Below are 144179 nucleotides of genomic sequence, written 5' to 3' on the forward strand. Positions count from 1 at the left end.
GTTTCTTATGACTCCACCTGCAGAGAACTTTAGTTGCTGCATCTATGATATATGCTTGTAAAAACACATGGGAAGGTAGAATTTGAGTTTTCTAGAGTCTAATATTCATAGTGAGAATCATATCAATTCTTGGAGAATTGTTAACACGTCAGGTCTAACCTCTAGTGAATTGAAAAATTTCATTTGAAATGAAATTCACTTGATAGGCCTAAAATATATAAATATCTGAATATTTATCTGGCAGGCAACTATAGTGAAATCCCACACTTCAATTTTTACAGGGCTTGGAAGTGCATTCATCAATGTCTACTGCAGTTTTTATCTGACAGAAAAGAAAATCAAACATTAAAACAGTAAATCACGTTGGATTTGAGGAAACAGAAAGTTACTTTATAGTCCAAGTGACAACTCCATAATTTAACTGTGAGAAGCTGGTAGCACCACATTTTATTTTTTCTGGATGGTTTTAAAAGTAGGGATAATCGATCATAACTGTTATTTATACAAATTAAATTCTCCAAAGAAAAATGTCTCTAAAAATTTGAAATAAATTCAGAAATAAATATTTTTATAGTGGCGTTTTAAGAGGCTCATTTTTTCTTGCTACTCAAAATTAGGAAATAAATGAACTCAAATATGTTTATATTATATTTCTGTCATCTTTTGAAAATACCAAAGTATAAGGTACTATTTTGCTTTTCTTATAAATATGGATTGAGTAATGATGAAAAACAGACCATCTGAGTCAACATTACATATGTCTCACTACAGTCAAATAATTTATTCCTGAAATAACTGAGTATGCACGGATCACATATTCTTAAATGATATTAGGTACAGAGAGTAAACCTCTAATATAATATGGCTAATTTATTAGTATTAAGTCAACATTAGGTCCTAAATTAAAAAAAATATATTATCTTTGTGAGTAAAAAATAAAAAACAACTATATAGAACAGCTAAAATAGAATGACACAGTTCTGATCTTACCTATAAACTTACTTGGAACGTTTTATATACAAACTTATTAAAACACTTCGGGGCTTCCCTGGTGGCACAGTGGTTGAGAGTCCACCTGCCAATGCAGGGGATGCAGGTTCATGCCCTGGTCCGGGAGGGTCCCGCATGCCACAGAGTGGCTGGGCCCGTTTGCCATGGCCACTGAGCCTGCACATCCGGAGCCTGTGCTCCACAACGGGAGGGGCCACAACAGTGAGAGGCCCACGTACCACAAAAAACAAACAAACAAACAAACAAAAACAATTCATGAGAGAGGACCAGTCCAATCACTTGTTTTCCCATAGAAAATGATTTTTTTTTTACAGATGGTAGTAATAACAATATTATCTACCATTAATTGAATCTTTACAATGTGTGACAAACTACTTTAATTGCTTCATAGATATTCTCTCTTTGTGAATAGATATTTTGGAATAGCTATTTTGGAGATGGGAAATTGAGACTCAGAGAAGTAGCTTACCTGCTCAAGTATACATACATGGAAAGCAATGAATTTGTGTTTCAATTTTATTTTGTCTGAATCCAAAGTTTATGAGATTTATCCTCTTCACTGTTAGAGTGAATTGCTAATCTACATGTATTCTCCCTCTGAGGGTGGTCTGGCTAAAATGTGTGCTGGGCACTTCTGGCAACATGGGCCTGGGAATCAGTAGGTGGATACAGAGGAGAGACAGCTGTTGGACACATCTGAATAAACAGGTGTGCATTGAAACTAACTACCAGAAACAGGTTTCCCCATCCAAGATACACTTCCCAGATATTCAGACTGCTATTTGGGGCTCAGCTCCAAACCAGGCAGTAAATTAAACTGGGAACAGGAGTCGGGAAACAAGAGACTTAGAAAAAAGAGTAATATAATCCGCACTAAACTGGGGTAGATGGAGAGGTGAAACCACAATGATCAGGGAGGATATGGGTCACCCATACTCATCAATTAATGTAAATGATGCCAAGCATGGAGTAGATTCTCACTGCTCCTTCAGAGCATCCCAGGTACCACTAAACACCAGGATCTGTTAGCCCTCGGTCTGGGTGTGAACAAACCTACTGGTGACTGAAAACTGTAACAGTCAACCTTAGGTGGTCATAGCTCTGCAAAATGCCATTTTCACTAAAGTCCATACTGTTAGTCACAGGGTGCATTTCCAAGTTAGCTGCTTCAATTAAAGTTTCAGTCTGTCACCGTTAAAGAGAGACCAAGTGGAAATAAAATATCCAAATCAATGTTATTGGTTGCATTAGTACTCTGATTTAACCAGCTAAGATAACCACACACAGAAGAAAATGTTCTAGGTTTATAATAAAACACATGGTATAAGGAGAAAAATGTAAAAGTAGCTAATATAAACCCAAAAAAATAATCAATTAAATTCATAATTAAGTGTACAACAGAAAAATATTTTATGAAAATTTCAAACAGAATTATAACATAACTTTCTTAATTACTTCTCAAACTAAAAAAATAAATTAAAATAAAAAATAGCACTGACATTCCATTAGAGAAGAGGCTTGTTGAACAAAATCTTTCTCTTAGATGAGGCTGTATTCTTTTCTAGATTAATGTCACAGAGATAACAATTTCTTATGAACACATTTTTCTGAAAGTCACAACAATCATGGCAATTATTTTTATTTACTTAATTTCATCTTAAACTTAAAGTGTTTACAGAACGTTTTGAAATGGGTAATTCTATATTTACAAGAGAACAACCTCAAAATAATTTTTAAAAAGCTTTGAGATCATTTTAATATTTCTTGAAAAAAATAAGTTGGTTTCTCCCTCAGATAATTCCAATTGTTGTGCTTTCCTTCATAATTAAAAAAGAAATGCTTAATATTCACAGATGAAAAACTGTCAGAATATTATGCCATCAGACTTCCTGTAAACAAGGCACTTTTGTTAATTTCTAACTGATTGGGAAAGTGGCATTATTGAACCATAATTGATTTTCTCTTTACTACTTTATGCAGCCTAGTGGATGTTTTGTGCAGTATGTTACTGTAAGAGGATGCCTTAATTTAATTTTTGGAATCTAAACAGCCTTGTATTCTAGCAGTCCCACATATTTATTTGTCATCATGCAATTTGATGTTTGCAGTTAAACATGGAATTTTACCCCATAATGTTATTTCACCATTTATGGTAAACAAATTCCAAAAATGAGAACAGCAGCAGGATAGAAATATTAGAATATATATTGAATAAAGGTTTATTTGTTAGACCATCTTTCTTAATTTAAGATATTTTCCCTACAACTCAGTTGTTGCAAAAGTTATAGAACACAACAGCAAGATAGGAGATGGAGAAACAAAGTAAGATTGCAAAGAGGAAAAACTCAAACAAAAGAAAAACAAAACAAAAAAGGTTTATAATGATACCTTGAAAGCAAATTGGAGGTCCAGGGAGTGTGACTAATATCTGATACTTAACTTGACTTCAGCCACTGAGAATATTTGTATGTATATGAATAAAGTTCCAAGTGTGGACTGGTTAAAAACCCAAAGTGATAATCATGTTGTTTGTGTAACACATGTAAAGCAGGGTAATTGGTAAAAATTAAAAATGACTGAAGAGGCAAGTGTTGGTAATTTTTGTTCTTGTAAGTAAAAACTAATTGCAAAGAAAATCAGTGAATTTGATATATTAGAGTGGTCAGAAGGTAGTGCGATAAATTGATCTGAAATCAAGGGATTTGTTTTCTTATGAGAAATGCACTTTATTTAATAGAAATATTCATGGAAGTGATATTCAACATGGTAGCCACTAGCCACATGTGGCTACTGAGCACTAGAAATGTGGCTAGTGGAAGAAGGGAATTTTTTATTTAATTTAATTTAAAATAATTTAAATTAAGAAACTGATCAATTTTACTCAAAAAATTTTAATATTTTTGTCAGCTTGATGTATATAAATCTATACTTTCAACCTTTAATTTTATAAAAAGTGAATACAGATCAAGCAATTCCAATGAAAAATCAGCATTTAAATTAAGATGCCCTGTAAATTCAAAATACATATTCAATTTCAAAGGCTAAGTAGAAAAAAGTGAATATAATTTTAATAATGTTTTAATACTGATTATGTATAAAAATAATGTTTTGGATATACTTGGTTAAATAAAACAATATTAACTTCAATTATTTACTTTTTTTAAAAGTAAATTTTAATGTAGCTCTGAAAATATCAGAATTGTATATGTGACTCAAATTATATTTCTGTTGGACAGCACTAAGAGGGAATAGAAATCTACAGATAATTTAATTTAAATATATTGCTAGGAGTATATTTTACAATAATTTACTTTAAATTTACTTTTATTTTTCTCTTGTCTTTTTATTCATCTAATTTCCTTCCTTGATGTTTGCAGTTAAACATGGAATTTTACCCCATAATGTTATTTCACCATTTATGGTAAACAAATTCCAAAAATGAGAACAGCAGAGAACATTGTTCCCCAACAAAAATTCTGAAATATTAGCGTTATTTTGATGGGGGTAGAAATGCATAATTGGGATGATAACAGAGAAAAGAGGAAGAGACAGATATCTTAGACTTGTTTTTGTCACCGTATATTGGTCTACTTTTATTCTTATGATTAAGGTGGAATGGCAAGAAGAAAAATAGTTTTTGAAACTGGAACAACTAAAGAATCAAAGGGGGGATGTGGGAACACAGCGGTGAAGGCCCACTTGTCTGTAACCCTCCTGTTCCCCAACCATCACTGCATTATCCACGTTTCTTCCAAGAAAGTTGTGAGATCACCTCACTGATGGTTCTGCTGGAGTTTATCCAAGGTCATTCTTTGTGTGTGTGTGTGTGTGTGTGTGTGTGTGTGTGTGTGTGTGTGTGTGTGTTATGCGGGCCTCTCACTGTTGTGACTTCTCCTGTTGTGGAGCACAGGCTCCGGACGTGCAGGCTCAGCAGCCATGGCTCACAGGCCCAGCCACTCCACGGCATGTGGAAACTTCCTGGAACGGGGCACGAACCTGTGTCCCCTGCATCAGCAGGTGGACTCTCAGCCACTGTGCCACCAGAGAAGCCCTATCCAAGGTCATTTTTAATGTGAATTTTTAATTGAATACTTATTTCATCAATAATGGTTTCCTATTCAATTACAGTCTTATGGATAGGACTAACTCCCTATAAATTTACTCAAAAGTACATAACTTTTACAACTTCCCTTTTATGGTTGAAAGAACAGCTTCTAGAACTTAGTTATTCTTTTAAATTTATTTTTTCAAAGTATAATTGATTTACAATGTTGTATTAATTTCTGCTGTACAGCACAGTGTTTCAGTTATATATATGTGCATATATATATATATACACACACACACACACACACACACACATATACATATATATATATATATATATATATATATATATATATATATATATACACATTCATTTTCATATTATTTTCCATTATGGTTTGCCATAGAATATTAAATATAGTTCCCTGTGCTATGTAGAAGGACTTGGTTGTTTATTAATTTTATATATGTAATAGTTTCCATCTGCTCATTCCTAGGACTTGGCTGTTAACTAGGCAGGGTAATTTGTCAATGCCTCAGGAGACTGGGGCTTATGATGGACAAAGAATCTGTGGGCTGCATGAGAGGTAATTTTGAGAGAGTGAAGAACTGATTTTTGTTTGGGTCTGTAAGTCACACACACACACACAAATCTCAAATTATTTTTACCAAAATGGGTAATGGTGGAGTTGTTGTGGTTTATTGATTTTAAAATATAAAGAAAGAAAAACCATCAAGTCACTAAACTTTTAACTAGTTGACTGAAATGAAATATGCCATCTCAGGATGAATGGTGATATGCTCTGATAGTTCATAAAATATCAACTTTTACATCATTTGAATTTTTTTTTAATATTCACTGATACCTTAGTGTCTAAGATTTTATTTGAATTTTATAAATAACATAGGTCTTTCATCTACATTTACAAATATCTAATCATGGATTAAAGGGCAAATAGAAACACTGACTGCATTAGAGTCTAAACAGGTAGAAATTATTTTAACTGAAACCATAGTCTGTTCTCAAGCTGGTCTCACAATTATGATCCTTAAATGCTTCCATTTTAATAGCAAAGTGTAATGTAGTAATTTCAATATTTGCTTCATCATAAAGCACTACTTTAAATGGTCAATGCATTTTTATTAAGTAACATTACTGGGTTGAAATGATAATAATAGGGATACTTTATGTGCTTATTGTGTATCAGGTACCAAAAAGACCATGGTCTATATCTCAGTGACTCCTTAGAACAATCCTTTTAGGAAAATCACTATCATTTCTACTTCAAAGGTAACAAAAGCAGTCTTAGTGAGGATAAATAAATAATCTAAGGCAACAACTGGGACATATCAGAGACTGGACTCTTCCAAGCCTTGTATCCAAGTCCAAGCCTTTAGCCATTAGGTTATAGTCATCATTTGATATTTTTATTGTAAATTTATAATAAATATTTTGTTTCATCATACAAAATATTATTTATTATTTAAAACTGAAAACTCAGTATTACTTGGTTATTTAAAAAACTCATTCAGCAAACGTCAGATTTATATTTGCTTTTACCCTACCCTATGTTCAGTTAAAAAATGAATAAAACAAATTAATTGATATAAATATCACATAAAGAGAATTTTCAAAGAACAAACTTTCACATTGTTTTCTTTGGCTTTGCCAGTATGGTTTTACTGACCAAAGTGATACTTGCTTTTAAAAATAAATTTAATTAATTTTAATCAACATTTTCCTATTAATCTGAAGATTTTTATATATGGGTCACAATTTCAAGAAAATTAAACTTCTGGGAATATAAAGCTCTTTGTGCCAAAAACTGCTGAAAAATCTTTACTCCAGTATTCAACATTTTATGCTCCTCTAAATGTATTCTAAAGGATGGTCACACTACAAAATGACTATCATTAGTGCTGTCACAGGCCATGGCCGAGAGAGGACCATGACTAATGTCAAGCTATCAGCACTGACAGTGCAAGGTGTATACTCATAATTTCTCAAACTGACCATGGAACCAATTTCCACTCATCCCTAAGTCATAAAACTTTACAATTTCACTGAGCTGATTAATAATGTATTACAGTTCTCATTCTCAATCAGAGTTTAATCAGACCCATGTCTCACAGAAAGGTTGACAAGTAAACCACAAAATTATCCATATACATGTCAAGATTTATTTTCCTAACATAAATGATCTAACCTAGTCAAGCATAGTTAATGATAAAATCACTCTTTTTGAGACTACCATTCACCCGATTGTCATACGCATTTTGGCCTTATATCTCAACCTCTCTAAAGGTAGATGTTATAAATAGGCTCTACATAAATTAACCAGTTTATATGAATCATGTTCATTTTTATATTAAAAACACAGAACCATAAATACATATAATATTTCTTATTACTGGTAATATGCCTAAAACCAAATGGTTTCATGTATTTCATGCCAATGAGATAAATACTAAGAAGGAAAAGTATGATAAAAGTAATTTTAGTTATAGATATCTCAGGCTGCCATCTTAGCCAAAATCACAATCACCAATTTCCACTTCAAGGACAGAATTTCAGAATAATTTCAAATAGGAAATTATGTGTTGAGACACTCTTTTAAAATGTACCTGAACTGGAAAATAAACATAATCTTGCCTCTACACTGCATTTTGCCCATGTTCTGTGAATAAAAGTATTTGTTATTTTACTAATGAAAGATATATGTAATAAATAGTTTCTGAGTTCCTGCAGCTGTCTCTTCATTGTTAAATTACTCTGTACCCATCCTTGATGTGTTATTATGTTATAACTGAAAAAATACAGGACTTCTCCCCATTATAAATATGTGAATTCTTAGTTTTCTGGAAAGGTAACACATTAGATCATTAATTACATAAATATTTATCAATTTAAGAAAATGTATGCAAGAGTGTAGTTTATTTGCTTTGGGAAGATTGATAGAGGTAAAGAGATAAATAGATAAAGGATAAACAAATGCAGATGAGATTTCAGAAACAACATATTGATAGGGAAATACTAAACTATCTTTCAAGCTTGCTAGTGAAGAATTTTAATATCTTCTGCCAATATTTATATACCGTCTGTCTTAATAGAAACACATTGTTTAGAGTAGCTTCCCTTCTGGGCATAAACAGACAAAATTGTTGACAAAATTCTGACAGCTCCACTGAAGCAGGGAACAGAATTGCATTCATTTATTCAACTTCCATAGTATTAGACTCACAAACCTTTAAAAGATGGGAAAACCCTTTTGAATAGATAATTAGAACAAGAAAAAATATCAGCATTTTATAATTTATTACTTTGTTAAAGAGAAAAACCACAGTCCCAAAACAGTGTCACTTTGTGCTAAAGCTCAATGACACCAAACCTAGATTTAATATCTAACTTAATAACAGCTTCAACCTTCACCAGAAATGTAATCTTAATCAACTAGTTTGGAATCTTCTGGTCAGCATAATTCAGGTAATGGGCCACGTGGCTCTCTCCATGTCCCCTCTCACCCCAGAGGGAGGAAGAAGAGGCCATCTGCATGACCCTAGCAGGGACTTCCCTGGAAAAGGAAGATGTCCCAACCCAAACAAAGTAAACCTTTCTTTTGCTAATGCTTCCTTGCCCCACTCCTCTTCCTATAACAACCTTGCCTTTTTGTACCACTCCTCAGAACACCTGCTCTCCTAGCTGCTACGTGAGATACTTCTGGTTCAGGAATCCTTGAATAAAGTCAATTACATCTTCAAATGTACTCTGTTTATTTTTCTTTTGTTTTGTTTTCTTTTTTTCTTTTAACGATTTCATCAGGTAAATCAGTATGAGTTAACCCAGAATTTAAGTTTTTACTCCTGCAAAACCTATGTCACTTCTCTGGAATGTCTTTGCTTATTGTTTTTGTCATAAACTTTCTCCATTTTTACTTCTCTAGGAGCACATTTGATTTGCCACTAGAATCTGTGCCTCTGGAATTGCAATTCTTAATACCCCCAGAAAAATGTTACCAAGAAGGACTATGTGAGGCCCTCCCAGGTACAAATCCTTCCAGTGCCTGTGATTTCTTGTTTGTAGGAAATAGGCCTCCTAGACATTCCTAAATACCACAGGGCAGATTCAAACAGTTGCTAATCATGGAATTGAGGGAATACAGAAAAAAAGGAGCAGTAGTCAAGAAACAATTGTGCAGCTTTGGGACAGGGTCCTGGTTCCTCCTCAAGGAATAGACATAACAATATACTTGAGTTCTTCTCTGGGAACTAACTCCCACGGGGGAGGTGGGGAGGATGATAGCTTCAGGCTGAGCACAAGATTCCTGGAGCACTGCCCTGTTACCTCACCACCAACCAATCAGAAGAAAGCCACACACCCTTTGGTCTTTCTCCTTGCTTGGTTCTGCAATAAACATTTCTTTGGTTCAAACTCCACTCCAACTTCAGTTTGTTTGGCCTCACTGTGCATTGGGCCTATGAACTCGCGTCCTATTTGCAGCCTTCTGCTTTTCTCGGTGGACAATTCTAGGGCATTCAGATGGTGTCAGAGAATGGCATGGTGGTGTGTGGGGAAAACCCACACGCACATTAGAGTTGGGTGCAGAATCCAAATAATAAATAACCAATAAACTATTTTTTGTTGTTGTCATTGAGCTTTGTCTCTAATTATGCTTTCTTTGGGGGACTTTATTGAAAACATGTTTCATAATATAATGATAGTTCTGTATATTTGTGTAATATATGCCAGTAAGTCTTCTATTCCTAGCATTTATTATAAGGCTATTTCATAAATAACTTATCAAATGTGTGTATTACTAAAAGACACATGCTGATATATATTATATTCCTCAAATATAAATGATGCATATATATTGGAATTCTTTAATAAAAGACTGCATACTATTAAACATATCATTGTTTTTAAATTAAAAGTATGTACAAGAAAAGCATATTTCTAAACCTTGGTTCATCATTTGTAAAGATCAGTTAATATTTTATGGTTAATCCAGGGCTCAGCCCAAATGACTAACACATTATCCCAGCAGCAGGGGAAATGGTGAAACTATTCTATGCTGTTCTTCTCCTGTAGAATTGCTCAGTAGACTGTAACATCTCAGACTGAGTCACGGTCAAGAGTTCTTTCTCAGTGCAAGGCAGGCCCATTTGTTATGACTATTGAAGTGAGCTTCCTATGAATTAAAGATATAAGAATATAAATTCCAATATTGAGTTGTGCTCGATGTTAGAGATGCAATGATTGCAATTATTAGATGAAGGCTGCCCTTAGAATTCACCTCCTTTCCCTCAGAATGGAAAACAACTTTCATCAGATTATCCACATAAGTGTGAGTTTCTTCCTGGTCTAGGAAATTAGACCTGGGAGTGAGATTTCATTAATGTCACATTTTAAAATATAACAAGATCTGCCCTATAAGCTATTTTGTCAACATATTCCCTTCATTCTAGTGTATTCTAGTGTCTAGCATGCAGTTTTAAGCCTAACACCTCTTAACTGGCTTATAATCAGTGTACTAGGTCCTTTTCTTATATAAACTAATGCCTCTATAATATAAATGTCATTTATATTAGACAGGGAATATACATAGGGAAAATCATAATTTGGATCAAATTCTTCAAACTTCTGTAAATATATAAAGTTTTACTTCTCTTCAAACATCTGTAACTTAAATACAAATTTTCTGCTTTAAATTTGTCAGCATTTCCATAACATTATTGTAGATAAATGTCTTTAATTATCTCATTGAGTGTTGTGAAAGCTTAAGAAAATTTCTCAAAATAAAATTAGTATTTTAGGATAAAAAACTACAGCACCCAGCACTCTAAAGATTGGAAGGAATATAAATAAATAAACACATTCTGGAAGAATAAAAGAGTGTAGGTTGATGGGACCAGGGAAATGACTCATAATGCTACACAAATCTCAGGCTACGTTCCCAGGATAATGCATACAGGGGTTCTACCCTTAGGATTCCGAGAATATTAGAATCTAATATTAGAGAAGTTACTGTAGGAAATGCTATTTGACTTTTCAATTGATGCACAGAGACAGTAGTAAATAACTAATTACCAGAGTTGTGAGTGAAGCTGGAAGTCATGACAAAGACTAAAGATAAACCCAAGAAGAACTGGAAATTCCCTGGGACACCAGGCATCCCCAGACACTGACATAACTCTGTTGCTGAGGTTACATTTAAGTTCAGCCAGGGTCTTCTTGCTATAATTACAACATTCAATAAGAGGGTATTTGCAACTCAGAGAGTCTGTGAGTGATCTCAAATGTGGATCTACATCTATTTCTCAACATTCTTATTAACCTAATTGTTTTTAAAAATGTACCCTTTATTTAATCTTTGAATTTTCTTTCAGTGGAAATAGCACCCATAGTCCCAGCAATTTTCCAACCTGAAAGGAATATACAAATGAACAATCACTGTGTTTTAAGCCAGCCAGGGCAAAGATTCATCACTTTCTGTGTGATTATGAACAGGTTGCTTAAAATGGAATAATGCAAAATCCCACTTTCTGAAAGCAAGAGGATCAGCTAAGATGATTAAAATGTGCCCAGGACAATTCAATGGGATAGCATAGCTCCATCTTACTGTAAGAAGCTTTTTTACCCTTTTGCTGCTTTCCTATTTCTGTTCCCCTTAGACCTTAATAATAAAAAAACTGTTATCACTAGGTAACATTTAATCTAACTCCTGATTTTTGCTTTACTGAATGCACACAATGTCTTGCCTAAATTGTTGATTCCTTTCCTGGATTAAAAGGAGTAAGAATGAAGAATTAAGTAAAGAATGACTGACTCTCTACCCCTACCTTCCTCCTTAGCAAATTTGCAGGCAGACAATGAAGGCAAGATAGCATCCAAAGGAAGATCAGGAGAAGTCAACAAGTCTGCCCACTTTGGAAAAATGTTGAATAGTCTGACCTCCTACCTTAATGATTAACTGAGATTGTTTTCCCTTTTTCCCTTTAAGAACCATCATGTTTGAACAGAATCTTCTGAGTTGGTCTCAGGACATGAGTCCACCTTCTCCTCAGATTGCCAGCTTTCTGATTAAAGCAATTTTCCTTTCTACCAACATTTGCCTCTTAGTTTTTTTTTTTTTTTTTCTTTTGAGCAGCAAGCAGCCAAACCTGAGTTCAGTAACATTACTGCTCCTTTGATCAAATTTGTTTGATGATTCTTTCATACTCCCAGGACACACTTCAGATTCCTCAAATAGGGATTCAAATCCTTCCATTAGTTTCTCCTACATCTTCCTTTCCAGTTCCTCTTCTCACTGCACCCCTTTGTGTAACTTTTGGTGTAGTCACGTTGAACTACTTTGTTCATTTTTCTTATGGTGTGTCTGCCTTTGCTCCTGCTTTTCTTCCTAGCTCTAAACACACATATCTACTCTCTTCAAGGACCAGTTTTCTATGTATTTTCAATAACGTTCTGTACCTCTCTCCTTTGTCCCACTTTCCAGATGAATGAAATTCCTCTCTCCTCTGACCTCTGGATCTAAGCTTTTCTATATCTTATGGAGCAACTGACTCCATACATCTTCCATTCTTTTTTATTTATTTATTTATTTTTTTAAATACTCAAGCCTCACAGGAGAAGGTCTACAGCTTCCTTTTTTTTCTAAGGCACAAGCACCTTCATCTGTTCTTCAAGTTATACTGTATATACATTTGATTTAAATTCAGTTGTTCTCTTTTTTCCTTTTTACTTCCTTTTTTGTTTATCATAGATCACATATGGAAACAAGTGAAAAACAGGAAAAACATGTGACAATGAAAAAGAACAAAGGCAGAGATTTTTTTTCAAAAGCTTAAAAGAAATCAGTTCTTTGGACAGACACTCCAAGGACTGAATTATTTTGGGACTGATGGACACAGCATTGATACTGAAAGGGCAATGAGAAAGTGTGAGCCTATTGAGAAATCAACTCACAACAATGGAATTTAGTTCAGAGTACTGAACTGTGAATGGAGGCTTTGCTTGAGTTATGAAATCTTTCTTAAAATCTATTGTTTTATAAACTTCTGTCACATGTATGTGAACATAAACACACACACACACAAATAAAGAAACAGATAAGTATGTTATTTTCTTGATCTAATAATAATTTCCAGTAAAGAGTGAAGGGTGCATATATTTTTAAATGTCCCAATCTAAAATACTCTCCTCAAACACTAGGTCCCATATACCCCTTCAACTGCCACCATACTTCTCCCATTTTATTATTGCAGATCTTGAAAGTAGACACATCAATTGTCTTTAATTACTCATCCCACTGACTTCTTAATTAACTTCAATTTGGCTTCTTTCACCATTGTTCACTGGAAATTATTTATTAGGTCATTGATGACTTTATTATTGACAAATCCAACATATACTTTTAATTTCTAATCTTTGTTTACTTATAAGAATAATTCAAATTATCATCTGTTCCCAATTATTTCCATGCATTTCACAGTGCATCTCACCTAAATGATTCCTCCTTCCCAGTGTCTCTTGTTGGCTTGCCTTCCCTTCCTAACCCATGGAAGTGTGCTGAGTGCTAACACATATCAGTACTTTTGGGAGCTGGGTGAATTAGAGGTTTCTCCATAGCTCACACTAAATCCCGAGACTCAGTAAATGAGCTTTGCATATTTGCTGAATTAATAAATGAACTCCCAAAAGTTTTCATCTTTGGTTTTCTGTGTATATTCTTCTATATGTTGTAACATTCCATACACATTTTAGCTCACCACAGGCACAGTAAGTTCTTTGTGGATCAGAAATGTATTAGATTTGATTTTATGTTCTCTGTTGTGAAAAGCAGAGGGCCTTTCAAATAAGAAATATTAAGTAAAAACATACTAAATGAATGGAAATAAATGACAAGTAAAAAGATAAATCATGGGAAAAACTGATAGAGTCTCTGAAAGTACATCCTAACTCCAAATTATTATAGTGTATGAATCCAGAACATGAAGCTGTTGTCCCCAAGATCCTTTTCTTCTACCTAATCTCAAACGTTGGTGATTAGCTTAACATCTCTGCTGTTGTTTATTGGTTTGTGAATTGGGGATAGTAGTATTAACCCTTCTAAATTACACAGAAAAATAAAATGCTCTAATAGATACCAAACATAGCATAGGGCCTAGCAAAGAGTAAGTATTCAATAGCATTTATTCATCTCACTATTGTTAACACACATTGTTGCTTCATATTCAATATTCTGTGCTCATGTCTTATCCTTAAAAATAAACTGTACATGATTAAACATGTATTTTCTAGGATATAAAAAATAAATGAACGTTATTTTTAAATAATAGTTCATTTGTCATATTCTGGATTAGTAAAAATTCAACTTTTTTTATTTCTCTAGTTTGCATTATGAATCAAGCAGAACTACTTAATAATAAAAATGGTTAGATAATTCAAAATATATTTTGTTATGATCAAAAAATAATCTGAGGGCAGTTGAATTGCATATAGTAAATATGGGCTCAATTTCATAGTTTCTTGAAACACTAAGGTTCATTTTCACAATTTGAGTTCATTTTATCTGATTTTTCCCTTTTGGTTAGATAATGCAAGTTCTTATGTAAGAAATGTCATTATTATGGTTACTAGCTCATTTTTATTTGGTGTAGATTGATTGATCAATTTTGTATAAGAACATACACATTAGAATACAAAAATACAATTACAATTACCAGCAGAAAAGAATATAATATTTTGCTCTTAAATATAGTATGCAAACTCTAGAAATAAAATTAATAAAACTATATACAATCTAGTCAGCCTTAAAGTAAAATTTGTAGTATTGAAGATAATTGCAAAGATTTGTACTGTTAAAACAAAGTTGTAGAAGAGACCTAATAATGAAATTTCCAGAAAGTAATAACACAGGGCACAGGGCACACACAGTGTAAATTTTGAAGACTAATCACATCATTTGCAAATATTTTCTCCCAATCTGTGGGCTGCCTTTCATCTTGTTTATGGTTTCCTTTTCTGTGCAAAGCTTTTGAGTCTAATTAGGTGCAATTTACTTATTTTTGTTTTCATTTCCATTGCTCTGGGAGACGGATTGAAAAAGACATTGCGGAGATTTATGTCAGAGAGTGTTCTGCCTATGTTTTCCTCTAGGAACTTTATAGTGTCTGGTCTCACATTTAGTTATTTAATCCATTTTGAGCTTATTTGTGTGTATGGTGTTAAAAAGTATTTAAATTTTATTTTTTTACATGTAGCTCTCCAGTTTTCCCAGCACCATTTGTTGAAGAGACTATCTTTCCACCATTGTGTAGTCTTGCCTCCTTTGTTGTAGATTAAGTGACCATAGGTGGGTGAGGTTATTTCTGGGTTTTCTATCCTGTTCCATTGAACTATATTTGTTTTTGTCCCAGTACCATACTGTTTTGATGACTATAGCTTTGTAGTATAGTCTGAAGTCAGGGAGCCTGATACCTCCAGCTCTGTTTTCCTTTCTCAAGATTGCTTTGGCTATTCAGGGTCTTTTGTATCTCTATACAAATTTTAAGATTTTGTTCTAGTTCTGTGAAAAATGCCATTGGTAATTTGATAAGGATTGCATTGAATCTGTAGATTGCCTTGGGTAGTATAGTCATTTTGGCAGTATTGATTCTTCCTATCCACAAACATGGTATAACTTTCCATCTGTTGGTGCCTTTTTCAGTTTCGTTCATCAGCATCTTATAGTATTATGAGTACAGTTCTTTTGTCTCCTTAGGTAGGTTTATTCCTAGGTATTTTATTCTTTTTGATGAGATAGTAAATGGGACTATTATTTGAAATTCTCTTTGTGATCTTTCATTGTTAATGTATAGAAATGCAACAGATTTCTGTGTATTAATTTTGTAACCTGCAACTTTGCCAAAATCATCGATGAGTTATAGTAGTTTTCTGGTGGCCTCTTTAGGATATTCTATGTATAGTACCATGTCATCTGAAAACTGTGACAGTTCTATTTCTTCTTTTCCAATTTGGATTCCTTTTATTTCTTTTTCTTCTCTGACTGCCATAGCTAGGACTTCCAAAACTATGTTGAATAAAAGTTGGCAATAGTGGACATGCTTGTCTTTTTCCTGATCTTAGAGGAAAAGCTTTCAGCTTTTCACCATTGAGTATGATGTTAGTTGTAGGTTTGTTGTATATGACCTTTACTGTGTTGAAGCATGTCCCCTCTATGCAAACTTTCTGGAGATTTTTTATCATAAATGGGTGCTGAATTTTGTCAAAAGTTTTCATGCATCTATTGAGATGATCATAAGCTTTTATTCTTCAATTTGTTGATGTGGAGTATCACACTGATTGATTTCTGCATATTGAAAAATCCTTTCATCCTTGTAATAAATACCACTTGATCATGGTGCATGCTCTTTTTAAGGTATTGTTGGATTCAGTTTGCTAGTATTTTGTTGAGGATTTTTGTGTCTATCTTTATCAGTGATATAGGCCTGTAATATTCTTTATTTGTGGTATCTTTGTTTGGTATGGGTATCACGGAGATGGTAGCCACAAAGAATGAGTTTGGGAGTTTTCCTCCCTCTTCAATTTTTTTGAACAGTTTCAGAGGAGAAATGTTAACTCTTCTCTAAACATTTGGTAGAATTTCCCTGTGAAGCCATCTGGTCCTGGACTTTTTTTTGTTGGAAGATTTTTAATCACAGTTTCAACTTCAGTGCTTCTAACTGGTTGGTTCATATTTTCTATTTCTTCTTGGTTCAGTCTTGCGAGATGGTAGCTTTATTAGAATTTGTTCATTTCTTCCAGGGTACCCATTTTATTGGCATACAGTTGCCTATAGTAGTCTCTTATGATCCTTTGTATTTCTGTGGTGTTAGTTGTAACTTCTCCTTTTTCATTTCTAATTTTATTGATTTGAGTCCTCTCCCTTTTTTTCTCTATGAGTCTGGCTAAAGGTTTATCAATTTAGTTTATCTTTTCAAAGAACCAGCTTTTAGTTTTATTGATCATTGTTATTGTTTTCTTTGTCTTTATTTCATTTTTTCTCCTCTGATCTTTATGATTTCTTTCCTTCTACTAACTTTAGGTTTTGTTTGTTTTTCTTTCTCTAGCTGCTTTAAGTGTAAGGTTAGGTTGTTTATTTGAGATTTTTCTTATTTCCTTGGGTAAGATTGTATTGCTATAAACTTCTCTCTTAGAACAGCTTTTGCTGCATCCCATAGGTTTTGGAACATTGTGTTTTCATTTTTGTTTGTCTCTAGGTATTTTCTGATTTCCTCTTTGATTTCTTCAGTGATCCATTAGTTGTTTAGTAGCATATTGTTTAGCCTGCACGTATTTGTGTTTTTTATAGTTTTTTTCTTGTAGTTTATATCCAATCTCATAACGTTGTGATCAGAAGTGATGCTCGATGTGATTTCAATTTTCTTAAATTTACTGAGGCTCACCTTGTGGCCCAGTATGTGGTCAATCCTGGAGAATGTTTCATGTCCACTTGAGAAGAATGTGTATTTTGCTGCTTTTGGTTGGAATGTTCAATAAATATCAATAAAGTCCATCTGTTCTAATGTGTCATTTAGGGTCTGTGTTTCCATATTGATTTTCTGCCTAGATGATCTGTCCATTGTAGAAAGTGGGGTTTTAAAGTCCTTCAATATTACTGTGTCAATTTTTTCCTTAATGACTGTTAGTATTTGCCTTATATATTGAGGTACCCCTAAGTTGGTTGCATTTATATTTACAATTGTTATAGCTTCTTCTTTCATTGATCCCTTGATCATTATGTAGTGTCCTTCTTTGTCTCATAACAGTCTTTATTTTACAGTCTATTTTTTCTGATATGAGTATTGCTACTCCAGCTTTCTTTTGATTTCCATTTGCATGGAATAACATTTTCCATCCCCTCACTTTCAGTCTGTATGTGTCCCTAGGTTTCAGGTGGGTCTCTTGTAGACAGCATATATATGGGTCTCAGTTTTGTACACACTCAGCCAGTCTATGTCTTTTGGTTGTTGCATTTAATCCGTTTATATTTAAGGTAATTGTTGATATGTCTATTCCTATTGCTATTTCCTTAATTTTTCTGGGTTTGTTCTTATAGGTCTTTTTTCTTCCCTTTCTCTTTTGTTCTCTTCTTTTTGGCTTGATGACCATTTTTAGTGTTGTGTTTGGATCACTTTTCCTTCTGTGTGTGTATATCTATTGTAGTTTTTTGATTGGCTGATCCCATGGGGTTTTGATATAACAGTCTATATATGTACAACTTTTTTTTTTTTTTCAAGTTGCTCATCTCTTTCCCACCTAGAGGAGTTCCTTTAGCATTTGTTGAAAAGTCAGTCTGTTGAGGCTGAATTCTCTTAGCTTTTGCTTGTTTTGTAAAGCTTTTGATTTCTCCTTCAAATCTGAATAAGAGCCTTACTGGGTAGAGTATTCTTGGTTGTAAGTTCTTCCCTTTCATCACTTTAAATATATTGTGCCACTCCCTTCTGGCTTGCAGAGTTTCTGCTGAGAAATCAGCTGATGACCTTATGGGAGTTCCCTTGTATGTTATTTGTCATTTTTTCCCTCATTGCATTTAATATTTTTTCTATGTCTTTAATTTTTGTGAATTTGATTACTATGTGTCTTGGCGTGCTCCTTCTTGGGTTTATCCTGTCTGGGACTCTTTGTGTTTCCTGGACCTGGTTGACTGTTTCCTTTCCCATGTTAAGGAATTTTACAGCTATTTTCTCTTCAAATATTTTCTCAGGCCATTTCTCTCACTTTTCTCCTTCTGGGACCCCTATAATGCAAATGTTGGCACATTAAATGTTGTCCCAGAGGTCTCTTAGGTTGTCTTCATTTCTTTTCATTCTTTTTTTCTTTATTCTGTTCTGCAGCAGTGCTTTCCACCATTCTATCTTCCATGTCCCTTCTCCATTCTTCTGCCTCAATTATACTGCTATTGATTCCTTCTACTGTACTTTTCATTTCAGTTATTGTATTTTCCATCTCTGTTTGTTCTTTAGTTCTTCTAGGTCTTTCTTAAACATTTCTTGCATCTTCTCAATCTTTAACTCAATTCGTTTTCTGAGATTCTGGATCATCTTCACTATCATTATTCTGAATTCTTTTTCTGGAAGTTTGCCTATCTCCACTTCATTTAGATGTTTCCCTGGGGTTTTATCTTCTTCCTTCATCTGCAACATAATCCTCTGCCTTCTCATTTTGTCTAACTTTCTGTGACTGTGGTTTCCATTCCACAGGCTGCAGGATTGTAGTTCTTATTGCTTCTGCTGTCTTCCCTCTGGTGAATGAGGCTATCTAAGAGGTTTGTGCAATCTTCCTGATTAGAGGCACTGATGGTGTGTAGAACAGGGTCTTGCTCTGGTGGGCAGGGCTGTGCTCAGTAAAACTTTAATCCACTTGTCTGCTGATGGGGGAGGCTGTGTTCCCTCCCTGTTAGTTGTTTGGCCTGAGGCACCCACCCACTAACAGGTTGTATGTTGGGACTAATGGCAGCCTCTGGGAGGGCTCATGCAAAGGGACATTTCCCATAACTGCCACTGCTAGTTCTCCTGTTTCCATGGTGAGCCATAGCCACACACCACCCCCCACCCTGACCTCTGAAGGACACCTTCTAACCCTAGCAGGTAAGTTTGGTTCAGACTCCTGTGGGGTCACTGCTTCTTTCCTCTGGATTCTGATGTGCACAAAACTCTGCATGTGCCCTCTAACTCTGGCAATCATATCCCACTGGCCTTCAACTCTAGATTCACTGGGGATTCCCAGTTCTGTCGCTGGACCTCCAGGCTGGGAAGCCCAACATGGGGCTCAGAACCTTCACTTCAGTGAGAGAACTTCTGTGGTAAAGTTGTTCTCCAGTTTGTGGGTCACCCATCCAGTGAGTATGAGGTTTGATTTTGTTGTGATTGAGCCCCTCATACCATCTCATTGCCACATCTCCTTTGTCTTTGAATGTGCAGTATCCTCCTTGGTGGGTTCCAGTGTCTTCCTGTCAGTGGCCGTTCAGCAGCTAGTTGTTATATCAGTGCTCTTGCAGGAGGAGGTTAGTGCACATCCTTCTACTCTGTCATCTTGAAAAAATCTCTGTCCTGCTTTATTTCTTAAGCTATTCTAACTTTATTATTTGTTGTACAATGAAGTATTATCTGCTTGTATATTTACAATTACCTGAAAAATAAGTATTTTATAACATATATTATCATCAGAGTATATATAACTATGCAAAGGCAAACACAAAAAATCATACAACACACTTTTTATAAAATCATAATAATTTTACTTCCATTTTTTCACTTCAGTTATTTCTTTGAATCCTATCTTTGCTAATCTCTTTAATTAGATATTGAATAATTAAACTTTTGAAATACAGCCAGGCATGTTTTCTTAATCATGAGGTATCATACAGTTATCTTCAGCCTGTACATTTTGCTTTGTATAGTCAAGCACATATGCAATGATCTTTCTGGCTGAAGAGACCAGTAATTACTGCTCTGTTATTATACTATACATTGAGATATATGAAAATACTTCGAAAATCATTTGCATAACTTTTATTTTCTTTTTCTTTTCTTTTCTTCTTCTTCTTCTTATTTTTTTTTTTTTTTTTTTTTTTTTTGCAGTATGCAGGCCTCTCACTCTTGTGGCCTCTCCCATTGTGGAGCACAGGCTCTGGACGTTCAGGCTCAGCAGCCATGGGTCACAGGCATAGCCGCTCCACGGCATGTGGTATCTTCCTGGACTGGGGCATGAACCCATGTCCCCTACATCAGCAGCGGACTCTCAACCACTGCACGACCAGGGAAGCCCCATTTGCATAACTTTTTATGAATACTTTACTTTTTATGAATAATTGACGGTGAAGTGTATAAGAACTCTGATTCTTAAATCTAAGTTCTAGGATTGTCTAAGTATGACGCATTCTAGCAAAGTAAGAATAGACCACTTATTTAAATTCTCTGTGCATCCATTTTCTCACTTGTAACTTGAATAGACAGTAATACTTAATCTGTTATGTTATTGTAAATAATAATTAGACAATCTACATAAATGCTAAGCTCAGTGTATGTCACCTGTGTTACTCAAAAAGCATTATAGTAACCTGTTATTATATTTTAATCAGCAAGATATTCATATAAAACAAAAGTTAATAGATTTTCTTATTATTTATATTCCTTATGGAATTTATTGCTAATTATATAAATGAAAGAGGTTAATTCAATTTATTCAAAGTACACAAAGTTCAATATTAATTTAGGTTTACCTTGAGATCTTTTAAGACCAAGTGTATTAATTTCCTAGCCCACCATAACAAAGTACCACAAACTGAGAGGCTTAAAAAATGGAAATTAGTTGTGTCACAGTTATGGAAGATAGAAGCAAAATCGAGGGGTAGGAAAGGTTGGTTTCTTTTTGGGTTGTGAGGGAAGGATCTCTTTCAGGGAAGGATCTTGACTTTCAGTTAGCTGTCTTCTCCCTGTGTCTCTACACATTCATTCCCTCTCCTCTTGTCTCTGTGCTCAGAGTTCCCTTTCTTAAAAGGACACCAGTAATACTGGATTGGGGCCCAACCTAATGACCTCATTTTAATTGGCTAACTCTGAAAAGTCCCTTAAAATAGTCACATTCTGTGGTACTAGGGCTTAAGATTTCAATGTATAAGTTCTGTAGGAACTCAATTCAACCCCTAACACCAAGCATATCAATCTTATCTTTCATTTCACTGACCATTTTGTCCTTTGTTATCTGATAAATAAATGTTTCTTCATAATGAGGATACTACCTTCAATATATAGAATATTACATGTTATATGTTTTCATATTCTGTGAATCAGGCTTCATTCTGCCACCTGTTCCTCAACTCTCCTCTTCTCTGTCCCTTCACTGTCTCCTTCATTGACTTCCTTCTGCTGCCCATAGGGTAACATACATTTTCCCAAAAGAAAGCCTTGGTTCTTTCTAAAGAATTCATTTGTTATATATACTAATTCATACCTCTGACTTCAAGCCACAAATATTAAAATTTAATTGCCTATGGAATATATCTATCTGTTTTATAAGCTTCTCAAACTTAAGAAACCCAAATGGGAATATAATTCAGTCAAATACATCATGATTACCTAGTCACTGTATTTGAAAGTTTTATATCATTAATTTATCTCTCTCTTCACCCACACTGGTCAAAATATTTGGTTGACATCATATTAAGGTGTTTCCCACATTTAGCTCACCCCTCTAATCACATTATTTCTTCCTTAATTCTAACCTTTACTTCTCCCCTTCAGCCATTAGCTAGTTTCCTCAAAGGTATTACTGCCTTACCTCTTGTTAATCTATTATTTTCCAAGAAAGCTAGCCATTCTTTATATTTGCAAATGTATTTTGATTATCCAATGCTTAATTGGTCGATTTAAAACTATTAATTGTGTCATACAAATAATTTCACAATCTGCTTCTACCTACCTTTGAAGTCCCCACTTTTCTGCCTCATCCAGCTTTGTCAAATCATTTTTGCACTTCATTATTTTGGGTATGTATAAATATTCCCTCTGCTGAGGAATACCCTTTCTACTTCAGTTCCCTTTTTCCCCCTACCACCTACTTTTTACTCCCTTTTTCCTGGGTGAAAGTTCTTATTCATCTTTCCACTATCACCTCATGTATAACCTCTTCAGTGAAGACATGCAATTCTTCCCTAGAGAGAGATGTTCATTTGCCCTTGGTGTTCCTGCAGCTCTTTTCTTCTTTCTCTGTCAGCGAATTGCCAACCATGCTGTAATTTACCTTCATGTAATTGTACCTCTCATACTAGACTCTAAACTTCTTGAAGGGCTTGTATTATAATGATTAAGAGCCTCAGAGACACCTTAGTTCAAATCCAGGCTTTGACAACTATAAGCTATTTACTTCTGAAATTTTCCTAAACTTTCTGAACATTAGTTGTCAAGCAAAAAATGAAGACATTGATACATATATTTCTACTGATAGTATGGTTAAAGTAGATACCATATAAAGTGTTTAGTGCATTCAAATACTATCATCAGTAGTAATAGAATTGTTGTAGCTATTGTTGCAAGTTCATAATGAAGGCATGTCATGTGCTCAAAAATAACTGCTTCATTAATAAAGGCTTTTCACAATTTTATAAAATGGGCAATAATACTATGCCCACATTTAAATAGATGAGAAAACAGTTCCCTAAGGAGATATATTTTCTTATCCAAGTTCACAAGGTTGATGATTGGCAGGTATAAATTTAGAACAAAAATTGTCTGTGTTTTCTTTAAATGCTTTCTTTACTATACATTTTATATTTCCAATTTATGATGATATAATCCCATAAGTGTTTTCTATTTCTGAAAAAGCTACAGTGCTCAAACTTTCACACATACTTGTGGCATCAGTTCATAAAATAAAGTATTTCTATGTATGCAAGGCAAACTTCTATAAAGAACCAAAACATGGTTAAACTAAACATGACCAATAAACTGGTGAAACAGCTTTCTGAAGTTTCAGAATTTGATTGCATTATAAAGACAGAAACTGGAGTAATATCCACATATTTTATATTTTCCTTTTCTAGTCATTTAACTATAAAATACATTTCAGAATTGTTTCTTTGAAGACAGTATTTATTTGATAAGGATGTATGTATAAAGCAATTAACTTAAAATTCCCATGTTATGTGACATTATCCAAGGAGCTAACCTTCACAAGTTGTGATCTTTTTAGTTAATACAATTCAAATATTTTATATTCATCATGCATAAAATCCAGCAGTGATTCATTCATTCATCAAATATTATTTAACAACTACTCTTTACTGCAGTCAGGCATTTATTCAGTTAGCACAATGCCAGATGCTTAGGATAAACACATGTACAAGAGAGACAAGTCTATTACTTTCTCAAGACTTTAAATCTATTGGCAACCTAATGTACTTTACTTATATTTTACCAAGAATTTTGCAAAATACTCCTTAATTTAGAAATAAGTTTATTTTTAATGATTAAAGAAAAGGCAACAGTTAGGTCAAATACATCATAATTTTTTCAAATAAAATTGTTCCTGTGTTATGTCATATGTGATGTTAACACAAGCATATGTTTTTGCTTTTGTTTTTAATATCTGCTTTTAAACAGAATTCTCACCAATCCCAGGTAGTGCTGTGTTACATCTGAAAACATGCTACATATTCGCTCTGTGAGGCATCATTCCTTTGCAAAATGCAAATAAATTGTGATGAAAAAGATCATAAAGAAGAGGCACAATATAAGAATGCTTCCTTTTTCCAATGTCCTAGTAAAGAATATATAACTGGATAGAACTGCCTCTTTTTAGAGGAATAAAAGAAATATATTAAAGTCAGTAAATGCATTTTCTTTGAGTAACAGGGTTATCACACAGATATTTGTAGCTTTAGAGATGTCACTTCTATAGCTTCAGGGTCTTAGAAAGGGATTTCTGTGTTTCAAGATGAAGGTGGCTGAGGTTCTGTTTCCCTAATATGAGAAAAAATGACTTATAAATGAAGATTTAAAGTACTTCAGTCAGCTTTGAAGTGGTCAAGCTGAAACAAAACTCCCATCTCGCCTAGTAAACTCTCACTGCCAGAATGTTTTCCAGTTCCAGAGGATAAATGACACTTGGTACCAGTGGTGAACGGACTTATGTCTTGGACCAGAAGTGATACTATAAATGAAAGTTAAAAGCAAACTTTGCCAGCTCATGAAATAAACATCAGTCACAAGAAGTCAAGTTCACTTTTAGTGTTCAAAACATCTTTATATTACACCATTAGGTGAAATGGTGTTTATATTACAAAAAATGTTTGTTTTGCTTTGATCAAAATCCTTTTCTACTCTTAAGCTGAGGAATAGTGGAATATTATTTCCACCTCTTCTGTCAGTTCTCCTTTTTGAATTTCTAAGTGGAGGAAGAGCTAAAGACAAAACTCCCACAAACATAAAGAAACTAAAATTAAAATCTGTAACAGAATTATAATGAAGGTTAAAAAAGATATGAATTTATTCATATGTTCAATTAGTAGCAGAAGCCATATTTTTTAAACACCATCAGCTAAGTCATTTACCATGTTAGTTTTAATCTAAATGTTGGATAGACTCAATAGGAAATCAAAATTATTTAGTTCAAATAGAGGATAGCATCAGTTAAGTACATATTTACTTGATTAGAAGCGAGAAAAAAGGTGCATTCAACAAACTCAAACACCTTCAAAGAATCTGTAATTATGAATTATGATGTGATGCAGGTCTCAGTAAATTATGAATATACAATAACTACTCTGAACTGATTAAATGCCTATAAATACAGTAGAGTATAATTTCCTGAAAAGATGTATACTAGTGGTAATTTACATTTCTGGATAAAATAGAAACTGTCACCAAGATCATATATTGAGAATTATTCTGTGCTTAGATAGGTAGCTAGGACTAAGAAACTACATTCTATAATGTCTAGAAAATATCTGTATAGATGATTCAAATATAGAGAAGAATTTAAAAAAAAGAGGTAACATGCTAAAGTTGACTATAAACATTACCAACAAGAAGTATAAAATACCAAAAAGGTAGAGATAATGGTACAATTATAGTTTAAAACAGCAATCCCCAACTTTTTGGCACCAGGTACCGGTTTTATGGAAGACAATTTTTTTCATGGATGGGGTGGGGGAAGATGGCTCAGGCAGTAATGCAAGCTATAGGGAGCAATGGGGAGCAGCAGATGAAGCTTTGCTTGCTCTCCTGCCACTCAACTACTGCTGTGCAGCACAGCTCCTAACAGAACCAGTATGGGTCTGCAGCCAGGGGTTGGGGACCCCTCATTTAAAAGATGGAGATATAAAGTATTGACCATTAAAGAGTTTTGGCTTAAGACAATAGATTCAACTGACGTACTAAGAGGAAAAAGCTAGGACCATGAGAAATAAAATGTCAAATTATAAGAATTTTCAGGTAGTTAAATATGTTGCATGAGCATGGAATATAAGAGTGCTATTAGATGAATTGAATGAACAGGAACCTATTCAAAGGAAATGGGTCTTTACTATAGAAGATGAAATATTCCTGCATACTGAAATATTTCTAAACAACTATTAATCAGATATTTAGATAATTTTCAACAATTATTATTTCAACAATTACTACAACAATTATTTTATCAAGATTAAAAAAGGGAAAATGTGGGTGAGCCATGGCCACTGAGCCTGTGCATCTGGAGCCTGTGCTCTGCAACGGGAGAGGCCACAACAGTGAGAGGCCCGCATACCTCAAAACAAAACAAAATAAAACAAAAAACAAACAAACAAAAAAGCTTCATGACAAAGGGGAAAAACAGGCAAAGGAAGATGTAGTTACCAAAACATGTGGGTGTCCAATTATCTGTTGGAATTCTCATTTCATAAAAAACATGCAATACTTTTTTTAATATATGCCATCCACCCTTCCAAATAGAGCAGAAACTTTAGATTTAATTGCAGCTAAGTAGGAATTATTTACAGTGAATCTGATATGGAGAACACCTAAGGAAAAACACAGCCATACCATCTCAAGTGAGAACAATTTGATAAAGCCAGATATGACCCAAATAATGGTATAGCAGAGTTCTGCAACATAGGGATTAAAAACACGAGAATTTCAAGGCACAAGATTGCTGATTTTATGAAGTCAGTTATGTGTCAGTTTCACATTCTCTTCATTTTCTTGTTTAATAAATGAATTTAAAAATAATGATGCAACATTTTGTTGTCTATAAACACTAAAATCTCTGATTATTAAATTAGAGGTTATTTCAATGAAGAAAAATAAATAAATAAATAAATAAATAAATAAATAAAATAGTTATCCGTCGGGTGCTCTAGGATAAATGCAGGTTTAAAATGACACATTCAAAAGATAAAAGAAGAAAAATGTTGAGTCAGTGCTGCATATTGCTACACAGTTGGCCCTTGAGCAACACAGGTTTAAACTGTGAGGCTCCACCTACATGTGGATTTGTAACAGAGAAGAGCCAAATCTGATTACATGTTGGATCTGTTTCTTTTACTTTAAACAAACGTTTCCCTCTGTGTTTGTTCTCTAAAAGGATACCGTCTCTACATAATGGCCTGCCTCAGGGAACCCTGCCCCTCTGCCTGAATGTTAGACCAAAGTGCCTTTGTTCAGGGAAGCATCCTGCCCACCCTGTCCACCTGTGGATGGCTGCAAGAAAAGAAATTAACACATCCCCTACACGAGGCTGGCCATTCCAGTGGATATTTGCAAAACGTATGGACTTTTTACTTTACTTCCTCATCTCCTCCTCCTCTCTGTGCTATAAAAGAAACTGGCATCCAAGCCCCGATAAGATGGTTTATCAGGGACACTAGTCTGCCATCTTCTCATTCTGCCATCTTTCTGGATAAAGTCCTATTCCTTGCCTCAGCACCTCATATCTGATTCATTGGCCTGTCATGCAGTGAACAGAGTGAGCTTGGACTCAGTAAGAGATTTTTTTCAATAGTAAATTTCAGTAGTAAATTTCAGTAGTAAATACTGCAATGCCACACTGTCTGCAGTTATTTGAATCCAAGGATGCAGAACCAGGGACATGGACGAACAAAGGCTGTGTAAGAACCTGGTATAGGAAAGCTGACTATACATTATACATGGATTTTCCACTGTGCTCACTGTCACGTTCAAGAGTCAACCTCGAGTTTTGCACCAAATAATATGATTTGAATGATTGCATAATTGATGCATCAAATACAAAGAGGTTTGCAAAAACTGCAAAGGATGACAAAAAGGGCAACAAAAGTATGTTGCTGTCAAAACAGAAAAGAAAGTCCTAGAGTCCAAAACTGGAGAGGTTTTTGGGTTTTGTTTTACTTATTTTGAGATGTGAGGAAATTGTAAGTGAATAGTCACAGGATTGTTTGGGGACAGAGTTGGAAATCCATTGCTGACCTTATTTCTTTCACCAAATTAGCACTGCTTCTAAAAGAGTCCCAAGGTGGAAAAGAAAAATTAAAAAGAGCCCAGGGCATATTATACGAATCTTAAAATAGCTGAAGGTTGATGAGAGGAAGCAATGTTATTTGATCTTGTTTTTAATCACTCAAGGAATGTAATTACAGGGGTGGAATCAAAAGATGAAATTAGGGGAACCTAGATATTCATTCCAAATATGAGTGAATTTTCAAAATTATTATTCAAAGATGAAATGCGGCACCTTGGGAAGTATTGGATTACTCATCAGAGGACATTCTTGTGTTTAAGGGGGACAAACATAAGCAGAAGTGCTGGAGTTGATATTCAAAAGTCACTGGGATAGTTAGACTAAGTGAAATTTTATTTTTTACAAGTCTAATTAAAACTGCATGCTGAAAGTGATCAACTTTTAGGAAATGGAAAGCATCCATTGGCTCGATTACTTTATAGTTGAATTCTTTACGATTTAGGGAGCTGTTCAAATAAGACTTTGTGTTAAGGTTGAAGGATGAGACAACATATATTTTAAAATATTTCTATTTCCTTTTAATGAGTTAAGAAAATAGAAATGATAAACCACTGTGTATCTGATACTGTGGTATGTATTCAGAAAGTGAGTGCTAAATAAATGCAAGGCAGAGTAAATCTAGCTTCTAGCAAAAAGAGTTAAGAAGACTGGTCCTTTCAAAGTACTCAGTTCCTCATTCTAAATTTTCCAACAGGTCATTGATTGACTGATTGATTTTCCTTTTCATTCCTTCACTTAAAATCTAAAACTCAGTTCTACAGAGTTTGGTTTATATATGCTATTAAGAAAGGTAGGAACAGCTAAATCTTAAGCAGTAAATTACCTCAGACAGCAAATACTACGTATTCACGATGTTCTGTTTGATCTTCTTGCATTTACTGACTTCTTGGTCTTTGAGATGATGACTCACCTCTAAAGTAGACTGTCCTGTACCAAACTGTCTGCCTTCTAGCTTGGAGTCACAGTTCATCTTGACCTTTCTATTTGTATAAGTATCAGATAATGACCTTATTTGTCACTATATTTCAGTCCCTAGTTATCCACTTGGCATTTATGGTCACATTTCCATTTATAGCCTGGAGCTGACATATTCCCCAGACTATACTATATGTTACTCATTAGCATTAGTGCCCTTTCTCTCTCCCTCTGTCTGAACTCATGGTCTAAAGTAAATCCTCCAGGTCTCCCAGACACATTGTGCTATGAAATTCTTAGGAACTCAAAGCAATTCACTAGAGAAGTAATTGCTTCATCTAAAATTATACTGCAAATCTTTATTTGCATACATGCTATTTTCTCATTAAAATATGACATTTTCTTTCAAAAGAGAAAAGAAAAATCCATTACATTTTATTGTGTTTACAAGAGTAAATGACAATGTGATGCATAGAAATAAAACCAAAAAAACTATCTTCAAACACTGCAGTACAATGAGAATTACATAAATAGATCTAGAAGAGTTTTGAAGGTATTCAATTTTTTCTATATCTTTAATGACCTTGAGAAAATATATGTAGCTTGCATTTGAACAATTTAAAAGTAAGGTGACTTTTATTAATATTAATTTGTATCTCCTGAAGCAGGTTATTCATTTTCAATACAGTATTATGCACTATCATCATGTTTATTCACAGATGATTAAATAAATTACAACACATACTCTAAAATCAATTAGTGATTTAAATTTAGTGAAAGAATATTCGTCAAACAAGATGCTCATTTTCATTTTTTCTCAACCAAAGAAGTTTAAGGACATCATTGTCTTTTCTACTTTTTAATATAGCTATAAACAATACCCAATAATTAACATGCATATTTTATGTTTTTTAATTAAATTCACTTCAAGGCCATAATTTATGTGTAAAAATAAGATAAATATACAAAATGTCTTTAAAACTTTAATACTAAACTTTTAATGAAAGTTTAATAAGACTAATTTAAGCTTGTTTGATTAATTTCCCATAGATGAATAAAAATTTGAGCTAGTATGTTGAAGTTTAAAATTATGATTGCTGGCAAATGATGACAGCCTTTAAGAAAGGATATTTTCCTTTAATAAGATTATAAAAATTAAAGTATGTTGTCAAATTACCATGATATATTTTACTTTTAAAAATGCTATTAATTATATGGGTCTAAATTGTTTTATTAGGATATGATTGCTTAAACAGGACTCTGTTTATAAATTATTTTTTCTGTAAACTTATGCAACTGTAGGTGTGACAAAAATATCTAAATACGTGTAGTTTAAGCATTAGATACACAGATTATTAGGCACAGTACTATTGTTGTTGATGGTGTCATTGTTGTTTTAACATAAGAAATGTTTCTCAAAGTATGGTCTTTGGGACCAGTAGCATCAACATCACCTAGATGTAAGGAAAGCAAAATACTTGTGAGAAAAGCAAAACCTTTGACTTTATCTTAGACTTAAAATCAGTAACTCTGGAGTGAGGTCAAGTAATGGATGTTTTAACAAGTCCACTGGATGATTTTGATAACATACTAAAGATTGAGATTAACTAACCTAGGAGTTCTCAAATGTGGTGAAATATTAGAATTATCAGATGAGTTAAAATAAGTAGATGCATAAATCTCCTCCTATAACAATTAAAATACATAATCTAGCAATAAGTCCAGCATTTGTTAAAGCACCTGATTTTAATGTGTAGCCAGAATTGAGAACTACTGGTCCCACCTAACACCCAAGAGAGCTTATTTCATTCCTCTTTCACTTCTCTGGACCTGAAGGCATGCCTGTCCTTTCATTGACATTTTGATTAAAATATTACTGCCTGATGAGAAAACTTTAATATCTAATACCAATCTTTCCCATTTTTGTCTGACTTCCTGATGGGACCCATACCATTGACTTATTTTTGCATTATAATTGCTATACCAATTTAGTACACATATAACATCTTACTAGTAATTCCTAGCAAATATAAATGTGTGATGCAAGTTTCATTGCTCCTCTAGACTATCCATCTTATCCCATAAGATCAGCTTCCTAATACATATTTACGTGGAGTTAATCACATTATGACTATATGATTATATTAATCATATAATCCACATATGGAGGTTTGTCATAAATACACTTTATTTGCTGTTCATTTAAGAACTTAGCTATTTCCAACTATACTACTATGCTACAGCATTAATCTTTACCTTCAGAAATAAAGCTAATCTATATTGAGATTATAGAAATTTAAAACTGACATAGAACTGCAGGCAAACAGTAATACTTTAGGACAATCTGACAAACTCCCAGTCATGCCAGGGATTTGTTAGACATTTGAAAAGTTTGAATGTCCAGACATTTTAAGTAACAGGTTTCTTTTAGCAATTGTGTTATTCATTGCTCCAAGCTCAATGTTTCTCAAAAAAAAAAAAAAAAGTGTCCTATCTTAAGAATTAAGGGATGGGTTTGTATTCTACAAAATTATGAATACAACAATTTATTTGGCAAGTAGATAGTTTTTTCAAAGAATTTCATGTTTACAATGTTCAATCCTGAGTTAAGAGTTTGAAACATTGTAATAATCCCCAATGTTGTTCTAAAGCAAAAATAGACAATACTTTTTTGAATGTTGTATAAAATGAATTTATGCTTGGTTTGAATAATAGATTGTTTTACAAAATTCTTCCAATGTGTCCTTCAAATTTTAGAATCTATATTGTTTCTTCCTTCTTTCTTTACTATATTCAATACAATACCAACCACTGATAGTTTTCTATGGAATATCTCTCATAAATAACCTTTATTTATTGCAAGACTCATAGCATTATGTCCACAATTCAATTCAGTACTAACACATTGTCCTGCTTCTGGTTTCTCTCAGGTGTCCTAAATAGTGATGTGACATAATTTTAAAAAGTAAGAATGTTTCCCATCATGAAATAAACAAAAAGAAAGCTGTGTTACACCTATCTTCAGGTGTACACCCACATTAGTTCAATGCCCAGTACCAGTTCGTTTCTCATCAACTCACTTCTTCTTATTCCTTTACTTTCTTCTTCTCCTAAAATGCATGTCACAGTCTCACCTTGTATAATATTATGACCTCTCCTCAGAGGTCTGAGTTGACTAAAAATATTACAAAAATGTGTGTTTACTTATCAGCATAAAATCATGAATCATGCAGCCTATAAGATCATCTTTATTTTCTCTTTAAGAATTTGAGAATAATACATTTTTCTATTTGAAAATCTGTGGATTAAAATAATATTTCTTCAAATACAAATATTATTCATCTCTGAATATGTTTAAAAAATAAATACTAATTTTGTGTGAGATGTAAATGTTCCAGAAACAGGAATAAGAACATAAACATAACATGAAACCATGTCTACAGGCAAACAAATTTCAGTATTTGCATTATATTTTGGTTTAGAGCATATACATAGTGCACTTTTATATAAAATATTTCGTTTTAATCATTGTTTTGAAGAAATATATTTGGATAATTGCATACAGAATTTATATGTGATGTAGGTTTGTACGCATTTTATCAAATACAATAATTGTTAAACTTATATCTAACAATTTCAATAACAGTTTATCTGCCAGAAATCAGCCTTGTGTCTGCTGAAACAAAGTTTGCTCACTCTTTCTGTTGATCATATTTTCATACTCTTGTATGTTAGTTATTTAGGAAAACTTTGAAAAGTATTTCTGAGTAATAATTATATTAAGCAAAGAGTCTATATTTGTAGTGTACTTGTTTTGATATTGTACAAGGCACACACATACACTATTTCTTGTGTCTATGAAAATCTACTTACACTTTCTTTTATAAAGAATTCTTTGATTTTCTTTAGTTAACTACTTATTTAAATATTCTTTGACAGTGTGTTTGGTGGGAAATTTAAGAACATACATATTTATGTGTATATTTATACCTGTATAAACATACATATATGATATAGATGATGTATAATCTATACATAGATACCTATATAAATATATATGTATAGTTACATTTAAAGTTTACCCTTCTTATTTTATTTGGAGGAAGTAGTCTTACATTTTTATATGCCAATTTATTCTTATTTTAAAACATGCCCTAACAATGTCTATGAAACACTACAGCACCCTCTACAAAGGCAAGAACGATGGGGTGAGAGTTGCTCTCTTACCTGTGAATGAATCCCTTGCTCCTGGGTTTCCTGAAGCCGTGGAGATTCAAAGAAACTACATGAGCATGTGATTCCTCTATAGGACACCATGTACCTACAAGTGTGGGCTATTTGACATGCTACTGTGAGAGCTGGGAAATTATCATCTTTGGAGAGATTAACTAAAGAATGTCTTTGCTCATAAATGAGGGAACAGTGACTTTCCTTTAGTAGCTAAGAAAACAAAACAAAAAAATTTAAAAATTTATTCATAGATGACTATGAGACAAGGAGAGTGAAACTGGTAATAGCGACCAAGGTCTTAGTTCTTACAGACCATACAGCAACCTGATCATATCATCATGAACTGAAACATCATGGAAATGGGCTACCTACTCAGTCAATTGTGGAATGGAACACTTATTAGATAAAAATTAAACATGAAAAATGTCCTTATTTAGTATATGTAGGTGATGTGAATATTTGCTGAGAATATTAAAAGAATTTGAAAAATCATGGATCTGAAAATAATATGATCTGTTGACACACTGCTTTGGTCAACTTAAAGCAAATTGCAGCCTCTTAAAATGTATATTTTGAAAAAGACTTATCTTACTCACAAAATAGATGTTTCTGCATGTATCTGACATATAAGGTACATGGAGTGGATATCCATTGTGTCAGGATGTGTGATGGTAATTAGATAAAAAGGCTCTATACTTAACTGTGCAGTGGGAAGAATTATGGAAGAGTTGATAGAATAATGTCATGATAAAATGTATATTTTAGAAAGATAGCCCTGGTCATAGCATTGAGAGTAAATTTGGGTTGGGAAAATTGAATCAAAGAAGATCATCTAATACTTAAGAAAAGTGCGTATTAAATTTTGAGATTGGATTGGGAAAATGGAGTAGATGGAATTACTGGACTTAGTAGTTAATTGTAAGCTAAACCAGGGGTGGGAAGAAAATGTTACTAAAATATTTTGTGTGGCTCTTTGCAGGAAGCTGCCCACGAGTAAGAAACTAATTTTCTTTTCAACTGAAGAAAAGTTACCGTGTAACTAACCTTAAACCCGGCACCCCCATGCTCTACTCATCTGTGGCCCAAGCATACCTTTCAAATATTTGATCACACAATACCTTGCCTATTCTGTTGTTTTTTTCTGCAGATCAAAGAAGTAGAAATAAAGAATAAGTAATCCACAGATGACTGGATCTCTTCCCTAGCTTTCCCTTCAGTAATCTCACGAACACACTGTGTGTCCAAACTGTGAGCAAGATAACATCTAGACTTCACGAGGAGTCAGAGGAGTTGACAAGCTTGCCAGCAGTGGTGGGTGGTGACAAGTCTGATCCACATCTCAGTGATTAACTGAGCCTACTTCTCTTTTTCCATTTAAAAAATTTCACGACCAAGTAGAATCTTCAGAGTTGGTTTTTGGGAGACCCTGAGTCCACAATATCCCCGTATCACTGGCATTCTGATTAAAAGCAACTTTCCTTTCTACCAACATTTGCCTCTGTCTCTATTGATTTTTGAGCGGCGAGCAGCCAGACCTGAGTTCGGTAACATAAAAATCCAATATTAGATTTTTTTTGTAATTTATTTAAATAGAGAGAAGGAAAATTTTTCATAATAAAGGAATAATGAGTTACATTTGGTCTTTGTTGAGTTTTATGTATGTGCTCTAATTTATGACTTTTGATATCATTAGAAACACTAAGTAGAGAACAAAATAATACCTGCTTTTTTACTTTTGATTGTGTTGGAAATTTCATCACCATTATTATTTTCCTATTTCTACCTTAATTATTCAAGTGTTTAATAGCTCCTGTTATGTGTTGCTTTTCTCCCCAAATTGTTGAGAAAACCTCCTAGCAGTGTGGAAACAAACCACGTTATCTTTTTTTTTCTTTTTTTTGGTTCACCAACTATTTTCTCAGAGACATCTACATAATTTGCACATGTTTCACACATTAATTTTGGTTGCTAAAGTTTGGTTTGGCAAAGGTGGTTTCTATAGCTACTGTGGTTGCTTACACTATTTATTCTATAGCCCCAGTGTTCATTATATTTTCATCTACCAAAAAGCACAACTCATTTTCAAATTCAATCTTATTTGTTACATTATCAGTGTGAGATATTTTTCACCTCCACTTCATGTATGGAATAAGAGATTCAGCATTAGAGCAATTTGTTAAAGATAGGTCTAGAACAACAGATTTTCTGACAAACACATTAATGTGACTTTCATTCCATTGTACCTATTCTCAGGTCAAATATTTGATTATGCTTAGCATTTTATCATGTTTTTTTCTTTAAACCTGGATACTAATAATCATGAAACTCCCTGGTTATGAAAAATGTTAACCCTACATTGTGAGTTGATATTTATGTCATAGTCATCCCTTTAAATAAAGTAAGTTAAACGTAATATTTTAGGCCATCTTTATGATAGATTTTCAAAGCTATCTAGGAAGGACAGACATCAACTTATTTACCATAATGATGAGCTACCTTAATAAATTCTCATATCACAATCACCTAAAAAGAAAGTAGAAGAGATGAAACTTCTATCTTGTAATTTTCAATCTGCAATTATACCTCATCAACATATATTGTAAAACTATGAGAATGTTAAAAATAAAAACAAATGAAAAAAATTCAAATCCCTCTGCTTTTTTCTTGTGTGTGTGTGTGTGGGGGGGGAATCTGAGTAAGAAACAGGTCTATCAACAATAGTACTGAGCCTAAGACTCTCTCACTACCCGAAATGAGTAATTCTAAGACTAACTGAAAAATAATGAAAACTTATATGAAAAATTATAACCTCATCCAAAAATACTGGAATGGCCCATAAACTCAGGTAATGTTATAAATATGATTCAATGAATAGCATACATTACATTGTGAATTCCTGTATGCTTACATCAAGTTAATTCCCAGTAATTCAATTAAATGAATACAATTTAAGAGGATAGATTCCCTTAATAATGTAACAGTGCAGTTTCTGGTTAAAATATATGATAGATTTTATGGTTATTTATTCAAACCTCTACTAACTTCAGTGGATATTGCTTTACTAGTTTTGCAGTAAGAAGCAAGCAGACGTTCAGTGAAGCAGCTATCTCTCTACCAGTTGCAGATAATAAAATACTTTACAGTAAGTAGTCATTTGTATGAGATTAAAGTTGTCCTTCATAAAGTCCTGGAGCTGTATATTTTTAGTATTTGCTTCCACCCTTATGGCATGCAAATACAATCATTTTACCAAAGTGCTTAGCATGTTTCTACACCTTCTAAATGGGTGAAAATGAATTGTGATAGCACACAGTATTAATATGGAATGCCACAATATTGCTCACATAATACAGCTTTCCTTTCAGAGGATTTAAAAACCTCAATCTTGCTGTTGCAAGCCTCTTCTTGGTTGGGCACAGAAGCAGACATTTGAAGTACTAAATGTTCTCCCTCCTTTGAAAATGGCCTTTCTCTCTAGGGATCAGAATGATAATACTGCTTGCCAAAACAATATTTGCAGATTCAAAGAACAAAATATTCATCTCAGTTAAATCTACCTCTGTTGCCTTACAGCTTCTGAAATTTAGGAAAAGGACAAGACCCTCTCCATGAATAATAAAATGAGAAGTTGCCATTCTATCTTCCGATGTATAGAGCTGTTTCTATTTCAATGTTATGTAGTGTATTGGGTCGAAGAAGGAAAGAAAGATTTATGGAAGATGAATAATTTTAGTCCCATAGGTGTCTCGTGACAAGAATAATGGGAGACGGGGAGTAGCAGCTGCGGTAAGGGGACTGCATGGAGCGGTGACCGCCTCTCAGTGGGTGCCGCACATCAGTGGGGCGCTCTCTGCACAAGGGCAATGACTGGCACCTGGACCGTGATGTGGTGCTTCGAAGCACAGAGGGTCTGCTTATGGCTGCCCCTTCCCCCACCAAGCGTCGTTGTACACCTAAGCCCTTGAGGAGATAGGAGGGAAACGGTTTTGAGTCATAGGAGTGTGACTGAATTCAAGTTGATTCCAATTCCATAAAAAGAAAACAAAAGATGACTGGATTTATCACTAAGACAGTATGTTTTGTATCTACATCAAGCAGAATTGGGCTGGTGACTGAAGCTGTTATACAAACATGAAAGCTACACTTTTGCAAATCTGAGTTTGTGTTTGTTACATCTGGATCTATTACACAGGAGATATTTCCTGCAGTCCTGTATGTGTGTGCCCGCCTCAGTGTTCCAGGGCTGCCATGAGCAGTTCAGCCCCCACCACCACCCAGGCCTCCTTCCTCCCAGGGAACCTCCCTACCCTCCTTTAGAGTCAGGTGTGGTCATTATGCATCCTTGGCCAGACAAGGGCCAAGGGTGAGGAGAGTGATATGAATCACTTTCAGACAGAAACCAGTAATTGCCAGGCCAAGGCTTTCTTGGGATTCCTTTTCCAAATCAATGGCCAGAGTGGAAATATGGGCCGTGCAAAGGAGCATTGCAAAGCCTACACACGTGACAGCATCCCCAAGGATCATCTGAACCCACATGGAATTCCTATGGGTGAGGAGTCAATCTTTGCTGCTTTAAGCTCCTGAGGCTGTGGGTTGTTACTGTACTATTACTTAACCTAACCCAAGTGACCCACAGGCTAGAACGCTCTTGTGAAACCTGCTTTCTTTACAGCCAGAGCTCTTTCCAACATCATCCAAATTAGACCATGTGACTTCAGAAGCTCTTTTGGGTGTTGCCAATCCAGAGTTAAAGCCAGGGTAGGTAAAACGTGGGTAAGTTATGGTATTTGCTATAGTGGGGCAATGTCTTCACAGAATGCTGAGCACTGCAGCCTTTCACCCACTCACTATGGAAGGGAGTAATCTACAGACTGCTTCAGACGACCCCCAGATCTCCACCTCACTGCTCAGACAATTGAGCAGGGCTTTCCAAGGAGTTCCTCCTCTGTCCACATGAACCACAAGAGGAAATAAATAGCATCAAGGGGAATTTGGCCAGGGAATTTAAGCACCAACATATTTTCCATTAAATATATGAGAGTTTAACAACAAAAAATAATATGTTTATATGTTTATAGGAAATAATGGTATTCAACATTCAATTAAAGAAAATAAAAAGCAAAAACAGAGGGGCAATGTAAAGAATTTCCAAGGAAGAGTCTGACAAAACAAAATAATTTTTAAATGTCTTGTTAATGTTAAGGCACTGATGTTGGTGCTAGAGATAGAGTAACACCAGATCTCTTTTCTCCTATCTTATGCAACATATTTTGGGGGACAGGAAAGGTGGGAGACTGTGGCATTGAGAAGGTGGAAGGGGGCAAAACAATGAATAAAAGACAAAGCAAAACAAAAAACATGAGCTTGATAACCACAGACAATGATAACTACAAGAAGAAATGAAACTAGTAATATGAGGAAGAATGCAGAAGAATCAGTGTTGTGAGCGATTGAGACTGAGTGGTTGGAACAGGAGAAAGTTCACTGAGACTTGAATGATATGAAGAATTCAGTGTTTGGAATTTTTGTTCTCTATATGAGATTGGTTGGTTTCACTTGAGTCACAGGAAATATTCTAGTGCACCTGAAGTGTTCTGAACTTGGAAAGAATTGCATGAGATGTTGAGAGAGATGTGGAAGGGGGCCCTGGTGGCCACATGATGAGTCCAGTGAGGTTTCATTTAGAGAAACAACTCAGTTGTGAACTCTCTACTGAGCAAAATAAGTGTAAAAGAGCCAGGTGTATGTTGTAAAGCTAAATACAGATCTTTTTAGTTAGGTGTGTTAATAAATAAGAGACACTGTGGTTGGCCCTCTGAACATTTTATTTTTTTAAGAAGATGTTGGGGGTAGGATTTTAGTAATTTATTGATTTATTTTTGCTGTATTGGGTCTTCGTTTCTGTGCGAGGGCTTTCTCTAGTTGTGGCAAGCAGGGGATCACTCTTCATCGCGGTGCACGGGCCTCTCACTATCGCAGCCTCTCTTGTTGTGGAGCACAGACTCCAGACACGCAGGCTCAGTAGTTGTGGCTCACGGGCCTAGTTGCTCCATGGGATGTGGGATCCTCCCAGACAAGGGCTTGAACCCGTGCCCCCTACATTAGCAGGCATATTCTCAACCACTGCGCCACCAGGGAAGCCCCTGAACTATTATTAAATGGTCTGTGTTGACTTGTGTAAGGAGTCCCAGTGCATTTGGTATCACGTGTTCCCAGTTCTTCAAGCTAACTGGATACGTCCTACAGCTCCATCTCTGTACCTATGATCTCTGTGAATTGTGTCATGTGCACACAGTTCAATAACCAGCCTCTGATAGACTAGCAAGGCTAAATGGAGCAGTCTGTATTTTATTCTGACAGATGGAGAGCCACAGGAGAGTTTTAAGCTAGTGAGTAACAAATGCATCCATATTTTAGTGGGACTACTCTGGCTACTTTGTGATAAATGGGTTACTAGAAGGCAAAGTCACAGCAGGGCGACTAGCTTGGAGACTGTTATAAAGGATTACAAATAATCAAGTCTTACAGGGGCTCTAAGGGAAAAGGAACCAAGTTGTCATTGAGCTAAAGATACCAGAAGATGTGTTAAGGTAGAAATTAAGTGGAATCTTAAAATTCTTAAAGAAAAAGTCTATTGTAAATAATATAATATTATTTATTTATATTATATATAAAAATTTATATATAATATAATCTATATATCTATATATCTATATATATATTTAAATCCCCAGTTAAGAAAGTTCTTCTCCAAGTCTTAATGAGCCACTGCCCGTGAACTCTGCTGTACTGCTTGAGGCTCCGGGAGTGCAGTCTGTTTGGGAATACGTCTACCTGGGAGAACACTAGGGAAGCTCAAAGCTAAACACCTGTGAGTTATTTCCAGTAAAAGACACAAGGAGCCACCAACCCTAAATTTCATCATGGAGAGGGATGGCGATACATGTTGTGGTTGCACTGTCATGGTTCAATTCTTGTTAGACCTGAGTCACGAGCAAACATTACCAGTCATTGGTCACCCACAGAGACACCCCATAGTCCTCAGACGCTCCCAGTCAACATAGGCACCCAAACACTTCCAGGGTGCTCCCTGAGATCTGCTTCCTGCTAAGAAGAAAATCCCATGTTCTCAATTTCTTAGCCTTTCATGTATTTCCCTGGATCTTAAAACAGTTGTTCTCCACCCTGGATGCATATTGTAATCACAACAAAACAAAAAAACAAGCAAACGAATAAAACTCTATCTCTGCTCTGTGTGCAGACCAGTTGAAACCCGAAAATCTAGGAGACCTGAATATTAGCATTTTTTAAAGCTCCTCAAGTGAGTATAACATGCTTCCAGGAAAACAGCTTTAAAGGAAAACTAATTTTCTGCAGAGAACCAGCTTCCCATGCCACCTTCTAAGCCAAAGTTCTTTTCTTACACGTTGCTTATGTCAGAGACAGAATGTCATGTAACTGTTATCCTGGCTCTTCATCAATGCTTCCAGACATCACTCCTTCTCTCTCCTTTGAAAAGAAGAAATAATCTTATGCTCTTTGAGGTGCATACTGTCTCCCTGTACCAGTGTGCCTCAAATTTTAACGTGAATCATATAGGATTCTTGTGAAAATGCAATGCAGACTCTGATGAGATAGGCAGGTCTGGAATAGTACCTGAGATTCTGCATTTGTAAAACGGCCAGGGACTCCAGAGCTTGCTGGTCCGTGGAACACACCTGGGACTCTCACAGCAACAGCATCCTCTCTTGCGCTGACTTGCTTGCTCTCTCTCCCATTCTTTTCTTAGGAGATTTTAGCCTCTGGTTCACAGAGTTTCTTTCTTCCCCTTCTCCTTTCATTGGTCCTAGTGATATCAGTATCTCTATTAATGAAATAATCTCCACCTGGGCTCTTTATGTCTTCATCATCTTACATTCAATGATGCTTTTCTCCTCTCCAACTCAATGCTTTAAACCTTATCCATTATAACAAGACTACAGGTAATATCTCCATTTTATATATTTGCCTCTCCTTTTCTGCCCTTTTGCTGCATCACCCTATACCCATAATGATTTTACAGTTCTCCTGATTTGTATTTTCACTGCCATTATTCCTTGAATTCATCAAGACCCTGAGCAACGAGATTTCTCAGAAGCTCACCTTACAGATTCACTGTCCCTGTTGTCAATCTTGATGGATAGTAGAAGCAGGGAAATAAACGATCCTGTCTGGTCCCTATGGCAAACAGTCAGCCCAATAACCACTGAGTATATTTCCTATGACTCTTGTCAGGGACCAGGATACCTGTGCACATCAAACCTGACTGACTCCACAACTGCACAAAAACAATCTGCTCTGTTTGGAGATTGGTGTAGGGCTTGTATTCCTGAAACAAGAAACAAGTGTAGACAAAGAGTGAGGGATGCTTGTGTCTATTTTCATTAAGATGGGTGTAAGTACTCTGTTACTTAAATTTCCAGCTTTATTCAATAAAATCCTAATTCTGGTATGAGGCTTATTACTAAGTTCTCATGTACTGTTTATTTTCACCACTTACTGTATTTTCATGGATATTTTATTGGAAATTTGGGGGAAAATCATATCAATGCTAGTGAGATATGATTTTAATGTAGAAGTTCAAAATAATGGAGGATATTTTTAGGGAGTGAGTGATTAGAGCACACTTACATGTACACTAAAAGCAACCAGCTCTGGAGCATATTGTCTTCACTAGGATCTAATACACAGTGACTTACATGTTTCTGAGTACATTTATTTTTCTCACTGTGTTCTACAGCTCTGCATCTATAAAGGTATAATAAATTGCTGTGATGACTTGGAATGTGAGAAGGAATTCAGGTTGTAGTAAATGTATCTCAAAGACCCTAGCAAAAATTAAAAGCAGAGCACAATCTCCTTAGGTTATTTTCACTTTCTGCTTAGTTTCACCTTTACTCATTTCTTAGTCTTCCTATTGTTCAATTTAGCTATTTTATTTTTGCTTGTAACCTCAAAAACAACCAAAACAAAACAGTAAAACCAAATTTGAAAAGAATAGTAATAAAATTTCTTACATCATATCTTTTGTCTAATACACTTAAAATGGTTTACTCCACTACAAATATCCTTAGGAGAAAATTAACCTCCTACATTTCAGTTACAAAGAATTTGAAAGCAAATCTTTCATATGAAGTTAAAAGATGTTTTTAAAGACTTCTAATATTCAAATTTGAATTGGTACAGGTATTTAAATGTCAGTATGCCAAAAAGAAGAATGCTCTAACAAGTAAAACAGTAAATGAATCTTTATTTAAATAGAACAATACAGCATAGAATGTATCTAGTAGAAAAGCAGGTAGTTCAAACTTAGTCCAGAGTAACTTGGCTTATGTAAGATCACAAGTGGGGTACCGATGCTTGAGGAACTTGTTCATGCCTTTTCCCTTGTTACCATGTTTCCAATCCTCGATTATTTCCTGTGCTGCTGTCTCATTGGCTTTGTTTACATGTTTGGTTTTATTAGATCCACATGCACCACTTAATTAATTCATTCTCATAGCTCCCTAGCTGCTTGCTATGGTTCCTGGATTGTAAATTGTCTCCTTACTCTTGGCACACAATTTCTTTTGCTCTTTGTTCTCTAAAAGTCATTCTTTGACACAGTTTCAAGATCTCTTATGTAATAATGATCAGGACTGTTATATTGCCTAGTTATAGAGTCTGAGGTGCCAGGGGCAGAAGATTGGACTTCTATACCTATACATGTACCCATATAACAACAACTATAAATTTTCTAGGAATTAACTTCGAATATATGAAAGCCAAATGAGAAAAACATTGAAACTCTTATAAGATACAGAGATGATTTGAGTACATTGAGAGACATTTTATGCTCATGGATAGGATTTCTTACTGTCATAAATGCCCCACACCAGAAGTCACTGCATTTTAATCAATGCTGATTAGAATTATAGTTAGATTTTTCTGAGGATCACTGAATCTAGTCTAAAATGTATATAGAGCCTTAAAAGTTTATGAGTAAGCAAAGCAACTTAAATAAGAGTGCATGAGGGAGAATTTAACCTAGCAAATATTAAGACACATTAAAACTATATAGTGATACAATAAAAGTATAGTATTGTCTCAAGAATAAGCAAAGAAAATGTGGAGCTTAGATACAGACCTATAAATGTATAATAACTTAGTATAAGATAAAGGTGGTTCCATAGCAATAAAGAAAACCTGCATTTCAGTAGATGTTACTGAAAAACTGGCTCACTCTATGGAGGAAAATTGGGTCCCTACCCAACAATGTATAAACGATAAAAGAAAAATGTATTAAATATTTAAGATTAGAAAGTTAAAATTATAAATTGTATAAAATGTAAATTTATAAATGTAAATTTTATTTATTATATTTAATAAATATAAAATTATAAATCTAATTAAAAATAATAAAGTATTCATTTTACTTGGGACATAGAAGAATTTCTAAAATAATTTGAATTTGATTATACCAGCATTAAGAATATGTTAACCAATAAAGGACCACATTGGATAAAGGACACCATCACTGATTGTGATAGAACATTCCATTTCTGAATTAACATATTAATATGCAAAGCACAATTAGAAACAAAAAATAAAAGGCAGGAACCTCAATGTAAAAACAGGCAAAGATAGGAACAGATAGCTTACAGGATGCAAACTCCTAAGGCCTATTAGAATATGATATGATGTCAAAATTACTGGTAATCGAGTTAGGGTGAAAGTAAAATTGACAATCAAAAAAGTGTTACATTAACCAGTGAAAATATAGTCCCAAATACTGAGAGGTCTGATTAAATTAGCCTTCTTCACATGAGGTTTGAAAATATAAATCACCTAGAAAAGTGAACACATATTGAATGTGGATAAGCTATAGATCCTTCAGTGTCAGGATCTAACTAATCTTTTTCTATATGTGCATGTGGGCCTTCTATAATACACAACCTTGCACTGATCATACTATTGACATATGTTCATTTTGAAATCATTGATAAGGCACCCTTAAAATGATTAATAATAACTTGGTACTTTGATTCCTTGAGATAAATACTGCATTGCATTTTTTGTTCCTTAAACAGAAGGAGAAATGCACAAACCACTTTTTTCTACTAGCTGTATGACCTTTCATTAAACATGGCAAGGCACATCTAGCTACCCTACTTCTGTGTAATTTTTGACACAAGAGAGAAGAAACATGTTTGGTTTTATATTATTTCACAGAAAACCGTATTTATGGATACTGATGATCAGTAAATGTGGACTGAGCTAACATATGGATAGTTCTTCTTATAAGTGTGATATTCAATAATTTAGGTAAATATGAGAAGGAAGATAATTTAATCTTGTTAATGTTTAAAGTAATTTCCAAATATAATAATTTTAGTAAAAAATAGTATTTTATTTTCACAGAAACACTTTGGAAAGGGTTAGTCTATAGTTTACCTAAAACGCATTATTTTGAAAGAATTCATGCTTAAGTTTGTGAGAGGTAGAGTCCACCCCAAAACTGTTTTTTACCATTTTTACTCAATTTTGATTTTGAAATTGCTTCCATTTTAAACACTACCAGAAGTACTGCATTCCTCGATTTCCCCTCTTTGCCATGGGAAGGAGCTAAATAAAAATGTGTGTTTAAAGGCTTTGTGATAACTGTCTTGTCTACACCCAACTAGACAACACCCTGTAACTTTCAATACATTTCTAGTAGAGTCTTTCCTATTCTATTTTTCTTAATAATTATTCTTCTATTTTACCTGATTTTCCTCTTTGTTTGAACAGACTTCCACTAATTAATATCATTAGGTTTCATGTTGCTGTCAAATCTCCTCCAAAAACACTAGAAAAATACTGCTGATCGAAACACAACCAGCTTTATTACAACTATTGCAGCTGGGATGGCTCTGCTTTGGCAGAGCATTAGTGGTGCCTTTTCAGATGGGAAAAGGCAGGGGAGGGAATATTTAGGATATAAATACACAACTATATACTAGCATAAAAATATACCAAGGCCTTTGCTGGATGGTTTTGAGGTAGCTCTTCCGAGGCAGGGAACTTGGGCAACAATGATGACTTCATAGTTTGTATGGTAGACATAATAAGGCGAGAATCTTGAAGCAAGTCAATGAGAACATTTTGATCAGTTCTTCTTGGTAAGTAAGCTATGTTAGTTTGTATGCAATATTATCTCACAGAAGCAAGTAACTACCTTATTTTGGCTTGAAATCAGAACTATTTATCATAGGAAAATAAAATATGTTTTGCCCCAGCATTGGCTAAGAAAGAAAATTATGTTGATTTTAGTATTCACACATTACTGAGTCATATTTTGATACCAAAATTTGAAATTATAAAATGTGGACCGATTTTTAAAATATTTATTTCGACTTATAGCCAATGAGAAAAATATAAATAAAATTATGTTTGAGTGAGGCTTTCAAAAATTAAAATTATTTCTTCCCTTCCCTTGCTATTTAAAGTTGAATAAATCAATTAAAATCTTTAAGCAATAAAATTTCTAAATTTTAGCAAGAGTAAACTTATAGTGGTAATATTTTGCCTGCATACTTAACAAGGATTAATTTAATAATTACACAATAAAGCGTTGACTTCAGTACCTGACATAGAGTATTCACCTATTCAGTCATTCATTCGTTCATTCAACAAAATTTGAATATGTACTATATTATAGACATTATGGACACATGATAAAATAAATACACAATAATGTACTGTGATTCCTAAAAAATGTATTGAATGCATATAAAAATGATTACGATCACTTGAAACTATGCTATGTCTATTTAATTTAAGTAAAAAGGTTGCATGACTCAAAGGAACCTTAAACAATCATGCTTCCCAATGTTCTATCCCAATGCAAAGAATGAGATATTGTTTACCTAAAAATTTACCTAAAGTTTTTTTAAAAAATTACAAAAGGGTAAGAATGAAAGCATAATATATCTTATAAAACAATTTTTACTTTGTTGTCTTAACTTTAGTTTTGCTAATTTTAATATAGCATATTAGAAAATAGAGAAGGTCACCTCAAAATACCATAATGAGGAAAGTTGTAAATACATGCAATTAATTGAATTAAGTTGGCCATATAGATATATAAAGGTACTTCACTTTCCACCAAGAAAACAAGGAATTGAAGACTCCTTTCCACAGAGCTTGACCCTCTAAGACAGATTGTGGTATGGATTTCCTGTTCTAACCTGTGAATAATTGGGGGATAGGGGAAAAATACAAGAGCAAGGGATTGACAAACCAGTAATGATTAACATGTAATCATTACTTAATGTTATGTCTTATAAAGTAGAAGAAGCTTTTGTGAAAGGCTTGCAATTAATGACTGTCTCCTGGCTTTCTTAACTTTTTACTAACTGACTTAAGACACACACACACACACACACACACACACATATGCACACACAACAGATTCATTCTGGCAAGGAGAAAGAAGTTTCTCATGACTTTTAACCAAGATGTTTCATAAATTCTAAACTGATAAAAACTTTTACTTTATCAGAAGTATGTTTGTAATGTTAAATTTTACATTGGGAGCAAAGGGGACTTCATGGACCATCTATGTGTATAGACATATAAGCATTTATGATCAAGATAGATGTTCCTTTTATATGTCACATTCAAAAAAGTTACAAATCATTATTTCCAGCAGGATGAATTTGATACATTAAAAAGCTCTGGTACGCTAAAGAAAGAATGTGAGTTGGACTTAGTTTTTAGAAATTTGTCACATAGGATAATTGTGTATATTTAATATCTATTCAACCTAATTAAAAAAGAGAATTGTAAGTTGCATTTATATTTGAGGTTTTATAACGTTTTATCATAACTGAAACATCCACATGTCTAATAAATAACATATGTATTACTTATCTTGACTATGTTGCTCTATGTTAAATCATAGTGACATTCATATTAAATTAATAGCTAAACATAAAGTCTATCTTGCCCAAAGGAACAATGATTTTGTGAATCAGAATCACACAAACCTAGTACAGCTTCAGAAAATAACACTGACCAAGAAATTAAGTGTTCCTGTAAATGTTCTGTGAAGTGTTTGAATAGGTGTAATTTATTTACTTAGAAATCACCAACACAGATGCTCTCTGCATCACACACCTCCTTTGTATTCAACTATGATTTAAAGGTTTCTTGTACAAAACTGGTCCAAGCCAATTAAAAACACAAATAGTCACAGTGGAGGGAAAATCATATTCTCTGCCATCATAAAGTATGCGTGCACCATCAGACAAGAGGTTGTCCATCTGTTAAAATCTCAGTGAATCCACACTCCTCCACCACAACAGCAGAAAAGCATTAACACTTTGGACAATTGTGAAGGGTCATTTGTCTAAGTTGGGGCAAAACCTAAGGGGCAGAAAGGACATAGTATTTCTTGCAATGCATTAATCTTGACTTTCAAACAATAGAAAATGTTCCAAAGGGGTCACAATTAAACATATTTTATTTGGGGTTTATCAGCCTCCTTTATCCCCTTCATATTCTTTTTGAATTTTATTTTATTTATATTTTATACAGAAGGTTGTTATTAGTTATCTATTTTACACATGTTTGTGTATACATGTTAATCCCAATCTCCCAATTCATTCCAAGACCAGCATCCCCCTCCCCGCCACATTCCCCGCTTGGTGTCCATACGTTTGTTCACTACATCTGTGTCTCTATTTTTGCCCTGAAAACAAGTTCATCTGTACAATTTATCTATGTTCCACATATATGTGTTAATATATATTTGTTTTCCTCTTTCTGACTTATTTCACTCTCTATGACAGTCTGTAGATCCATCCACGTCTCTACAAATGACCCAATTTTGTTCCATTTTATGGCCTGAGTAATATTCCACTGTATATATGTACCACATCTTCTTTATCCATTCATCTGTTGATGGCTATTTAGGTTGCTTCCATGACCTGGCTATTGTAAATAGTGCTGCAATGAACATTGGGGTGCCTGTGTCTTTTTGAATTATGGTTTTCTCTAGGTGTATGCCCAGTAGTAAGATTGCTAGGTCATATAGTAATTCTATTTTTATTTTTTTAAGGAACCTCCATACTGTTCTCCATAGTGGCTGTATCAATTTACATTCCCACCAACAGTGCAAGATCATACCCTTTTCTCCACACCCTCTCCATCATTTGTTGTTTGTAGATTTTCTGATGATGGCCATTCTAACTGGTGTGAGGTGATACCTCATTGTAGTTTTGATTTGCATTTCTCTAATGATTAGTGATTTTGAGAAGCTTTTCATGTGCTTCTTGGCCATCTGTATGTCTTCTTTGGAGAAATGTCTATTTAGGTCTTCTGCCCATTTTTTGATTGGGTTGTTTGCCCTTTTTAAGTAGAAATATATATTTTTAAGTAGAAAAATACATTATGTTTACAAACATGAAGAAAAGTGAATAGCATTATAATTTTCCAAGGTAGATAGTCCATCTATATAGTGATAATAAAAATGGTTGATGATCTGCCTGTTTCAAATGACTTAATGCATCATGGACATTCCCTATGCCCAATTCTGTGGTTGTTTAGTATAATGTTTCCTCTGTCTAGAAGAATGATGCATACTCATTCTTCTAAGTGAATATGCATCTGTGTTTAAGATATTAATGACAGAAATGATGGGCATCTTAATTATATAATTCCATTTTAATTTTACTAATGTAATTTAAGAATAATGTCTATTATTTCTATACTAAATTGTTTAATACTATAGACTAACACTTTTGTAATAAAGATTCTGTCTCCAGTTTTTGATGGTTGACTGCTGACTTTTTTTTTCTCCGATACATGGGCCTCTCACTGTTGTGGCCTCTCCCTTTGTGGAGCACAGGCTCTGGATGCACAGGCTTAACGACCATGGCTCATGGGCCCAGCCACTCCGTGGCATGTGGTATCTTCCCAGACCGGGGCACGAACCCGTGTCCCCTGCATCGGCAGGTGGACTCTCAACCACTGTGCCACCAGGGAAGCCCTCTGACTGCTTTTAAGCCTTGTCTTCCCTGTCCCGTTTCTGCTCACATCTTGGAAAGCTCATAAGGAAGCCTGAGTATCCTCTCCTTTGACACAGGTGAGAAGCTCAAGCCATGCAAGCCCCTTCCCATGCAAGAAACAGTCTAGCTCCACTCCATCCCTAACAACAAGAAAACCCACAGGAAATCCTCTTTTCTTACTCTCTTAATCCATTTTTTAATCTGTTTAGGAGGCCTGCCCTTCTCTCCCCAGAAAAGCCCCATTGTGTAAGTAAGAAACCTTCTCATCCTCTCATGGTATGTGTGTGACTTCATCAGTCTCTACATGTGAATCACATTTGGAGTGGGGGTGGGGTGTTCATACTGCATCTGCAGATTATCTACAATAGCTTTATAATTTAAAAGTATGCATAGGAAGTACCCAGTGAAATGATAAAATATTGATTACTATACCTGACTCAGGTTTGTGAGACTAGTGAGACACTGAGAAATTCACAAATTTTTACAAGCTCTCCTACATATACCAGAATTTAAGAAACAGAATTTTATACTCTTCCTTGGGTAAACTCATTTACTCTCCCCCCGAAGGTTTGCTCTAACTTATGTGTTATGCTGACACTCTTCTCTATGGCTTCAACATTTCTATCTTCATCATCAACAAGACTTGTAGCACAATGTGCTCAATTTGTTTCTATTTTAGAAATAATGAAACAAAATGTGAAAGTTATTAGTAACAATAATAAACACAAAATATCATCCTGGTCTCTTATGTCAATTTTTATTAGACTCGACAAATGTCTGGTTTCTAACCAGAGTTAGAAATGGATCCCCATAGGCTGCTTGAATTTTCCATCATATCTAATTCTCTCTTGCATACAGCATCCAAGGGCTTGTTAATCGACTGGCATCTGGCTGACCACATCAGCAACACAAAAAGGAGTATTCAAATACAGATTTCTGAGCCCATTCCATGGTAAGTCTGGGGTGTAACACACAAATAACTATTTTAAAGAAGCACCCCTTTAAGATTCCTTTGGAATCAGTCAAGTATAGAAGTACTAGTAATGGATATATTCAGAGCCTCAGGACCTTTAGAGTGAGAAGCTATCACTTATTGTGCCAAATTTTCTCTCCTACCAGTGTAGCACATCATGTCAACTGATGAAAAGGTGCTGCCACTGCAAAAAGCCTGGGGGATGATGCTCAGGAATCCCCTGCAGGAGCTGGATTGGGTTCTCTCAACCCACAACATTTAGCTAACAGGCTCTTTTGGATTGAGGCTCTTTTGGATTTTAGCAAGGATGAATTATGATCTGTCACTCTGGAGAATCCTGACCTGAGGCTGTTAGCTATGCACCTGGTCTTGGCAATTGATGGAAGGAATATTGTGCCAGGGGAAGTCTCACACAATGGAACATTTCCCCAAATGTTGCTTTATACTATTGTTCTTAGTTCTAGAACCATCACAATATCAGTAAATTCTGTTGTGTATGATAATGTGAAAAGCTACTCAACATAGTTCTACTTAAGTCATTCGGCAGAAAAAAATATTCAGTAATTTAACAGATTTTTCACAAAACAACATTGGGATTATATAAGCTAGATAGTACACTAAGTAGAAGACTATTTGAATTTCCAGAAATAATATTTGTATTTACTTACATATTACAAATAAAATTAAGACTTCACAAACTATCTTCCTTTAATCAACATAAAATTTTCTTCCATTTGTGCATTTTCAGAAAAAAATGAAAGAAAACTAACATCTAACATCTGTTAAATTTTAAATGTAATCCAAATGTACAATCAGTAAATCACACAAGAGAGCAGATAATCAATACAGTAATCATTTGCAATGTTTTCAATCTACATGTAATTATAAATTGAAGAACGCTAAATGATTTTAGCATTATCCATCTAAAAATATGCACTGGTCTTGCTAATTATATAACAGCATGATTAATGGTATGTCTTATATAATTATTTATAAATTAGGCACCACATGTTAAACTCCTAATAATTAGTGAGGTAAAACTTTTTTCAATGTATAAAGTTTACTTCCATTAAGAAAGGTCCATAGAGTCATACATAAAGAATGTGTCTAGTCCAATCAAGGAAGGGATATTGGAAGAAAATACAGAATATATTTTCCATTCAGAACTCCACTATATATGATTTATATATATATATATATATATATATATATATATATATATATATATATATATATATAATTTAGATATATATGTACATATATATAAAATCATATTATAAGAGTTTTAAATAATGAAATAATACATTTTATATGTTCACAGAAATATGATCCAAAGGAAGAGCAAGAGACATCAAATTAGAGAAAAATAAATGTTAAAAGCAAAATTAATATATATATATATATATATATATATATATATATGGGGTAGTGGCCAAAATGTTGAAGTAAGAAGACCTTGAGCTCACCACTTCCCATGGGCACATCAAAATTACAAATTTTACAACCATAGATGAGAACAACCTGAGGACTAGCAGAAAATATTTTTCCACAACTAAAAATACAAAGAAGGAACCACAACAAGTTGGGTAGGAGGGGCAGAGACATGGTATAATCAGGACCCACACCCCTGGGTAGGCACACCCACAAACGAGAAGATAATCACGATTATAAAGATCCTCAACAAGGAACATGGGGTCAGAACCCCTCACTGGTTTCCCCAGCCTGTGGGTCCTGCATCAGAAAGAAGAGTCCTTCAAACATCTGGCTTTGAAGACCTGGAAGGCTGGAAGAAACAGAGAATCTGCTCTTAAAGGCCACATGTAAAATCTCACACACTACAAGAGCCAGTACAGAGGCAGTAAGTAGCCTGGATCAGATCCACCTGCTGATCTTGGAGAAGCTGCCTGGAAAGGCAAGAAGCTACTGGGACAGAGATGTTAGCTGCAGCCATGTTGGAGAGCTTCTCCTACTATAAGGACATCGGAGCTGGCAAACATCATTTTGGAGTCCTCCCTCTATACTATTAGTGCTGGGAACCAGCCCCATCCATCAGCCAGCTGGCCCCAGCCCCAGGTCCACCAGGTCCCACATTACTGCTGATCAGTGGGCTGAAACCAAAACAGAGACCACTGGCCCCACATTCAGCCACTCCAGGACTCAGCACCATCTAACAGCAACCAAGACAAGTCCCAGGCCCCATACACCCCACAGCCAGCTGTACAGACACCCAATGTCATTCAAGTGTGCCAGGAACAACCCAGGACCACCTGAGACCTGCAGCAAGCCTGCTGGAACCAGCCCTGGCCATATCTACATTAGGCGGACCAAACAGACACCTGGGCCAGGAACCAGCCCTGCTTAACAATGAACCCACAGTGGGGCCCATGCAACCCACATAGGGGTATCCCCTAGAATATGACGTTCTGATGACCAGAAGGGAGTGTGCTGTTGGGACCTGTAGGATATCTCCTACATAAGTCCACTTCTCCAAGTTTGGGAAATGTAACATAATATATAAAATAACCACAGAGAATTAAGCAAAATTATGTGAGAAATGAAAATGTTCCAAATGTAAGAACAAGATAAAACCCCAGAAGAAGAACAAAGTGAAATGGAGATAAGCAATCCACCCAGAAAATATTTCAACATAAGGAGTATAAAGATGGTTAAAACTTGGGAGAAGAATGAATGTACAGAGTAAAAAGTTTAACAATATTTTAGAAAATATAAAGATGCACCAAATGAAGTTCAAGAATACAATAACGGAAATAAAAAATACACTAGAAGGAATTGGCACAGTCTTGTGCTCCACCAGGAACCCCAGCTCTGTCCAGCGGCATGCTGGACCAGCCCCAGGCCCTACAGGACCCACAGCCAATCAGTCTGGCTTAGATCATACAGATAGACTAGGTGATCAAAGTGGAAGACAGAGTAGTGGAAATCAACCAAGCATAACAGAAAAAAATGTTTAAAAAAAAACATTAAAATGAAGGCAGTTTAAGAGACCTGAGGGACAATATCAAGCTTATAACCATTTGCATTGTAGGGCTCCAGAAGGAGAAGATAGATAAAAAGGGACAGAAAACTTGTATGAAAGGATTATAACTGAAAGCTTTCCTAACCTGGGAAAGGAAACAAACATCCAAGTACAGGAATAACAGAGTTCCAAACAAGATCAACCAAAAGAGTTCAACACCAAGACACATGTTAACTAAAATGGCAAATTGAAAGAGAATCCTGAAAAGTGTAAGGATAAAGCAGATAAGTATGTGCAAAAAACTCCCATAGACTCTCAGCTGACTTTCAGCAGAAATTTTCTGCAAGACAGAGGGAGTCGTAACATATATTTAAAGTGATGAAAGGAAAAAATAAACCCGACAACTAAGAATACTCTACCCAGCAAGACTATCATTCAGATTTGAATGAAAAATAAAGAGATTTACAAATAAGCAAAAACTAAAATAGTTCAGCACCACAAAATTGGCTCTAAAAGAAACCTTGAGAGAAATTTTCTATGTGGAAAAAAAATCTACAAATAGAAATATAAAAATTATGAATGAAGAATTCTCATAGTTAAGGGAAATATACAGTAAAGTAGATCACCAATTATAAAACAAGTAAGAAGGTTAAAAGACAAAAGTAGTAAAATCATCTATATCCACAATTAGTAGTTAAGGGATACACAAAACAAAAAATTGTAAATATGATGTCAAAAACATTAAAAGTGGAGGTGTAAATATGTAGTTTTGTTAAAATGTGCTCAAATTTAAGAAATCATCAATTTAAGTAAGCATGTGTATATCTAGCTAGCTAACTAGCTGACTATATATAAATCACATGGTAACCACAAACAAAAAATCTATAAGAGATACACATAGTCACAAGAAAATAAAGGAATGTAAACATAAAACTAAAGATGGCCAAGGACTTCCCTGTTTGTCCAGAGGCTAAGACTCCATGTTCCCAAACAGGGGTCTGGGTTTGATCTCTGGCCAGGGAACTAGATCCCACATACTGCAATGAAGATCCCATGTGTTGCAACTAAGACCTAACACAGCCAAATAAATAAATAAATAAACATGAAAAAATTTTGGAAAAAAACCCCTGCAAAAACAGTTAAAATGGAAATATGTACATACTTATCAAATTTACTTTAAATGTAAATTGACTAAATGGTCCAATCAAAGACATAGAGTAGCTAAATGATACAAAATAAGACCTATCTATAGGCGCTCTACAGAAGACTTACTTCAGGTCTGAAGACACACACAGACTGAAAGTGAAGAAATGGAAAAAGTTATTCTATGCAAATGGAAGTGAAAAGAAAGCTAGGGTTTCAATACTTATATCAGACAAAATAGACTTTAAAATAAAAAGACTGTAACAAGAGACAAAAAGGGCACTACACAATGATCAAAGGATAAATCCAAGAAGAAGGTATAACAATTGTAAGTATATATATATATATATATATATATATATATATATATATATATATATATATATATATATATATATATATACCTAAAATAGGAGCATGTAAATACATAAAGCAAGTATTAACAGACATAAAGGGAGAAATTGACAGTAACACAAAAATAGTAGAGGATTTTAACACCCCACTTACATCATGGACAGATCATCCAGAAAGAAAATCAATAAGGAAACATTGACCTTAAAAGACACAGTACCTCAGATGGAGTTAATATATGTAGAACATTCCATCCAGAAGCAATAGAATACACATTCTTTTCAAGTTCACGTGGAACATTTTTCAGGATAGATCACATGCTAGGTCACAAAACAAGTCTCAGTAAAGTAAAGAAGATTGAAATCATATCAAATAACTTTTCCAAACACAATGCTATAAGATTTGAAATCAACTATAAGAAAAAAAATGCCAAAAAAACAAATACATGTTTAGCAGAGCTAAACAATTTGCTACTATGCAGCCAATGGGCCACCGATGAAATGAAAGAAAAGATTAAAAAACGCTTGGAGACAAATGAAAACAAAACACAATGATCCAAAACCTATGAGATGAGAAAAAAAAAAAAAAAAAAACCTCTTCTAAGAGAGAAGTTTATGGCAATGCAAGCCTACCTCAAGGAACAAGAATAATCTCAAAAGAAAAAAAAACACAAAACAAAACAAACAAACAAAAAACCTATCCTTACATCAAAAGGAATTGGAAAAAAAGAACAAACAAAACTGAAAGTTAGAAAAAGGAAAGAAATAATAAAGATCATAGTTGAAATAAATGAAATAGAGACTAAAAAATATAATGCAAAAGATCAGCAAAACTAAGAGCTGGCTCTTTGAAAAGATAAACAAAATTGATAAACCTTCAGCCAGATTCATCAGGAAAAAGAGAGAGGTCCCAAATAAATAAATTCAGAAATGAATAAGGTGACATTACCACTGACACCACAGAAATACAATCCTAAAAGATTACTATGAATGATTATATGCCAATAATATAGACAATGTAGAAGAAATTGAAAAAATCCTATAAATGTACAATCTCCCAAGACTGAATCAGGAAGAAATACAAAAGATGAAGTGATCAATTACCAGTAATGAAATTAAAGTGACAATATAAACTTTCCCAACAAACAAAAGTCCAAGACCAGATGCCTTCACAGATGAATTCTACCGAACATTTAAAGAAGAGTCAATACCTATTTTTCTCAAGCTATTCCAAAATATTGCAGAGTTTAGCATAAAATTTTTCATCAGAAAGATTCCAAGACTTTTAAATTGCATGTTAGTTAAAATTAAAGTGGCATATCTCACTCATTAAAAAAAAAACCAAACAAACAAACAAAAAAACCTAGAATCAGTGTTTGGCTGTTTAATTTGGTATTTTGGCACTAATTGTTATTTGTAATTTTGTTTGATCTGGAATTTTAGTGCTAACCATTCATTGTGATTTTATTTGATTATACACAGATCTCTGGGATGCTTGCTGGAAAAGAGCTTTGTAAATGCAAATTGTCTGATATTTCTTAGTTACTCTAAAATCGGCTTTAACTATTTGGAAATTGTGGACCAGCAACAGACTCTCATGAACTTGTTTTAACACTTTCATAATACATGATCTATCACAAATATACTTTGAATCTTTTACATGTGAACTTAATGTAAATATTAAATTTCATAAATACATAGATACGTGTTCTAAGCAATTCATTCATTAGCACTAGAACTATAAAATAAAGACAAGTCAATATTTCCTTTTAATTCAGGCTTCTCCTAGAATCATGTATGTATATATATGCTGTACATTGAACAATTTTTATCTGTTACTAGAAAAATTGGACCACTAAAGTATTCATCATGAATTAAATAAGTTACCTACAGGGAAATATGTAAATTAGATGCATATAAAATTATTAGGTAATATAGATTTACAGTAATGTATAATTAAATAAGAATGAACTTTCTTAAAGATTATAAATTGGCAAGTAGTAATAAGTCAACTGTATTTGACATTTTTAATTGAAGTAGATTATTAACATGGTGCAAGTCAGACTGAAAGCTACAAGCATCTACTTTAAAAAAGTTTCAAGCATTTAAAAAATATCTCTTTATGTTTAATATTTAATTTAATGAAATGTTTTCATCTATATTGCAAGCATTTTATTATAGTTAGAATTATTTCTCTAATCATAGAAATACCTGAGTTACTTAAAAAAAAACTTGTAGTTTACCATGAAAATATTCAGAAAAGCAGTATTTTAGCATGCTATAATATTTATCATACATCTGCCATATTTCAGGAGATAAACTTACTGTATTAACACAAAAATGTGGTAAGCAGAATTAAAGTCAAATGGCAAAGAATATCTTTAACATACAAGATGGAAAATAAATATCCTAAAGACATATCTATATCAAAACAGCAAACATCACAGTGTGTTACCAGACACACAAATATCAAAACAATAATGTATTTTTTCATTACTTCAACACAATTTTATTGAGCACCATGTATGTGCCATCAGGATACATGGATGAAGGAGATCAAAAATGTCTTTTGAACTCTGACTTCATAGAATTAAACGTTCAGGTAAGAAGATAAGCATCAAGCAAATAATGACCCAAATGAATAAACAGAATAACTGTGGTTAAGAAGAAAGAAGAATAGCTAGATGGTACCATAGACCCAAAATGAAGGAACTTATTCTAATTAATCTCTCTGAGGATAGTTATGAAGCATCCTAGTTACTCTATTAGGTATAGACTTAGAGAAAGGGTGGTATGAGGAGGCCAACACAATCAGAAAAAAACAATCTTAACAAGCCCTCAAGTTCATAGTATGTTGAAGGAAGTGAGAGAGAGCTAGCAGCTGTTTGAGGTGAGGTGGAGAAGTGAGGCCATGATCAAACTGGGGACCATGTTACAATGCCCATTCTATGTTAAGTCAGTAGAAGATATTGAAATGTTTCAAGCCAGGGATGGAGTGGAAAATCAGTGAAAGATCAGATTTGTCTTTTGGAAAATTCAATTTTCAGTATACAAAAGGAAACGTCTGAAGACAGGGGAAAACTAAGGGAAATAGTTAGGAAGCTGCTAGATTAGTTCATGTGTATGACAATGGCAGCTTAACATAAATAAATGAAAAGAAAGGAAGAGAGGTAGATAGAGTAAAAGAAAATATGGAGGTAAAATAGGATTAGTGATGGATTTGGTGAGATTTGAAAGGTGAGAAAGAGGAAGAGATATAAGGGATATCTTAAGAGGATTAGAGAGAATGATGTCACCAAGATGGTGACTTAGGTCATTCCTGACCTTACTACCCCATCACAAGCAAAACACCTAACAACTATTCATGAACAAGACACCACTAAGAGAATCCTAGAATTCAGGAGTGAGGCTAAAGCACCCTCCTGTACCACAGAGAGAAGACAGATTACATTTGAAGTGTAAGAGGAAGGCCTACTCACTGACTGCACTGCCCCTCTCACAGGCTTGTGTGGCACCTTGCTGAGAGGTCTCCCCTGAAGCCACAGTGGTTCTTCCAGTGGGAAAAAAAGAGCCCAGAGTGATATCCAGCCACCCACAATTGTGGGTCACTTGCAGGAGAATCTGTGGGGCTCATCCAATGGGAATCCAATAATTGAGAAGGAGAAGGAGGCAGAAGTTTCCAACAAACAGCACTCAGATCTTGACAGACCAACTCCTGCCTGCAGAGTTCAAATAGGAGTCCCAATCAGAGGGTTTGCTCATTTGCAAAACCATGTCCTTGGCACAGTATGGCCAGGGGGTTTGGCAAGGTGTGGGTTGGTCTAATTTGGGTACTCAAAGGAGGAGTTCTTCTGGCTCTGCAGCCTGGTCTGTCCACTCCCAGGCAAAAGAGCTGAGTCACAGCCCCACCCACTACAGATTATGGTTACTGACCCCTCCTAACCAGAAAGCCTCTTGGAGAGAATTTAGGAGTTGCCTTAAGTGGGCCCTCTCAGCTCTGCCCAGGCAGAAGCCAGACACATAGCCCAACTTGCTGCAGAGCATGGTCCCCAGCCTGACTTGAAGGAAGGGCTGGTAAGAACATCTGTAACCGTATAATCTAGAAACCCTTGAGCTGAGGGGCAAGTGAGCAGAGCTATTTGCCCCCAGAACAAATCCAGTGGCCCTGTCCAGCCAGGGAACTTGAGTCAAGACCACAGAGTGATGGTCTTGAAGCTGATTTTCCTGCTGAGCTCAAGTAGGAAAACTTATTCACAGTCCTGCAATAAGTGAGTTCAGCTTGCCCAACCAAGGAAACTTACCAGGGCACACAGGAAACTGCATAGCCCATCCAACAGCCCTGTTACAGTGACACTTGAACAGAGAGCACAGCCCATGGCTTCCCCTGTCGGAAAGCAAAACTTCACATAACCAGGATTTTCAGTGCACACCATGCCTTATTTGGGCCCACAGACAGTAAGTCATGGAGGCCCTAGGTCTCATTCTGTTGCCCTGTCAGGGCAGGGAATCTAATCCATAACCTCAGTTACTGCTAAGTACAGCACCCAGTGCCAACCATCTAGCAAGCCTGACCAGAGAATCCAGGTAACTGTGAAACCCATACTACTGCCTCACTTGGCCAGGGAACCAAGCCAGAAGTCTTATCCAGCTGTTCTCAGACAGTGGCACACCCCACCCTCAACTCAGAGCTCAAGTGGTTGCTTCTTCCAAAAATAGACTCTATTAACAGGCTCCACCTGTCCAAGGATGTTACCAGCAGACATGTCCAGAAACCTAAGCAGAGCTGACTGGTGAAGAACTGTCACTGCCAAAGAAAACTCACAAAGTCTGGAAGAGGAGACCATTTACTCAAATGTACAAATACCAACAAAATGAATCAAGAATCATAAAAAATCAGGTAAATATGACACCATCAAATAAGGCTCAAATAATTGCTCCTAAAGAAATAGAGCTCTATGAACTGTCAGCCAAAAAAAAAAAAAAAATCAGAATAATTCTCTTAAAGAAGTTTAGTGAACTACAAAAACACATACAGCTAAACAAAATTAGGAAAATGGTGCATAAACAAAACAGCAAAGAAATAGAAATGATTAAAAAAATCCTAGAGATGAAAAATACAATAACTGAACTGAAAAATTCAATAGATAACTTCAAAAGCACACTTGACCATTCAGGAGAAAAGGTCAGCCACCTGGAAGACAGGACAATTGAAATTACCCAGCCAGAGGAGGAAAAGGAAAAAAATAATAAAGAAGAGTGAAGAAAACCTATGCGCTTATGGGACACAGTGAAAAGAAACAATATTCACATCATGGAAATTCTAGAAGGAGAAGTGAAAGAGAAAGGCACAGAAAACATATCTAAAGAAATAACAGCTGAAAATGTCACAATCCAGATCCAAAAGGCCCAAAAGCTCCCAAATAGTTTGACCATAAGACACATTACAATTAAATTGTCAATAGTCAAAGACAAAGAAAGAATTTAAAAAGCAGCAAGAGAAGAGGGAGAAGTTACCTGCAAGGGAACCCTCATAAGACTCTCAGTGAAATTCTCAACAGAGATTTTCAGGCCAGAAGAGAATGGGATGGCACATTAAAAATACTGAAAGAAAGAAAAGAAAAGAAAAGAAAACAAAAAACTGTTGACCAAGAATACTATATCTGGTGAAGCTCAGAAATAAGGGAGGGATAACAACTTTCCTAGACAAACAAAAGCTGAGGGAATTCATCACCAATAGACCTGCCTTAGAAGAAACGCTAAAGGAAGTTCTTTGAGTGGAAATAAAAGGATGCCAATTAACCTCATAAAAAAAATGAGAAGGCAGTGTAAAACTCACTGGCAATGACAAACATATAGACAAATTTGGATTCTGTACAGGGGGAATGTAGTACATAATTCACATACAACTCTAGTTTAAAAGTTTAAGAAATGTAGTAATACAATAATCTGATATTAGTTACATAATATAAAAATATATGTAAATTATGACATCAATACCCTAAAATGTTAGGGGGAGAAATAAAGCTTAGAAATTCTATTGATGTTAAATTGTTATTAATTTTAAATGGAATGTTATAATTTTAGGATATATTATGTAAGCCTTATGGTAACCATAGGGGAAAACCTGAGTAATTACACAAATGAACACGATAAAGAAGTAAAAGCATACTGATAACATGACATCAACACACACACAAAAAGACAGGAGGATAAGAGAAAAGGAACAAAGCATCTACAAAACAACCAGAAAACAATTAACAAAATGGAAAAATATGTTGTTATTTATTAATAATTACTTTAAACATAATGGATTAAAATCTTCAATCAAATGACATAGAATGAATGAATGGATAAAAACAAAAATATCCAATGATATTCTGCCTACAACAGACCCATTTTAGCCTTAAAGACACATATAGACTGAGAGTAAAGGGATGGAAAAAAAATATTTCAAGCAAGTGGTAACACAAAAACAAAACAAAGCAAAACAAAAAGCAACACAAAAATCTCAGGGGTTGTTCTATCAGACAAAACAGGCTTTAAACTAAAAATGGTAAAAAAGAGATAATAAATGTCATTATATAATTATAAAGGGGTCAATACATCAAGAAAATATAACATTAGTAAATATTTATGCACCCAACACCAGAGCAGTTAAATGATACAACAAAAACTGACAGAGCTAAAGGAGAAATACAATAACAGTTGGGGATTTTAATATCCCATTCTCAACAATGGAGACATCATCTAGACAGAGAATCAGTAAGGCAACAGCAGATTTGAACAACACTATAGACCAATGGACCTAATAGACATATGAATAATATTCTGACAACAACAGAATACACATTCTTCTCAAGTGTATATAAGACATTTTCTAGGATAGTCCATATGCCCAAAAAACAAGTCTTAGCAAATTCAAGAAGACTGAAATAATACCAAGTGTCTTCTTTTGGCTACTATGAAACTAGAAAGAAGAAAATTGGAAAATTCATGAATACATGGAAATTAAATAACATTCTTCTGAACTACCAATGGATCAGAGAATAAACTAAAGGAGAAATAAAAAGTAACTTGAGACAATCAAAATTAGAAATACAACATACCAAAACTAATGAGACGCAGCAAAATCAGTCCTAAGAAGTACGTTCAAGTAATAAAGGCCTATATTAAGAAGCAAGAAAAATCTCAAATAAACAACCTAATTCTATTTCTTAAGCAACTAGAAAAAGAAGAACAACCTAGGCCCAAAGTTAGCAGAAGGAAGGAAATAATAAAGATTAGAGCAGAAATAAATGAAATAGAGAACAGGAAAACAGTAGAAACTATTTTAAAAACTAGGAGATTTTTCCTTGAACGAGAAACAAAATTGATAAATTTTAGCTAGACCAACTGAGTTAAAAAGAGAAAGGTCCCTAATCAATAAAATTATAAATGAAACAGGGGAAATTACAAATGATACCACAGAAATACAAAGAGTCATAAGAGTATACTATGAACAACTAAATGGAAAAAAACATAAGTGAAATGAAAAACTCAGAGGATAAGCTCAACAGCAGACTGAAAGGGATAGAGAAAACAATCAGTGAATTTGCAGACAGGAAAATAAAGATTGTCCAAACTGAAAAACAGGGAGAATTTAGACTGAAAAAGAAAATAACTGAACCTCAGGGACCTGTGGGACTATAACCAAATATTTAACTTTTGCATTGTTGAAATCACAGAGGAAAAAAGGAAGACAATGTGGTTAAAAAAAGTATTTGAAGAAAACTGGCAGAAAAGTTTCCAAATTTAGCAAAACATTTAAATGGATTCATGAAACTGAATGAACACGAAAAAGGATAATTTCAAACAATTCCATTCCAGGACACATCATAAACTTAATTAGTCATACTTTATAAAAGAAATGCAAAGAATAGATATTGAAATCAATGAATAAAACAGCTTCTCTAAGGGCATAACAATATTTACACAGCAGTAGATTTTTTTTTTAATCGGAATAGTATAATGGAGCCAGAATGAAGTGGAGCAAGATCTTCAAGGGCTGAAAGAAAATAACTTTTAACCCCAAAACTTATGTCCAGCAAAATTATCTTTCAGGATTTAAGAGAAAATAAAGACATCATCTGGTGAAGGAAAACTAAGAGTATTTGTCACTAGCAGATCTACTTTTTAAAATGCTGAAGGGACTTCTTGAAACAGAAAGGAAATAATAATAAAAGAAATAGTCTTGCAATATGAGGAAGGAAGATTATAAAATGGAAACTGCAAATATATGGGTAAATTCAACTGACTTTCTTTCTCTTTAGTTTGCTAAATTATGTCTGAAGCAAATGGTACATTGTCTAATGTGAATCCTAATGTATATACTGGAAATGTTTAAGACAGTTTGTTTATAAACAGGGGAAGCAAAGTGATTTAAAGGAAGGTAAGTTTTCTACACTTCACTCAAGTTGGTAAAATACAGCAGTATATCTTATTAGTGATACAACTGTTCTGCACTTGATTATGGAAATCTACACATATGTTAAATGAGAACTTCACACATCCATTGTTCCAACATCAATTTCTTGATTTTGCTATAGTACTATCCTTGGATGTAACTGCTGGGGGAATTTGGGTGATGGGTGTACATATGACCTCTGTAATATATTTGCAACTTCTTGTTACTTTAAAATTACTATAAAATAAAAGGCTTTAAAAAGGGTATTAGTTAAGAGGCTTGGACCTGGTTGAATTGTCTCCACATTGGAGGCCAAGTCTAAAATATGTTGAATATTTTAGAATGTTGTTAAGTTTTATGGTAATTTTATTGACTTCTTACACAAAACTATTGGAGCTAGAAGATAGTACCTAATTTTTTTAACTGTCAAAACACTTGAAGAATTAAACAGACACCTGTCAATCCTGAGCTCTGAATATGGCCAAAATATCCTTTATTTATAGTGAAGCAAATAAAGACATTAAAATAAACTAATAGAATATTTTATCAGCAAACACTTTTGAAAAATACAGGACACTTTGCTACAAAAATAAACATACATCTTTCTAGCAAATCTACTCCTATCATTTGTCCAAGGGGGATGAAATATATTCACAAAAAGACATGTATTAAATGTTCATGGTAATTTTTCATAACAGACAAAAACAGTGTAATGGTCTAATAATAAGAGAATAGATATATACTGTGATATCTTTATTCATTGGAATAGTATATGACAATGAAAATGAATAGCCTATTGATACATGCAGCAACATGAATGTTCCTAAGAAATATTATACTGATTGAAAGATCTTTTATGTAATAGATATAGTGTATTTATATGAAATTTTAGAGCAAATAAATCAAGTGGTGGAAAAGAACTTCAAAACAGTGGTTATATCTGGGAGATAATTGAAGGGGTTCAAATGTATCATTGGCCAAAAAGTTGGTTCGGTTTTTCCCATAAGAGAGCTCCAGAAGCGTAGTTGTCTTTAACTTCATTTGAAACAATTTCGTTAGATTGTATTGTGACAGCTGTCATATCCGTATGCATTAAAAAAAACAAAAAACATCAAAATTGGTGAATTTTTGTGTAACCATCTTAATATTGAAGATGGAAGAAAAAAGCAACATTTTCAGCATATTATGCTTTATTATTTCAAGAAAGGTAAAAATGCAAGTGAAACACAAAGATTTTTGCAGTGTATGGAGAAGGTGCTGTGGCTGATTGAATGTGTCAAAAACGGTTTGTGAAGTTTCATGCTGGAGATTTCTCGCTGGATGATGATCCACAGTCGGGGAGACCAGTGGATCAAATCAAGACATTAATTTGGAAAAAGCAGCGTTATACCACGTGTGAGGTAGCTAACATACTCAAAATATCCAAATCGAGCATTGAAAATCATTTACACCAGCTTGGTTATGTTAATCACTTTGATGTTTGGGTTCTGCATAAGTCAAGTGAAAGAAATCTTCCTGACTGTATTTCTGCATGTGATTCTCTACTGAAACATAAGAAAAAATGTTCGTTTTTAAAACAAATTGTGACGGGAGATGAAAAGTGGATACTGTACAATAATGTGGAACAGAAGAGATAGTGAGGCAAGCAAAATGAACCACCACCAACCACACCAAAGCTGGTCTTCATCCAAAGAAGGTGATGTTGTTTACATGGTGGGATTGGAAGGGAGTCCTCTATTATGAGCTCCTTACAGACAACCAAAAAATTTAATTCCAACAAGCACTGCTCCCAATTAGACCAACTGAAAGTGGCACTTGATGAAAAGCGCCCAGAATTAGTCAACAGAAAATTCATAATCTTCCATCAGGATAATGCAAGACCACATGTTTCTTTGATGACCAGGCAAAAACTGTTACAGCTTGGCTGGGAAGTTCTGATTCACCCACCATATTCACCAGATATTGAAACTTCAGATTTCCATTTATTTCAGTCTTTACAATTTCTCTCAATGGAAAAATATTTCAATTCCCTAGAAGGCTGTAAAAAACGCACCTGGAACAGTTCTTTGCTCAAAAAGATAAAAAGTGTTGGGAAGATGGAATTTTGAAGTTGTCTTCAAAATGGCAGAAAGTAGAGGAATAAAACAGTGAATATGTAGTTCAATAAAATTCTTGGTGAAAACAAAAAAAATGTCTTTTATTTTTATTTAAAAACCGAATGAACTTTTTGGCCAACACATAAAATGGCTGGAGGAATTTTCTGGACATCTGTAATGTTCTACATATTTATAGAGTTTTGTGTTACACAGGCATACGCATTTATCATGATCCAATAGTAATCCACTTGATACAAAAACTAATTAAAATGATTTTATTTACATGATAAAATAGTAATTTTTGTGGAATTAAAATGCATGGTTGAAAATTCTGTATAAAATTTTTAGCACCAGGGAATTGAAATTAGATAATATGATGAAAATCTTGGAGCTCAAAGTGCTTTTTAAGGTTCCTTAATTTTCTTATGTTACTGTTTTGTCATCCTCTAAGACACAGTTTCTCCCCACATTGCCTTCCCTGCCATCTCCATTAGATAGTTCTCCTCTGGGTTCCAAATGCATCCTGTGGGTGCATTTTCCACAGCATTTCCTCCTTGTATATCTCTTACCACACATTACAAACTCCTCTAGGCCAGAGGAAGTGTGTCATTTATCATTCTCCTTATTGCTAGTGCATGGCACAAAATCTACTCATAACAAGCAGTCAGTAAATGATCAGCAAAGCAATACACAGATATCAAGGATTAAGTAAAACGTTCTTTACATCCTTTTAAAAGTATTGTACAGCAGTGAGTTCTTCAGCATTGGGTTAAAGTAGGGGTCACAACTTCAAATGCACATAGTGCCCAGTTAATAAAAATGAGTGAAATGGGGTGAGCCAAATAATTGGTGAATCTGTATCAAATTGGTAAGATTGTATCCTGTCTAAAAGGAACCCTATGCCCTCCCCACACCCATGTCTGCTAAATGTTGTTATCTAGAAACATGAACTGAACGTTCCAAAGCTCCAGAACACCCAGAGACCTTCAGCTTTTTCTTACTACCAGTGCCAACTTTACATCTTATCTTAATATCTATATCATACATATTACAACCTTTATCTAGTTCTGGTCTGAGAGAAAACAGTTTGTGACATCTGCTATGGAATTTCTAGGTCTCAAGAAAAAGGTGGTTAAAAGAAACAATATTAGAAAATACTGGTTTTGTGCATTTGGTAAGATGACCTAATTAGTGTAAGTGACAATTCAGGGATTAGATGATACCTAAAGGGAAATTGTACCATCAGTATGTCGTGGCAAAGTAGTAAACTTGCACAAATGAAAATCTAACAATTAAGTGAGTAACACCCCCCAGGAAGGCTTGCATTACTGGTATTCCATAACTCAGCTTGCTCTTGAGTATTCATCATTGTTTGGTCTTTCTTGCTAAATTCCCCAAATTTGTCTAATAGGAGTTATTCTCTGCAGGAAAGCATCTCTGATTTCATAACCAATGTCAGAAGAAATTAAGAAATTTATAACCAAAATAACTGGAATTCGCCTATTCCATAAAGGAAGATACAACTGAATTCCCGTGCTACTAGGTTTAAATGTTTTTGTTTCTATTTGGTTACTCTTTTCCATTAAGTATAATTTGATTCACATTTGTTTCCCATATTTCTTTCTCTTTATATCCTAGAATATCATAATAATTCAATGATTTGGAATTCAATTTAAACTTTTCCCTGACTTCCCAAATTAACCCTATAAGTTGATAGGGGAAAAGTTTTGACTGTTTTAACTATATCTGTTTCCTTATTTTAGGACCTTTAAAAAGCAGGGAAGCCCCTATTTTGTCGAGTTCAGCACATAACACAAGAAGCCATTTGAAAAATAAATACTTTCTGAACTTTATTTAAAAGAAAGAGCTCTTTAGTCCATGTTTGGACTATTAATAAGAAAAGCACGTGTCTGCGTCCAAAGTGCAAAATCATCTTATCCTTGGAAAATAAAGCCATTGACATAAGAAACAAAAGGACAAAAATAAAGTTACTCCACTGAAAATTAATTTCTTACATTTAGAAATAAATAATATTTCGAGTATCACAAGGGAAAATGAGAGATACATGATAACATGATATGAATAAGTCATGGAAATATGCTGGTCATTTTTTCTCATATTTTCCAAAGATAATAGTAAATACTAATTGAGTGCTTTTATGCACTGGACACAATGCTAAATGCTTTTTATACATTTTCTCAATGAGTACTTGCTATGAGACTATCAGATAGTGTAAGTTCTTGAATTATTACCCTAATTTTTCTAGTAATTTGTACATCAATTATGATATTTTGCTAGGAAATCATCTATTTCTTTAGGTTATCAAATTTGTCCTAAGCAGTGTTCTTTTTATCTCCTGTTTCTATGTGCCAGTCTATCTTCATATTCCTATGCTGATCAAATTTTACTTTTTTTCCTTTTTAAAATCAGATTCCCAAGAGACTTGTCTATCTGATAGGTCTTTTAAAGAAAAGGGTTCTGAAAATATTTACCCTTTCTATTATTTGAGGGGTTCTATTTATTAACTTAAATTTTATTTTTATTAATTTTCTGTAATGACTTTTTCTTTTAATTTCTCAACATAAGTTTGGAGATTTTTTCCTCTTTGTTCTAAAATGGTGTTATCTTTTAATTTCTCAATGTAAGTTTGGAGATTTGTTTTCTCTGTGTTCTAAAATGGTGTCATAATTTAAGAGGTTTGTGTGAGAACCTCTTTCACTGCATTCCATAAGTGTTAGTATGAGGTATTCTACCTTTTTTTGCTTCCTAGATATTTCTTATTTTCTTATTGATTTCCTCTAAGTTCTAAAGTTTACCTAGCAGTATATTTCTTTGTTTAAAAACTGTAGTTAAATTTTCCATGAAAACATAGGTATGCATCTCTCTACAAAACATGTTTGATAAGTGCATACATAAGAAAAAAAATGATTATCACTTGTCTTCATACGTTTCACACCTACTGTTGTGTCCTCCAAAATTATATATTGAAACCCTAACTGCCAGCTATGCCAGAATGCTACTGTATTTGGCAGTGGGGCCTTTAAAGAGGTAATTAAGTTAAAAGGAAACTATTGGGACACACTCTAATCCATTTTGTCTGGAGTCCTTGTAAGAAAAGGATATTAGGACATACACAGAGAGAAAAGAGAGGAGGCCTGTATGCACAGAGGGAGGGACCATGTGATGAGGCAGCAAGAGAGGGGCCATCTGTAAGCCAAGGGGAGAGGTCTCAGAGGAAAGCAACCTGCTGGCAACTTGATCTTGGACTTCCAGCCTCCAGAACTGTGAGAACCTAAACTGGGTAGTTGTTTAAGCTACCCAGCCAACAGGGTTTTGCTATGGCAGCCTGAGTAGACTCATATATCTAGTAAAATGAATAGTATACTTACTTAGGTGCTTTTGAATATTTTTACCTTTGCTTTAATGATTCAACTATAAAATAAATTATCAAAATATTATAATATTAGTTACATAATATTAAAGAATAAATAAAGTGTCTTTATGAAATTGTTAATGCTATTCATTAAACTACTGATAAATATCTTACTGTGATTTTAGATTTCATGTAACAGACAATTTGCTGCTGCTTTAGCAATTATTAAGCAACAATCTACTTTATGTGACCATTCACAAGGAAGGATGCAATTTACACTAACAACTTTATTGCAAAAGATTATTCTCCTCTTTACCATTCTGGAGGCATACTAACCGTTTTACTCCATGTTTCAAAAAGACATTTAGATGTAGTTACATTTTTTCCCATCATGTTCATGACACAGTATTTTGGAAGGAAGTTTGAAGAATTGATCGCATAATTTGGAAGAAAATGAAATTCCTCTTTTCAAATTTGTATACAGCATATTTATAATGTTCTGAGTCTACTAGCTTATTTAAGCACTGTGAAAAATATTGCCATGTTTTAGACAATACACTATATAAACTATGGCAAGATTTTAGGTCAGTATGCTAGTATAAGAATTTAAGATTTTTTTTTCAGTTTATACTATTAATCTAACAAAGATAGGAAGAGTCTTTAAATATTAAACATTTTTCTAAAGTCTCTGGATTATATATTTTAGTGTAATGACTTGTTCATATTGCCAAATCTTATACTATGAAGAACAACTATAAAACAAACTACATATACTTCCTCTTTGTGTTGATTGCATAGTCTCTTTTTGATATCCATTAAAAGCCAACACTTTAAAGTTAATTTTTAATCCGTGAATTTGCTCAAAAGAGGGATCTATGGTTAATGTCAGTATTCCAAGACATGTGACTTTTTAGGTTACTTTCTATCTACCTAAGTCTTTTGGGATGGAGTTCAAGGAAAAAAAATCAAAAGACAATGAAAGCAAATTACTAGTATAGCCTATTCAGTATTGACAGTACACAATTAGTTAATCCATGAACTGTGATAAGTAGGAAATATTGACTGTAACAATTTATCTATTATTCTGCCCAGTGGGAAGATACTTTCAGATAAGACCTTATATGGGAAATTTCTCTGCTTAACCAAACATGCCAAATATAACACATGCAGTAAAGGATACAATTAGTAGAACACGAATCATCACATAATAGATTACTCAGAGTATCTCATATTGCTTCAGCATTAAATAAAGAAAAGCATTCTTTTGGTAGCCAATTGTATGCCTTACCATAACATATAAGGACTATATTTCCTTAGGGGTAAAATTATAACAATTCATTTTCACACCTTTATGAACAAGGTTAACAAAAATATGCTCAAAATAACTCTTGTGGTAGGTAGAATTCTAAAATGACTCTAAGATATCCATCTCTAAGCATTCACACCCTGTATAATCCCTTCCATTGAGAGCTAAGAGGACCTATAAATATGTAGAATACCACATTATTAGGTTATATAAGGCAATGAGGAAATAATTTTGAAGATATAAGTAAGGCCCATAATCATTTGACTTTGAGTTAAGGACATATCCTGGACAGACGTGTCAATATCAGAAGAGATTTTTCTGCTGGGCTTGAGGAAGTTAGCCTCCATGTTGTGGGAAGCACTGTGGAAGATGTTATGTGGTTAGGAAGGCAGACTCTCAGATCTGAGAGTAGTTTCTACATGACAGCCAACAAGATAATGGGGACTTTAGTCCTACAATCATAAGAAAGGGAATTCTTCAAAGAGTACCTTGAGTCTCAGATGAGAATGTACCCCCAGCTCACACCCTGTGAGTGCAGTTTGTGAGATCCTGAAGAGAGACCCTAGCTAACCTATGTTTGGACTCCTGAGTCACAGAAACTGTGACATGGTAAGTTTGTGTGGTTTCAAGCTGCTAACATTGTGACAATTTGTTATACAAGAATAGAAAATTAATATAACTTCTGTGGTATATTCTGTATAATTCTTATTATATAGTGTGGGTTCAGTCATTTATAACTTTTTTTTTGCTTTAGCTGGAAGTAACATAAAACTCATTGCTAACTGACATAAATATTAAAGAAATAAATCACCTCATGAAAATGAACTTACAAAGTTATGTTAGTTCAGGGTTTAAGGATCTTGTAGTTCAACAATGTCATCAGTATTAATTTTCTTTCTAACTCTATACACTGCAAATTTCCCCTCACATGTCATTGACCAGATAGACCTTCAGTTTCCATTGAACCAGTAGGTATTTAGTAATTGTCTGCAATATACAGGGCAATAAAGGAGGCAGGACACAGATGCTAGCGTCTTTTGTCACCCTGGAGAAGCTAATGGGTTAGACAACAGCTGAGCTGGAAAACTAAGCAAGGCAGGATAATGAACCAGCAGATTGAAGTTTATAGGTGAATAATAATTTGACTTTGAAGTATCCATATACCAATTACATAAAATGGGAATATCTGGACTTGTAACAGTTTATGTGGAAAAAAAATAAAGAAAGTTTTGGTTGACAAAAATACAATATGAAATGAAATGCAGCATAGCTGCTTAAAAGCATATGTAATATTAGGCTATATTAATAAAAAAGAAAGTGATAGTGTCAACTGATTATTTTGCTCCATATCTCACACAGAATGAATATGGTGTCTAGTTACAAGTTTACATGGAATTGTGAAAATCTAGATGGAATTCCAGGGAGGCCAGTCAAATTGAATAGAAGTCTAGAAATAGTGTTACATGACAAAAGACTAAGAATCTAAGGAAGTTATACATGAAAATGAGAACATGTAAATGAATGCTTATTAACCATTAGTGTTTTCTCAAGTAGACAATCTGCCAAGAAAAATTATGTGTTCCATATCACAAGAAAAAAATATTTAAGAAAATTCTGAATGACCATTTATTCAGTATATCACACAAATTAGCCTTTCTTTAGGGAGAGGAAATAGGAGGAGTACCACTATAAGTTTTCTCTAACTTATATGGCTATATAATTCTCCAACATTTCCTGAAAAAAAACTGAAATTCCATAGTTAAAGTATTTTTAAAGTTCTAAAGACAAAATTCATAATTTGTCAGTCAAAAATTATTTTTCTTTTTCATATGTATCATTCGTTAACAGGTAACATTAGCCTGAAAAATGAAACAAAAGAAAGCAAAGCAAACAAAACATAAACTATGCTTAAATTTGTTAAGGTCCTTTCTTATCATCTTATATCTTTGATGCCCATATGCTTCTTTATTTCTATATTTAATTCTCTCCCAAGAATTACATTAATATTGCCAAGTATAATATAGTTCAAAAATGGAACTACAAATAATTATCACTGTTACCTCGCTGAAAAATTAGGGTTCAAGGTTATAAACTTTATAAATGTAGAAATGGAATCATTTTGGAAACTATTTTCAAACCACCTCTTGTACTAACCAGTCAATTTACATATCCATACTAAGTGACACTGTAAAGTTGAAGAATATCTCTGTGGGTTCTCCATGTTGAATGTTATTATTACTTCATGTTTGCTGTTTTATCCATGTTAGAGATAATTGTGGGAATCATTCATAAGCAATTCTAAAGCAAACCATTGGCCAATCAGTCAACTGGTAGAACTAATATTTAATGTAGTACCCAATAATTCTGAGAAGTTATAAAGACCTGTGATTTACCTGGGTTAATAATATTCATACACAAGCAATTTTTTATTTTGCTTTTGTTTTTGCTGTAACTGATTTATAAAGTCTGTGGTGGGTAAACTCTAAGGTGGTCTTGATGGTCCCTGTCTCCTGGTGTTCACAACCATGTATGATCACTTTTACCTTGAGTATGGACAGGTCCTGTCACTGGCTCTGAACCAGTGATAAGGAAAAGATGAGAAGATGCAAGTGATTATATATATTATGTATGTTATGATACCATGTAAGGTTGTAACAGTCTTCTTGTTATATGACTCTTGTCTGCTGTCTTTGGAGAAGCAAGCTGCCATGTGAACGGCTGTATGGAGAGGGCCATGAGCAGGTATAGCCAGAAAATAATTGATGCCCCTTCTTGAGCAGCCTGTAAGGAACTGAATGTTACCAACCACCTAAGGTAGGTTGGATGCAGATCCTTCCTGAATTGAGGATCGAATGAGCCCACAGTCCAATCAACATCTTGATCCAGTGAGACCTTAAACTGAGGACTCATTTGAGCTGTACCTGGATTTTTTACCCACAGAAATTGTGAGACAATGAATATGTGTTGTTTTAAACCACTAAATATGTGGTAACATTATGTACCAATACATAACAAATACAGTGTCTATCTTAAAATATTATACAAGGTTGTTTGCTAAGTATTTTATCTAAGTACTTGTTTTTAACTCTATCTGAACTAGTGCCCAGGAACATGGTTAATTTTCTATCTTACTTTAGTCTGCTTGATGCTGCCATGTTTTTACCAACAGCATTGATTTGATTTCTTATAGCAGCCTTCTGCATTCAATTGTTAAACACAGTGTGAAATGACGAGGGTGATCATCAGTGACATTCCTGTTTAAAATCCAATAAACAAACTGAGAAGAATACCACTGGGTAATTTTTTTTTTTAAGCACAGTGTATTCATACAAAATAACTCTTTAGAGTGTTAGTTACATGACCTGCTGTACCCTCTGGCTTTTAAATATCACTGTTAAATAGATGACACTATTATGGTCTTTTCTTCACCCCACAAATGACCTTTTACATCTTTAAAAGACACATTATTATCATCTGATGTCATTCAGAGTATTTCCATTTATTTTGCATTTAGCTCATCAGAATGATTACCTAAAGATATACCTTGCCTCAATATTAGCTGCACTTTGTGCCACTGAGGTGGTGTCCATCATAGATTGCTTTAAGATGCACCTATTCATTTGTATGTCTTAATTGCTTAACAGTATATAAGTTCATGGAAGATGGAGTTTAAGCCCTGTATTTCTTTCAAATATCATAGTGCCAGCAACTGTAAAGATATATCTAAGTAGATGTTTTTCTTGTATGATCACATGATTAATCATTTAATAATTTATTATCTTCAGAAATCCTAAAGCATTTTCAGTTTTAAAAAGAAAATAGAAAACCATGTAATGGAAGGTAAAAGGGAAGAAAACTGTTTTTAAAAGATTGACAAATGTAGGGAATAAAAAAGAAAAATATGCAAAGGAAAGGAGGCAGGGAGGAATAAAGGAAGGGAGGGAGGGAAGGAAAGAAGAGAAGTAATGATAGAAGGAAAAATAGAGAGAAAGGAAAGAAAATGTGTCATAATAGTTTCATCTTCTACATTGAAATGACTGGTTTATTATAGCTAATTCCAAAGTAGATCATTTCTGAAGAAATGTTTTTACTGAATAAATACAATGACATTATATATAGATCAGTTTTATAATGATGAGTTTAATAATTTTAAAAATCACATTATAGCCTCTGTTATTGGTTAATTATTAAAGTATCTCTTCTAAATTATAGTAGTATATGAGCAAAGGAGGGGTGAAGAGAGTAGGAGGATTTTTAATACTCGTAATAATTTTTGAATTGCCCCTTGACTAAGCACTGTTTAATTATACCCATTTAGCATTCCCACTGCTTGATAACTAGAACAGATTATTTTATCCAACTGAAATGTTAAAAAATGGACACCAGAGTCTGAGATTTGCATCATGGTATATAATTCTACTGATTAGTAAAATAGCAATTTTCAGGGTGATTTATTTCCATATTTATTTTATTTTATTTTATTTTATTTTATTTTATTTTATTTTATTTTATTTTATTTTATTTTATTTTATTTTTGTGGTACACAGGCCTCTCACTGCTGTGGTCTCTCCCGTTGAGGAGCACAGGCTCCAGATGTGCAGGCTCAGTGGCCATGGCTCACGGGCCTAGCCACTCCGCAGCATGTGGGATCTACCAAGACCGGGGCATGAACCCATGTCCCCTGCATCGGCAGGCAGACTCTCAACCACTGCGCCACCAGGGAAGCCCTCTTTCCGTATTTAAATGAAATAACTGCTCAACCAAAATTATGGTTCGCCAGGAATTAAAAAGGTCACATTAGTCAAAAAATAAAATATTATTTTGTTATATCATTTCAAGACAGGAATAATGAAGGTGTTATGAGTAATTGATATCTGGGTTTAGAAATCAAAATAAGTGCACATATTACATCTTGAAACACGGACAATACAGCACAGGTGGGCTGGATTTTCTAAGTATGTAAGGTGTTACACATAACACCTTATATGGTCTGAGGAATTCAAAATCATGTCACCTCTTTAGAATTGTAGAAAGGTACTATGTCTTTGCAGGGAAAAGTTCATTTTATTACAGTCCACATTCTCTCAGTGTTTCCACTGACAGTTCACTATTACCTGTGCTTTATCTAGATTAAGATTTAACATAACTTTTTCATCAGAGCTACTATCCTGACATGCAGGTGGCTGATTCTAATGGAACTGATCAAAAGAATACAATGGAATGGCTGTCCTGTCACACCAACAGCTCTGCCACCCAACATGTACCATTATTTCCTCCAGAGCTTTCAAATTTGACATTGAACTGGTGGTTTCAACAGGTACAACCCTAAAGTGATTACCATTACTGAACATGCCAAATGGATCAGTAGAATGTTGGCCTGAATTCTTTCTTCCCAACTGGGGAGTTTGAGATTTAATGGGTATTAGAAACACTTATTGAAATTCATAGATTAATTTTTTGGCTAGCTTTTTAGGCACTGTCTTATGTCATTAACCCTACAAAATGATTATTTTGTAAGTTAATTGATTTTCATTGTTCATTAAAATTTTTTTACAAGCATTGTCTTCAGATATTTCAGTGACAAGATTCAATGAAGACCATTTATTCAGTTATTCATTAATAGGGAATTATTTGTCAACTATATGACAGGCACTGCATTGTAGATAAAAATGAAACAAGAAAATAAAATCCTGTCTAGAAACTTATGTAGTAGGTGAGATTGATAATAAACAAATAGGTAAAATAAAGTGTGATACATCTTCAATAAAGAGTGAGCTTAACTCTGCTTGGCAGGTTCAAATAAGGTAATAACTAAGACAACTTTTGAACATCACCAGGAAGGCTACTGAGTAGAGAAGACTTTTGGGCAAAGGGCTGCCCTAAAGCATTAAGACTTGGGGACTACACTGCACTTTGGGGACTGCAAGAGTTTGGTAATGTTAAAGCTTTGCTTTAATGAATATGAATACAACAAGAAATGACACTAGAAAGTTTCCAGATCATGAAGATTTCTTGTATGAAGTGTGTAGGTATTTCATAGGCAGTAAAAAGACATTTAAACATTTTCAGCAAGAGAGTAACATGGAAGGGTTGGGTGTTAGAAAAATCAACTGAGCTTTAGTCTGATGATTTTTAGTTATTCTATGTTTTACCTTCTTTTTGAACTAAGCCAGTGGCAGAGAAAATGGTGAGGGGAGGAAGAGAGAGATAAGAGATAGTAAAGAGATATAATTAACAGGGCTTAATGCCTAATTAGACTTAGTTGTGGAAGAGGAAGAAGAGTTTTAATTATAATAATAATAGTAATAATAATTATAATAGTAGTAATAATAATTATAATAATAGGACTGCTCCAGAAGCTAAACTTTCCTTTTGATTCTATTGTATTCCAGAACAATTAAATCATCAAAGATTAGAGAGACTTTCTCATTCAGTTCTTACCCACTATTTCTTGGGATTGGTTCAGTTGTCTAAATTTTGTCTGAATTAACTATACCTCACATTCTCATAATACTAAATCTCCGTCCCTAGTGTATGACTGTAAGTCATATATTCACTCATATACTCCTGTTCCCATATTTTTTGGATTTCCTCTTTCCAGTTTCAACCTCCTCCTGCTGCCTTCACTCCCAAAGTTTTCTACTTTGCTTTCTCAAAATTTCATTCCACAGTTAACAAACTTAACTGTATCATCATTGCTGAATATGTCTTCAGTTGAATTTTCACTCTTTAAGAACCCATTGATTAATATGTAGACCCCTAACTTGATAGGATAACTGCATAAAGTAAAATAGACAAATGTTTGGAAGCAGAACATATTTCTCTGGCTCAGTCAGAAGCTCTTGCCTTTACTATGTCTTCTTAGCTCCACTGAACATTTGAGAAATGTGCCAATAGATGCCAAAGATATATTTCAAAAATTATTTAATTAATAATAAATCTAAATGTTGAAAAATTCTTCATCAGTCATATTATTTTATAATATGAAAGAAATGTAGGTCTTATGTGACAACCAAGACTCAGATGCCATGTCTTGGCTCACTGATGATTTTGTCCTTTGTATAGGAATGCAGATTGATTTTCATAACAAAATGTCAACATTTGTAGGTGACTTTCTTTTTAAAAAATTGTTAACTAATATTGTCTTAATTCAATTCAAATATGCTCTACTTGGTGGAACAGAAAAATGATGGGGTTTAAAATTTCTGGAAAGTTGTTCACAACCTGGATATTTCCAGAGGAGTGTGCTGTGATTTGAAAAAAAATAATGTGTCTCAAATTTTTATTCCAGTTAAAATAATGACTGTATGCTGTACTACAATTTCCATTTACATTTCTAATTTTATTTCTGCAACAAAGAAGTATTATAAAGATAATATATTGCTCTCTTTCTACCTTTATGAATTTGCATCATGGAATCATTTCTAATTTAGAAGCAATGAATCATTATTTTATTCCAACATTGAAAGGTCTATAAAACAATTTTTATTGTGGCAATAACACTTAACTTGATATCTACTTCTTTAACAGAATTTTAAGGGCACAGTACAGTAACTTTAACTGTAGGCACAACGTTGTACAGCTCTCTAGAACTTATTCATCTTTCATAACTGAAACTTTATACCTGTTGAACAGCAATTTCTCCATTCCCCCTCCCTACAGACCTTGACAACCACCATTCTACTCTTTGTTTCTATGAGTTTGACTAATTTAGATACCTCATATAAGTAGAGTCATGAAGTATTTGTCATTCTGTTACTAGCTTATCTCACTTAGTAGTGTATTTCAGAGAACTGATGCTGCAGAAATATTTTTTTAGAAACCATCGTAACAGATTATTAAGAACAATTATAAACCAACAATTTAGATAACTTAGGAGAAATGTATGAATTCTTGGAAATACACAACTATGAAGACTGACTCATGAAGAAATAGAAAATCTGAGCAGACCAAAATTGAGTAAGGAGATTGAATCAGTAATTAATATTTCAGAATAAAGAAAAGTTCAGGACCAGATAGTTTCTATCAAACTTTTTAAGAAGAATTAATGCAAATCCTCCTCAATTGCTTCCAAAAAATATGAGAAGAAAACACTTCCAAACTCATTTTATTAAGCCAGTATTACCCTGAAACCAAAGCCAGAGAAAGACACTACGAGAAAAGAAAAACTACAGGCCAATATTTGTAATGAATAGATGCAAAAATCCAAAATGAAACTATTCTACAGCACATTAGGAGAATCATACACAATGATCAAATGAGATTCATCCCTAAGATACAAGAATGGTTCAACATACATAAATCAATCTGTTAAGACGTCACTTTAACAGAATGGAGGGCAAAAATATCACATGATCATGTCAGTAGATGCAAAGAAAACGTCTGACAAAATTCAACATTAATTCATGATAAAAACTCTTGACAAACTAGATGTAGAAGGAGCTTACCTATTGAGCATTCTGAATCCCAACCACCAAGCTTGTAACCAGGAAACTTTTAAATATCCTGGAGAGAGTTATTGTTGTTGTTAATATTTGTTATTATTTTTGTTTGTATTTTAAAGAGTAGGGAGATCTCACTGAATATTCCTGGAAAACTTGAGTTCTCCTTAGCTCTCTATTTTGGGCTCCCCACTTCGTGTTGGAAATCCTCCTCACATGCCACATGACCCTTGCATCTTTCTTCAATTGAATTATACGGGACTAAAAAGTCTTTTGAAAGAACTCTGTGAGTGTGAAAAAAATTATTAATTGTTGAGCTTTATTACAGCTAGCTAGAAGAGCCAAACTTCTTTTTATATGAGGACCTCTACTATCTAAATCTGTCTACCTTTTTATTCTGAACTTTTTCAGTTTCTTTAGATAAGGGTTATCTAATGCCTTGACATGATATTCTGGATATAGATACATGAAGAGAGCTCTAGGTATGTCATATTACTTAATGCCCCTGTTTCAGCTCCTTTGTGTTTGCATTCAAATTGTAGATGACATGATCTTACATATCAAAAACCCTACAGACTTCACAGCCAACAACAAAAACAACAAACTGTTAAAACTTATAAACAAATTCAACAAAGTTGCAGGACATAAAATCAACATACACAAATCAGCTGTGTTTCTATATACTAACAAGAAATTATCCAAAAGGAAATTAAGAAAAAAATATATATTTACAATAGCAACAAAATAATAAAATTCTCAGAATAAACTTCAGCAAGGAGTTAAGTGACTTGTACACTGAAAACTATAAAATGCTAATGAAATAAAAGCACACACAAATCAATGGAAAAATGTCTTTGTTCGTGGATTGGAAGAATTAATATGGTTTAAATGTCTATAGTACCCAAAGTAATCTACAGATTCAGAGCAGTCCCTATCAATATTACAATGGAATTTTTACGGAAATAGAAAAGCAATAGAAAAATAGAAGTGAAGAAAACATAGAAGAAATAGAAGAGAAGATAAGAAATTCCTAACATTCATGTGGAAACATAAAATACACCAAATAACCAAAGCAATTTTGAGAAACAAGAACAAAGCTGGAGGCAGCATACTTCATAATTACAAAATATATCACAAAGCTATAGCAATAAAATGGTATGGTCCTGGCATAACAATAGTCATATCGACCAATGGAACCGAACAGAGAGCTCAGAAATGTTTACTATTATATACTCAAATGATTTTTGACAGGGCACTCACTAAGAATACAACATGGAGAAAGGATAGTCTCTTCAACAGATAGTGTTGAGAAAACTGTATATCCACATGCAGAATAATGAAATTGGATACTTATCTCCTAACAGACACAAAAATCAATTAAATTTTATTAATGATTTAAATGTAAGACCAAAAACTATAAAAAATTATCAAAGAAAACGTTAAGAGGAAACTTCTTGATATTGGTCTTGACATTGGTTTCTTGAATTTGACAACAAAATCACAGGCAACAATATCAAAAATAGACAAGAGGGACTACATCAAACTGAAAATCTCTGTGCAGCAAAGGAAAAAAATCAACAAAGCAAACAGGCAACCAACAGTTTGAGAGAAAATATTTGTAAACCATATATAAGACAATGGACTGATATCCAAAATATGTAAGTATTGCCTACCAATGAATATAAAATATCCAATTAAAAATGAGCAAGGGAATTGAATAGACATTACTCCCCAAAAGCCATACAAATGGCCAGCAGGCATATAAAAATGTGCTCAACATCACTAATTATCAGGGAAATACATATCAAAACCACAGTGAGTTATCACCTCACAGTTGTTATGTAGTTAATTATTTGAAAAAAAAGGGTGGGTAGATAAGAAGACTTGGCAAGTATGTGGAGAAATTGAAAACATTATATACTGTTTGTGCAAATGTAGTATGGTGCAGCCACTATAGAAAACAGTACAGAGTTTCCACCAGAAATTAAAAATAGAACTACCAGAGCAATTCCACTCTGTTATATAACCAAGATAATTGAAATCAGGGTCTCAAAGTTTATCTGCACCCCTCTGTTAAATACAGCATTATTCATAATATCCACAATATGAAAACAACTCAAATGTCAATCTACAGAAGAATAGATGAAACAAATATGGCATATACATAAAATGGAATATTATCAGCCTTATAAAAGAAAGAAATCCTGCCATTTGCCTAAACATGAATGAACCTAGAGGAGATTATGTTAAGTGAGATAAGCCGGTCACAGAAGGACAAATACTATATGATATCACTTCTGTGAGGTTCTAAAATAGGTAAACTGGTAGTAAGAGAGAATGGAAGTGTGGTTTCCAGGGGATGGGAGAAGGTGGAAATGTAAATATTTTTCAATGTGTATAAAGTTTCTGTTAGCCTGATAAACAAGTTCTAGAAATTTGTTGTACAACATAATACCTCTAGTTAACAAGACAGTGTTGTACACTGTAAAATATGTAAAGAAGATAAAGCTTATGTTAATTTTTCTTAGATGAAAAACAAAAAAATGCAAGAGAATGAAATGAAATTTTTGGATGGGATAGATGTTTAGTACCTTGGTTCTGGTGATGGTATCAACAGTGCATGCATATGTTCAAACTCATCAAAATATATTTATTAAATATGTGGAATCCTTGTAAGTTAATTATATCACATTAAAGATTAAAAAATATATTTATTTAAAAACAACTAAAATAATAGTTGTTGTCATTTTGGCTAAATTCCTGTACCTCTAGTATTTTATGTGTGGGGAAGGAGCATCCTTCTGATTAAATCAACTCCAGTGGACCTTGAAATTAAAAAAAAAAAAGAAAAAGAAACACATTTTCAAACCACCCTTTGTTTTCAGTACCCATAAGCACTATTTATTACCAAGCCTTTCCTGAATTTTTCTAGGGAAATCCAATTGCTTCTCATTGGTACCTTCTTTTGTAGGTCCTTTCTTGGCTTATGCTTTCACAAGCTCTCTCTATTCTCTGCTTACTTGTGTTGTGGTTTGGTATTGCAGATATCCTAGTTTTGCCAAATATGGAATTGTATTTTTTTCCTTGCTTTTAATCTTTAAAAGAGAAAGGATTTACCTTATGTATTGAGGTGCTCCTATGTTGGGTTCATAAATATTTACGATTGTTATATCTTCCTGGATTGATCCCTTGATCATTATGTAGTACCTTCTTTGTCTCTTGTAAGAGTCTTTATTTTAAAATCTATTTGGTCTGATATGAGAATTGCTACTCCAGCTTTCTTTGGTTTCCATCTGCATGTAATACCTTTTTTTGCATCCCCTCACTTTCACTCTCTATGTGTCCCTATGTCTGAAGTGGGACTCTTATAGACAGCATATATATGGGTCTTGTTTTTGTATCCATTCAGCCAGTCTATGTCTTTTGGTTGGAGCATTTAATCCATTTACATTTAAGGTAGCTATCGATATATATGTTCCTATTACCATTTTCTTAATTGTCTTGGGTTGTTATTGTAAGTCTTTTCCTTCTCTTGTGTTTCCTGCCTAGAGAAATTCCTTTAGCATTTGTTGTAAAGCTGGTTTGGTGGTGCTGAATTCTTTTAGATTTTGCTAGTCTATAAAGGTTCTAATTTCTCTGTAGAAGGTGAATGACATACTTGCTTGTTAGAGTAATCTTGGTTGTAGGTCTTTCCCTTTCATCACTTTAAATATGTACTGCCACTCCCTTCTGGCTTTCAGAGTTCCTGTTGAATGATCATCTGTTAACTTTATGGGGATCCCCTTGTATGTTATTTGTTGTTTTTCCCTTGCTGCTTTTAATATTTTTTCTTTGTATTTAATTTTTGATAGTTTGATTAACGAGTGTCTTGGCATGTTTCTCCTTGGATTTATCCTGTATGGGACTCTCTGTGCTTCCTGGACTTGATGGACTATTTTCTTTCCCATATTAGGGAAGTTTTCAACTATAATCTCTTCAAATATTTTCTCAGTCCCTTTTATCCTCTTCTACTTCAGGGACCCTTATAATTCAAATGTTGGTGTGTTTAATGTCCCAGAGGTCTCTGAGACTGTCCTGAATTCTTTTCATTCTTTTTTCATTATTCTGCTCTGCAGTAGTTATTTCCACCATTTTATCTTCCAGGTCACCTATCCGTTCTTCTGTCTCAGTTATTCTGCTATTTATTCCTTTTAGAGATCTTTACATTTCATTTTTGTGTTGTTCATCACTGTTTGTATGCTCTTTGGTTCTTGTAGGTCCTTGTTGAACGTTTCTTGTATTTTCTCCATTCTATTTCCAAGATTTTGGATCATCTCTACTATCATTACTCTGAATTCTTCTTCAGGTACACTGACTATTTCCTCTTCACTTGTTTGGTCTGGTGAGTTTTTACCTTGCTCTTCATCTGCTGTGTGTTTCTCTGTCTTCTAATTTTGCTTAACTTAAAGTGTTTGGGTTCTCATTTCACAGGCTGCACATTGGAAGTTCCCATTGTTTTTGGTGTGTGCCACCAGTGAGAAAGCTTGGTTGAGTGGGTTGTGCAGGCTTCCTGGTGGAGGAGACTAGTGCCTGTGTTCTGGTGGATGAGGCTGGATCTTGTCTTTCTTGTTGGCAGGAGTGCATCCGGTGGTATGTCTTGGGGTGTCTGAGAACTTATTATTATTTTAGGCAGCCTCTCTGTTATTGGATGGGGTGAAGAAATAACAATTGTAAATATTTATGCACCCAACATAGGAGCACCTCAATACATAAGGCAAATGCTAACAGCCATACAAGAGGAAATTGATCGTAACACAATAATAGTAGGGGACTTTAACACCTCACTTTCACCAGTGGACAGATCATCCAAAATTAAAATAAATAAGAAAACACAAGATCTAAATGATGCATTAAACAAGATGGACTTAATTGATATTTATAAGGCATTCCATCCAAAAATAACAGAATACACCTTCTTCTCAAGTGCTCATGGAACATTCTCCACATTACATCATAGCCTGGGTCACAAAACAAACCTTGTTAAATTTAAGAATAATGAAATCGTTTCAAGTATCTTTTCCAACCACAAAGATATGAGACTAGATATAAAAACAGAAACGAACAAAAAAAGAACTGTAAAAAATACTAACCTATGGAGACTACACAATGCAGTACTAAATAAACAAGAGATCAATGAAGAAATCAAAAACAAAATCAAAAAATATCTAGAAACAAATGATAATGAAAACACGGCAACCCAAAACCTATGGGTGCAGCAAAAGCAGTTTTAAGATGGAAGTTTATAGCAATACAATCCTACCTCAAGAAACAAGAAACATCTCAAATAAACCACCCAAACTTACACCTACAGCAATTAGATAAAGAAGAACAAACAAAGAAACAAACAAAAAAAAAAACAAAGATAGAAGAAGGAAAGAGATCATAAAAATCAGATCAGAAATAAATGAAAAAGAAATGAAGGAAACAATAGCAAAGATCAAAATAACTAAACTCTGCTTCTTTAAGAAGATAAATAAATTGATAAACCATTGAGACTCATCAAGAAAAAAAGGGAAAAGACTCAAATCAACAGAATTAGAAATGAAAAAGGAGAAGTAACAACTGACACTGCAGCAATACAAAGTATCATGAGAGATTACTACCAGCAACTATATGTCAATAAAATGAACAACCTGGAAGAAATGGACAAATTCTTAGAAAAGTACAACCTTCTGAGACTGAACCAGGAAGAAATAGAAAATATTAACAGACCAAACTCAAGGGCTGAAATTGAAACTGTGATTAAAAATCTTCCAACAAACAAAAGCCAAGTACCAGATGGCTTCAGAGAAGAATTATGTCAAACATTTAGAGAAGAGATAACACCTATCCTTCTCAAACTTTTCCAAAATATGGAAGAGGGAGGAACACTCCCAAATGCATTCTACAAGGCCACCTTCACCTGGATACCAAAACCAGACAAAGATGTCACAAAGAAAGAAAACTACAGTCCAATATCACTGATGAACATAGATGCAAAAATTCTCAATAAAATACTAGCAAACAGAATCCAACAGCACATTAAAAGGATCATACAGCATGGGCAAGTGTGGTTTATCCCAGGAATGCAAGGATTCTTCAATATACCAAATCAATCAGTATGATAAACCATATTAACAAAATGAAGGATAAAAAACATATGATCATCTCAATAGATGTAGAAAAAGCTTTTGACTAAATTCAAAACCAATTTATGATAAAAACCCTCCAGAAGGTAGGCATAGAGGGAACTTACCTCAACATATTTAAGGCCATATATGACAAAACCTCAGCCAACATAGGTGTCCATTGACAGATGAATGATAAAGAAGATGTGGCACATATATACAATGGAATACTAAGCGGCCATAAAAATAAATGAAATTGATTTATTAGTAGTGAGGTGGATGGACCTAGAGTCTGTCATACAGAGTGAAGTAAGTCAGAAAGATAAAAACAAAGACCATATGCTAACACATATATACGGAATCTAAAAAAAAAAAAAAAAAAAAAAAAAAAAAGAAAGAAATGGTTCTGAAGAACCTAGGGGTCGGACAGAAATAATGATGCACATGTAGAGAATGGAATTGAAAACACAGGGAGGGGTCAGGGTAAGCTGGGATGAAGTGAGAGAGTGGCATGGACTAATATATTCTACCAAATGTAAAATAGATAGCTCGTGGGAAACAGCTGCATAGCACAGGGAGATTCATTTAGTGCTTTTTGACCACCTAGAGAGTGGGATAGGGAGGGTGGGAGGGAGATGCAAGAGGGAGAGATATGGAGATATATATATATATATATATATATATATATATATATATATATATATATATATATGTATAGCTGATTCACTTTGTTATAAAGCAGAAACTAACAAACAATTGTAAAGCAATTAAACTCCAATAAATATGTTTAAAAAATAAGAAAAGAAAACCTGATTGCAGAAAATTATAAGACACTGATGAAAGAAAATAAAGATGATACTAACAGATGGAGAGATATATCATGTTCTTGGATTGGAAGAATCAACATTTTGAATATGCCAATACTATCAAAAGCAATCTGCAGATTCATGCAATCCTTATCAAACTATGGCGTTTTCACAGAACTAGAACAAAAATTTCACAATTTGTATGGACACAAAACACTCTGTATACCCAAAGCCATCTTGAGAAATAAAAACGGAGTTGGAGGAATCAGTTTCCCTGACTTCAGACTATACTACAAAGCTACAGTAATCAAGACAGTATAGTACTAGCACAAAAGCAGAAATATAGATCAGTGGAACAGAATAGAAAGCCCAGAGATAAGCCCACACACATATGGCCACCTATCTTTGATAAAAGAGGCAAGAATATACAGTGGAGAAAAGACAGCCTCTTCAATAAGTGGTGCTGGGAAAACAGGATAGGTACATGTAAAAGAATGAAGTTAGAACACTCCATAACACCATACACAAAAATAAACTCAAAATGTATTAAAAACCTAAATATAAGGCCAGGCACTATAAAAATCTTAGAGGAAAACATAGACAGAGCACTCTATGACATAAATCACAGCATGGTCCTTTTTGACCCACCTCATAGAGAAATGGAAGTAAAAAGAAAAATAAACAAATGGGACATAAAGAAACTTAAAAGGTTTTGTTTACAGCACAGGAAATCATAAACAAGATGAAAAGACAACCCTCAGAATGGAGAAAATATTTGTAAAAGAAGCAACTGACAAATGATTAATCTCCAAAATATACAAGCAGCTCATGTAGCTCAATATCAAATAACAAACAACTGAATCCAAAAATGGTCAGAAGACCTAAATAGACATTTCTGCAAATAAGCTATACAGATTGCCAACAAACATATGAAAGGATACTCACTATCACTTATCATTAGAGAAATTCAAATCAAAAGTACAATGAGGTATCACCTCACACCAGTCAGAATGGCCATCATCAAAAATCTATAAGCAATAAATGCTAGAGAGCGTGTGGAGAAAAGGGAACTCTTGCACTGATAGTGGGAATGTAAATTGATACAACCACTATGGAGAACAGTATGGAGATTCTTTAAAAAATGAAAAATAGAACTACTGTATGACCCAGCCATCCCTCTACAGGGCATATACCCTGAGAAGAGCATAATTGAAAAAGAGTCATCTACCACAATGTTCATTGCAGCTCCATTTACAATAGTCAGGACATGGAAGCAACCTAAGAGTCCATTGAAAGATGCATTTATGAAGAATATGTGGCACATATATACAATGGCATATCACTCAGCTATAAAAAGAAATGAAATTGACTTATTTGTAGTGAGGTGGATGGACCTCGATTCTGTCATACTGAGTGAAGTAAGTCAGAAAGAGAAAAAACAAATACCATATGCTAACACACACACACACACACACACACACACATATATGGGATCTAAAAAAAGAAAAAATATATATATATTTTGGAGAACCTAGGGGCAGAAAAGAAATAACAACACAGATATAGAGAATGGACTTGAGGACATGGGAAGAGGGAAGAGTAAGCTGGGATGAAGTGAGAGAGTGGCATGAACATATATACACTACCAAATATAAAATAGCTAGCTAGTCATAAGCAGATGCATAGTACAGGGAGATCAGCTTGCTGCTTTGTGTCCACATACAGGGGTAGGATAGGGAGGGTGGGAGGGAGGAGATACAGGAATATATGCATATATATAGCTGATTCACTTTGTTATACAGCAGAAACTAATACATCATTGTAAAACAATTATACTCCAATAAAGATGTTAAAACATAAGTAAATTAAAAAGTAAAAATAAAAAAGGAAAGGAATATAAATCTTTCTTTCACCTGAAATTTGAAATATTTGGGAGAGTTGGGGACAGAGCGGAAAGGAATATAAACATCTTCACTTCATTATCTTGAAACAAACAATTAGAAATGAGAATAAGGAACACAGTCAAAATATTTCACTTGAAAGTGATTGCTTGGATATAGGAAATGTGTGATAGTGACAAGTCCAAAACCATTCTCACCCCTTTCAGTATTTCTGCCACAGATGCATTCTTTATGTTACAGATTCATAAAAACCCAATAGAAGTGTTTTTCAAAACATGTAGGAAAATTAACTGTGAATTAGTAAATGTAAACTTTGGAGACCTGGTCCAGGTCTCAGGTTATATTATCTTTGGTTTATCACTTGTCTTCTTTTCATCTCAGTTCCAGATTCTGGGTACAGGGAACACATTGGGAAACAATTCATAAGTGTCCTGTCTAAAATTTTGACTGTTCCAGATAATTTACTTTGTTTTTAAATTAATTTATTTGAAACATTATGTTGTAATTGCTATTTTCCCTAATTTTTACCTAAGAATCTGAGACCAAACTTGTCCAAGGACATAAAGCTGCACTATTGCGGACAACTAGACTGATCACTTTCCAAGTCTCAAAGTCAGGAACCTACTCTTTCTATTTTATTGACCCCCGGCAATGTTGACCATCACCACGTTGGATTCAGTGAACTTAATTCATGGCTGTTTCTTCTCAATATCCTTTGTAGTTGTCTTTGATATTTATCCTTAAATGTCAATAATTTCCAGGTTGTTTATTCAGCCTTCTGTTCTTATGTTAAATATGACCCTTACATGAATTGCTTATTCTCTTTTTCTTCAACTGTCTCATATGCCTCTATGTCCCAGATTAATAATTTTATCCCAGAATTCTCTGATATGCATAAAATTTAAATATTGAAATTATATCTCTCTGTGAATATTTCTAGAAATTCTGATCCAACTGTCTCTATATTTTTTATATTTCCCCCCTCAAACCACCTCCTCTCTTTCCTGGTTCCCCATTTTCTAGGTGCCACCATCTGAAGTCTCACAGTTTCTGGTCTCATTTGTTACAATTACATGCTAACTTGTCTCCCTGCATCCTATCTTTTCTAATCAAACATCTACAATGAGTAATTTTTCTAGACTGTAAACTTTATCCTGGTATAACCTACTTAAAATATTTTAATGTTTTGATATAAATTTTAGTATATGTTTTATATTCTTTAGATTATTATATAAACCTTGTACTTTCTGACCACTGCTGCACTTTTTGATCATCTCATAGTTCATCCCCAAGATACTTGTTAATATGTCTCAAGACATTATCTTAGTTCCTAAATGTATTCTGATTGTTTCTTTTGCTGTACTATAATTTAAGTGTTGTTATATTTCACTTAGCATAATACACTCCAAGTCCATCCATGTTGTTGCAAATGACATTATTTCATTCTTTTTTATGGCTGAGTAATATTCCACTATATATATATATATATATATATATATATATATATATATATATATATACCACATCTTCTTTATCTTTCATCTGTTGATGGACACTTAAGTTGCTTCCATACCTTGACAATTATAAATAATGCTGCTGTGCAATTCTACTCCTGGGTATATATCAAAAAACAACATAAAAACACTACTTCAAAAAGATACATGCATACCAATGTTCATGGTTAGCTATTAAACATCTTATACATGCAAATAACCATGTTATACACTGCAGGGATTATAAATTCACAGAAGAGAGTAGCATTTTTTAATGGAAAGAGCATGGGCTTTCAAATCCGGAAAGCTGAATTCTGTGTTAGCCAATTACCAACTGTGTTTGACTACAACAATTTGTCTTTTCTTTTTTTTTTTAATTTTGCCTTTAAATTTCTGTGTCTTCATTTATAAATAGAGATGGCAATATTGGTTCTATACATTTCTCAGGATTGTATGGGACAAATAAGATCTACTGTGTGACAGCTTTTAAAATCAGTGAAGCTCAATGAAGTTGAAGAGTAAGGTTTTATCATTTTGAGTTTGAAATGCAAGAAAAAAATTGGGATATGAGGGATATAGAGGGAAATCCCCAGTAACCCTCTGGCAATGAATGATTCAAGTTCTTATTTTCCAATGGAAAGACCATTTCTATTTGGCTTCAGACCTGTGAAATTTAGACCTTCATGTAAGTCTATATTTTGAATTGATATTTCAGCATCGAGAAACACAAACATATATACCACACACACAAAATAAGGATGTGCTGCTTCAAATTTCCTTTTCTCAGTTAGTAGATGATTAATACTACTTTGTGACTACTATATGACTACATTTTTCTTTTCTTAAATAGTCCTATTGTCAAGGGGTGGTGGCATATATGTGCTGAAGTGTCCTGGGTCCTAGAGCTAAAAATACAAAAGAGAATTTGAATTTTAAATGAGTTGTCTCTTTCTGAAGGCAAGCTAGCATTTGGGAATGTTTTATTCTGATGACAATGTCCATCATCCTTGGCCTCTGCACTGAAACCCTCAAATCTCTTTTCTCTTCACTGCAAAACAGCTTCCTCCTGTGGTAGTTTTCCTTTTTTTCCCTAATCAAACACATATTTTATTTTATTCTTTATGCTCTCTAATTTTTTTCCAAAACATATTATGTTGTCTACAGTCTAATCCTTTCCAAACTGAATTGCTGGAATTTAAGGTTCAGGAGTCTGTGCCACTGCTACAGTTATTTCTGATTCCAAAATTCTCATTCCTCTTTCTCAACTCTGAGTTTCATACCTCATTTTGTACTTCTTGGAGTCTCCATTATTTGAGTATTTTTTTTGTGTTTATTTTATTTTTAGCTAATTTCAACTGCTTTTATTTCTTCCTATCCATTTTAAAATTCATTTTTATAACAGGTAATAAACTCTTTTTTTCTGAATACATATGTTTTGTAGAGTTTAAAATATTTCCATCAACATAATATACTTTAACTATAAGAAAGAGCTAAAACAAGGCTGAATTACCATTTTTTCATAAAAGTATAGACTCTACAATGAAATTAAACCCATAATTAAAATTACTCATATATTTCCCATGTGGAAACATTAAAATTCAATCTTTCTATTTTAAAAATTTCAAATTGGAAATATCTTTGTTACCCTTAAAGAAGGAAGATGTAGGCAGGTATACAGTGGGGTGAAGTCAATGTAGAAGGCATGGTTTTGCTGCCTAAGAGGAGTTGTAGTGCAGTTATTCTGTCCAGGAAGACAGAGTAAATGTTGGCACACTATGGCACATGGACCAAAGTCTGCTTGCTGCCAATTTTACTACTGTCCATGAGCTAAGAATTAGTTTTACATTTTTAAATAGTTGAAGAAAAAATAAATAAATAAATAGAATACCATTTCTGACACATGGATATTACATAAAATTCAAATGCCATTATCATTCCAATTTCTTTTCTAGGAATATATCAAAGGAAAATAAAGACATATCTACACAAAAACTTATACATGAATGTCCATAGCCCCAATCAATTGAGGAATGAATAAACAAATATGGTATATCCATGCAATGGAATATTCTTCAAGAATAAAAATGATTGAACTATTGATACATACTACAACATGAATGAATCTTGAGAACATTATTCTAAGTGAAAAATGTCCAACACAAAAGATCACATATTTTATGGTTTCATTTATATGAAATATCCAGAATGGGTAAATCGTTAGAGACAGAAAATAGATCAGTTACCTTAGGTTGAAGGGAAGAAAAATTGGGAGTAATGAAAATGTTCTGGAATTAAATAATAATGAAGAATTCATAACATTGTGAATTACTCTAAATGATTTTATTGCATACTTTAGAAGAGTGAATATTATGGTATGTGAATTATATCTTAAGAAAAAAACCATAGATTTCATTTCCTTGTTAGTTTTCAGTACTTTTGCTGTGAAATGTCGAGAGGAATATAAATAGGGGAATCAGTAGATACAGGCTGTAGATACATAGACACAGAGATACATAGATAGGTAAGGAGATAGAGGAATAGAGATAAATGTGGATATTTTAAATGTTGCCTCTGGTGTTAAGGACTTCTTGAAACTGATTTGATGTTGTGTATCCTTTTGGCATAATTTTTGTTCATTATCTCTCCTAATATTGTTTCTGTACCCTTCCTTTTGGGAATCCAAATACCTGCTTGTTACACATTATTTTATCCTTATATATCTCACAATATGTGTGTATTTCCTAACTCATTCAACTGTTTGAGCTTCATTCTATATTACATATTACAAATCATCACACCTCTGTCTTCATCTGTGTTTCATTTAGTGATATAGTTCTATATTCAGTTTTTCACTTATTACTTGTTCTCAATTTTAGAAATTCTACTCAATTTTCTTATAGCTTCTTCATCTTGCCATTATTCCCCTGAACAGAGGAAGCATACTTTTCTCAAGTTGTCTTTTTTCTTTATGTCTATGGTTATTTATGAAACTGCTACATTACATTTTTAAAATTGTTTGTAGATATTATGTGAGGCATGAGATGAAGTTATCTTTCTTCCAATTTCATATGTTTGCTTCTTCAAGTCCATTCAACTCAGGAGTAGTCCAGTATCACCAGAATCTAATTTCAAGAATTGAGATACTTTAAAATGGGCCCATAATCACAGTCTATCTATAGTCTTATCTATTTCCAGGTCACTCTTTCTCTTAAGTCGTGGTCCCTTTGTGGTTTCAGCCCATGTAAATAACTAATTTTATTGTGCAACCTCCTTTATTCAGTGCCAGATGATGGCCTTTCCCTCAGTCCTCTGAGGCTGTCTGAAGTGCAGTTTAGTTTCTTAACCTTACAAGCAACTTGTTCAAAATTGGCAGATGTACCAAGTGAACACCATGGCTTATCACTCTGGATATCTGTCCTCTTCCATACTTTGGTTCGGTGAAAAACACTATCATTTTACCTCTCATTTGTTTTAAGGCATATTTATTATTTTTCCAACTTTTTGAGATGTTCTAAAGAAAGGTGATCTACAAGCAGCCCCTTATTCCTAAAAAGTGACTTTCTCTGGTGGGAGTGAAACTATCCCAATTTCAGTTTCATAAGAATAGGATCATGCTACCTACTGCAGCTTGCTTCTCACATAACAACCTATCCTGCTGAACTGATTGTATCCTGATCCAAACCTTTATTTTTAACATGTCTGCATAGTAGCTTATGATGTGCATGCCTCACTGTTTATTCAACTATAGCTTTCTTGATATATATATTTCAGTGCCTTTTTTGCCTTTACAATTATTCCTGAAATAAACGTCACTGAACATAAATCTATGCCCGAGTATATCTAATTGTTATGAAATTGAGTTTAAGAAGAAAGGTTTTTTGGTTAATTAATATATGATCTTTAAATTATTTTCTATAATGAATCTGTTCTTATACAGAGAAGAAACATAGTCTAATATTTTTGACTAGTCAATGATCTTATTCTTGCTGAAATCAGATTGGAAGTGCTCAGGAACTGGGCAAGTACACTGTATTTGCATCATAGTGTCTAATTAAGTATAAGCTCCATGTTGTACACAGTGCATAAGCAAATTTGATGATAGTTTTAGTTAATGGTGATGGTAAATATTTTGTGTGAATATTTAACTATTAGTTTTAAAGTGTTTACAAATATAAATGTATTTATTATATTCCATTTCTAATGTTTAAATTTTAATAGAAAGCATGATAAAAATCAGAAAACACAGTATAAAGTTATTTCTCTTGAGTATTCCCTTTTCCAGAGTCCTAGTAAATCAGCCATCATGAGGTGTGTCTTTCAACTATGGCTACTTCTTACCATCATTAAACCAACTATTTTCAGTTAATAGCAACAAAAAATAACATAAGCATTCACGGAATATTTTAAGACAAATTGTGACTTTAGAAAGACAAAAAACCCATGTATACTGACTTTCACCTAACTACAATATTCAATGTTATGCCAAAGTATTTCACACTCTACAACGTTTCTCAGATTTTGAGTACATTTATTCCTATTTTCCTGATTCCTGTTACATCTTTACAAATTCTTCACTAAATTGTCTCACGAAATAGTTGGAACAACTAGCTTTGGTGTTATTAATATTGAAAAAAAAAGATTAAATGAAACATAATAAGCCCTAGCTGTGAAAAGAAAAAATCCAGATACAATGTGTATTGGCTTGAATTGTATGCAGGAAAATGGAAGAGAAAAAGCAAACATCATTTTAGTGCAATCTTCTAAAAATAGGAAACCTTCTTTTACCTGCAAGAGCTATTTTTGTAACAAGGAAATGATGGTGCTATAAAATAATTACAGGGATATTTTCCTAATATGAGTGACTCAGTTTAGAGAACAGCTAAATGAGTCAATTATCAAAGAACCCCATTGTGAAAGGATTAGATTTTTATAAGCTTATAACACACACATATACATACTCACACTCCCAGGATCAGTTGTAAAGTAGAAATGAATTGTAACCCTACAATGAAAGGTACATGGGGCTTATTATCATCTAGAATAAAGGAAGCCAATTTTTAAAGTACTAAACAGCATAGGACCAAAAGGGGACTTAATCATACAGTGAACGAATTGCCTGATATTAAATTCTATGACTTTAGGTAGGGAGTGAAAGTTCTAAGGATTTATTATAATTTCTATGAATAGGTCAGTTTAATAAACTGGAATCTACCAATTAAAAAAGATCAGAAAATAACTATCAGATTTATTGCTACGATGTTACCAAAATGTATCAATATAAACCAAAAATAGTTTCAATATGCTAAAAGTGGCCTATTTCCTCTCATTTAAACACTATAAGAAATAGTGGTAATCTGAGAAACTACAGAGCTACATTTTAATACATGTGACCAAGAGAATAAGGCAACAGAATGGAGGACTTACCACATAGTAGCAAGGTTATAGAAATCTGTAAGACATTTATCACAGAAACTAGGGACAAAAGTATTCATATATTTCTATTATCATTTATTTTTTAAAAAGTTTAACTTTTGTGTAGCTAGTAATTGTGTCAGAAATGAGGAATGAATTTTAAGCCAATGAAATTCACCAAATGATAAAAGCTCCCCCCATAATTTTTCCAATGATTTCAATATATTAAGTAGCAAATCTCTCTTATCTTGTGCAAGTTTCAACTACACTCCCTCCTCAGGGAAATTCCCAAAGACAATGAATAATTTAGTCATAATTCTAATTAAAAACTGAGTAGGAGCCCCACAGCCTGTGAAATTTACAAGGCAATGTCACTAATTATTTGTTACTTCAACCTGTGGTCTGAAACAGTTCTAGACAGCTTCAGGAAAGTATGTGTAGAATTAGCAATCCAGACCAAACCAGTTTCTCAAAAACACTACTAAGATATCACTGATTTCACAGTTATTGGCTCTTAAGCCCCTTTCTAATTGCCTTTACAGTTTATATACTCCCTCTTTGCAGGAAAGTACATAAAATATAATTGTGGATTATTCATAGCTAACCCATTAAATAATCTTCATGATATCCATGCAATATCAAATAATTTTTGTATTAATAGCTGATCTTCTCTGGGGGCTAAAACTTAACTTTTACATTTTTAATGTTTTAATTTCAAGTTATTCATCACAATGTCTGTTATGTTATCCATGATAATGGAGTCAAGCAGAAACACAAAGTATTCCAAATATAAAACTCTACAATGCTAGATGTGTATTTGTATATATTTGGTGAAGCCCAGCACTGAAGTATATTACCTTAGTTTTGCATGAGGAAATTTCTGGTACTAAAAAAGAAACAGTGTCATATGCATGGAAAAAATTAAAAACAAACAAACAGAAAAAACCTCACCACTAACCCCACCAGGGCAAGACTGAAAGAAATCATTTGCCCTCATTCATAGATGCATTGTTCATGAAAGTTTAAATGCTGAAAAATTCCACCAAATCAAATTAAAATATTTTCCTTTAAAAATAGTTCTTGAGACTGTAATTTTATACATGACTGCAAGTATTTTTAAAATGATTTAGAGAAAAGTTATTCAATAATTTTTAAAATATTATCATTCAGATAAAAAGTTGTTTTACTTCACATTTGCTTTACAAAGAAGTATTATACACTATGAACATTGTGCACTAACAGAATTGTATCAACTTGGAACATAATAATACAGTATCAGAAAGCTATATGTTGATAGAAATCAGTCATAATTGCCAAAGATCAGTTTACCTTTTGACATAAATCTTATAGACGAAGCAAAAGGTAAACTGACTTTTAATGAACTATCTTGCTCTCATGTAAAACACCAATAGTCATGGAATTTCACATTAAATACCACAACTGAGTTGATAATTTACTTGTTGGAATGTTGTGGTTTTTACTAAAATAATCCTAAGGTAAATCTGTCTGTTAACTCATAGAAGCTAAATTGAGTTATAGGAAATCTTTGTCCAGCCTCAGCCTTTTAAAAATAAGAATGTTAGTACCTTGGAAACCCTGCTTGAAATTAGCTGATACAGAAAAGATGCACTCACTAACCCCTCTGAAATTCTTTCCCAGTGCAATTCTGAGTTTTTAGTCCTAGATTTACACAAAGGGGCAGATGATAAAAAGAATTCTAACTATACTTCAATTAAAAAGTAAGAGAATAAATGAATGAATGAATGAATGAATGAATGCATACATACATACATACATATTTACTAACAAACTATTATTTGGAGATTCCCAAGCCTATACTATTGGCCATTCTACTACTTGAAAAGGAGAAAATAAACTGGAAGGTCACACCTACATTTTAATACTAGTTATCTTTGAGTTGCTAAAATAACATGTATAATGCTTACATTTTCCTTAAGCCTTAAAATATTCCACATGTCTATTAAAACATGCATTATTTATATTTCTAATGTGGCAATCAAGTAGAGAAGGATATATTTGAACAGATCATAAGGGCAAAAACAATACTTTCTTTAGTCAATTGAGCAATACAATTGATTAAATGCAGTCACAACATTTTACAAAATGCACAGCATTTTACAACATACCTTATATGTTGAATCTCAGAGATTTGTCACTGACCACCCCTTTATTATAAAGAAGAATAATTTTCTGTCATCAACTATGCAGATCAGACCACATCTAAAATACTTTTTCCAATTTTGTCTTTAAAAATTTATTAAGGAGAAATTAAATAACATATGGGTGAGGTAGGTGATAGTGACCTTCAGAGGTCTATCTTAAAAGTATGCCAAACAGGGAATTCCCTGGGGGTCCAGTGGTTAGGATTCTGGGACTTCACTGATGGGGCCTGGGTTTGATCCCTGGTCAGGGAACTAAGATCACACAAGCCTTGTGGTGCGACCAAAGAGCAAAAAAATGTATGCCAAACAATACTTATTGAAGATATTTTGATACTGAATTATGTAAAAAGAGTATAAAATCTTTAATATTGCCATGATGACTTAGAAGACACAGAATGTATTACATATGTTATGAGAACATAAAAAATACAGTGTGGTCAAAGGATCAAATTTGTGTGTGATTTTGTTTAAGAAAGCAGTATAAGTCCTAAATCCAAAAAAAGAAAACTTTATGGTCTTATATAAGGGATATTAATTTAAATTGAAATTTCCCCCACAATAATTTTCAGCTTTATGATGAGAATAATAGAGAAGAGAGAAATTCACTTGCCAGGATTCTTGCAGATTTTATCATGGTAGTTTATAGGCTAGAATAGATAATATCCTATCTTAAGATACTTTGATGCTGTGATAGTCTTACTGCTTGTTATATTATAAAAAATATTAAACTTCATTGATTTTTTTCATGTCTTTGATTCTTTTGGAACACCCTTCCTGAAAAAGATGATGTTCTGTAGCACTATAAAATATTTAGCAGCAATTAATGAAACAGGGAGAACTTGTAGTTACTTCACTGTAAATCTACTACCCTCTCCAAAATATAAATCAGAAAAATAGAATATAAATCAACATAGAACAGGAGACTCATCAAGTTTTATGAAAAATACCATGTACTGTTGAACACCAATAATTCTTCCTTGACATCTATATATTTATTAAAATATTACATCCTCTAAAATAAATGTTTATCTAAAAATCTATTTAAAGCAATTATAAAAATGCAATGATTAGAAATATAAATGAGAAGATAATTCAAGTTAGCATTTTTAAATTTTATTAAAGATATTAATGAATGTTGCCTACAGATTTAACATTGGAAGACATGAAATAAAGGTTAATCTTCTATTGATAAATTTATATAAATAAGTTTGCACGAACAAAACTTTTGTATTACACTCTTGAATTAATTATCTTGCAATTAAAATAATAGTTAAAATTTGCTTGAAATTCAGTTGCATGATAAGGTCAAAACTTAAAGCAAACTGTTATAATTACATTGACAGATAAAAAGATTTTAACTAAGATTTTATCTATACCTTTGAGCAATTACAATGTATACAAAGTACTCTTCTTAAGGATAGTATATGGACCCTGACTTCATAGAGATTGGATAACAATATGGGAAATAGTACATACCCACACACAATACAAAAGAACACAAGCTGCAAAACAGAAAATGCTATTAAAGGAACAAAGTTTGGGTGATTTTTAAATGCTAAAACCCACCGCACAACAGACAGATGGTAAATCCACATCTGTTTCCATATAGAAAGAGGATATAACTCTATGTAAAACATTCTCACATTAGATTTATGCAGCTGTAAATAGGAGACTTTCCACTGTCTGTAAATATGTCCCCTTTTTGTCCCATTATACTAGACACAAAATGGATTGTAAATTGTTCTAAAAACAAAATTTCAAAAATAATTGTCGGGCCTCCCTGGTGGCGCAGTGGTTGAGAGCCCGCCTGCCGATGCAGGGGATACGGGTTCGTGCCCCGGTCTGGGAGGATCCCATATGCCGCGGAGCGGCTGGGCCCGTGAGCCATGGCCGCTGGGCCTGCGCATCCGGAGCCTGTGCTCCGCAACGGGAGAGGCCACAACAGTGAGAGGCCCGCATACCGCAAAAAGGAAAAAAAAAAAAATTGTCATTCCTCTGTTCACCTTCAAAAATGAAATTACCATTTTTTTTTTACCTTCTACACATTCAAGAAATCTTTATGACCAGAACAGTCACCCACATTTTTCAAACTTCACAATTGACAGTTTATGATCTTTTAAAGTTAACTAATATGTCAACATAATTTGAAAAGGGTCATGGATCATACAAATAACAAAATCTCTTAAAAGACAGTTTATATGATAATTTGATCTTCTAAAGTTTCATCTGTTGAATTTAAAAGGAAGAGAAAATAACTGATTTTCTTCTTAGCAAACATTTTTTTTCTATGTTCTGTAGTCTTGACTAATATGTATAATTGTTTCTGATCATCTAAGTGGAGCACTAAATATGTATAAAAAGTGAGCACTGAAACTTTTCACAAGAAACTACAATGTAAATATTACAATCAATGACATATTCAATAAAGAGCACACTTAAATCCTATTTAGCAACGAAACAGTCACATATGTTTTGTTAACTTTGCAGAATTTTAAAAGTTCAAACATTGGTTAATATCAACAATATGACATCTACTGTTTTCTTAATCTAGGTTTATTTTTTGTCCATGGGTATAAATACAAATAAACAACATTTCTAAAGTTTATCTTCATGGAGAGATTCACTAGTTTTACAAAAGCCAGCCAGTACAATGAAAAGGCTTTTAATGAAATAAGTCATTTTTATTTTTTGTAAAAGTAACATTGAGATATCTTGAAAGAGAGAATGAGAAGAATGGCTTTACTCCAAACCATATGTTAAAGTAAAAAATGAGGAGCTGGTTTAAGGTAAGATATGGATTGATTTGATTTTTTCAACAGGTATTGATTGATTTGGGGCATACTGAATTTGAATCATTTATAGAATATTCAGCTAAAAGGGATTATCAAGATTTTGGAAATGCAATAGTAAAGTAAGAGCATGATATTGGTTTAGTCTATAACATCAACTACTACACACCATACAGGTTAGAGTTAAAGTTACAAAATAGACAGGGTATCCCAGATAAAAACAGAAAAAAGAGGAAGAGCAAGGAAAGACATTTGAACAGAACGTATATTTAACTGGTATGAGGAAGAAGAGAAAGGTTGGAAAACCTTGTAATCAATGGAGATCTCAAAAAGAATAAAAAGAAAAAAACAAAAATGAAGAAAAATAAAGAATGAGAAGGGGCTTCCTTGGGGGCACAGTGGTTAGGAATCTGTCTGCCAATGCAGGGGACACAGGTTCAAGCCCTGTTCCAGGAAGATCCCACATGCCACAGAGCACTTAAGCCTGTGAGCCTCAACTACTGAGCCCGCCTGCCACAACTACCAATACCCACGTGCCTAGAGCCCATGCTCTGCAACAAGAGAAGCCACTGCTATAAGAAGCCCAGGTCCCGCAAGGAAGAGTAGCCCCTGCTCCCAGCAACTAGAGAAAGCCCGCGTGCAACAACGAAGACCCAATGCAGCCAAAAACATATAAATAAAAATAAATAAATTAAAAAAATAAAAAGAATGAGAAGAACATTTCTTATGGGTGTGATTGACTAAGCAGTGAATTGGTAAACGATTTCTCACTGGAATTACAAATAAGGAGCAAATATGGATGATCAGGCACCAGATCATCCATAGAGATTATAAAAATGAGATTATTTATGAAGCTGGAGATTTTGACAAGGAGACTTGAGTATAATCTATGTGTGATGAACAGAATCAATAATGAAGTATGAAATGGAGGGGAAAGTTTTGTGTGAGAGACCACTCTTATTTAATAAAATAGACAAACTTGGCTGAGTCAATGAACAGATGCAAAGCATAGTCTCTATAGAACTTATGAACATATACACAGGGCATGTGCACACTTAGCTACTCGTGCTGGTTACTAAAGAAGTTTAGGGCAGTTTTCCTTGTTACCATACACTTTATCTCTAAACCAGAAAGCTGTAGAGTCATGTAGGATTGGGTAAAGGACTCTACTCCCTTAGACTGCTTTCCTGAAAAATCTATTAGATGGAATAGGCAACTTATGTTGACCTCGTGAAAATAAGAGATAGGCACAGAAATGGCAAAATGTTTTAGTGAAGTATGCCAAGATTCAAAATAAAACTATTTTATTTTATGTAATATTTTATTTAAAATAAAATTTAAAATATATTGAAGTAATAACCCATACATTTATCACTTACAACAATTGTCTATGTTAGCTTCCAGTTTTTGTCCAGATAAAATCCTGGGATTTAAGTTTCTCTACCACTTGCACACTATTTGAAAAATAAGTAAATTATTTCAACACCCCGGGCCTCAGCTTTTCATGTATAAATTGAGAACAAGTAATTCTTATTTTGAGAATTAAGTGAATATATGATTATGAAATTATTTTATAAAATTTGAAACCTCATCCAAATGATATTATTTGTTTTAAGGTGTCTATTAATAAAGTATATACTATTAACTTTTAATCTGTTTCCATACAGATATTTTGTATTGTTTGTAGTTGCATTAGCACATTTTTCCTTTTATGATTTTGTATTTTATGACATGTTTAGAATATTTTCCCTGTACATTATGAAAATACACACTCATTTATATTTTAAATGACATCCTAAGTATCTGATAGTGTCAGCCTTTTTATGGTTCTCTTTTTGTGGTAGATATATATTGTGATTTTATATAGTGAGTTATATCCATCTTTTCCAGTTTCTTCTCCTGCTTTTATACTTTGTAAGGAATTTTCCTTAAGTCTCAGATCATAATTATTCAACAATATTTTCTTCTGTCCTTTATTCTTTTACACTTACACTTAAAATTTCAGTTTTTTTTAATTTAATTGTTAAATGTTGGGAGATAAAGAGTACTAGTTTTCTATATAATTAGTTGCCCCATGAGCATGTATTAAATAATTATGTCTTATCTCCTTACTGTAGTACCATGTTTTCTTATTCTGAGCATCTTTCTGAGGTTACTGAACATAGGTTCTCTAGGTTCAACTTTGTTATAGTATTTTTATATTTTGACTGTGCATTTATTATTTTTAAAAAATTCTCTTTAAATATTATAAGCTTTTCAGGATGCATAATCCTTTGTCTCCAAAATGTTCTTAACAATTTATTTTGTTTATAATTCTATATCTGATTTGAAGTTTTTTTCTATTTCCAAAGTATTTTCTTAGGATTTTATTTGTAACTTCAGCATATTAATAAAAATGTTTGAAAGTATAGCCCTTGCTATACCAAAGTAATTTGGGGGAATATGGTATTTTCCTCTGTTCATATAATTCTTCATTATAGACTTTATAAACTTTTGTGTCTATTTAATGCAATTATGTCACATTTCTTGTTTACATTTTTTCTTTTTTATTTCATAAATTTGAAACTATTATAAATGTCCTTTTTTCTTATACTATTTCATATCTATTATATTTTCTAACTATTTTATATTCTTAATACTTTTGAGAAATGTGTGTTATATGGTTGAAAACACTAAAAAAAAACAGGAAGATTTGTAAAAAAGTGTAGCTGGCCTTTTATGCTGTAGCTAATAACTAAAACAAAATTTTCTCAAGCAATGACTGCACCATAACTCACCCTTCACCCACTACAAATATTTAGAAGCTGAAATACAATCTGTCTAATATTGAGGCTCAAACAATGATTGTACTTCAGCTGATTCATATACTGAAAATACTGAGATAACTTGACTAGAGTCCACAGTCTTCTGGTAGACTGGATGGTCCTTCAGATTTAGTTGAAATGCTTTCAGCACAGCATGTTATAAATGATTCTAAATAAGTGGATAAAATAAGACCACATGAAACATTATGATTCAAAGTAACAACAGCAACAATTACAAACCTGTGAAAAAAATGCATAAAACCTGATTTTAAGGTAAAAAATCAGCAAAACTAATACATCATAAAAATGGCAATTTTAACAATAAATAGAATCAAAAGTAAAATAATAACATGTATTTTTCAAACCAAATTAGAAAACAACAAAGGAAAATAATACTTAATGATGTTGTTAGTTTGGTCATTAAGTCTCTGGAAACAAACACATGCAAAAAAATTCTGGAAAATGACTTGGCTTGATAAATCAAAAGCCACCAATGAGTTTATATATTCTAAACCATCAATAAAACTCCCCAAGTCCTAAATACTCTGTTATTGCAATATGATGAAAATTTTGTAAAAGATGTAGGGAAACATATTATTTGCAACATTATATCAAATGAAAAGGAAAATGTCTAAAATTGGGAATATTTATTTCAAATAGATGTATATTTCAGTGAAATATTTTTTACTAGTAACTAATAAAAATAAATGTTTAGTAACTGAAAATTTCTTAGACACATTAAGTAAAAGAAGGAAGACAACTATATATATGAATCATCTCAACTATAATTTCAAATACTAAATCTATAGTATTGCAACACTTTGTTTTATATGTGAATAAAAGTAGACATCTAACAAAATATTAACAGTCACCAGATTTTCAAATGGTGGGCAATTTATAAATCATTTTGATATATTCATTTTACCTTCACACATTTTTAAATTACCATGTATCAATGTATTTGTCATTTAAAATAATTGAAATCATATGAGCATCCTTTACTCAGTTAAAGGATTTGTATTAAACATCATCATCATCACCATCATCATCATCATAATCATCTTCGTTTACATACCACCTGACTACCAATCTTCTATTTTTTTGGTACTTCAAAATAATTTGACAAAAACATGTACTTAGCAGCTTCAATATATCAAAATCTCATCAAATAAAAACTCTTAAGCACTTAATGCCCAGTAAAATTCTCATCTGTCTAGAGTTATCAATAAAGAGGCAACTCCAGTAATTACTCTTGGCTTCATAAAATCTCTTCTAATAATGAAAAGCTTATACCAAGACAACTTATTTTTCCTCCTTAAAATAATTCAATTTCTTCAGATTCATTTATTAAAAATAGTACAGAAATTATATCAGGGAAGTAAACAATTATGCTGAAGATAAAGTAGAGTACAGCAGCTATTGAGACATCATCCTCAGGTCAAACAGAGACTCTACGCAATCGTTGGACTGAGATTTCTGCAAGTAGATTGCACAGTCAGTGTGGTCAGCCTGGCCTATTCCAGAATTTCTATGAGAGCCATGCCACCAGCTCTGAAATCCTAGTTTCAGAGCAGCATCAAATTGTACAGAGCTGAGCTGAGAGATTTTTAAGAAATATCTCTCTTATTACACTTGTTCTACAAATTTGAAAACATAAATTATTGCAGTTTCGTTGACTTTTTCTGCTCACAAAATATCCTCTTGATGGAATCAACACTAGAAATAAAGTTCTCCAAGTCTTTCTTCTCTGTTTCTAGTATATAAACTCCTTAATTTTAACTTCAAAGAGCATGGATGCTGTCACATTAGTCCTAGGCTCTGTTATATTGTTAGGCTCTGTTTTGGCTCATTTTGTATTTTCTTTGGGTACAGCTTATCTAGACAAAATAGTAGTCCCAAGCAAGGGAATTTTACTGAAGGCTAGTTTAATGTTGTTTATTTAACATTACCAATGAATGCATCTTCTGGATTTTAATATAGAATCATAAAAAATTTTTCATAGGAAATAGGAATTTAAAAAGAGTTTCAGTTTAACTATGCCTTCAATATCCACTCTGAACGCCAATATTCTCATCTTTTTTTAAATGGTGTATTTTACGTCTGCATTTTAGGCTTTTGTCAGGATTAAGTTTGTTGATTCAAAGCACCTCACAAATTACTTCCTTTCCCGTGTTAATCCTCTACAATCCCTATAACAGAAACTTAGGTGTAATATTAGCTTGCTTTCTGGTATTACAGTAGGTAATTAAATGCATTTTTTACCTTAGATACTGACTATACCCTATGTGTTAATTGATTATTAGAGATGCAGTGGGTAACTTATTATCTATCAACTTCCTTCCTGAAATTTTTCTTTTGAGAGAACTTTATTTCAACAAAAATCATAGGGAAAATTTATGATGTATTTTAAAGATATGTGTTGGGTTTCTGGCAATTTGTGAAAGTAAAATAGAAGAAAAAACACAGTTCATATGGGGATTCATTACTTTCCCTTGTTGTGGGATTTCTAGAGAAAAATGAAATACTCTTCAAGCATGCAGAAATCCAGAGCAAGGTATGTTAGGATAACAAGTGAGAGGATGTTGTATGTCTTAGGAGACTTGGTGATTTTACACTGTATGTGGGTTGCTAGCAGCTTCATAGTTGTAACTAATGCTACTTAGTCCAACTCATTACTTTGGGGACTGAACTCTGCACAGTGATACAACACAGGAGGGAGGGATTCAGAATAAAATTATGACATAGATGAAATGGTGCAAAGGTACTTTGGAAGTGAGGTGATATAATTCATTAAAAATTAAGGATCATTACAAATCCATACACATAACTCTCTACTTAAAACATGGCTTTTCAGGAAAATCACTTACTTCTTCTAAAAGAGTGTTGTTAAGACAATCCAAGTTAGGGTGGCAACTGTGGGAGCACAGCACCTGAAGGCATTTTTTACCAAATTGGTAAAAATTTAGTAATGGGAGTGTTGGTTTGTCTCATGAAACTTTAAATTATTACATAGTCTTGCACTTCTTAATGATATCAGATCCATCATATATATTTCCCCCTAAATCCAAGTTTGTTTATATTATAAGTATGTTGAGGCAAGTAGTCCTCTTTTTTTTTTCCCCACATCTGAAGAACTGCCTTAGCATTTACAGTAAGAACATCTCACCTACAGGGTTGAGCAGATTCCAATAGGCAATAAACAGTGGCAGTATTTGGGATGGTATACTAATGTTTGGAGAGCAGCAGTATGGCCACATTAAACTTTCAAATTCTTTTAAAATGTCGTTTAAATATATTCTTTATACATTAGAATTGCATCACACTTATTCTGAGCCACACAAAATTCCGTGCAATACTCAATTTACAAATAGAACGCATATGATTGCTTGGGATAGTTTTTTTGTTTTTCTATTTTATTAAAATTTAATACATTCAAACAAGGGATTAAACCATCAGAAAAGGATGGGGGAGAGTGTAGGATCAAAAAATAAAGATAATACAACAATTTCTAGATTTCAACTTACAGTTTTTATGTCAAATATTAAAATAACATACAAATTGTTTTTCAATACATTCTAGCTTCAATTGCTACTGGTAAAAATAACTCATGTCAACATGTCATTGTGAAGACATAGAATGGGAAAGAATATAATAGTATAGCCAGAGTGACAGACATTTCTTGCCAAAATAAGAATAATTCCAACTCTTTCATGCAACCTTCAGTTCTGTTGGGGAGTGAGGGCTTATTCAGTTGCTATTTTGTGCTTGCTATGTCATACAGTATTGTCAGTTAAATAGGTTAAATAAATGCAACTCCCCGTACTTTGAAGCCTGAGTAAAGATAATTAAAAAATAAAAAAAAAAGCATTCAGTTTGAAAGGACAAAATCTCCTTAGTCAGTCAAGAAATATGTCTAGTCAGGAAGAGCTTTTGCAAATTTAAGAAAAAAATTTGATATTGATGGCTACCATTTATTTTGAAAGCCTGTTGTGAATGAATGTATTCATGTAAAGATATTGCAAATTTTATTATTCACAAATTAATTTTTGTCTTTGACATTTATTTGAAGTCGCTTGAAAGTAAATAAAACTACGTACTTTCTATATTCTCATCTTACTATCCTTTTAGTAACAATGACTTTTTGTATTTATTTTCAGGATTAATTCTAATTTTATAATTAGAATTTTATAATTTTAAATATCTTCATGTAAAATCGTAATCAAATTTAATTTCATACTCTGTCTTTTCAGACTTTAAGAAGATTTCTTTTTTCTTCTTTTTAAAGAAAGCTTAAGATTAACTCTCTTGTTAACTTTTATATGTAACATACAGTACTGTTAATTATATTTATCATGTTGTGTATTACATCCCTAGTACTCATTTATCTTATAACTGGAAGTTTGTACCTTTGACCACCTACATTCAATCCACTTTTCCCAACTTCCCATCTCTGATAACCACAAATCTGATCTCTTTTTCTGTGAATTTGTTTGTTTGTTTCTTTTTGAAGTGTAATTAGTCTACAACACTGTGTTAGTTCCTGGTACATAGCATAGTGATTCAATATTTCTATATATTTTGAAATGATCACCTCAATAAGTCTAGTTACTATATGTCACCATACAAAGATATTATATTGTTATTGACTATATTCCCCACAATGTACATTTTCATACCTGTGACTCATCTATTTTCTACTAGAATTTTGTTTCTCAATCTCCCTCACCAATTTCTCTCATCCACCCATCACCCTTCTCTCTGACAACCACCTGTTTATTCTCTGTATCATCTATGACTCTGTTTCTTTTTTGTTATGTGCATTCATTTGTTTGTTTTTTTTAGATCCACATAAATGTGAACTCATACAGTGTTTGTCTTTCTCTTTTTGACTTGTTTTATTTAGCACAGTACCCTCTAGGTCCACTCATGTTGTTGAAAGTGGCAAATTTTTAATCTTTTTATGGCTGAGTAATATTCCATTGTGTACACACACACACACACACACACACACACATCATCATCATCTTTATCTATTCATCTGTTGATGGCACCTAGGTGGCTTCCATAGTTTGACTGTTGTAACTAGTACGGCAACGAACAATGGGATGTGTATATCTTTTCAAATTTCTGTTTTCATTTTCTTTAGATAAATAACCAGGAGTGGAATTGCTGAATCATACAGTAGTTCTATTTTTAATTTTTGAGGATCCTCCATATTGTTCTCCGTAGTTGCTTCAACAATTTACATTCCAACCAATGATGTATGACTGTTCCCTTTTATCCATATTCTCTCTAACATTTGTTCTTTGTGGTCTTTTTGATAATAGCGATTCTGACAGGTGTGAGGTGATATCACTTTTTAATCTTGATTTGCATTTCCTGATGATCAGTGATGATGAGTATCTTTTCATGTGCCTGTTGGCCACCTATATGTCATCTCTGGAAAAGTATCTATTCAGATCCTCTGCCCACTTTTTAATGAGGTAATGAGAAATGACTTAGGAATATTGAACTTATTTCATTTCTGCCTTAGTAAAAGTATCCATCAATGAGATATGCTATAGGTAAGTTAGTTAAGCTAGAAACTCCTGGAATCTAGTCTTTATGATGAAACACAGTAAGCTCAGCATTTTTTCTAGACTATGAAATGTTTATTTAAAATTATCTGTAATTTTGGCTTCTTACAAGTTCAACCATACATTTTCTGAATTAAAATGAATATGTGAATTTCTATTTAATATATATGTTTAAGTTTGACAAAATAACACTTACCTCCTAGGAAAATTGTGAAATATGATAAGAATATTAAATAGGTTAAATATAAATTGACCTAATGAAGATTGGTTTTGTTGTGGCAAGATTACACAAAATGGGATAGTTATTTTAGGCCACAGCTTCTAGAAACAGATAAATAACGATTATTTGATTTCCAGTATACTGCCTTTCTTTCAAAGAACTCAGGGAAATATGTTCACATATGACCTGTATAAAATGGTAACAATTTATGTTCTTTCAACTGTGAACAACAATCACACAGAGATATTTGTAAATTTACATGAAATGGAAAACAATTTCAAAGCAGTGAACTAAAGCACAATAAAAATTACACAGGCATCACAGCATTGGGAGAGGGATAAAAGTGTGACTTGACAAAAAAGAATCAGTTTGTGCATAACCCTGGATGAAGGGGCTGGTGTCCTGAAAGGCAAAAAGCTATCTGTAGGCAAATGGCAGTGTAGATTGGTTTGCTAACTCAGCCTTCAATAGGAAATGCATGTGCCCAGGGTTGCAGTGCTATAAAGAAAGGTCCTGACTCTGTGGGATAGGTCACCTGCATGCTGTTCTGTGCCAGATCATAACAGCTAACTTAAAATAATTTGGCCTGTTTTCAGCAATTTATTTAATGACAACGTAAATTGTATTCTTTTGTATATCTTTTTTACCCCAAATGTAAAAGACTTCTAAAATATCTATTGTTTTTGAAATCTAATCAAGCAGCCATTCAGGTTTAAAATGAAATGACCAATTAAAAGGATGGAAAATAAAAGGCTAAATATCTTTAGGGGAGTGGCCAAGAGGGTGGATTAGAAAGACCCTGAGCTCACTTCCTTCTGCAGGCGCACCCAAATTATAACTATTAACAGGGCAACTATTGATGAGAAGGACCTGAAGACTAGCAGGAAATATTTTCCACACCTAAAGACATAAAGAAGGAACCATAAGAAGATAGGTAAGAAGGATGGAAACGTGGTATAGTCAAGATGTATACCTGCAGGTAGTTGACCCACAAACAGGAAGATAATCACAACTGCAGAGGTTCAACTCAAGGAACAAGGGATCCAAGCCTCACATCTGGCTTCCGAGCTTGGGAAGTCTAGCTCCCAAACATTTGCAGGGATTGCATACAGGAGAGCTGGAGGGCTGTAGAAAATAGACTTTGCTCTCAAAGGGTGTACACAAAACCTCACACACTCCATTTGAAAGAAGCCTGGGGCAGACACACTTGTTGATCTTGGAGTGACTCTAGGGGGCAACCGGGACTCCCCCTGAGGACACAGATGTTGGCAATAGCCATTCTTGAGAGCTTATTCTACCACGAGAACATTGGTATTGGTAAGCACAATTTTGGAATCCTCCCTCTAGCTCATTAGTGCTGGGGACTTTCTTACCCACCAGCCTGTTGGCACCAGTGTCTGTACCAACCAGCCCAAGCCGCCAGACATGTGGGGATCTACCCACCAACCAGCAGGCCAACACCAGTCCCAGGCTCCCCAGGACCCCTTGGGGACTCAGAATTGCCAAGCAGCAGAGTGGGACTGGCCTCAGGACCCTAAGAACACACTGCCAGCTAAGGCAGAAACCAGCATCTCCCACCAGCAGGCTGGGACCTGCGTTGGGACCCCCCAGGCCCCATAGCCATCTATCCCAGAACTTGGAACTGGCCACCAGCAGAGCAGCACCAGCCCTAAGCTTTGCTGCCAACTGCCCCAGGACACAGGGCCGGCACCAGTCCTGGAATCCCTGGGATTACTGCCTATCATGCTGCTCTGCAGCCCCACCCACAAACAGACTGGCAGCTTCAGCATGAGGCAGCACCTAGCAGCAAAATGTGCGGGGGCCCATCCCCAACTACCATTGTGTTCACATCAGTAGGCCTCACCACAGAAAAAGGGGCCACTCAGCCTACATAAAAGGCAGCCCTAGATCATATAGGTCTTGTGACCAGAGGAGTGTGCTGCCGGACCCCATAGAATGCCTCCTACATAACACCACTTCTCCAAAACTGGGAAAAATAACCAAATTACCTAATACAAATAAACATAGAGAAGTAGACAACAGATGGATATGTTCCAAAAGAAGGGGACAAGATGAAAACTCAGAAGATGAGTTAAGCAAAGTGGCATTAAACAATCTACTCGAAGGGTTCAAGGTAATGATCCTAAAGATGCTTAACAAGTGCAGAAAAAGAATGGATGAACACAGTGAGAAGTTCAATAAACAGAAAACATAAAGAAGAACCAAGCAGAACTGAAGAACAATGAGTAAATAAAAAATAAATAAATAAACTGGAAGGAATCAACAGCAGAGTAGAAGACAAAGAAGAATAGATCAGTGAACTTGAATATGTAGTGTGGAAATCACTTAAGCTGAGTATAAAAAGGAAAAAAAAAAGATGAAGACAGTTTAAAAGACGTCTGGAATAACATCAAGAGTACTATCAGCTGAATTTTCAGCAGAAACTGCTGGACAGAAGTGAGTGGAATGTTATATTTAAAGTGATAAAAAAACAAACAAACAAAAAAAAAAAACTACAAACAATAATACTCTACCTGGCAAGGTTATCACAAGAAATGTTACAGTGACTCCATTAAGCAGAAAATAAAAGTTTACACCTAGAAGTGAAGTGAGTGCTTCTCAACATTTTCATCCATTCATTCTTTTATTCAACATGTTTTTATTGAGTGCCTGCTTTATGCCAGGCACTCTTCTGGAAACCTAAGGAATATCAAGGAACCAAACAAAATTTCTGCCCTTATCTGGTTTACATACTAGCAGAAGAGAGAGTAGAGTACATCGTTTGGTATATAAAGGGCTAATAGTGCAGCAAATAATAATAGTTGGTGCTCTGAGATAGGAATTGGGGCTACTCACAACCTGAGCACCTGAGTCCACAGGTGCACCCACACCAACACCTACAGGCCATGGGGATGAAGTCTCAGTGCAACAGTAGGGACCGGATTGAGATGCAGACAGTAATGTTATGTTTTGAGCTCCCTGAGAAAGCAAAATTTTCAATTAAAGGTTGTTTTAGAAGAAAGTTTTGCTTTTTCTTTGTAAATAATTCAAGTTGACTTTGAATTCATTTACGTTCTTCACCTGATGAGCTAAGTTGTTTCCCGGTCCCCTGCCAAATTTTGAAATAAAGATTCTTTAGATCTCGTCCCTAAATCAAAACAAACCCTTTTTGTGGTAAATTCAGAACATGTTGAAACGTGTTCTTTAACTTGAAAATTTCTGAAACAGTTTATTTGTCCATTTACCTTTTCAGTTTAAGAGAAGACTTTTAAAACAAATCAACCCACAGTATAGTGCATGGAACTCTACTCAATATTCTGTGATAACCTCCTTATCCCACCCCTCTACATGGTCACAAAGCACTGAGCTGATCTCCCTCTGCTATGTGGCTTCTTCCCACTAGCTATCTATTTTACATTTAATAGTTTATAGAAGTCCATGCCACTCTCTCACTTCATCCCAGCTTACCCTTCCCCCTCCCCGTGTCCTCAAGGCCATTCTCTATGTCTGCATCTTTATTCCTGTCCTTCATCTACATTCTTCAGAACCGTTTTATTTTATTTTATTTTTTATTTTATTTTATTTTTTTTAGATTCCATATATATGTGTTAGCATACGAATTTGTTTTTCTCTTTCTGACTTACTTCACTCTGTATGACAGACTCTCAGTCCATCTAACTCACTACAAATAACTCAATTTCGTTCTTTTTACGGTGGAGTAATATTCCATTGTATATACATGCCACATCTTCTTTATCCATTCATTTGTCAATGGACACTTAGGTTGCTTCCATGTCCTGGCTATTGGAAATAGAGATGCAATGAACATTGTGGTACATGACTCTTTTTGAGCTATGGTTTTCTTAGGGTATATACCAAATAGTTGGATTGCTGGGTCATATGGTAGTTCTATTTATAGTATTTTAATGAATTTCCATATTGTTCTCTGTAGTGGCTGTATCAATTTACATTCTCACCAAGAGTGCAACAGGGTTCCCTTTTCTCCACACCCTCTCCAGCATTTATTGTTTATAGATTTTTGATGATGGCCATTCTGACCAGTGTAAGGATATACCTCATTGTAGCTTTGTTTTGCATTTCTCTAATGATTAGGGATGTTCAGCATTCTTTCATGTGTTTGTTGACAATCTGTATATCTTCTTTGGAGAGATGTCTATTTAGGTCTTCTGCCCATTTTTTGGATTAGGTTGGTTTTTTTTTTTTGGTATTGAGCTACATGAGCTGCTTGTAAATTTTGGAGATTAATCCTTTGTCAGTTGCTTCATTTGCAAATATTTTCCCCCATTCTGAGGGTTGTCTTTTTGTGTTGTTTATGGTTTCTTTTGCTGTGCAAAACTTTTAAGTTTCATTAGGTCACATTTGTTTGTTCTTCTTTTTATTTCCATTTTTCTAGGAGGTGGGCCGAAAAGGGTCTTGCTGTGATTTACACCACAGAGTTTTCTGCCTAAGTTTTCCTCTAAGACTTTATAGTGTCTGGCCTTATGTTAAGGTCTTTAATCCATTTTGAGTTTATTTTTGTGTACGGTGTTGGGGAGTGTTCTAATTTCATTCTTTTTTTTTTTTTTTATGGTACGCGTGCCTTTCACCACTGTGGCCTCTCCCGTTGTGGAGCACAGGCTCTGGACACACAGGCTCAGAGGCCATGGCTCACGGGCCCAGCTGCTCCGCGGCATGTGGGATCTTCCCGGACCGGGGCACAAACCCACGTCCCCTGCATTGGTAGGCGGACTCTCAACCACTGCGCCACTAGGGAAGCCCCTAATTTCATTCTTTTACATGTAGCTGTAGAGTTTTCCCAGCACCACTTATTGAAGAGATGGTATTTTCTCCATTGTATATCCAAGCCTCCTTTGTCATAGATTAGTTGACCATAGGTGCATGGGTTTACCTCTGAACTCTCTATACTCTTTCATTGATTTACACTTCTGTTTTTGTGACAGTACCCTACTGTCTTGATTACTGTAGCTTTGTATTATAGTCTGATGTCAGGGAGCCTGATTCCTCCAGATCCATTTTTCATTCTGAAGATTGCTTTGGATATTCAGGGTCTTTTGTGTTTCCATACAAAGTGTGAATTTTTTTGCTCCAGTTCTGTGAAAAATGCCATTGGTAGTTTGATAGGGATTGCCTTGAATCTGCAGATTGCTTTGGGTAGTATAGTCATTTTCACAATGTTGATTCTTCCAATCCAAGAACATGGTATATCTCTCCGACTGTTAGTAACATCTTTCACTTCTTTCATCAATATCTTATAGTTTTCTGCATACAGGTCTTTTGTCTCCTTAGGTAGGTTTATTTTAGGTATTTTATTCTTTTTGTTGCAATGGTAAATGGGAGTGTTTCCTTAATTTCTCTTTCAGATTTTTCATCATTAGTGAATAGGAATGCAACAGATTGCTGTGCATTAATTCTGTATCTTGCTACTTTACCAAATTCATTAATTAGCTCTAGCAGTTTTCTGGTAGAGTCTTTAGGATTCTATATGCATAGTATCATGTCATCTGCAAACAGTGAAAACTTTTCTTCTTTTCCAATCTAGGATACTTTTATTTATTTTTCTTCTCTGATTGCTCTGACTAAAACTTCCAATACTATGTTGAATAATAATAGTTAGAGTGGGCAACCTTGTCTTGTTCCTGATTTTAGAATACTTCCAATTTTTCACCATTGAGAACAAAGTTGGCTGTGTGTTTGTCATATATGGCCTTTATTTTGTTGAGGTAAGTTCCCTATATGCCTACTTTCTGGAGGGTTTTTATCATAAATGGGTGTTAAATTATGTTGAAAGCTTTTTCTGCATCTATTGAGATGATCATATGGTTTTTATCCTTCAATTTGTTAATATGATGTATCATATTGATAGATTTGGGTATACTGAAGAATCCTTGCATTCCTGGGTTAAACCCCATTTGAGCATGGTGTTTGATCCTTTTAATGTGCTGTTGGATTCTGTTTGCTAGTATTTTGTTGAGGATTTTGCATTGATGTTCATCAGTGATATTGGCCTGTAGTTTTCTTTTTTTGTCACATCTTTGTCTGGTTTTGGCACCAGGGTGATGGTGGACTCGTCGAATGAGTTTGGTAGTGTTCCTCCATCTGCTATATTTTGGAAGATTTTGAGAAGAATAGATGTTAGCTCTTCTCTAAATGTTTGATAGAATTCGCCTGTGGTGCCATCTCATCCTGGGCTTTTGTATTTTGGAAGATTTTTATTCACAGTCTCAATTTCAGTGCTTGTGATTTGTGTGTTTATATTTTCTATTTCTTCCTGGTTCAATCGTGGAAGATTGTGCTTTTCTAAGGATTTCTTCCATTTCTTCCAGGTTGTCCATTTTATTGGCATATAGTTGCTTGTAGTAATCTCTCATGATCCTTTGTATTTGTCCAGTGTCAGTTGTTACTTCTCCTTTTTCATTTCTAATTCTATTGATTTGAGTCCTTTTTTCTTGATATGTCTGGTTGATGGTTTATCAATTTTGTTTATCTTCTCAAAGAACCAGATTTTAGTTTTATTGATCTTTGCCATTGTTTTCTTCATTTCTTTTTCATTTATTTCTGATCTCATCTTTATGATGTTTTTCCTTCTGCTAACTTTTTTTTTTTTCTTCTCGCTCTAATTCTTTTAGGTTAAAGTTAGGTTGCTTATTTGAGATGTTTCTTTTTGCTAAAGGTAGGATTGTGTTGCTATAAACTTCCCTCTTAGAACTATGTTTGCTGCCTCCCATAGGTTTTGGGTTGTTGTGTTTTCATTGTCATTTGTTTCTAGGTATTTTTTGATTTCCTCTTTGATGTCTTCAGTTATTTCTTGGCTATTAAGTAGCGTATTGTTTAGCTTCCATGTGTTTGTGTTTTTTACATATTTTTTCCTGTAATTGATATCTAGTTTCATAGCATTGTGGTCGGAAAAGATTCTTTATATGATTTCAATACTCTTAAATTACCAAGGCTTGATTTGTGATCCAAGATACAATCTACCCTGGAGAATGTTCCATGAGCACTTGAGAATAAAGTGTACTCTGTTGTTTTGGGATGGAATTCCTATAAATATCAATTACATCTATCTGGTCTATTGTGTCATTTAAAGCTTCTGTTTCTTTATTTATTTTCATTTTGGATGATCTGTCCATTGGTGAAAGTGGGGTGTTAAAGTCTCCTACTATGATTGTGTTACTGTCAATTTCCCCTTTATGGCTGCTAGCATGTGTCTTATTGTACTGAGGTGCTCCTATGTTGGGTTCGTGAATATTTACAACTATAATATCTTCCTGGATTGATCCCTCAATCATTATGTAGTGCCTTCTTTGTCTCTTGTAATAATCTTTATTTTAAAGTCTGTTTTGTCTGGTATGAGAATTGCTACTCCAGCTTTCTTTTGATTTCCATTTGCATGCAATATCTTTTTCTGTCCCCTCCCATTCAGTCTGTATGTGTTCCTAGGTCTGAAGTGGGTCTCTTCTAGACATAATATATACAGCTCTTGTTTTGTATCCATTAAGCCAGACTACGTCTTTTGGTTGGATCATTTAATCCATTTACATTTAAGGTAGTTATCGATATGTTTATTCCTATTACCATTTTCTTAATTATATCAGGATTGTTGTTGTAGGTCTTTTCCTTCTCTTGTTTTTCCTGCATAAAGAAGTTCCTTTAATATTTGTTGTAAAGCTGGTTTGGTGGTGCTGAATCCTCTTAGCTTTTGATTGTCTGTAAAAGTTTTAATTTCTCTGTCGAATCTGAATGAGATCCTTACTGCGTATAGTAATCTTGGTTGTAGGTTTTTCCCTTTTATCACTTTAAATATGTCCTGCCACTCCCTCTTGGCTTGCACATTTTCTGCTGAAAGATCAGCTCTTATCCTTATGGGGTATCCCTGGTATGTTATTTGTTGTTTTTCCCTTGCTGCTCTTAATTATTTTTTGTATTAAATTTTTGATAGTCTGACTAATATTTGTCTTGGAGTGTTTCTCCTTAGATTTATCCTTCATAGGACTCTCTGCACTTCCTGGACTCGATTGACTATTTCCTTTCCCATATTAAGGAAGTTGTCAACTATAATCACTTCAACTATTTTCTCAGTCCCTTTCTTTTTCTCTTCTTGTTCTGGGACCCCTATAATTGAAATGTTGGTGCATTTAGTGTTGTTCCAGAGGTCTCGGAGGCTGTCCTCAATTCTTTTCATTATTTTTTCTTTATCCTTCTCTCTAGTCTTTATTTCTACCTTTTATCTTCCAGGTCACTTATCCGTTATTCTGCCTCAATTATTCTGCTCTTGATTCCTCCCAGAGAGTTTTTAATTTCATTTATTGTGTTGTTCATCATTGTTTGTTTTCTCTTTAGTTCTTCTATATCCTTGTTAAACATTTCTTTTATTTTCTCCATTCTATTTCCAAGATTTTGGATCATCTTTACTATCATTACTTTGAAGTCTTTTTCAGGTAGACTGCCTCTTTCCTACACATTTTTTTTTTTTTTTGGTCTGGTGGGTTTTTACCTTGCTCCTTCTTCTGCTCGTGATTCTGTGTCTTTACATTTTGCTTAACTTACTGTGCTTGTGGTCTTCTTTTCACAGGCTGCAGGTTTGTAGTTCCCATTGTTTCTGGTGTCTGTCTCCAGTAGTTAAGGTTGGTTCAGTGGGTTGTGTAGGCTTCCTGTTGGAGGGGACTAGTCCCTGTGTTCTGGTGGATGACGCTGTCTTGTCATTCTGATGGGCAGGACCATATCCGGTGGTGTGTTTTGGGGTGTCTGTGACCTTATTATGATTTTAGGCAGCCTCCTGTCTTGCTATTTGTTTGTCATAGGGTGTCAAGCACTGTAGCTTGCAGGTTGTTGAGTGGAGCTGGGTCTTAACATTGAGGTGGAGATCTATGGGACATCTCTTACTGTTTGATAGCACGTGGAGCTGGGAGGTCTCTGGTGGACAAATATCCTGAACTGGGTTCTCCCATCTCCCAATAGACACAGGCCTGTCTCCTGGCTGGAGTGCCAAGACACTGTCAGTCACACAGCTCAGAAGAAACGGGAGAAGAAAAAGGAAAGAAAGAAAAAATAAAATAAAAAAAATAATTGTTAAATATAAAATAATAAATAGTAATAAAAAAGAAAAAAAAAGAAAGAATGAAGAAAGTAACCAAACCAAAATACAAGTCCACCAATGATAACAAGCATTAAAAATTATACTAATAAAAACAATTAAAAAAAAAACAGAAACAAAAATAGACAGAACCCTAGGACACTTGGTAAAAGCAGAGCTATACAGACAAAATCACACAAAGAAGCATACGTGTACACACTAACAGAAAGGGAAAAAGTGAAAAAAAATATATATATAGTACTTTCAACGTCCACTGCCTCAATTTTGGGATGATTCTTTGTTTATTCAGGTATTCCAGAGATACAAGGTACATCAAGTTGATTGTGGAGATTTAAAACACTGCTCCTGAGGCTGCTGGGAGAGATTTCCCTTTCTCTTCTTTGTTCACACAGCTCCTGGGGTTCAGCTTAGGATTTGGCCCTGCCTCTGCCTGTTGGCCACCTGAGGGCTTCTGTTCTTTGCTCAGACAAGACTGTGTTAAAGGAGCAGCTGATTAGGGGGCTCTGACTCACTCAGGGTGGGAGGAGGGAAGGATGGGTATGGAATGCGGGGCTAGCCTGCAGTGGCAGAGGCTGGCATGACGTTGCAACAGCCTGAGGTGTGCCATGTGTTCTCCCTGGGAAATTGTCCCTGGATCATAGGACCCTGGCAGTGGAGGGCTGCACAGTTTCCTGGGAGGGGAGGTGTGGATAGTGACCAGTGCTTGCACAGAGGCTTCTTGGTGGCTGCAGCAGTAGTCTTAGCATTTCATGCCCATCTCTAGTGTCTGTGCTGATAGCTGTGGCTCACGCCTGTCTCTGGAGCCTGTTTAGGCAGTGCTCTGAATCACCTCTACTCACACAACCTGAAACGATTGTCTCTTGCCTCTTTGGTAGGTCCAGACATTTTCCTGGACTCCCTCCTGGCTACCTGTGGTGCCCTAGCTCCCTTTAGGCTATCTTCACGCAGCCAACCCAAGTCCTCTCCCTGGATCTGACGTCCAAAACCAGAGCCTCATCTCCCAGCCCCCACCCACCCCAGTGGGTGAGCCAACAAGTCTCTCAGGCTGGTGAGTGCCGGTAGGCACCAATCATCTGTGGGGAACTCTCTCCATTTTGCTCTCTGCACCCCTGTTGCTGTGCTCTCCTCCATGACTCCAAAGCTTCCCCACCTCTACCGCCCATCTCCTCCAGGGAAGGGGCTCCTAGTGTGTGGAAACCTTTCCTCCTTCACAGCTCCCTCCCATTGGTGCAGGTCCCATCCCTATTCTTTTGTCTCTGTTTATTCTTTTTTCTTTTGCCCTACCCAAATATGTGGAGAGTTTCTTGCCTTTTGGGAAGTCTGAGGTCTTCGGCCAGCATTCAGTAGGTGTTCTCTAGGAGTTGTTCCACATGTAGATGTATTTCTGATGTATTTTTGGGGAGAAAGGCGATCTCCAAGTCTTACTCTTATGCCATTTTGAAGGTCTCCCATTATATAATACTTTTAGATAATAATTTATGCTTTTTTTCTATCTCCCCATCAAACTCTTCCTCCATTTCTGCTGGAAGCAAGTCTCCATTCTCCTTTGTAAATATGGAAGTTATGGCAGGGTCTCAAGTAGAAATCACCTTTATGTACACATTTTCTCACCTTCTGATAAAGCGTTTGTCCGTTAATGTCCTTGTGTCCTAGAGGGTGAGGAAGGGGACACCTCTGAGAACAGTGTACTAATTAGGGACGATTTATTGACCCTGGAGAAAGGATCCAGACCCTTGGAACCAAGAGACAGGACAGAACCCTGCCAAGGGAGTTGGTACAACTGCAAAATCAATGAGCATCTCAAGTTGCCTATTGTTTCCATTACATTTGGGTTGCCAAGGGAACTCTGCAATATTAAATCCAGTACATCTCATATTCTCCTTAGTGGTCTAGGTTTCCTGTGTTTCCTCTTCATATTTTATTTTAAACCAATTACCATAAATTAGTTAATTAATATTAGTGATTGTGAAAAATCTGTCATATTCCTAATTACATAGGAAGTGCCTCTAATTACTCACATTGCAATATTATATTAGCTGTAAGTTTTACTTTATGTTGGTTTTAAGTTTGAATGTATTTTGTTTTATTAAGGATATGTCTTTCTACCTCTTGTTTGCTTTTTAAAAAAAAGTTGGAATGAATTTTAACAGTTAACTTTTAAATATGTTTAAAATTACTATTTGTGTTTTTTCTTCATCTGACCTACTGGCATGATGCGTTAACTAATAGAATCATTTTTATTTCAACATACAAGTTATTCTGCTGGATACTACTTGTTAAAATATTTGATATAAAAATAATTTACCTCTATCTGTAAGACACATTTTCCTGCATTTTTTATTATTAACACAACAGTTTTATTTTTATAGCTAAGTGTGAATGTTCCTTGATAATTTAGATAATGTTTTAAATTTAAAAAATAGTAATCAAATGATCATGCTATTTCACTGGCATAATTCATGCTTCGTTTTCCCTTTGAGAAGACTCACTGATGACACTGTAGTTCTTTGCTGAAAGTGTTAAATTGAAATTAGATTGAGAAATTCTGAGGTACTCAAACCTCAAAATGCCATTTTTATTAGAAATATTGAAGGGAAGGGAGCTGAGCAAGTATATCACACTTTCCCTAGCACTTTGCTGAGAGTAGCAAAGCAGTCTTTACATGTTAACAGAGTGTGAGCACATCACATCCATGTATCACAAAGGAGCTGTGAAAAAAACCCTGTTATCCATGTCCATACAGTTATGGAGATCATTTTTAAAAATATAGGTGGAAAAATAGTACTTTATACAGACCAGAATTTTGTCTCTGTGTCAAAAATGTCTGTGAAATAATAAATCATGTAACACGAATATCTCCAAGACATAGAATTCTGGAATAAAAAAGACCAATCTCAGGTACTAGCTCCAAGGAACATCAACTAGCCAATCATCCACTTAGCATGAAAAGAACATAATTTTCAACCTACAGTGGATACTGAATGCTTTGATACAATCCATTTTGAAAGATAATCAGATACATAATTGTCTAAACAGACTATATGCAAGTCAATAAAGCTAGACATGTCATTCCACTAATATATTTTTACTATTTTCCTTTGTCAGTTTGCTATGATTTTGGTCCCACACAATGTTATTATTTCCCAAAAGAGTGCCACTGGACCTTGAGATGTTTTCTAAACAAGTAAAACAATTTGAATCACAACTGACTGAACTTCACTTATGAGGGAGATGCACCATACATAAGAAATGCATTAAACTTTTCATGTACTCAAGTAAAATAAGTTTTATTCTCCCTATTGTTTCTTATCTATTCTTCCAGTAAGCTTGCTTCTATTATTTAAAATGTCAAAATAAAAAATATATATATATATATTTAATTTTCTTTCATATATATATATATATATATATATATATATATGCATTCTAGTGTGGGGATATATATATATATATATATATATATATATATATATATATATATATATTAATCAATAATTAAACTTCTAATCTTCATTCATTTATTCAATCAACATTCTTGAGCAACACCTTGTACTAAACGCTATTCTAGGTGCTGAGGATATAACAGTGAATAAAGCAAATTCCTTACCCCTATGGCACTTAAATTCTAGTGTGGACAGAGTGAAACCAAACACATCAATATATTTGATTGTTGAGAATTAAAACAGCAAGGGGAAGGTGAGTGAAGGGTGTGTTGTTAACGACAGTGATAGTGTTATTTTTGAAATAGATCCATCACAAGCCATCTCTCTGTTAAGGTTACCCTGAAGCAAGCACCCAAATGAAGCAGGTAGTGATCGGGTGCTTATGTTTGGTGTGCTTGAGATCTGCAGGAACATCAGAGCCCAGGAGCTTGACCAAAAACACACTTTCATGGAGTTTGCACTCTAGTCTGGGAACATGTAAAAGAGAGCTAAAATAAATACATTAAAATGATATACAAGGTAGGAATAAATACCAGGATGAAATTAAACAGATACGTATAATGAGAGGGCAGGTAGAGGGTACTACTTCTGCATGCAAAATCAAGGGTCTAACATAAAATTATATTCTATCTGGGGCCTCCCTGGTGGCGCAGTGGTTGAGAGTCCGCCTGCCGATGCAGGGGATACGGGTTCGTGCCCCGGTCTGGGAGGATCCCATATGCCGCGGAGCGGCTGGGCCCGTGAGCCATGGCCGCTGGGCCTGCGCATCCGGAGCCTGTGCTCCGCAACGGGGGAGGCCACAACAGTGAGAGGCCCGCATACCGCAAAAAACAAACAAACAAACAAAATTATATTCTATCTGAGACCAGAAGGAGACAGCCATAGAGAGACCATAAGGGTAAGAATTCTTGAAAGAGGAACAGCATATGAAATAACACTTATGTAGGAACAGGAAGAGGCCAGTGTTTTTAGAGTACACGTGGGTAGAGTGGTGTTGATATTAAGTGAGCTGAACAGCAGAGACAAGATGACATCAGTTCTTACAGGCCATGGGGAGAGTTCAGATTTAATTCCAGGGAAACTAAGAAGCCCTTGGGGACATTTATGTAAAGGAAGTAACATAATCTGACAAATATTTAGGGAGGAACAGCGCTTCAGAAAATTGATTTTGGTGGAGAGGAGTGACAAGAATGGAAGTAAGAATACCCTTCTGGAAAGCTGTTTCATGAATCAGGAGGGGAATCCGGTGGTTTAAAGTAGATGTTAGCTGTGAAGACAAAACGAAGTGAATGGATGTGAGACATATCTTGTCAGTAGATATGACTGGACAGGTTGCTTCGTGAAAGTCCATAAAACTAGAATTATCACAACCAAGCCACTAAATGAATGTTTTAGGTGAAGGAGAAAAAAAGTGTCCAAGATGATTCTAAGGCTCTTCTCTTGTGCGTCTGAGAGAACAGTGGTGTTTCTTAACTGAGAAAGGAATACCAGTTTGATGGGGGAGCAGTGGTATTACAGGAAGTGTTCACTATTTGGAAAACCAGTAATCAGATGGGAACACTATGCGTTGACAAAGTGAAAAATCAAATCTTACATCAGAGAACTGAAAGTCATTAGCAAATTCCAAAATGTGGTAATTGTCTGACTCAAAGGAGTCATGAGAATATAGTACTTTGAGAAGGAAACCAAGAGTAAAACTCTGGGGAGCCTGGACTTTCTAGGGCTGGGTAGAGGAAGCCAGAATGAACCAAAGAGAAAAGCTTGACAGAGACATCATGGAGAAAAGACAAGGTCAGCCCAGAGGAGAAGGGTTAAGATAAGAAATGGTAAGAAGTGACCACAAAGGAAAGCTACTGTGTGTAAGTGTGTATTTAAAAGATGTTTTTCTTTTCTCATTTTTATTTGAGAATTTCCATCTAGCCCTGTGTTCTTTCTATTGCTATAACTCCATGTGTATTTTTCAAAATCCTGAGAAAAATGAATCTCCTTACTTCCTATTCTTATTGCATTTAAAATAAAACTTAAATGGTTATAAAATCAATGAAACCACATTAAATAAGGAAAAATAGGACTGAAAATAGAATAGAACAAAAACTCTTATCATTCATTTTTTTCTGGAAATGAGAAAAATACATATCCCAAAGGCTTTATTTCATGATTTTTATGTCCCAATGACACTTTTTAACCTTCTCTGGGGGCTCTACATATAAGCTAGACATTAGGATAGAGTGATGATTTATTTGGAAAGAAGCATTTTGTGTATGGTAATACCATCATTTCCAAATATTTATTGATCAGGGTTGGTTTACTGTACTGGTAGTAAGACAACCTGAGCCTAGAGAAAATTCTCAATTTACTGGGACTCAGGTAATTATAGTACATGAATAGGTGATCTAATGCTAAGAGAGTTACAGCTAGAGATCTGGAGTTTTCTGAAAAAAAATATAGATTAGGCTACAGGAAAGAATACTTTACATAATATTTAAGTTTAAAGGCATTAAATTATTGTGTTAGTATGTTGAAACAGAGTAAGTGAAAGAAATAAGCGACTCTGTGGGTTAGATTGGTAACTTATAAATAACTAATGCATGCTGTTCCTTGGGCACCCAGATGAGTAATTAGCAATCATTCTGCAGTGAGAAACAAACAAAAAATGACTCTGTAATCATGAATTTTTGTACCCTCCCATGGTGTCAGATAAATTATTCATAATATTCCAGAAAAGTAGGACTTCCATGAGCCCTAACAGGTTGGAAATATTTACAAATAAGATAATGATCCACAATTAAGTTGATGTTATTTCAATGTCTTACTAAAGGGCATCAGGGCTTCTGAAATGAAGCCTTGCTTTTATTTCCATGGACACGTTTTTAATGTAAAAAATAAAAAAAAAAGATTGGTTTTTAATCTGCAAAGTAAGATAATAATTTTGATATTTTCACAAGGGGCTCATGATAAATAAATCAGAGAGTAATACAAAGAGTGTCATAAATGCAAAGCACAATGTGTAGAGTTTTTTTTTCTTAATTTTGACTTCCTCAGTCCTATTTATTACTTGATTCTCAGTAAACTGAACTAAGCATGATACTCAAACATATCCCTAAATTTCACTGTATCTGAAAAGACAGAATATGTGAAAATGAAACAGACATTGATGCTTACTCTATCATTTAGGTTTTGTCCATGCCGTCCTTCTCCCCTTTCTCATAACAGCCCGGACCCCACCCCACCCTGCCCTTTCCAATGATTACTGTTTTTCTAACATAAGAGAGAGGTATGGGAGAGTACAGGAAAAGTCTCCTTTATTTATAGCCCTGAGTCCTCAGCTGGATTTCCTAGCCCTATTAAATGCTATGTATTTATTTTCCCATCAATATTAATTTACTTAAATTCCATTGCATGTCAAGCACTATTATCTGCACTGGGGTTGCAGTGGGGATTGGATAGAAAAAGTTCTGATCCTGCCTGATGGAGTGTACATGTTAGTGGGGATGACAAGAAATCCAAAAAAGTATACCATACACTACATTCTGCTGGAGATATATGCAAGGAACGCTTGGAGGATCGTATATAGTGTGGTCAGGTGTCACCTCTCTAGAGACATAGTAAGTGAGTAGAGACCTGAATAAAGTTGAAGGAAGCAGCCACGGGAAGATGTAGGGAAAGGAAGAAAGCCTGTAAGATTTGAGCAAAATGAGCAAACAAGAATAGTAGAAGAGAAGTGATCAAAGCACGTGGACCATTGTAAACCTTGGTATGGACTTTGGATTTGAGAGACCAAACACTGAACGAATCGAGGGAGGAATGAAAGTAATGACAACTAAAAAGAAAAGAGAGGGGAAGATATGCTATGAACAAATAAACGTCCCAAACAGGAGAACATAAACACAAGCACAGGCTTGGGTTCTTATATTTTGTAAAGGCTTTAGAATTGCCAAATCATATAATAATTATATGCATAATCTCACGCCTCCTCTCATGATAGTTTATTGGCATACTGTTTCAATCTGGGTCCTTGTGGAACAGACTGCTTGTTTGGAGTGATTATATGTGAACTTTCCCATTAGAATATTTGTCTCTTCTCCTTTAGGGATTTTTAAATAATGAGAGAATACAGGAAAGGCTGCATAGTGGTTAAATTATCTTCCTACTTACATACACAGACATAATATCTGGTGTAATTGATTATGTTTAATGATGCCACTTAATAATTCCACTTAAAATCTAGAGGATAATTTTCAAATAATATAAAAGAGAAACTGCAGTTACTGAGAACACTGGAGAAGAGTCTCATGTTATAAAATCAATCGGCATGATCTCAAATGTAGGAACACAAGAAGAAGAAGGCAGCTTTGTAAATGTATGGCAGCAAAGAGAAAATAAATAATAGCATTCAATAGAAGCAAAAACATGTGAGAGGAACAATGAATAAAATGATAACAGTGGATACAAATTTAAATTTAGCTCTGAGAGTTGTGAAAATAGAAAACGACTTGTAGCATGAAGAATATACATTTTGCTAGATAATTTTCTAACATATTTCAAAGGGATTTTGTATTTATCAAAGGAAGGATTTAAAATCGGTTACACAGATTTTAGAGAGATCCAAGAATAATAATGGAACCCTGATGTAACCAAAGGTAACATCTTCAAGAGTAGTTACTACACCATTAAGGACAGCGGAACATGGGGAAGAGGAGTGGTTACCAGACTCTTAAAGCATAGACGGTTCCCACAGAGTAAATAGTCAGACCTCCTAGGGGAAGGCTCCTGTAGCTGCTGCTGGTACTCTTGGGGACCCCTCTTATTTTTAGATACTAATAGGAAGTCAGTTGGTAAAGAAATCTGGAAAATGCAGTTTGCAGAGCCCCAAAACAGCTACCAAAGAGAGAAGTATAGAAAGCTGACTTTGGATCTGAGAAGTAACAGACAAAACACTGGAAGACAGCCTATTGGCATAATCTAAGGGGAATTTTTAATGAAACAAAATTGTTAGAAACCTTAGGTTTTACTTTATGAATAAAAATGACAAAATACATGTCCTGTCTGACTGTCCCATTACTCCAAGTTACAAGACATTTATAGACAGACAAGGCTGTCTTTATAGATTTTATAACCTTAATTCTCACCGAAATATTCTTGCATTTAACCATATCCATTTAGGTAGGGAAACTACCAGGGCTCCGAGGAGAGGAAAGCAGAGTATTTCTTGCTGTTAAGAAATGTGTCCTGGTAAACACAGATAGACGTGAATGTCTGTAAGAAAAGCAGAGGTAAGAATAGCCCCAATAGCAGCTCAAACACAGGGTTGTGATTTTGTGTGTGTGTGTGTGTGTGTGTATCTCAAGGCACAAAACCATAGACCTAGAAGGAGTTAAGTCCTATGCAATATAGCAGAACTACACTTAGGTGAATGCTTGGTTTGCCAGAAAACTGGACTGGAGCACTGAATGTTAAGTTACCCTCTAGTCTATATGATAATAGGCTCAATTATCACTCAGTGGAAACTTAGAATAGGTTTAAATATGATTCACATGCGCAGTCTTTAGCTAAGATCAAGTCATGATGGATCCTGGTACCTAGTTTATGGACAAGTGAATAGTAAAGTAACCAGTGTGTTTATTAAAAATCAAGAAAAAATAACCCAGTCATTAAAACTTATGGAGGAAAATTTTGCTATGACAGATGAAGAATAAAAATATCAACAAATATTTGCGATGAAACAGAAAGATCCAATGAAGGAAAGGTTGGGGATGATGTTACATTATGATGCCATTAAAATGGAGATGGGACATTTTATTTGGTAAGTGGAAAATTTGAATAGTGTCCATAAATTCAGCTTAAATGATGTGTGATAAGGTAATTGGAAAAGAAAAACTATGGAGGTACAAGACAAGAATCACAGGTTATTTTCAGGAAGAAGTAAGAAGAATCAAAAAGGAAGAAATAAACAAATGACACTTTACTTTAAGAAGAAAATAGAGGGCACCTGGGATCTATACAACTCAATCCAAAATTTTAATTACAGCTAAAATAATCTTGATACTTTTGTCCTACTGTTTTGTAGTCTATGAACTTTCTCATATGATAGTCCCTATGTGACTATTTAAAATTTAACCAGCTATAATTACATAAAGTTAAAAATCAACTTCCTCAGTCTGGGTAGTCACATTTCAAGTGATCAATAGCCATATGTGGCTAGCGAATACTGTATTGTACAGTGAAAAATAGAGTACATATAGATTATTTTGACCATTACTAAAAGCTCTATTCGCCAGTGTTGTTCCAGAAAAATCACTGTTAGGAAACAAGAAGAGGTGATCTTGAAGATTTATGTAAAAAGAGTATTATCTTAGTAATATACAAAAAGGAAATTTAAAAAATCATATTATACAGCTTAAATGAATTATACCCAAAAATATGAACAATTTAAAACTATGATTTAGAAGAAACTTTCAGCATATTAGAAAACTTTCCCACAATTATATGTACAATTTAAATATTTGGGATCCTTTCAACTTTGGAAAGTAAACATGGATTTATATGCCTATTTGAAGTAGTTTTAATGTATGATGTCAATGCTAGTTTTCTCTGAGAGGTAAGATTATCTAGTATTTCTCTGCTCAAAATTGCCTTATTTATCCTGATATACAAGTGTTATTTACAGTTAAACATGTTATTTTATAGTTAGGAATATACCCCTTTAAAATAAGATAAACATACATATGTATTAATGCAAAGTGAACAGAAAATTTGAAATTATTTACTATATTAAAATAATATTTGAAAAAGGAGAGACCACTGTCCCTGGTCTCTCCCCCTGCACACTTGTTGCTCCTCTGATGGAAGCTTTCTGCTCATACACCACAGTGGCCTTCAGGGCTCTTTTCTAAGAGTTCTGAGAAAAAAATATTATTTTGCTTTTAAAATAATTTGAATTAAAATCTCTAGAACCAGTATTCCTTTGTCTGTGTGGTGATCTAAGGTAGAATTACATGTAAAACATTGTAATTTGTACATGTATATATATATATATATATATATATATTAAAATATGTAGTAAAATAATCACAGCTCTTAAATTATGGTTAAAAGGCAAAGATTATATACTTAAACTAATTTTTGGTTTATGTTTACATATTCATGTTTTAGATTATACAGTAATTTATTGAGAGATTTGTCTTAAATTAGTAAAATGAGTTTATACAAATGGGGTGTGTATATCTCTTCACATATATCTATACATCAAAAGGTCAAAATATGTGAATGTCCACTCATATGTACAATTTCTTAGTATCAATATAAACATTGTATCACAAAATATTAATTTGCATAATGTATAAAAATGCTGAAAAATAATATTATAAATTATCTTACCATTATAAAAAAATAATATGGACAAATACAGTAAATTTACCAAAAAATATAGGTCAAAAATAAATAATATTTGTGTAAATTTCAAAACATTGTAATATTAGTAGCACTTTGTTATAGTGGTGAAGGCAATTTTTCATATTAGAGTATTTTGAGTGAAGAATAGTACAGAGTGTGAAAAGTAGAATAAGTAGATGGTATGAACAAGCATTATAAAATTCAATATAAACACATAACAAAGAATGTTAAAACTATTTCATGATCAATACTCAATAGTACCTGGTGTATAGATAATACAAAAACATATCTTCTTAAACTGTAAAATTTACTGAGCTCTAACTTATTCTATCATCCTAATGTATATTAATTATAAACATCAAAATGTACTTTTGAGAATTTATTTTTGGTTACAGTTTTACAGCCTATATGTTATGGCAAATAAAGGTCAAAATCATTTTTCAATTTGTCTAAGATGCAACATATATATCTCAAAATTAGTGAAATCCTTATCTGAATTAAAGCTACATTTAAATGTGAATTGCTGAATCACATTAATCAACTAATCAACCAATCAATCTAGGATTTATTGAGTGAATGACCCTTGGCAAAGCTGCTTAATACTTATGGTCCATTAAGCAGGGCTAATGAGCAAGGCAACCAAAATGAGTTAATATTGCATCTGATTAGGAGAAATAGAAGAACGCTAAGTAGATCTGGGGTCCATCTTTACAATATTTGTGTCCGTGTGATTGTCAGCTAGAATCCAAATTAGATATATCATTTTAAGCAGACCACTTAATTTATTGATTGTTTTTACATGTATAAATTAAGGTTGTATCAGTTTTAAACACTTATTTAAGTCTAATATCTATGGTAATTTTATTTCATGAAGACAGGTGTATCATGGATAGAAATGCCTCTTTCAAAGAAAAGGGGTAAATCTAAAATGCTGAAAATTATATTATCACTTATAAAAATGTATTAAATATTTCACTGTAAAAGTTGCCAAACGTAATATCAGAGTGTATACATATGTATTTTTCTTCATGTGTTTAAATATTATGAATTATTATTAACGGAATTATTTTTAAATACAAATAATTATTTACGGTACCCTCTTCTAATTGCTCATTTTTAGTGGTAATCAAAGCAGACCTGGAAGCAGGTGATGTAATGAACAGTAGCAGTAGCAAAGGGAAGGAGCTCCTTTAGTAAGGAAGGTCTGAGAATGAGATAGTTCAGTTGACATGTGGTTGATGAGCAAGAAAATGTATGGGAATGGTCACATGAAAAACCTTCTATGCTAGAAAAATAAAGAATGCAAATGATCTTCATGTTCAAGGGGGTGAAGGGCAGGCAGAGAAATAAACCTGAGCTGGAGAATAAGCCAAGGAAAGAACACATAGAGTTTCCTGGGTCATGGTAGGACGTCTGGATGACATGCTAAGGATGCTGAGGGGCTACTAGGTTAATAGCATTATCTGATTTAAATACACACTAAAAATACTTGACTTATGTGGAAGATGGATAGTAGGGGAAAGATTGGAAGCATGGAGATCAACTATGAGACATTTTTGACAGATGAGAGTTCTCAGTTGAGAGACGTTAGTAACCTTCACAAGGGAAGAAACAGCTAAATTCGAGTAAATTAATATGATGAGTGTAAATTTTAAAATAGAATACACTAGGTTTGTGGGGATTAAGTTAGAGGAATATATCAAGAAAAGTCCTTTATTTTTTTCCTTCAGTTTTTGGGTGGATCAATATAAATTTATTGTACTAACAGGAGGAATGTGAGCACAAGTATGAAGGATAGTGGTGAAACATCAGTGTTGTAATTCTGGTATCGAGTGTTTAATTGATCTGATATATTTATACTAATAGAGATATCAAATGAGATGTGTGACACTGGCCCTTAAAGAAATCAATGGGAGAAAAATACTTTCTTTTTTTATTATTGACATGTAGATGATTTGATACAGTTTTGATGCTCACAGTTATCCTCTCTTTCCCTGATTTTGTGATACTTCACTGAGGTAAGCGTTTAGCTTTGAAATGTATGATTTTGGGTTTGGACATATGAGTTGCTTGACCAAACAAAATACAGCTGGAGATGACACTGTGCCAGTTCTGAGCTCAGGTCTTAAGATACTTCAAGAACTTTTGCTCATCTTTTTTGTGCTTGTACCATTTGCCATTAGAAGATTCTGGGTATCTGTTGGTTCTGAAATGAAAGATAGATGGGATAACACTGAAACCAATCCTCAGCCTGAAGCATAAACACCCCAGTCACCCTGGACGTCTATGAGGAAGACAAATAAATGGTTATAGATCTAAGTAATAGAGCTTCAAGTATGGTTGTTTTACAGAAATATCTCACCAGAAATATTGTTAAAACAGATGGCATATAAGCTGGAAATTCAAACTAAGATCTTCTAGACTAGATTTAGAGGAAAAGAGAAGAGGAATCAGGACTAGGGCAATCCATCTTTCTGAGACCTGGTAGAAGAGAAGGAACTAGCAGAATTATTATTATTATTATTATTTTACATGTCAAGAATGTAAAAGCAAGCATTGCTGGAAATCAAGATAACTTTTTTCAAAAAAGTCAAATAGGACAATTATATAGAATGCCAATTAGCAGTAGAGAAGTATGAGGACAGAGAAGTGTTCATCTCTTCATTATTATCTCAATGTATCTTAATTGACATATAATCCAAGTTTGCACAAATTGAAGCATATAAAATATACTAGGGGGCTTATAATCTTCATGTAGTTTTATATAATCTTTATCAAGAAAAAATAAAGCTTCATGGAGTATATACACATATGGAATACACTGATATAGGAAATGTGAATCCACCAGATTTGATGAAGATCCAAAAAAAAAATGGGATTTCAGTTGTTAGTAGAGGATAAAGAAGCCATGCAGAATATTGCACAGCTTAAGCTGTATCTCTGAGTAGGACACAGTAGAGGGTTTACAGGGCTGCATAGCAGAGCACTGGAAATTTAGCAGCCGAAAGAAAATTGAGCATTATACTTTCTTATACTAAGTTTAGAGAATTTATTTTTTTCAAAATAAGAAATCTGTCTTTTAACGGATAGTTTAAAAATTTCCATGAGGTTTCCAGCGCATTGTGGAATGAGGTGTTTTATTTTAAAAGTGTCTCCCAAATCCAGGAATAGAAATATTGGCAAAACTTTCCCCCATCAGTCACTCAGCACATTCATCCTGCATCTACCACGTACTAGGTACTCAGCTAGTTTGAGTTTGCAAAACAGTATGAAATATGGACCTGCTTTTTTTAAATTTTATTTATTTATTTTTATACAGCAGGGTCTTATTAGTTATCACTTTTATACACATCAGTGTATACATGTCAATCCCAGTCTCCCAGTTCACCCACCATCACACCCTCACGGCCCCCCACCCCGGACATGCTTTTTATAGAAATACTTAGAAACACTTTCTCCTTCCATACTCTGGGACTCATTTGTTAAGTAACATTTGCTATAGTTTATCACCTTTTAAAGGTCCTTTTGTGAACCACACATGTCTTCCTTGGGAAACTGGTTAAAGGGAAATAGGGGTTGAATGTATATACAGAATAGTCTGAAGACTTCAGTGTGAAAGCAAAGCTATTAATGAAGACATGAAGTAAAAATAAAACAGGTAGAGGGGGTAAAATTCTTAACATAAATGAATGCAACATTTGGCACCAATTAATCAATCTAAAATAAGAATAAAATGAAAATATAACTGTGCAAGTGTAACTAAGATGGCTATATAGTGCTAAGAGAAATAATACGACACAGAAATTCCACTTCTAGGTGTATACCCAAAAGAATTGATAAGTTGTTCGAACAAAATATTTTACACAAAATTCAGCAGAGTTACACACAGTAGTTAAAGGTTAGGACACTATAGTCTAAATGTCCACCAACTGATAAATGGATAAACACAACATGGTATACCAAGTAATAGAATATTAGTCAGCCATAAAATGAATAAAGTACTAAAACATACTGCAAGACGGATGCATCCTGAAAACTTTATGCTAAGTGAATGAAGCCAGATGCAAAAGGCCACATATTTATGAAATGTTCTAGAGTATAGGCATGTCCAGAACAGGCACATTCATAGAGAGAAAGCAGTTTAATTGTTGTAAGGTGCTGGGGCAGAGGGAATGAGGAGTAACTGCTTAATAGGTAGGAGTTCTCCATTTAGAATTATGGAATTATCTGGATCTAGTGGTGATGGCTGTACAACATTGTGAATTTACTAAATGAAAAGAACTGTACACAGTACATTTGTTAAAATGGTATATATTATGTGATTTTAACACACTCACACACACAGTGGTGTAGACTCATGAATCACAATTTCTGTGTTCAAATCCTGGCTTTGCCATTAATTAGCTATGTGATTTTGGAGAAATAATTATGATCCTCTCTTCCTCACCAGAAAATGATGAGCAATTTTACATAAAATGAGAGTAATTGTAGTACTTATTTCACATCCTTGTTATAAGAATAAAGAGTTAATTAAGAAAAAGAGACCTTAAACAAATGCTATCACATAGTTATCAACCCCCAAAGTGTTAGATACTACTCAAATATTTTGGTAAATTCCTAAGAAAAGTAAAAAACCTGTCATAGTGTTTAAAAGTCAATGAAGGAGGTGAAAAAAAGGAGAACAAAGCAAGTTCCTTAATGTTGCTTTAAAACTTTAAAAACTGATGTTTTAAAGGTCCAGAGAGTGAAAAGGCAACTCAGAATTGGAAGAAACATTTGCAGTTCATATCCTTGATGAGGACTTCATATCTAAAATATGTTAATAACTCCTACAACTCACAAACAAACAAAAAAACAACAACACTGTTTCTTGGAAACTAAAGGGAGATAACTGAACAAAAGGGTGTTTTTTGTTTGTTTTTCAGATTGAGTTATAATTGATAAATAGGAATTGTGTATATTTCAGATGGACACTTGATGCTTTGATGTATGTATAAGTTGTAAAATGATCACCACAATAAACATGATGTGCATATCCATAACCTTATATACTTACTATTTTCTTTGCCATTGTGTGTGTGTATGTGTGTGTGTGTGAGAACACTAAGGTTTCACTTTCTTAGAAAATTCAAATATACGATACAGTACAGTATTTTTAACTATAGTCACTATATAGTATATTTGATCTCCATAACTTCCTGTGTCTGGCTTATTTCATGCATCACAATAAAAAGATGCTACTGAAATGTCTCATAAGAAGAAAGCTGAAAAATGTCCATTTTATTTGGCAAGATATAGATCATTTGAGTGCAGTGATGGGGGAGGAAGTCATTTTTAAGTGGTCTGAAGAATAAGAGGCAAAGGAAGAAGACAGAAATTGTAGACAAGAATTTGAATACGTTTTTCCATGAGCAAGAAAAGATTTATAGGGAGATAATATGGCAAAAGGGGTTGTTCTTTGTGTGCTTGTGTTATATAATGGTAGCAATTTAAGCATGACTAAAAGCTGTTAGAAAGGATAAAATTATTGGAGAAAAATCAATATGTCGATGAGAAAATGTATTATTAATAAACAAAGATGCAGACGAAAAGCAGCAGTCTCCAGAGCCCTCAGGGAGATTAGATTGAAGATAAGAAAAGAAGACCCTTGAATTTGAACAGAAGGCCGGGTGCAGGAGGGTGTAAATTCAGCCATCCTATTCTACAGCCTGATGGGAAGAAGAGGAAGCAATTCATGGACAATGATCGTCCTTTCTTTCTAAGATTGGTGCTGGGTGGCAAACAGCAAAAATTAGAAGAAGGTAAAGAAAAGTGAACAAAATTATTTAGGAAAATGACTATTAAAACTCAGAAGCTTAGTATGATATCCGAGTAGTTTGTGGGTCCATTTTAGATTGAGAATCATGGATTTATTCTAAGAGAATTCTCCTTTATTATGAAATAATATAGTTTTATGTAACTGCCCAACTGAAGGCACAGAATAAAGTGTCAGCCAGATTTTTCCAGAGATCTGTGACACGTACATACATCATCAAGGAATCTTAGAGGAGTATTATTAAAATCAGCAACCATGTAATCTAAGTCATAAGGAGAAATGAGAATAAAGGAAAGATTGAAGAGTTGGTAGGAAGAATGCAGGTTAATTAACTATGAAAAGAGAATATTTGTACAATAGCCACTTGAGTAACAAAGCATAGAATGCATCAGAGGCTACTTGCTGTTTAAACATCTGCTCTTCTCATAACACAATAGAAGCAATCTAAAGCTAAATTAAATGATCAAGTTCTTAACAGAATGAGCCACAGTTCTTGCCTTTACTTTACTATCATATAATTTTCTCCTAGATTAATTACATTATGTTCCTGTGTCTTGTTCCATATCTGGAAAGATTTTAAAACCAAAACTGAAAAAAAAAATACAAATAATTGGTGAATAACAAAGCATTGAGTCATCTACTACGTGGATTTAGCAATCATATAATAAGATAAATTTATTGATGCAATTAGTCATGTTTTCCTCCAAAAGACTATTGCAATAGAGCATCATAAGTTTTAATACCTCTTTTTCAATTAGATATTAGTTATGAATCTCCAACTCTTAAAAAACATTTTTAAGATAGCAAAATAAACTACTTTGGTTAAATATAATTATCAAAAAAGGCAAATTTTATTTCCATAGATCTATTTCCTGGATTTCCTTAGATTTGAATGACTGGCCTACCTCACATGTGGAGGACATTTTCACACACCCGAGAGTTACAATGTTGATACAAAATTATGTTCCTTTGAGTCATATCTTTCTTAGAGAGTAAGTCCTGGAATTGGACTATACATTATTTATGTATTATTTATGTAAGTAAAATTTTTCAGTAGTGATATGTGTGTCCAAGCTATCATTGTTTTTGAAAAAAAAATATTATTATATAGGTCAGTGACTTAACTCTTACTAAGTGTTATTTCACTGGTACTGGAAATATTTAAGAAAAGCAAAAATTAAATATATATTTCATAGGGAAAATTTTTAAAAATTTCAACTTGAAAACTGCATACATGTATATGTGTATGCATACACATACATACATATTTAATACCATAGGCCCATACATATATAATATATATTCATATATATTATATATTCAGAAGATAAAATGGTAGAGATCCTTAAAACTAAACAAGACAAAACCAAGAAAGCAGACAAAATCAAGAAATCAAACAAAACCAGCTCATTTTCATGAAGTCCAATGACTAAAAGAGTTAAATTCTGAAAGCAGTATGTGTAAGGTAAATTCCATCCTCTCAAAGGAGAGATTCATAGGGTAACATTTTCTTGTGTTGGCAGAGGAAATCATGAGGTGAGCTCAAACCCAATGAAGTCTATGAGTGTTGTAGATTTCATTTTGCTTTTTGCCTTGACACTGAATATGCAAAAGGATGAACGACAAAGAATGACTTTGCTTTTAAGCTGTCAGAAAATTATATGCATAAACCCATTTTTATTTTCTGGTGTGTTGCTCTGTAATTAGATTTAACAATAAAACATTTGTTAATATCTCCTTAGTGAAAAGATATTGCCTCCTTTGAAAGACTCCAATCATATAATATATTTATGATTTCTTAAAATCCTTAGTTACCAAAGAACCTGCAGCTAGTTATTTGATATAAAGACAAAAAGCAATCTTAAATCATGAGGAGACATAATAAATTACAAGTCAAAAATGTGAATGGTTCCAAAATGCTGTGGGTGAAAGAACAGAAAAGGTTCTCCTGATAGTAAGCTGGAAAACTCATGCAGCAGTTCATAAGTCTAATCTATGTGGTAAAGCTGAAAGACAATATTTAGATGTTTACATTTCTTACAAAAATGCTCTGTATTCACTTCTGCTTTACCTATAAAATACACTATGTAAATAAACAAGGCCAGTAGAATATATGGGAAATTATATTATACAGTTTCTCAAGCGTTTTCTTTTCAGAAGTTCTAAGAGAAATATTCCCAAGCAATCAGAGTTAAATCTGTGTGTGTGAGTTTGTGTGTGCGCACATCAATGCATGGTTTAAACTATCAGAACTGTGGATGTGAATATAGTCACCAAAAAGAAAATGTCCACCTTTATTAAATTACTACAGATCATAAAACATAAGACAAAATTCTTTGATTTCTCATAATTGAGGTAATATTTACAGTTAAAACGCCAATTTTTTTATGAGTTTGGGGAAAAGCTGATGAGCTGATGAGCCAGTAAATATCTTACTGGCTTTTGTTAAATGCTTAAACTTTTATTCCAACCTGTGTATTTACTTTTTCATTCATTTAGTCTTTAACTAAATCTAATACACTATTTACATACCAGTTACTATACTAAAATCTGGGGGTAAAATCATGAAAATATTATATCCTTTGCAAGTATTACATATAAACTATATTGCATTTATTATATAGTATAATAATGCTAAACTATTTATCTAACATTATTTGACAGATCTATAATACTTGGTGAAGATCCTTTAATATAGTATATAATATACTGCTATATTTTAATGTATTATTTTTTATGTATAGATTTCTATAATAATGATAGCTTAAATAAATATGCATCATTTATACATTTATAATTATGTGTGGAAGTATTTTTATGATAAAATACATAGGGCTAATAATGAACAATCATAAGTATTATTGAAAGACTCTGCAGTTTATGCATAGTTATACCTAATAATTGTTTATTTCATCAGAAAGACACATCAATGATCATTTGTTCAAAGAAAAACTTCTCATCCAAAAGCATCCAGACAGAAACATCCAAAATAATGTTTGATCAAATATCTGGTCACTATGGCCCAGCCAATTTGACATGTAAAATTAACTATCATAACAAATATGAAATAAAATACAAATCTAGAACTAAAAGTAAATTATAAATTTACTCTAAATGAAATTATTAACCTTTATTTTAATCCCTTTGATAAAAAATTGGATACAGTGTGGCTAGATGAGAAGAGATGGCTTCTAGTATAGTAAATCTAAGTTGGATCCCTGATTAAAAAATACTTCTAAGAGAAAATCGATGATAGTTCAAAATACAGTAAGAAGATATTATGGCTTGTGAATTAACAAACACCAGACATATAAAAAATGGCTAAGTGTCTTCTATTATATAAAGTATAAAATGTGTTTAAATATCACTAACAGAATGGAAGTGGTCTCATAATCTTAAAAAATACCCCACAAAACTCTATACATATTAAGTTTAAAACAAGTGCCTCTAACATAGCCAATTTCAGCCAAAACCAAAGAAGGATGGTCATAAACCTCGAATGAATAAAAACTAAGCAGCAATCACAATATCAGAGAAATTAAATATGGTATTTTAAGCAGGCCAATATATATTGATAAAACTCCTCAGAACAATAAGGAAAGGCAGAGAAACTGGGAGGCTGTTTGCAGTACAGTGAGGAGAGAAGGTCTGTTTTATTCTTCTGAGGCATCTGTGATTGAGAACCAGTAGGCTTGTCCTAGGGTCTTCGATTCCAGGGCAAGGTGACCCTTCTGCAGAGCTAGGGTGGACACATTATTCAGGAGAGTCTCACAGAAGAATACATTACAGATCAGTGACTAGGAGAAGTTGAGTCACTTAGAGTGTCACCTGGCCTCTGAGGAAGCCTAGACTGATGAAATCACATGTTATAATGTCACCAACTTGAGTCACAAGGCAGGCAAAGCAAGTAACAATCAGCTGGAGAAGAGATATTAGCCCACGTACAAAAGTAATCACAGGATGCTGTCAATTTAGAAACAGGGAGGGATGCAGAAACCACAAAATCTGACATATCCAATGTGTTTCGCTTGAGCTGCAGATGGAACTTTTTTCCTTCCCAGATCCATATGTTGAAGCCCTAACTCCCATGTGGCAGTATTTGGAGACAGGGCTTTTAGGAAGTAATTAAGATAAAAATAGATCATAAAGTGGATCCCTAATCCAACAGGACTGGTGAGCTTATATAAAGAGGGAAAAGGGAGCAATCTCTCTCTTTCCCCCTCCTCATAGGCACCCACCAGGGAAACCTAGGTGAGGACACAGGGGAATACAAGGTCCTGCAGGAAAGGAAGAGAGCTCTCACCAGAACCAAGCTGTGATGGCTCCTGGATCTCAGACTTTCAGATTCCTAAACTTGGAAGATATAAACTCTTTGTTTAAGGCACCCAGTCTGTAGTATTTTGTATGGCAACCTGAGTAGGTTAAGATACCTTGGAATATCTTGCATTTCCTATAGGGACTGTTAAAATTGTTACATATGAATATTTTAAAATGTGTCTCATTTATTTGTTTTGTTTTTATCCAATTCCTTAAAAACATAAATCAGTTACATGTAATAAAATATATTTATTAGTAGGAGAAGAAGTGTATACAGGCTTTAGAAGTAAGGGAGTACTTGAGCTAAATTCAAAATGTATATAAAAGCATCATAGACTAGAGAAAAAAAGTCACAGAAGTCATAAAAATAAAACTGCATTTTCTTTCCTACAAACTACAATTTTTATATGTGTAGATAAGCCAAGGGAGGTAGACACTGGCCATCTTCACACATAGAGACTCCACATCCTCTTCTGAAAGAGTGAAATGTAATTCTGGGTTAAGAAGAATCAGAGAGTGTTATTAAACAACAGAGTGAAAAAGCCAGATTTGCATTTTAGGAAGATTCCTTTGGCAACACTGTGGAATTGGATTGGAAGCATGTTCGATTCTGGACAGGAAAATCTCTTTGGAGGCTGTTTCAATTCTCAAAATGAAAACTGATGTATGTAGGCCTATACATAAGAAACACCAGTATTTCTGGAGAGAATGAATATGAGAGTGATTTAAATGTTTGTTAAAGCAAATTTGATAAATGACTGACTGTGAGTGAGAGGGGGTCATTCCAGAATGACCACGAGTTTTTGAGGCCAGCATGACACTTGGGTGAGTTATATTATCACTGAAATAGTGTCAAAAAAAGGGGGGGGATAGGTGATAAAAGGTGAAGTTAATTTTGGCCTAGCTGGGTTTAAATATTTTCTCAATTTCTTCTAATAAATTCTCCATTAAAAAACAAATCACCCCACTCACAGGAAGCTCCCATTAAGCATCTCCTGGAAGCAGTGTTAATACAATGAAGAGTCCTATATAATCTCTAGCTAGGTGACTGATTAAACCTCTTGTAGGTGGATTGGTTAACCTCTTCTTGCAGAAACTGCTCAGGATTTCATATCTTTACTCAAATGAGAGAAACACTTTTGGAAGTAAAGGCAGAAAAAACAACATGTATTTTCTCTTTTTCTTTTTAAATATTTTTTTCTCTACTCAAATCCTTTGAATTTTTCTGTTTTTATTCATTGAAAAGCTCTGCTGGGGCCATGAGGGAACAGAGAAGTTAAATAGTTCTGTAAGCTAGATTCAGATACATATACTCTCATGATTTTTTCATACTAATCTTGTTTGGATTTATGGTTGTTGTTGAGTTTTAATCAGCTACCACATGACTTGTGAACTCAAGACTAGCATTAAGACCAAGGGTGGGAATCAGAGTTCAAGACACTCAGAACCATATACATATGTTTGAACAAAGGGAGGGAACTAAATCTACAAGCCACATGTGGTCTGGGAGAAACGAAAACTTTAACGGATGAAGTGAGAGCCAACATTTTCATAGAAAACATCCCTGTTGTGCTTTGAATCCAGATGTGTCCATTACTTTAGTAACAAAACTTAACCTCCAATCAAGAAGTAGAACCAGGTTTTCTAATTCTATCCCAGGACTTTTTACCAATAACACGTACTACCCCTTCCCTTCTTCCTTTCTTTTCTTTTCTTTCTTTCTTTCTTTATTTCTTTCTTTCTGTCTTTCTTTCCTTTCTTCTTTCTTTCTTTCTTTCGTTCTTTTTTTTCTATCTTGTGATTTAGGTATTGCTGTTCATTTTAATTTACTATTTCTTGAATTGTGGTGCCAAAATATGTTTTACTTTCCTTAAAGTTAACAAATATAATATTTTTAAAAATAAATTCTGGAGAACTATCTATCTATCTATCTATCTATCTATCTATCTATTTATTTATTTATTTATTTATTTATTTATTTATTTATTTATCCCCCCAGGCACCACAGATATCTCCTCTCTGGATGAGTGAAATCAAAAATGATTATGTAGCTTTCTTATAATTTAAATATTTCAGTTATTTTCCAAAATTCTTAAAGTTCAAATTTTTTAACATGCCCCAAAATGTTCAGGATTATCTACCCCCCATTCCATCCCTAGACTCATTTTTAAAATAAACTTTTAATTTCAGAATTTTAGATTTATTGAAAAGTTGTAAAAATTGTACAGAGAGTTCCCTTGTACCCCACACCCAGTTTCCTCTATCTTTTAAGCAAGGTTTACTTATTTATTTATTTATTTTTGGCTGAGTTGGGTCTTCATTGCTGCATGCAGGCTTTCTCTAGTTGAGGCAAACAGGGGCTACTCTTCGTTGTGGTGCACGGTCTTCTCATTGTTGTGGCTTCTCTTGTGGAGCACAGGCTCTAAGTGTGCATGCTTCAGTAGTTGTGGCATGCAGGCTCAGTTGTTGTGGCTCATGGTCTCTAGAGCGCAGGCTCAGTAGTTGTGGCTTATGGGCTTAGTTGCTCCACGGCATGTGGGATCTTCCCAGACCAGGCCTCAAACCTGTGTCCCCTGCACTGGCAGGTGGATTCTTAACCATTGCGCTACCAGGGAATCCCTGCTCTCTTGTTAGTCTTGTACATTAGTATATTACATGTCTCAGCTAATGAAAATATATTGATACATTATTATTAATATCCATATTTTATTCAGTTTTACTTAGTTTTTACCTAATGTCCTTTCTGGTATCCCAGCAAGGATAGCACTATACTTTATTTCCAAATAAGGGCACATTCTCAGGTACTGGGCGTTGGGATTTCAGAATATGAATTTTGGCAAGGAAAAATTCCGATTATACACCCCAAAGTCCTGGGCAACCACTAACCTACTTTCTGCCTCTATGCATCTGCCTACTCTGGACATTTCACATAAATGGAATCACAACATATATGGTGTTGAGACTTTTCTCTCACACTTAGTGTACTTTTTTCAGGACTGAGCCATGTTGCACATGTGTCAGTACTGTTCAGCCCCTCTAGTGAATTTTTAGTTTCAATTATTAAACTTTACAGCAACAGAATTCCCATCATGTCTTTTTTATAGTATCTATCTCTTATTGATATTCTCTATTTGATGAAAATTGTCATCATGCCTTCTTTGAATTATTTAATCTTAGTTCCTTTAGTCTTTGAACAGTTTTATAATAGCTGCTTTGAAGTCTTTGTTGGTGTAATCCACCATTTGTTTCTACTGTTTGCTTTTTCCTGTATATGGGTAACCTTTTTCTGTTTCTTTGCATCTCTCATATTTTTTTTTGCTTCAATTTGGACATTTCAGATAATATGTTGTAGCACCTCAATATGGACCCCACTCCTCCACCTGCTGGTTGTTATTATTGCTGTTTGCCTGTTGATTTATTTTAGTGACTTGCCTAAATTAATTCTGTGAAGTACATTTTCCCCACAGTGGTGTCCCTGCTCATATGATTTCCGCCCATTTCTTTTTTTATCTTTTAGCTGAGCTACCTAGAGATTGTCCCCGGGGGGTGGGGATGAGGTATGTGCCATTTTGTGGGAAGAAGTTTTGCTTAAGTCCCCTTAACCAGTTAGATTGTTACGCTTTGCTGTTGGATGTGTTTGTGGCTTGGAGGATGTAAACAGTGTTCAGGGAGGTGAAGTACTCTTGGCTGACATCTGACTAGAGACTGTTATATAACACAGAGCTCAGAGATTCCCCTCTCTGGTCGCTCCTTGGAGGGGGTGTGCCAGTCTTCCAGACTGCTGGGGATAAGTGTTATTTTATTTTTAAACTTGACTACTCTACGCATCACCTCTGGACTAAAGTAGCTAATTGTTCAGTCAGTGTCTTCTTAGCAGTTGTGTTTAAACCCCTTGTGCCAGTGAAGCTTCCATCCTGTGTTATGGGTCTGCTTGTGGCTTGGAGAATGTCTACCATTTCACCCCATGTCCTGATCTAAGCACTCTGAGTGGGTGTAACCCAGCACTTGCACACAGCCTTCCCAAGCCCAAGAGCTGCTCAGGATTCCAGGAGGGCTCTTCTAAGCTGTCTCACCCAGAAAATTCTATTAAACTTCTGGCTGCTCTGTTGTTTGCTTGGATTATGAACCTAGTAGCCTCTTTGTAATTGTTATTCACCCAGATATCCATTATTTTTGATAATAGCTTTAAGCATGGAACTGTCCATTCTCTGTCCCAATAAAGTCAGTGCCCTCAGGCAAAGCTGTAGAACACTTTGTGCTATGGTCTGCCTCTCCCATGGGCAGAACCCCTTGCTACTGCACCAGAGCTCCAGGTGGGGACCCTCTTTCCTCAGTGATACTCCTGCTCTAAGAGTGAGTACTTCTGAGAGTGTAGCCCCTGCTTTTTCTGCATTGCCCCTTCTCTAATGAAACCTCCATCTTATGCTTAGGCTGGGGCATTGGCAATCAAGACCCAAGAATTCTGGCATCTCTCAGGATGCAATCCCTAAGGAAGAGTTTACTTCTTATCAGCAGGGACATAAAGGAAGGGGGATCTTTTCCTCTCTGCCTCACCTATCTGGAATAGAGCTTTGGTAGCAGGGGGCTGGATGGTGTGATGAGAAAAAAGGGCAGACTCTCTTTCCAGAGGTGAAAGCATAGCCCTTCTCTGGGAACTAGGAAGACAGTGACCCCAGGTCTTCTTGGCTACACCTGCCTAGAGTAGAGCACCTAGGGTTGGGCTTCTGTAATGTAGAACTAAGTGGTAATGGTGGGGGGGGGGGGACAAGGTGTCGCTCAGATTCCACAAATTCTTGCTGCTCCAGTCAAGATTTAGTAGAGTATTTCTTTATTTGTTGTATCTTCTTAGGACAATTTCCACAGACTTGAAATGATTTTTACCAGTTTAATTGTTGCTTGGCTGGGAGATGCTCCACTGAGAATACCTTGTATTCCAGAAAGCCCACATATTTTTGTTTTTAATTTCAAATACCAGTCATGCATTGCTTATCCCAGCCTCATTTTCCATTATTATTTCTCTTGGTATTTTTGCTCCAGAAACACTAAACTTCCTATGCTTAGTCCCTTCCTTCTTTATGGTTTTCATAACGCACTTCTTCTGTGCTTCACCTTATTAACTTCTACTCAGTCTTCAGACGGTTGCTTAAACAACATTCTCTGGCTCCGGTTAGGTAAATCACTGCATTCATAGACAATACTTCACATTTGCAAATTTGAATGGCGGCCTTAATTCATTCTTTGTGTTAGTATATTACTCCTGTCTTCTGGGAAGATTGAAAAATTGTAAGGTAAGAAACTTTTTTTTTCTTTCTTCCTACTGCATTCCCATGATCCTAGTTTTATTAATTGCCAAAATCTAGTAGGTACATAATCAATGCAGTGGCAGTGACAGTGGCTAGCTGAGCTAATGTGAGCCACCATTACAAAAAAAGTCTTGTATAATGAGATCCATACCTGTCTCTCATTCTCCATCCAGCCCTTGTTCTTAGAAGAGTTGATTCGAAGGATCTTATCATAAGATCCTTATCTTATCTTATCTTATCATGTGGGCAAATAACAGAATCTTTCCTCTAGAGTGGAGGTAGAGAGTGGGTTTCCATTTTGAGCGTCTCTAGTTTAATCACCCTAAAATGGGGACAACCAACCAGAAGATTATTAGGATTATTACCACTGACCTGAAAGCTTGCACTAACCTAGGAACCAGAATCATCCCTACTGTTATTGAAGCTTGATAAACAGCCAGGTGGCCCAGAACCTCAGTCTCTCACTGATTTTCAGCTCAGGTCTGTCCGTGGATCTCACAGTTATAGATGCTGCATTTTAAAGAATTATATTTTTGGATCAAATTTACTGCAGTATAATAGGACATTGATATATTTATTAAATTAATTTAGTTATCTTAGATATCTTGTCCTCAAATCCTAAGACATCTTCAGTTATGATAAACTTTTGTTTACAATGGTGAATTCCACCTTATCTACTTCATCTAATCTTTGCTCCTTCTTTTGTAATTTTGAAATTAACAACAAGAGGATTTCTAAGAAACAAGGAAATATCAAATAAAAATAACTTGTTGGCTTTATCCAGCACCTTTACATAAATTAATAATTAAGACATTGTTTTAGATATTGTTAGTTTCTACATATGAGAAGTGATGTAACTTTTAGAGCTATACATTCAAATTGCCATCATTTTTACAGCATTAAAGCAAAATTTCCAGTTTGAGTCATATTGATTAATTTATGGAAATTTTAACTTTTCGTTTCTACTAAGCATTAGACTAGGCACTGGAAATGCCAAGATGAATAAGGCACAGTATCAGAGTCTGAAAGGTTTATATTCTGATACAGCAGATAGAAGTAAAACAGGTGAACTACA

Source organism: Mesoplodon mirus (assembly GCF_964341445.2).
Source record: "Mesoplodon mirus genome assembly, chromosome: 10".
In the NCBI taxonomy this organism is placed as follows: domain Eukaryota; kingdom Metazoa; phylum Chordata; class Mammalia; order Artiodactyla; family Ziphiidae; genus Mesoplodon; species Mesoplodon mirus.